The 106,055-nt window shown below is 41.4% G+C and overlaps 1 protein-coding gene across 1 annotated transcript; it reads right to left on the bottom strand.

Annotated features, from left to right (window-relative positions):
- Positions 1 to 8,485: 8,485 nt before the first annotated feature.
- Positions 8,486 to 102,585, bottom strand: RFX4 (regulatory factor X4). Its single transcript, XM_030214809.1, has 19 exons — positions 102,479 to 102,585; positions 102,030 to 102,130; positions 90,672 to 90,758; positions 88,385 to 88,445; positions 77,993 to 78,116; positions 70,057 to 70,118; positions 65,929 to 66,142; positions 56,619 to 56,696; positions 54,609 to 54,772; positions 51,158 to 51,258; positions 47,157 to 47,215; positions 42,669 to 42,813; positions 38,178 to 38,272; positions 35,763 to 35,880; positions 33,771 to 33,890; positions 21,435 to 21,596; positions 17,296 to 17,455; positions 16,841 to 16,985; positions 8,486 to 10,414 (listed from the first exon to the last, which is right to left on the bottom strand). Exons 1-19 carry the CDS (start codon positions 102,583 to 102,585, stop codon positions 10,142 to 10,144), a joined length of 2,376 nt encoding a protein of 791 aa, XP_030070669.1. The 3' UTR covers positions 8,486 to 10,141.
- Positions 102,586 to 106,055: the final 3,470 nt, after the last annotated feature.

The following is a 106,055-nucleotide window of genomic DNA, read 5'->3' as shown; positions in this document are numbered from 1 at the left end:
GTCTTTCACCATTTATCTGCTGCATTGATTCATTGGAAGACAAATTATGGACAAAACTTCAAACGTCTTGTGTCTCCTAAATAATAATATGAACTTTCTTGCTTTCCTGTCTGCAAAGCAGCAAGGGAAGGAATTCCTTGATAAATTTCTGACTGCAGACTCCCATCACATTCAAGTGTACGTGTTTGTAAATGTATTTAAAACAGTCTCAGGCAACATATTCCTTAACTTACATTCCCTCATCTTAAAACCCTTACCTCTGAATTAATTTTAGCTCCTTCCTGGAACTGGAGATTGTTTTATACAGTAAAGCTCACATGCAGAATCAATAATGTCAATCATTTTATTTATGTGAAAATCCACAACTGTACAAATAATACCATTTATTTTAATTTTAGCCATAAACATAGTTATCACATGGCATACTATCAAAGCTTTTTATTTACAAAAAAAAAATCCTAAAGCCTCTGATGTTTATAATTCAGTTTATTCCTTTCTTACCCATAGGGTAACTGGTCACCAAAACAGCTCACTGCCCTTTAACATATCTCAATGAAAACAACTATGTTAATAAGCTCTAACAAAAGTCACAAATATCTACAAATCAGACAAAAAATTCTTTCCCAAAAATACAATCCATATACATTACATTTGCAAGATGGTGTCAGTTGACTGCTTGTTTTGTGGTGATGTATAGAATTACCTACCATTGTAAACAAAGGACAGTCAGTTAATATTTCATTTGTACTGTGCACTCAGTATGTCCTTGCACCAGTGTAACCATAATAAGGTTCTCCAAGAACAGTAGGATGCTCAGTCCACATGTATGGGAATCTCAGCTATGGGATGCCTTCAAATAAAAAGTGGGGAAATACATTTATGTAACTCCATATCTTATTGGGTTAAATTCAAGATCCTAATAACACATGGAGGGGCATAATCGAAAGGGGCGCCCAAGTTTTCCTGAGGACGTCCTCGCAGGACGTCCCGGCGAAGGGGCGGGAAAACCCGTATTATCGAAACAAGATGGGTGTCCATCTTTTGTTTCGATAATACGGCCGTGGACACCCAAATCGCGAAATTTAGGTCAACCTTAGAGATGGTCGTCCTTAGAGATGATTGTCCCCGATTTTCGGCCGTAATGGAAACCGAGGACGCCCATCTCAGAAACGACCAAATCCAAAGCATTTGGTTATGGGAGGAGCCAGCATCCGTACTGCACTGGTCCTCCTCACATGCCAGGACACCAACTGGGCACCCTAGGGGGCACTGAAGTGGACTTCACAAATTGCTCCCAGGTGCATAGCTCCCTTACCTTGGGTACAGAGCCCCCCAACCCCCCCCCCCCAAAAAAAACCCACTCCCCACAACTGTACAACACTACCATAGCCCTAAGGGGTGAAGGGGAGCACCTACATGTGGGTACAGTGGGTTTGTGGTGGGATTTGAAGGGCTCACATTTACCACCACAAGTGTAACAGGTGTGGGGGGGATGGGACTGGGTCCGCCTGCCTGAAGTGCACTGCACCCACTAAAACTGCTCCAGGGACCTGCATACTGCTGTAATGGAGCTGGGTATGACATTTGAGGCTGGCAAAAAATATTTAAAAAAAATTTTTTTTAGGGTGGGAGGGGGTTAGTGACCACTGGAGGAGTAAGGGGAGGTCATCCCTGATTTCCTCTGGTGGTCATCTGGTCAGTTCAGGCACCTTTTTGAGGCTTGGTCATAACAAAAAATGAACCAAGTAAAGTCGCCCAAGTGCTATTCCGGGACGCCCTTCTTTTTTCCATTATCGGTCGAGGACGCCCATGTGTTAGGCATGCCCCAGTCCTGCCTTTGCTATGCTTCCGACGTGCCCCCGTGAACTTTGGTCATCCCCGCAACGGAAAGCAGTTGAGGATGCCCAAAATCGGCTTTCGATTATGCCGATTTGGGCGACCCTGGGAGAAGGATGCCCATCTCTCGATTTGTGTCGAAAGATGGGTGCCCTTCTCTTTTGAAAATAAGACTGATGGTTACTTTAACAAATGGTTCAGAATATTTAGCAACTCCTTTAATCCCACATGTACCACAATGTAGTCTCCAGTTGCAATCTGACAATCTTTTAATTCTCCCATTGCCGACCTTGGCATGACATGAGGGCTGTTGTTATCAGCTGCTTAGCCACTGGAATCATCTTCACTGTTTTTGAGACCACAGCCTATAAACATGAAATTTAAATTGGGTCTAAAGACCCATTTAATTGAGAAAGCCTTAGTATTTTTGTTACATTTGTACCCCACGCTTTCCCACTCATGGCAGGCTCTATGCGGCAGGCAATGGAGGGTTAAGTGACTTGCCCAGAGTCACAAGGAGCTGCCTGTGCTGGGAATTGAACTCAGTTCCTCAGTTCCCCAGGACCAAAGTCCACCACCCTAACCACTAGGCCACTCCTCGTGACTCCACGTGCTTGACGGAGATTTTTGGACAACTTGGTACAAATCTTAGCAACTCCAGCACGTACATCGTTTTGCTCATTGATCCTTCTGCACTCTCCTGAGAAATGCTTCTGATCAGCCAATTGTTCAAATAGGGAAACATGTACCTCTAATTTGCAAAGGTGTAAGGATACCACTGCAGTATGTGAACACATGTGGAGCTACAGGAAGGTCAAAAGGCAGTGTGTAGTATTGATGATGGTGGGTCCTTTTATGAATTCAAGGTATTTCATATGACCTGGAGGTATCCCTGAGTTAGAGTAAGCATCTTTTATATCTACCTCTCTTTACAGAAATTACATCAAGTGCCTAGGGAAATCATCTTCAACTTTTCCTTTATTAGAAACTTGTTTAAGCCCCATGGATCTAAAATAGGACTGAGTCCTTCTGTCTGTTTTGGGATGAGGAAATATTTTAACAACATTTCCATTCTCTTTCCCATGATCAAAGCACTTTGACTGCGTTGACCTTTAAAATGAAAGTGTTTAATAAGTAACACATCTTGATGTAGAGAGGTAGCCCATGAACCTCTTAGAGGCAATTGAGTAGAATTCCCAATATGCAAAATCTGTATCCATTCTGCAATTTACAAAGAATGCAACATGGTTTACAAAATACCTCAGCCTTTCCCCTCATGGGAAGGTCCTACAGGGACATTGGCTATACTACCCTGGGTTTTGGCTGAAGAGAAGTCTGGGCTTTGGGATCGCTGTGTTCTCTGGAATGAGGACAAGAACCCTGTTGCTTCTGGGGAGAAGAGGGTGGAGGAAAATGCCTCTTTGGTGGATAGAAGTGTTTTTTGGCAGATCCACTCTAATACCTGCTAAAAGATGAGGAGGATGGCTGTATACAGAGTCTGAAGCATAGAACAATGGTCTTTTATCATGTCCACTGCTTCCTTGGTCTTGTCTCCAAAAAATTATCTCCTTGAAAAGCTCGTCAATAAGTCTGTCCTGCACATCAGTCCTGAGGTCTGAAGCCAGGAGAGTTTGCAAGCTCCAAATCCCAAGGTAGAGTCAGTGCCATCTCTAAAACACCTGGCCTGACCACATTCCTTTCCTAAGTACATCAGTTGAAGCTGAAAATCATATCTTTTGAAGAAGAAACTGTGACAAAATCCTTGCCTTTTGCCAGACTGATAAACATATATTGCACCATGAAGAGCTGGTAAGAACTGGGGGAATTAAGCATAGTGTTTTGATAAACCTTCCTCCCAACAAGTTTGAGTATGAGGAACATTTCTCCAGGGAGACCAAAGAGTGACTCTTTGATCTCTTCGCCTTCTTGACAGTGGATTTTTACAACAACTGATTGGTGTAGAAGCTGTTACTTATTAAATCTGGGAATTTTCTGGATGTGATTTATCTTATTTGCCTTCTTATTGACAGGAGGTATAGTGAGGGGATTTTCCACATTTTCATCTGCACCTCCTTGAGGTCTTCATGGATAGATGGATTGAGAAATTGGAGGACATCCAGCAGGCAGCATATGCACCTTGGGCTCAACATACTTGTCCAACTCAAAGAAAATAGCCCCTGTCATTCTCTTCATATAATTAGTAGACAAAAGATCCTATGGAGGAGAGTAGGGAAGATTGATTGACTTATCCTCAGCAAAGACATCCTCAGACCCAGAATAATAACCTTACTAACCTCAGATTCAGATCTAGAAGTGTAAGCTGGTGAAGTAGACTCCAATGAATCAAGGAAGCTTCCTCTACCAATACTGACATAATGTTGTTCCACATCTTGAACTATACAAGAATAAGTTGAATCTCCAGCTGAATTGTTGATGATGCAAAACAATAAAGATGAAAATCAGCTGATTCTTGAATTCTCTTATTTGGTTTTTCCTCAAAAATAGGTATCAGTGGCAGTGGTATGAAAGTCTGGGGGGTGAGTGGCCTTCAGTTCTGTTCTCCCAAAATCAGTCATTGAAGGAAGCTGATGGCAATGCTTCTTGGCCTTTGCCCAAAGTCTATCATCAGAAGCTCCTGGTGCTGGTATATGCAGTGGAATCCTTTTTTTTCATGGAGTGGGAGGAGCAGAAAGAGTCTCCATTCCTCTGCTTGACCTTGGGGATGAGTGATGCTCCCTTGATCTTATGAACCATCAGTATATGATGGAGCCCCATGTGGGTTCTTCCATATCAATACATATGGGTCAGACTTTAAAGTTAGGCCAATGAAGCACTCCAAGTATTACAGTGTATCTAGAGCTTCAGACCCCAAAATGCAGTCATTGTATGAGTCAATTACTGACATCTGAATCAAGTGCACTTCTTGAATCTGCTCATGCGTTTCTTAGACATTGCCAAAAATGTAACAAAGCAAAGTCAAACAACTCAATTATGAAAAATACTGAAAACACAAACCTATGTTGTCAGATGCACAGCACCACAGCCATAAAAAAGCAGCATGTTGAAAAATGTAATAATCCTACCAGGGAAAGAAGAGACAAGGAAAGTTGAAATGGCTACATTAAAAAAAAAATCAACAACTTATGAGGCAGAAAAACCACACCCACTACAACAAACAAGGATGTAGTAACAGTGGTTAGTGCATTTGGGTTTAAAGAAGTTTTGGACAAGTTCCTGGAGGAAAAGTCTGTAATATTTTTCTGGCCATTTTCTGTCTCCCACATCATGCTGCCCCCTCCCCCACATGCATATTTGTTCTTTAGAAAATCCACAGTTTGATTGATGCTCATGGCGGATTCATCCATCCAGTGGTTTTCTGAGGTAAACCAAAGTCACTTCCATGTTACCATATACTGCTGGCTACAGTCTGCTATTGAGATGGACATGGGGGAAGCCACTGCTTGCCCTGGGATTGGTAGCATGGAATGTTGCTACTAATTGGGTTTCTGCCAGGTACTTGTGACCTGGATTGGCCACTGTTGGAAACAGGATACTGGACTACATGGACCATTGGCCTGACCCAGTGTGGCTGCAGTAGTACAAAATGACACCTTTTGGACAGCAATGTTATCAGCAGGGTTCCCAAGCCAGCAGGAAGTTCAGGGACACTGGATAGACTGGCAACTGTCCTGCCCTTGAGGACCAGATTTTACACTTCTGATATATATAATGCTACTAAATCCTCGCAGGTTCTCCAAGCATTAGTATTTCAAGTTTCCAAGTTTATTTAAAATTTAATATACTGCCCAATTGGGGGACCTTCTGGGCAGTTTACAAAATCTAAAATAAAGCGGTGAAAAGAACTCCAAATCTGAATAGGATAGAAAAAGATATTAATAGAGTAAACAAACATATGTATAAACTTATAAGCATATATCTAGCAGTGTTCAATGTGGCCCCCAGCCCGGGATCAGCAAGCAATAGGGGACCCTAGAGTCATGTCACCATATAATCAGGTTCCGAAGGCATCTTGAACTAAAAATGATTTTAGTTGTTTCTTAGAATTTGGCAATGGCTCCTCCAGATGAAGTGATAATGGAATGACATTCCAGAAAGAGGGTCCAGTGACACTAAGATGGTTATTTTAGAAGCTCTATTCATGTTTTAGACATCTAAAAACTGACATTTAGACATCCATATTGCATAGATGTCCAAATTCCAATTTTACAAAGGCAGGTTATGGACATCTAATACTGTAGTACGTCCATATGGCAAGGGGGCATGATCTGGATGTATTTTGGGAAGGACTAAGGAGGGACAAAATATGGACATCCAACTCTGATCACAGAAGGGGAAAGGACCTCCAAATCTAAAAAAATGGACGTCCGTATTTAGACCCGGTACTTGTCACATCCAGGTTACAGACAGGTGCCCTGAGCAGTTCTCTACTCAAGAAAAATGTCAGGAAGTATTTTTTCACGAAGAGAGTAGTGGATGCTTGGAATGCCCTCCCGCGGGAGGTGGTGGAGATGAAAACAGTAACGGAATTCAAACATGCGTGGGATAAACATAAACGAATCCTGTTCAGAAGGAATGGATCCTCAGGAGCTTAGCCGAGATTGGGTGGCAGAGCTGGTAGTGGGAGGCGGGGATAGTGCTGGGCAGACTTATACGGTCTGTGCAAGAGCCGGTGGTGGTTGGGAGGCGAAGATAGTACTGGGCAGACTTATATGGTCTGTGCCAGAACCGGTGGGGGGAGGCAGGGCTGGTGGTTGGGGGGCGGGGATAGTGCTGGGCAGACTTATACGGTCTGTGCCAGAACCGGTGGGGGGAGGCGGGGCTGGTGGTTGGGGGGTGGGGATAGTGCTGGGCAGACTTATACGGTCTGTGCCCTGAAAAAGACAGGTACAAATCAAGGTAAGGTATATACAAAAAGTGGCACATATGAGTTTATCTTGTTGGGCAGACTGGATGGACCGTGCAGGTCTTTTTCTGCCATCATCTACTCTGTTACTACTATGTTACTATGAATGGAGATAAAAGAAGTCACAGTAGGGATTTTTCACTGGAGTGCTCACAATTAAAACTACAAAAAAGGAAAAAGAAACCAAGCAGTAGCAGGACTTGAACCTGCAACCTCTAGATCTCTGCACTTGAGTGGAGTGAGCTACTTTAACCATTTATGATATGGAGGTTCCTCTGCTGCCACAAAGACCTCCATGTCCCTCCTTTTCCAGGTTCATAATTTGGGCCTTTCAGTTTGTAAAATGGATGTTCATGCTAGACGCTTCTAGCACATGAATGTCCATTTCACATGTATTTTAGGGAACAGGCTATATCCTAAACTGATCGTGAGATGGATGTCCACTTGTGCTGCTCTGACTGTAGACATCCTTTCTAAAATGCTTCTCCACGTCTTAGACCCTATGGTATCTAATCCTATAATACGAAGCAAAGGAACAACTAATTAATTTTGTGATGCCAATTTTAGTAATCTAGAAGGAACATAAGGGATTAATAATCTAGTTAAGTGCGGTGGAATGCCTGTATGATACACTTTATGGACTAAAGATAGGATCTTAGAAGTTATTCTATGATTCATAGGGAGCCAGTGTTCTGCTTGTAACAATGGGGTAACATGGTCCAACATTTTAGATTACGTTATTATTTTTATGGCCATGCTTTGGATGATCTGTAGTCGTTAATGTCTGATGTCCATATGCCGTTATAGAGTGCATTGCAGTAGTCAAGCTGGCTGATTATATAAGAATGTGCTAATATGTGAAGAGCTGATGTAGAAAATAGATTTCTAACTGAATATATCATCCTCAACTTCTAGAAACTGTGTTGAACCAGGCTAGAAATTTGTGCACAAAAATTCATTTTGGTCGGGTATTATCACTAGGACTTTCACAGTCAGTCCAAAAGTAATCTAGGTACCTTTCTATAAAAAAGGGTCACGTAATTGAGGGCTTCCATTCCTAGCAAAGAGGACTCCACAGGATTTTTTAGGGCTCATTTTTAGTCTATTTAGACTAAGCCAATCTACAAGCCTATTAAGTTTCTGGGTCAAGGTACCTGAGTGTGCTACTGGTTAGAATAGTGGATGAAAATCCAAGGAACACATGAATTAAACCCAATTCTACACAGGGCCAGCCCAACCATTAGGAAATACAGACAGTTGACTAGGGTACCAAAGAGTAGCTACAGACTAAGTAAAACAACAGATCCCAACAGCCAAACTCAAAGAACCATCAATGCTACTTCTACCTGCAGGAAGGGGGCAGCATAGAGCAGCTGTAGACAAAGCAAAACAATAGATCCTGACAGCTATGCAAATTCAAAGAATCATCCTTTCTGCCTGCAGGAAGGGTGGGTAGTTTACAAATAGCACTTTACCTAGTAAATGACCTTTAGAAATTACCCTCATTATTTGTGTGTGTTTGATACACATACAACAAAGTTTAGTATCTAAAAGCACAGTGTCGGGGGGGGGGGGGGGGAGTGTTACCCGATTCCTCTGCATTTCTGCCTCCCCCTCCAAAACCTACAGCTCCGCCGCCATATCATGACCCTACATGTTCAGAACCGACCAAATTATTACCATGTGGTATGGCGGTAGGTTATCAGGAGGAAGGCAGATTAGGGGCCTCAATATTAAATCATGGGGGGGGGGGGGGGGCAGTGTAAGGCTAGTCTAGGGCACCCAGTACCCATGCAACAGCCTTGAGTTATAGACTGGATTCATTACGAGAGCTTGGAAAATTATTTTATGATCCTGGTTCTGCCATTTTCTGTGTAACCTTAAACAGGTCACTGAAGGGTCTGTTTACAAAAGCAGGTAAACAGTAACAGAAGTATTATTGCACATACAGGTTATCATGTGCTGCTGTGCAAAAATGTGTCGAGAGTCCCTCTGGGCCACAGTCTCCCCTGCTCTTTCCCCAAGAATACTAAGAAACAGTAGCAGCCCAAGCCCCCCAACTCCAAAACAGTGACTGCCTGAACCCCCAAATCTGCCACTGCCTATTAGTTTAATGGTTTTCAAAAGTGAAGCAGGGCAGGAGGAGACCCCTCTTTCTTTGTGTCCCACTGCTGTAGAACTCTGGAATGAACCCAATGACCTCATCTGCAGGGCAAAGGAGTTCGTGTGGTGATTGGGAATCATTTTGAAGCTCTTATCTCAGCTTCACTTCAGAGGCTGCTTGATGGGATAGGTGAAGGAGTGGGTTTCAGCAATCAGTATTTATTAATACTTGGAGGAAAGACGAGGGTCGAACTCACTACGTTGTTGTACATTGAGGAGGGAGAAAGAGCTGTGTCATAACGCCAGTTTGACCTTACCATAGTTAGTAACAGAGATGTGATACTAACTACAGTAAAACTTGTAAGGATTGCTAAGACTTTACATGATCAACCAATCCTTGTGTTCAGATAGGTTCTTCCTAGAATAAGGGACTCTAATGTGCTTTATTAAATGGACCGTTTTGCTTCAGGCTATGAAATGTAACTGAATAAAATGTATAGCTCTAATTTTTGCTTTATCTGCATCAGAATATGACTCACCTACTCTTGAGGTGGCCCCTAAAGCTGTGTTTTAAGTTCTGAGACTGGGAAGTGCATCAGCGTCCTGTTTGGGAAAAAAGTGTCACAGAATTCTCAACACCTGTTTTTTTTAAGCATTAAATATCGTTTTGTGCTACAGAGAACGTTCCCTCTAACAGTGCCAGAACCGCTTCTTCTGTAAGTTCGTCTTCCACCAAAGTGCTAATGGAAAAGAGGAACAGCACTTATAGAAAAGACAAGGTCCCAGCAAGAGACGCATTCATGTCCAGTGCCAGACCACCTTCTCCAAGGGAAACGCACTCTCAGCAGAAAAATAATTCCGAAGCAAAGTTAATCATGAACAGCTGCTTTGATTTGTACTGTTTAGCAAATCAAATGACACACTGGACATACAGAAATTCCCCACTTCTGGAAAGCCACTGATGCACTAATTGGTGTGTGGCCAGGAAAAGGGGGATCTTATAGCAAGAGAAGTTATGTGAAAACATTTACCCAGCAGAGACACCTGTTCTGTAACTGTCTGCAAGAACAATCGGATGGGTTTAAACTGACTGGCAGATCACAGAAAAAATTATAAAAAGGCAGAGCTGTTCTGTAGAATGCAGCATGGGAGCAGGAGCAGAAAACGTTCTCCTTCTCTCCCAGATGTCCAGCCCTTGCGGAAGTGCACATTGAGCCTAGGAACTGCCTTGTGCAGATGGAGAGATCCTTTAAGGGGGCCTGGCTGAGCAGCAGACCCTTACTTTGCCCATCCAGTTGTGGTCTCTCCATTTATGTAGGCGAAACCAGGAAAGTGCTGCATGTGCTCATAGTCTGAGTTCCTGCGTGTGGCCAGTGGGCTGTACACCTCGCTGGCATTGCTGTATCTGGCAGAGTGCAGAGATGGACTGGTGTAGCAGGTGCTTGCTGATGCCACGTCAGGCCAACGGGGTGTCACAGGGGAAGGATGTAGCCGTGGGGCAGTGTTCATCAAGCATGACTCCATTCGAGATGGCTGATTATTGAAAGGGTACTAAACGGAAACAAAGTCAAATAAATTGGTTAGAAACCAGGAACAAAGCCACATGCAAACAGCTAAAAACAGATGCCAGATATTTCTGCCCAGAAAAAAAACATTGAGCACCTGACTATATAAAATATAGAGTACCCTTGTCTAAACTTATCAAAATTACTAAATGCTACCCTGACAAAATTATAGGAGGGATCATTTTGCCTTGGCCATTTTTGGGACTTCCATTGACTGGAATGAGTTCCTTGTTGCTTCTCATTCCTAATCTACTGCTTTAGCATTTCACTTTCAAAAGAGTCTTCAAGGTGATTATTTCAGAAGCATTCCCTCATGTAATGGCTACATTTAAATGTTTGGTGAGGCCCAGGTTACATAAAGGGTATCCACATCTGCTTAGAGAAACCTAGATGTTGGAATGCACATCTAAATGCCTGCTGTTTGGGCAGCTATAAATCCCAATGTCATGGATCTCCACAACACCTGTGCTCCAGCTCCCCCAATCCTCCACCCCTACAGCAGCAAAAACTCCCCCAGCAAGATAAACCCATATTCCCAGGCAGCATTACTCACCCCTAAGGCCCCGTCCCACCTGGCAATCCAATCACTCATGTGTGGGCACAAGCCCAATACGTGACAGCCTTCTTCAGGCTAATTGCTCCTCTTCTCAGGCCCACATTCCTCACGCCACAAACTGCTCTCTGAATCTCTTCCCTGGCTTGTGGTGGTCCTCGGTCTCTAGTGCTGCAGAAGCAATGCTGACTGGCTCCCACTTTGTATCTTAGCCCAATAATAAACGGCCACTGAGACCTTTAGCAGAAATGCTGTGGTATTCCATCTAGGGGCCAGGATTCCATACATGTTCCATATGCACATGTAGCATCTATTGAAGCCTGACCCCTAAGCAGTAATACCACAAAATTACTGCTAAAGGTCTGAGTGGCCATTTTGTATTGGACTGAGATACAAGGTGAGAGCAAATGGACACTGCTTCTACCCTACTAGAGACAAAGTAACCCAGTAAGCCTGGGAAGAGGGTCAGGGAGAGTAGGAAGGACCTGTGGCTGAGGGTGGTCTTTGAAGGCCTTCTCCCCCCTAATAATAAATCTACTTGTGAGGAGAGGAACTCTGGCTAGCACAACCTTTGAACTTGAAGAGAAGAAGAGGTGGAGAAGCAAAGACCAGAGCAAAGCAGCTGCTACCCTTGTCTCAGGAGAGAGCTGGAATTGGGAACTAGCCCTTCACCACCAGCCAGTAGGAGACAGAGAACGAGCATCAAGATGAAGCCTGAAAGAACAAGTAGAGACCAGAGGAGGGTCCCAGGAGGAGAAACAATAGGACAGAGAATCCCACTATGCTCTGAGACCGTCAAGGAAAGGAACCAGTAGAAGGACTTTGTACCTGCAGGCACTTCCGCATTCAGACCTGAAGGAATGTCTAATTTTAACTAGAAAATCCAGCATTGTTCTCTATAATTTAATATTTTATCCATATCAGAACTGGTTATCAAACAAAATTATTTTTGGTATAATAATGAATTTTATCAACAGATTATCAACATTATATATAGGTTGGCTTGAAGATGAACATATTTATCCAGGAAATGAATTCAGTTCAGTTTTGTTATGGAAGAGAATTTTGGATAATATGTTTTGTCTTTGGAATGATACTGAACATAATCTAAAAACTTTTGGGACTTGGTTGACCTTGTTTTGGATTCCAAAAATCATGTGGAATCCAAAACAATAGATCCCGACAGCCAGACAAACTCAAAGAACCATCATTGCTACTTCTACCTGCAGGAAGGGAGCAGCAAAGAGCATTCAAATTTTATGCGCAGCTAATTCGATCTATTAAACCAAAAGTAAGGGGAGGCACATGACTGGCTCATGCACACAAAAGTTTGTGGTATGTGCATCTCGCAGACAAAACCAGAAATGTATGCACACATTGACGCTGTTCTTCTGTGCCTTTAAATACCAGCTTTTCAAAAATTGATTGTATTTCAATTTTTGAAAGGCTCATATTTCAGTGCAAAAAAACAGGCGCTAATGTGTGCTTTCACTTCCGGTTTTGCTCAAACTTGCACAAATTTGTTTCTCATTATCAGCATTTAGAAGCTGCATGGGCTTCCTTCCACTTCCAAAAGAAGACAAAACTGGCATTTAATGTGAGAAATTGACAAGAAATTCTCTCCCCAAACCCCTCTATGCTGTCCCTGAGCTGGCGGTAAGTTTTCGGTGTTATAGACCCATCATTTGCTTCTGGGCATTTGGAAAGAATAGTTACCGGCCTCATTAGCATCCATTTAAATGCATTAGAATGAAATTTGCGGTTATCTTTGGCATTCACATTAGCACCGGTGCTCGAATCCTCTAAGTATTTGGTGCTGTATAACGTGTAGGTAAATCCAGTACTAACACCTTTTACCACTGGTATTCATTTTGAGCAACAGCCTCTGAGTATATGTTTACAAAACATTATTCAGTTATCTTTAATCAGATATCTGTCGAATAGTGGTCCAAGAGGGCAGAGAAGAAACAAGGGCGTGAAACGTCAGGAAGCAAAACTTCACAATGCTGTTGAATGGACCCAGTATCTTAGTAACTTTAAAACTGCCCCTCTTTCCTCTGGGGACATAGAGAGATAGAGAACAGTAACAGTAGATGTCTTTTGTAAAGCCAGACTCATAAGCCACAGCTGTGTCTACAAATGTGTCATGAGTATGCATAATGAATAAATGCCTGATAGCAATTGAAGCCATAAATATGTAGCATTCAGATACACACTGTGTTGTTTAAGCCTGCATGGAAAATCTTGCCATGGCAGGTCAGTTAATTGCAGCAAGGTTCACGACTTTTTCTTTCCCCCTCAGTGAAGACATAAGCCATAGGCATGGATTTGAAAGGACCTGCTAGAGTCAGCCTGGCTATTCACTCCAGCAATGAACCATCTATTCTGGGCTCAGGGAGTGTCTAGACTCGGCCATCTGTGGCCTGCCTGCCCCTTCTGCCTGAGTCACCTTTCACACTTTGCATCCGGCTTCATGAAGATGGCGGATTTGGCAGATCCTGGCCCCGCATAAAGGGTGTGCTTGTTGGCAGGCAAAGACAGGAAATGGCCATACATGAGGTCAGCTATTAAAAGGGGACAGCGGAACACTGACCCCTTTCAGTGCTTTCTCTCGCCCTTTCCTAAATTAAGATCTACAATATTTTGCATTATTTTAGTAGGTTAAAGCAGCACTACTAATGAGATTCTTCAAAATATCAAGCAATTTATTTCTTATAATTTTTACAATCCAAGTGCTTCCTTTAGCTGTCCTGGCTGTATTCATGTTTTCATGTACCAATGTCATCAGTGCAGAAAGAATCAGATTGACATCAGTGGTGGCAAGTGGAGGAGGACCCAGAATCAGCTACAGGTTTGTGGTGATGGGAGGGGACCTTGAAGGATTAAGACTGGCAGTGGGTGATCTTAGGGGTAAGCAGGGAAAGGAAGACTTGGAAAAACAACTCTTTTGTGAAGAGAGGACTTGGAATGCTCTGGTTTGAGCTGTCCTATGCTAGGGCCTGGCTTAAGTCAAGAATTTCTATTAACAGTCATGTGTTTTTATGATCAGAATTCATATAAGGGTCAAAGTTCTCTGACACAACCTGGGGAATAGTGAGAAATGTACTTCATTTATCTATACTGTGTCCTGCTAGGTTCCTCTACCCCAGTGTGATAGATTTGAATTATATTAAGGTGCAACATTCCCATTAAGGTGTACAGGAGTCCACGACCTGCACTAAACTGTTGGGGACGATGCAACAATATTTTGATTTAATCACAGGCAAGTTTTGCAGGCTCCCAGGGCCTGTCCTATTGTCAATAAAAACACGATACTGCTGCAGTACCCCTAATGGATAATATCTGAATTTTAAAAAAAGCATGCAATGGTGAGAAAGGGAAAGGGGAAAGGGAAACAGGCCTTGATATACCACCTTTCTGTGGTTTTTACAACTACATTCAAAGCGGTTTACTTAGTACATACAGGTACTTATTTGTACCTGGGGCAATGGAGGGTTAAGTGACTTGCCCAAAGTCACAAGGAGCTGCAGTGGGAATTGAACCCAGTTCCCCAGGATCAAAGTCTTCTGCACTAACCACTAGAGTTTGGTAGTTGGTGTGGATGGACAGACTAGATAGGCTGAATGGTCTTTATCAGCCGTCACTTATGTTTCTGTGATGGTAGGAATGTAGGTGATGGATTCCCAGGCCCCTTAGAAGGAATGTTGATTGCTCCCTTCACAAGGGAGATAGAAAAATTTGGGGTAGACAGCATACTTTGACTGGTTTCCTGAGATTTCAATTCATATTGGTTTGTATAATGTACAAAGGGTTAGTCCAGTCCACATTCTTCATTCTTCTCTGCCAAGTCTGATAGATCTTCTGCTGTTGAATGTGATGTTTTATCTCAGAAAGGCACAAGACTTTTAGTTATACTGGGCCACTGCAGTGGAATCAGCTACCCTCAGAACTCAGACAGCCAGGAGCTCAATTACTTATTGTCTAGGAAGAAATTAAAAACTTGAAGGCCAATATTCAAATAGAGTTATAAGTTCAGTGGTGGCTGGTGTCTTAAAGCTTGGGTCATTTAAGTCTTCTAACAATGTAGGTCTCTCATAGAACTCTGAAAAACCAAGTGAGATTTTCTGAATGTGTATAGGACTTTCTGTGCTGCCATTACCTCATGAATCCTCTCAGTCTATTCTAGAAACTAGGAGTCAGTTTCCTGTTATGGTGTCTGGTCTTTGTGTCTGATTTATTCTGCTACCTATGGCAAGCCTCCATTACAGGTAAGTGATTTCCTTTTTAATAAGCAAAATGAATCTACCACACAAGAGGGAATCTCATAGCTGAGGTTTGCCTTATTGGATTAAGTTTCGGATTCTTGGGTATACTGGAAGTGAAGTTGACTATTCAAATGACAGTGGAGAACTGAAGTGTCTTAGAGCACAGTCATCAACACCTGGAAGCAACAAAGATTTACAGAAATGCAGCAGAACCAAAAATTCAGGCTCACTCCTTTTTAGAAGGATTTGTTTCTCTTGGAAAGAAATTTCAGGGAGCAGCTGAATGATGAAGACATGCACCTTTTTCAGCTGGATGTTTTTAGGGTTACTTTCAGCCACAACCTAGCCAACTAGGTTCTGATTGAAAATTGTCCTAAAATTGTATGTGCGGCTGAGCTGTTTACTGAAAATTTATCACACCACCTCCTCAAGACGTATTCACCTAAATTCTTATCTTAAGTAGACAGATCCTTTTAACAGAAGTCCACCTTTCTTCCAACAAGTCACCTCTGAAGTAAGACCCCAGAACCCCCATAATTAACACTGGAACAAGTCCTCTAATCCCCCTTTTCCCCATCTGATTACTACATAGTGTTTGAAAAAAATGGGACCCCCAACATTTTTCCAAATAACCCCAAAACATCTGCCTGAAATTCAAGACATTTCTGAGTACTTTATTTTTTAACAGGATGGAGCTCTAGCGCCAGTGGCGTAGCTACGTGGGGCCTGAGGGGGCCGGGGCCCCCGCAGATTCACCCCAGGACCCCCCTCCCGGCGAACCCGCCCCCGCCGCCGCCTACCTTTACTTTTGCTGGCGGGGGATCCCACTCCCCGCCAGCCGATGTCTTCTCAGTACTTCCTGCTCTTCAATTTGTTTGCTGACGTCCTGCACGTAATTGTACGTGCAGGACGTCAGACTCAGAGAACAGTTCTGTTCTCTGAGTCTGACGTCCTGCAGGTACAACGTGCAGGACGTCAGCAAACAAATTGAAGAGCAGGAAGCGACTGAGAAGAAGATATCGGCTGGCGGGGAGTGGGATCCCCCGCCAGCAAAAGTAAAGGTAGGCTGCAGCGGCGGCGGGTTCGCGGCGGGAGGGGGGGGCGGCAATGTCGGCGGTGGGGGGGGGTGGCGCCGGGGGGGAGGGCTAAAATGTGCCCCCTCCCCCCGGGCTCTGGACCCCTCCCCCACGAAAGGCTGGCTACGCCCCTGTCTAGCGCAACTATCCCGCAAAACAGTTGAACTCTTAATTAATGAAACCCCAAGAGTTCATTGAGCCAACAGCTCAGAGGCATTGAAGACTTTGTGAATATGTCAAAGCTGAAAGAGGACACTTTGAACACAAATTATGAATTAACTAAGAAAAAAATCAATTATACTAATATATTTTCGAAGGTTATACTAAATATTAACAATTGCAAAGTATTTTGAAACAATGTAAGGGGTCCCGTTTTTTTCTGGACGCTGTGTACAGAAAGATGACCTCCTGACTTCCATTCAACAGCACAATATCTAACCTCAAAGTGTCCAACAAGGATTGCAGAGTCTCTTCCCAGCCAACACCTCTCCAGAAACACAAAACCTGCAACATCCCACCTGACAAACCTGTGATGTGTTCCTGTGATAGGCAGAGTAATGCAGAGGAGCAGAAATTCCTGTGTCGTGGGGCAGGGATGGATACTGAGATGGCAGCAGGTGATGCTGACTGGCATAGCTTCCGTAGCTGTAGCTTCCTGTGTATCTGCAGTGTAGGAGACATTTAGACAACTGTTCAAATGAGTAAACCTTCCAGTCTAATGACAGCAATACAGTGGCCTATGCACTCTCTGTGTTAAAGTGAGTCCAGATTACAGTGTAATGAGAGCAATACAACAGCCTATGTACTAGGGGTGGACTGAAAGTGATCTGAGCCCCTGGGTAGAAGGAGTAATTGGTCCTCCACCTAGGCCCCTACACCACCACCACCTTTCTTTCCAGCAATCCCCCTGCACACTCAGCCATAGCACGTATGCCATAGCATGTGGTAAAAGAAGCACTGAAGAAGAACCTACCCAGGCTCCTCTCTGTGTGGATAGACCGGGATCCTGTGTGCAACGGAGGATGGAGGAAGAGGAGGGCTTCTCACAGTGGGGACCTGGGGACTCTCTGCTGGACCACTGGCTGCTGTCGTCACAGTGTAAGTCAGGGACCATGTGTACGACTGCATTGTTCCTACATATGCAAAGCAACAATGTATTTTAGTTATCTCTTCATTTCTTTTAAACACTGATAGTGATACAACACTCCTAAAGTCTGAACATTGACTTCCCATCCACTACCATATTGCTTTTCATCTCAACACATCAGATTTTCTATTTTGGACTTTCACGCACCCTGAGTTCCTCATGACACATTTTCAAATACATTCCCATCGTGCTAGGACCATGCACTTCTCTGTTATCACCCCCATCCACCTGGAACTCCATATTGAACCTTCATTTAAGAATTTCAAGGTAGCCTTGAAAATATATTACTTTAAGAAGGCATTTGCATCACCTGACTGATTACATTTTGCTCTGTCCCTGGCTTTTTGCCCTAGTGTCCTCATTTGCACCACAGGGAGGGTATTTCACTGATGTATTCTTTTCACACCTCCTCCACTCTTTTTCTCTTTCAGGGTTTATACTTGTCTCTCCCTTCCTTTTTTCCTTTTTATTTTGCATTTGATTATTGTAACTTAATTTCCTTTACATGGTTTCTCCCCTTCGATTTTCCTCCTTCTCTCCCATAGTATTATAATTCTGTAAAACAGTTATCGTTTGATTGCGATATATTAAATACAGATGGATTCATGTGCTAATATAATTACAGTGTATTTCACTTTCATGTACATTTCCTCATTGAGGTGCATTTACAGAATCCAGCCCTTTATGGGGAACCCTTTATAGACTACGAGTTTTGCACGGATCTTTCCACTGCCTCACTGTGGTGACATTTACTGAATCCAGCTCTACATGGGGAGTTTGGATAGAGTTGCATTAAGAACCCTCAATTTAGAAATTTCACAGGAGGCCTCATTGTTGGAAGCTGAAGGGAACATGTCAATATCTGCTTTATCTGCAGGTCTGAATCTCTTACAGTCCCTCTCTAGCTTTGAGAGTTTGGCAGCCAAACGGGGACAAGATCAGAATGTGGAGATACCCCCTAAATTAATTGAATTAGCAGTAAAAGGGATATCGAGTTTCCCAGAAAATGTTTTATTCCATGACACTCAATGTGAAGTCCTGTTGCTCCTCTCTGTCACACAAATGATAGCATAAAAGACTAAGTTAGCAATACCAGATACATGTGTCAGATGTAATGGGGGGGGGGGGGGGTGATAGGTTCATTAGGCAAACACCTTCTGGTTGTGCCACTCCATACAGGTGTTTTCATCTAGGTGACACATTTAGCGTTAGATCAAAGGGATATTTTGTAGGCTGGATCTTGATTTGATTTATTGACTTTATTTACTGGTTAGCAAAGTATTAACGTGATTTACAAAATAACAATATACAATATTAAAAAATGTTTAGAAAACATAAAAATCTAAAAGTCAAATTACATCATAAACAAAAATCAAATAAAAACTGTCATCATAAATCTAGGCAACAATTCTACAAATCGGCACCTTATTTTAGGTGCCACAAAGGGATGTGCTTAGCGCCAATTCCAGTGTTGTGTGATACTGAGTAACTTAGTAATTAGTTACTTTAGTTAATTTCTTTCTTACAGTAATCAATAAAGTAGTTAACTACTTATTCACTGTCCCAGTAACTATAATCAATTACTTTAGAAGAGTAAGTAGCACAACATGACATGACAAAGGATGAAGTTGGCTTGAGTTGGTCAAACCACCTTGAAATAAGCATCAAGAGATGAAGTTATGCAATATTCATATTGGGATTGTGTATAAGATTGATATTTTACCTCTTCACGTACCATAAGGCTTTCACCAGAAGTATTCTTGGATGTGGTATCGATAAAGGAAAAGCAGTAAGTTACTCTAAGCAGGTAACTGAAATCAGTAATCAATTACTTTCCTAAATGAGTAATTTAATTACTGTAACAAGCTGAGAAGTAACTAGTAACTGATTAATTAATTTTGAAGAGTAACTAACACAACACTGGTCAATTCTAGAATGGCTTAAAGGTGGAGAAATCCACATTGGCGCCCCCAAAGCTAGGTGAACCTACTACCCCAGCCTCCTCAGCAGCTTTCCCTACAGCTAACTGCAAAATAGTCTCTTCCGCTTGGAAAAATGCCTGAGAATCCTTCATATTCGTTAAACCTGATGTCCTCAGAAACTCTCTAATTTACTGCGCACTACAATAAATGTTAGAAGAATAAAACTTAGCATAAACATTTTTCAGTGGATCACAGATATCTCATTACTATATACTCTAGAAACACCCCCCCCCCCCCCCTCCCGGGTCCTGTACAATTTCTGCTATCAGCCTGTCATGCCTCTTTTTTCTCAATTTACCATGCCAAAATTTTCCCTGCCTTATCTCCATGTTCAATGTACTGGCACTTAAGCTTAAATTAATTTCTTTTCAGTTTCTACAGAGCTTATTCTATGTTTCATGAGCTGCAGCCTTCAATTAGCCTTGTTCCACCCCATTGTTTATGTTTCTTCAGGACAACCTCCAGTTTATAATATAACTCATTCAATTCCTGCTGTCTCTCTTTCATTTTAACTGATAAGCCAACTGGATCAGTTCACTCTGATGACCACCTTCCTGGTTTCTCATAGCATCCCCACGCTAATCCCCCCAACATCATAATGAATCAGAAATTCTTCCCACTGATTAATCAAGGTGTGTAAAATGTCCCCCTTTTGCAACATCCCTACATCCTGGGCCCAACCCTTCCCTACCTGCAAGGAAAACAAAGTGTTCTCTGAGATCCCAAGAATGTTGGCTTCATACTCCTGGAACAACCCTTCCTGACCTTGCTTCACGAGAGAGCAGACTACACGTGAATAGGACCCAAATCTTCCTGAGTAGAAGATATAACCCCTTATATTGCAATTTGCTTCAAACAGTAGGCAAAAGGGTTTCTTGGAATGTGATAGATAACATTTTTAAAACACAGCTTTATTCAGTAGCCCTGGCTATTACAGTATAGTCGTCAACGTGAGGGAAGAGGACTGCTTGAATTCCCAGTCCAAGATCAGACTTTGAAAGATAAGAACAGATCGTAGCCAGTAGAAAGTGTCTTGAATGTGGACATTGGGGTGAGCTCTCCTCACTCACAAGACCTCAGTGGTATCAGTGATAGATTTAATCTGCTTGCCCGCATCCAGTCACTTATGGCTGCCAAGAAGCACATGTCCAGCTGGTGATGCACATGCTCCAATGAACCCTCAATTGACAGAAAAATCTAAAATCCATTTGCATGGGTGTAAAGAGCAGATGATTACTGCTATACAGTGGGTACAACATACCTTGATACAGTATCTGCATATTTTCCACAAGTCAGGATACTGTTCTTTTCCTTCAGTGCAATTCTATGAGTTTGTTAGTGAGTGTTTAATTATATTCCATGAATATCAAAGATGTATATTATTTATTTTTGTTACATTTGTACCCCGTGCTTTCCCACTCATGGCAGGCTCAATGCGGCTTACATATATAGGTACTTATTTATACCTGGGGCAATGGAGGGTTAAGTAACTTGCCTAAAGTCACAAGGAGCTGCCCGTGCCTGAAGTGGGAATCAAACTCAGTTCCCCAGGACCAGAGTCCACCACCCTAACCACTAGGCCACTCCTCCACTCTATATTAGCAACTGCAGCATGGAAAAGACCCCAATATCATTCCTGCATTCAGGGCAAAATGACACCCCGGCAAGGGCTGTTTTTATTAACAAGTTGCCTGTCAAAATTGTGCTCCAGGCGACATACAGTCATAAAGGTAAATATATTAGACGGTATTTAAATGACACAAACAGACTTGTGTGCTCCTAGACTGACAGACTAACTTGACAGTGTGGCAGCCCCCTGGCCCTTCTTTCCCAACCTTTATGACAGTTCTAGCTACAGTTTCAGCCCATTTTTTGATCTGTCACATTGCCCCCAAACTGTATAGCATCAGCCTCCCCAAACAAAGATCTTTGCCTCACAACTTTTCATGTATAGGGCAGGGAAACAAGATTGCCTTCGCTTACCTGTAGTAACTGCTAAGCCCGAATGCTCTGGGGACTGGCTACTAGCCGGAGAGGATGTAGGCACCATGTCCATGGAGGTGGCAGATTTAGCAGGAGAGAATGGCACTGGAGAAGGACTGGGAGGGACAGGCACTGTCAAAGCAAGGTCTTCTCTTCCTTCAGCTGTGGATAGGAGGAGTCGTGTAGAATGTTAGTAGTATAGGCAGCAGCGAAGGATCACGGAAAGGTTCATGGCTTCTTCCACATACATTTAGTACTGTTAGCACCGCATGCTTCAGAAGCCGAATGATCTCTGCAGGAAGAGACACCAAGCTCTGCTACAGCAAAGAGGAGGCAAAAAGGAAGAACCAGGCCTCTGCCACCTAATCAGGGAACAGGAGTGTGGACGCAGTGCCTGAGCCTAGACTGTCAGAGGGAACATGTCATTTTTGGAGCATGACCTCATAGAGGTACAAGAATTATTCGATGAACAGCAACATGATTTCTGGTAGGATATGGTCTGCAATCCTTTTTTAGTGTCCATGTTAAATAGTATTTATAGTGGCTTGGAAAACTCAGATATGGCCTATCTTCTGCAGCTCACCTCAGCATTTCTAATATTTTGCTTGGGGACTTGGAGAAGTTTGATATTGGTTCTGCAGTATAAATGTGGTTTGGATATAATTTATCTGGGACTAAATAACAAGTTTGGCAGGAGTGGAAGTTTCTAAGTGATATGATGTTTCTCATGGTAACACTGCAAAATTTCTGCTCTCTCTGCTCTTACATTTAATCTATATGTGATGCAATAAAGGCCTTTAGGGTCATAACATAGTAACATAGTAGATGACTATAGTTTTTATTTGACATTGATGATACCAGGTCTTAAGTCCTCAATTCACCCATGTCTTCTTGTTGTTAAGAAATGGATTGTCTATGAAAGCAAATAGAATGTCAGGAATTATTAGGAAAAGAATGGAAAACAAAAATGAGAATTTTATAATTCCTTTGTATCGCTCCATGGTACGATTGCACCTTGAATACTGTGCACAATTCTGATCACCACATCTCAAAAAAGATATAGCAGAACTAGAAAAGGTACAGAGAAGGGCAACAAAAATGATAAAGGGGATGGGACGACTTCCCTATGAGGAAAGGCTAAAGCGGCTGGGGCTCTTCAGCTTGGAGAAAAGACGGCTGAGGGGAGATATGATAGAGGTCTATAAAATACTGAGTGGAGTGGAATGGGTAGACGTGAATTGCTTTTTTACTGTTTCCAAAAATACTAGGATTAAGGGGCATGCAATGAAGCTACTAAGTAGTAAATTTAAAACAAATCAGAGAAAATATTTCTTATCTCAATGTGTATTTAAAATCTGGAATTCGTTGCCAAACAATGTGGTAAAAAGCAGTTAGTTTAGCAGGGTTTAGAAAAGGTTTGGATAATTTCCTAAAAGAAAAGTCCATAAGCCATTATTAAAATAGACTTGGGAAAATCCACTGCTTATTTCTAGGATTAGCAGCATAAAATCTGTTTTACTGTTCTGGGATTTTGCCAGATACTTGTGACCTGGATTGGCCACTGTTGGAAGCAGGATACTGGGCTTGCTGGACCTTCCGTCTGTCCCAGTATGGCAAGGTTTATGTTCCTATGTTTTGTTGGATGGTATTGAGATCCTATTTAAATCAGAAGTTAGACACTTGTGAGTGCTTATTGATTAAAAGCACACATTAGGCTTCTATAAGATACAGTTTTTACATTGATTACGGCTACATCTATTGTTGACTTTCAAACAGTTAATCTAATCTAATCATTGCTCTTGTATACCACATCTTCCCTATAAAACAGCTCTCAGAATGGTTAACTAATAACAAACACAATTAGAGTAAAATAAGGGACCCTTTTTAGAACACTGCAGTAGAGCTACCGTGGCAATGGTGCAAGCCAATCCAGCACTACCGCCAGCCCACCATGGGAGCCAGCAGTAGTGCACTCCCACTGCACATCATTTCCAGCATGGCCAGTTTTTATTTTTTCCACCAGGGGCTTACCTGGCAGTAATTACGCAGCACCGTGAGCTGCCCGGTTACAGGTGGTTGGCATGGGAGCCCTTACTGCTTTCTAAATTACCCACACCCTTATCACCTCTCGCCTAGACTACTGCAATTTGCTTCTCGCTGGTCTCCCGCTCAGCCATCTATCTCCTCTTCAATCTGTCCAAAACTCTGCTGCGCGTCTTATATTCCGCCAGAGTCGCTATACTCACGTTAGCCCTCTCCTCAAGTCGCTTCACTGGCTCCCTATCCGCTTCCGCATACGGTTCAAACTTCTCCTTTTGACCTACAAGTGCATTCACTCCGCAGCTCCTCAGTACCTTTCCGCTCTCATCTCTCCCTACACTCCTCCCCGTGAACTCCGTTCGCTGGGTAAATGTCTCCTGTCATCCCCCTTCTCCCCCACTGCTAACTCCCGGCTCCGTTCCTTCTATCTCGCTGCTCCCTATGCCTGGAATAGACTCCCTGAGCCAGTACGTCAGGCTCAGTCTCTGGCTGTCTTCGTCTAGGCTTAAAACCCACCTCTTTGCTACTGCATGACTCTCTTACTCAACACCCTCACTTATCACCCCTACCACTGCAATTTCCTCACCCCTAGCTGTCTGTTCGTCTGTCCAATTTAGATTGTAAGCTCTGTTGAGCAGGGACTGTCTTTTCATGTTAATTTGTACAGCGCTGCGTAAGTCTAGTAGCGCTATAGAAAGGCAAAAGGCAAAAGACCGTGTGGCAAGTTTGTACTTCCTGCACAGCCATTTTCTTAAAAAACAAAACAAAAACATAGTGGGGCCCTTTGACAAAGGTGCGTTAGGCTCTACACAAGTGAGACCTACTGCCAGGCTACCACGACCCAGGTATTAATTTTTGCTGTGCACCTGTAACACCTGGATGATTTATTTATTTCCTCCCACGTGTGCCATTTCCGGTGGTTACTGGCAGTTGGCATACACTGACCGGTCACCGCACGTGTAGCATATGTGTTCTTACTGTTAGATCAAGGGCTCAGGCCGGTTTTAGGGACGCTGGATTCAGTTTTACCACATGTGCTTTTCCTGTCCCATTGAAGACGCGGTAAAAACTGGCCCAGTGCTCGCCCAAAACATGCGCCTACACTACTACAGGCCACTTTTTACTGCAGCTTAGTAAAAGAACCCCCCCCCCCCCACTGAGGTAAAAGGGGTCTCAGCCTGCGGTAAATCCATGCAACGATGCCACCGCAGGACCCCCCTTACCACAGCTTAGTAAAAGGGCCCCTAAGGCAGATCAGTAACAGGTGAAAATCTCAAGTATCTTGAAATTTCTGAAATAAGAAAATCTTGCATGGGGTAAACACAAAAGAATCCTGTTCAAAAGGAATGGATCCACAGAAGCTTAGCAGACATTGGGTGGCAACACCAGCAATTGGGAAGCAAAGCTAGTCATGGGCAGACTTGTACGGTCTGTGCCCTGAAAATGGCAAGGACAAATCAAGGTCAGCTATACTTATAAAGTATCAGATATAATGAGTTTATCTTATTGGGCAGACTGGATAGACCGTACAGGTCTTTATCTGTCGTCATCTGCTATATTAAGGCTTTTACCAAACAAAGGGTATGAAGTACTATTTTCAATAGGTTTCGGTAAAGTATTCCAGGACAAAGTTACTGTATAGCAGACAGAATTTTCCAACAATTTTTTTTTTAACAGAGTTAAAAGAGGGGAACGTCAACATGTCACATTCCCTGAAAAGATTTGAACTAACGAGAGAATCATTTCTGAGCTAATATCATGAAAGATTTTAAAAACAAAATGCAGACATTTAAATTCAATTCTTGCCTGTAGTGGTCGGTAACCAACGAAGTCTCACCAAAAGTGGAGAAACATGAGCAAATTTTGTTCTCCCAAAAATCAAACAGGCTGCCGTGTTCTTCAGAACACCAACTGCTATTCCCCCCTAAGGGAAGTTGCAGTAATCAAGTTATTGAAAATGTGGTGTTTCCTTATGTTATTTATTGTAATTTTGTGTTTTGGGGCTCCTAATGACTGCAATTAAGCCATTAGAAATTTTTACAAAATGGTGCCACATGAATTATGTTTGAAATTCCTCATACTCAGCATTATCCTCAGGGGTCTGTGCTAGGACTGCTGCTTTTTAATATATTTATAAATGATTTAGAGGTGGGAGTAACTAGCGAGGTAATTAAATTTGCTGATGACACAAAGTTATTCAAAGTCGTTAACTCACAACAGGATTGTGAAAAATTACAGAAGGACCTTATGAGACTGGGAGACTGGGCGGCTAAATGGCAGATGACGTTTAATGTGAGCAAGTGCAAGGTGATGCATGTGGGGAAAAAAGAACCCGAATTATAGCTACGTCATGCAAGGTTCCACGTTAGGAGTTACGGACCAAGAAAGGGATCTGGGTGTCGTTGTCGATAATACACTGAAACCTTCTGCTCAGTGTGCTGCTGCGGCTCGGAATGCGAACAGAATGTTGGGTATTATTAGGAAAGGTATGGAAAACAGATGAGGATGTTATAATGCCGTTGTATTGCTCCATGGTGCGACCGCACCTTGAGAATTGTGTTTAATTCTGGTCGCCACATCTCAAGAAAGATATAGTGGAATTGGAAAAGGTGCAGCGAAGGGCGACTAAAATGATAGCGGGGATGGGACGACTTCCCTATGAAGAAAGACTAAGGAGGCCAGGGCTTTTCAGCTTGGAGAAGAGATGGCTGAGGGGAGACATGATAGGGGTATATAAAATATTGAGTGGAGTGGAACAGGTGGATGTGAAGCGTCTGTTCACGCTTTCCAAAAATACTAGGACTAGGGGGCATGCGATGAAACTACAGTGTAGTAAATTTAAAACAAATCGGAGAAAAATTTTCTTTACCCAACACATAATTAAACTCTGGAATTCGTTGCCGGAGAACATGGTGAAGGCGGTTAGCTTAGCAGAGTTTTAAAAGGGGTTAGACGGTTTCCTAAAGAACAAGTCCATAAACCACTACTAAATGGACTTGGGAAAAATCCACAATTCCGGGAATAACATGTATAGAATGTTTGTACGTTTGGGAAGCTTGCCAGTTGCCCTTGGCTTGGATTGGCCGCTGTCGTGGACAGGATGCTGGGCTCGATGGACTCTTGGTCTTTTCCCAGTGTGGCATTACTTATGAACTTAAATCTTTTATATTGGCTCCTGACAGTCTTTTGTTTTAGGCTTAAGCTGTTGATTCTGACGTTAAAAGTTTTGCATGGGATGTCCTCTGTTTACTTATGATCTTTATTTAATTTCATATACCACCCTTCATGCAGTAATATGAGAGCAGTGTATACAAATGCTGGAACACATAACCAAATAATCAGCATTACACATTGAAATAATAAACCACTGGGTTACATAGGTAACTCCAAATATCAAACATAAATACCAACTCAAGTAATTAGTACAATGAATTAGTCATAAAAGTCTACCAGAGCCCAATCACATGTTCAGGAGGGTTAAGTTATAGAAACGGGTTTCGAACCCTTTTTGAAATGAGCAAGTTTCGCTTCAGTTCCATAATGAGGATGCTAGAAAAAAGAATGCCATGTCTAGTAAAAAAAACTGGCACTGCATGATTACTATGAGTCGCCTACTTTTATAGAAGGAACTGTGTGAGAAATTTGACTTTACTAGGTGAAGCCTAGGAACACACGCATATTTTTTTTAAAGATTTATTTGATTGCAATGGTCAGATGTAGGAAACAGGCGATACAGGAGTGAAAAGTAACAAGGGAAAACGGTAAATTGTGCAGGTAAATTGATTGGCCTCTATAATAAAAACTCAGTGGTGGGATGAGGGCTCCCCTTGTGTTTCTCTTATTCTTGCAGTTATATCAGAACACACACATCTTGCGTAGATGCACAATGCTGATGTCATCTACCTGGTAGTAGATGAACTGCACTTGCTCTTGAGGTGTTGCACCAAAGGATCACGTCTAAAGGACAGAACATGCCTTTTCGTGAGTCCTGCGTGGGCACCTGCATATGACTGATATTTTGTAAGTCTATATTTCCATTTTAGGGCCGGACTTGTAATAGATTCTGAGTTAGATTTTTTATTGTTTTACGTAATGATGTTGAAGGGTACTTCATACCCTTTGTTTCTTAAAAATCTTAAGATGTTCTTATTTCAGAAATGTCATGATACTTGAGATTTTCTGTCTTAGGGGGCCTTTTTGTCTTTTATTCTTCCTTGGTGTTGATTTGAGAATGGGAAGTTCATTAGGTGTCCCTTATGCAGGTAAGATAATTCCAGTCATAGGAGTCAACTTTTCAAAATTATTGGGGGTGCTAAGCCCAATGGAAATAATCCCTCCCTGGACACATACAAGGAATTTTTCCAATATTGGGGGTGCTCAAGCACCCACGGCACCCACAGAGTCGGCTCCAATGATTCCAGTGGTAATATCTTCTTGTCATATGAAGGATTTAACCTCTCAGCTTCTTGCTTGTGAGCCTTTTCGTTCAGCTTTTTAATTAACAGCCTTTTTTGAACACAAAATTAAATCTTTAAAAATGCAATTAAGACATCCTATGATTGAGAATTCAGGGTATTCCTGAATATGGACAGATTTTTTTCCCAATAACCAGTGCATCTTTTCTAGCAAAAAAGGTGCCGGTACTCAAATGCTAGGCCACCCTTCAGGGGTGGGGTGATCACTGAGGGACCCACCCCACAATAGCCAGGCCCCCTGCAACCAGTCACAGAACCTATGACAAGGCAGAACTGGTGTGTAGAGCCTGAGCTCTTTCATTAAAACTTGGGGTCTTTGGGTCAATTTTAGCAGACAATGGAAAAGGTGCCGGTACTCAGTATCCCGAAGTACCCCCACAAAAAAGCTCTGCCAATAACAATCGAAGATATACAGACTTCTCTAAGGGGTATTAAGTCCTAATGTGTTCTTAATGCGTGAGAAAACTCTTACCACAAAATGGGTTAAAGCATTTATTTAAAGAATTTATATCCTGCTCATCAAGAAAATCTAAGCGTTCATTTTCCCTTTTCCACATGCTAACCACCCTCTCCCACCCCGTTGACCGGTTAAATAGCATATCAGCATCTAACTGCTAATATTCAGTGGAAGATAATCGGTTATCTCTGCTGAATACTACCAGGTAGCACTTAGCGCATAACTGGCTATATCGAACGACTTATCTGGTTAAGCGCCAATATTCAGTGCCTAACCAGATAAGCTTAGTGATCACATAGGACCATATAAATAGCTGTCCTATTTTTAAGTACTAAAAAAGTAACCGGTTAGCTCTGAACATTGGCATAGCCGGTTAACCTTTTAGCAGTTAAAAACTTCCCGAATACTCAATGCTGGTCGCTGAAAAAGACCCGGCATTGAATATCCGGGTTTTAATGCAAAGGTGATGCCCACCTGCCGGCTGAATATCAGGCCCACAGTAATTTTCTTTAAATATTTTTTTAGAGGGGGAGTGTCCTGGGTAGGGAATCGTTTTCAGCTAGCACATTCTGTTTAGCCTGTGCTAGCTGGATAACGCAGATTTAATGCCTCCAGGAAGCAGTACGTGCTCCCACATTAATTACTTGCAGTTAACGCACAGTAATGGCAACAATAGAGCAAGACTAGCAAATAAAAAAAAAATGAAAGGGCTTTATTTTACTGATGCATTGAAAACGGGCTGAGTGCACAGTAAAGTTCCATGTTAAAACACGCTAAGCTGTTTTAAAAAATCTATTCATTTAGGGCCTTATTTACCAAGCTGTGCTTTAGGCGTGTTAACGTTTTAAGCACGCGCTAAGCATTATTGTGCGCTAACCTTATAGATGCCCATAATATTCCTATAGGTGTCTACACGGTTACCACATGTTAATTTTTAGAACGCGCTAAAAATGTTAGCACACCTTAGTAGACAGGGCCCTTATTTATTTAAAATATTCATTCCATCTTCTAGTTCTAGGGGCAGAACATACGTAATACATACAGAATATCTAATAAAACAAAACAATACACTGAAAAAGTATAATTGGATCATTAAAACCTAGAGATTGTTGCATAACCACAAAGTACGCTTAGAAGGCCAGCGAAAAGAAACAAGTCTCCGAGTGTTTTCTAAATTGTAAAACTGAAGTCGTATTACGTAACTGTCAGGTAGCGGATTCCATCGGTGAAACCCTTCATAGCTCATTGAAATGTATCGAGCCTCACCTGCTTAATGAATCCACATTCTATAACATATTTTCCGCGGAATGTAAACTACGAAACAGCCGATAGATTCTTTTTTCATACATTTTAGTAAAAGGGCATCTCAGTTTGTCGTCTAAATCACATTGTCTATCGTATTTATTTAAATCTGCTCCACCTAGGTTTGTTGTTGGCTTATGTACTCTTATGACTAGTCTCTCTGGGCTTCTTTTACAAAGCCGCGATGGAATGAGAGTGAGCACATAGGAATTGAACGGGTCTTTTCCCATTTGCTGCGCAGGAATCACTAATGCGGTTTTGTATAAGAAGCTTTTGATTTGTAATCCTCACTGAACCAAAATTGGAAAGAAGCAGACTATACGTGTTTTTATTGTATTACTTTGGATTGTGTAATATTGTTTTGTAAGCCCTATCCTGGAAAGAGGTGAAACTTCAAGACAAGATTGCAGAGAACAGCCAGGTATATAAGGAATCAACTGTTTACAAGAGATAAACCTGAATTAATAATAATAAGCTGTATGTGTGAAAATCAGTATCTTAAACTTATCTCATATCTTATAGCTCTGATTCATCTTTTTTATGCTTTGTTTTTTTTTTAATTTTATATGTTTGGTATAAATCCTCTGCTCAGTGTTCAGCGGCGGCTAAGAAAGCAAATAGAATGTTAGGAATTATTAGGAAAGCAATGGAAAACAAAAATGAGAATGTTATAGTGATTTTGTATCGTTCCATGGTGCAACCACACCATGAATACTTAGTGCAATTCTGGTCGCCGCATCTCAAAAAAGATATAGTGAAATTAGACAAGATGCAGAGAAGAGCGATTAAAACGATAACGTGGATGGGATGACTTCCCTATGAGGAAAGGCTAAAGCGACTAGGGCTGTTTAGCTTCAAGAAGAGATATGATAGAGGTCTGAGTAGAGTAGAACGGGTAGATGTGAATTGCTTGTTTACTCTTTCCAAAAATACTAGGACTAGGGGGCACACAATGAAGCTACTAAGTAGTAAACGTAAAACAAACCAGACAAAATATTTCTTCACTCAACATGTAATTAAACTCTGGAATTCGCTGCCAGAGAATGTGGTAAAAGCAGTTAGCATAGCAGGGTTTTAAAAAGGTTTGGATAATTTCCTAAAAAAAAAGTCCATAAGCCATTATTAAGATGAACTTGGGAAATTCCACTGCTTATTTCTAGGATGAGCAGCATAAAATCTGTTTTACTCTTTTGGAATCTTGCTGAATATTTGTGACCTGGATTGGCCACTGCTGGAAACAAGATACTGAGCTTGACGGACCTTCAGTCTGACCCAATATGGCAATTTATGTTATGTTATGTTAACCATCCTGAACCTTGGAGTAGACAGTTACTAGGAATAATACATAATCCTTAAAATTATCAACAAAAGTTACTAAAAATTAATATATATCAGAATATTAAATTAAAATGCTAATTTTTCAAAGTTATTCTATACAAGAGGGAGGGAGGACAGGATAAGCACAGAGAGATACACAAATGAGATAGAAAGGAGAAGAGCAGAGACACACAGGGAACAGAGATATAAGGAGAAAGGAGAGAGAAAATGGGGAGACATTAAGGAAGGAAGAAAAATGAGATGAATGCAGATAGAACAGACACACGAGAGATATATAAGAAGGGATATCAGAGAAGAGCAGGGACACGTCAAGGGAAGTGAGAGAGAGAGAGAGAGAGAGAGAGAAAGAGAGAGAGAGACATAGGAAAGGGGACACAGAAGAATCACACAAGAGAGATATATTCAGCAAGAGGGGTAAAGGAATAGAAACACACAGAGAGGGAGAGGAGAAGGCCAAAGAGAGACATGGACAAGAGGACAGGCAAACAGAAAGGTACAAAGGAGAGAGTAGAGAGAGAAACACACAGGAAAAGAGGGCAGAGACCAACAGATAGAGTAAAAGGTCACAAAAGTAAACCAAAAATATACAAAACAATGCCATTTTCCTTTACCAAAATTCCTAGAGAAACAGAATAAAACAAGTGTCTAGCTATTGTTCTGCAGAAGAAAGAAAGTATTAGAGGAGACTCTAAGTAGGATCAACCAGAGAATACCTATAGCAGCCATCATGTGAGGAGAAATCCAGGCAAGACCAACAAGAGAGAACATCTGGACCAAGCTTCATGAGAAGAACCAGTCCAAGCGAAACCAACAAGAAAGAACATCTGAACCAGGCTTCAAGAGATGAGACACTACAAGTAAAGCTAACAAAAGAGAACATCTGGACAAGCCTTCATGAGAAGACACAGTCCAAGTGAAACCAACAAGAGGGAACAACTGGACCAGGCTTCATGAGATGAGACACTACAAGTAAAGCCAACAAAAGAGAACATCTGGACAAGCCTTCATGAGAAGACACAGTCCAAGTGAAACCAACAAGAGGGAACAACTGGACCAGGCTTCATGAGAAGAGACAGCACAAATGGGACAAGGCAGGAGAGACATCTGGGACAGACATCATGAGAGGGGACAGGGTAAGAGAAGCCAACAAGAGAGAACATCTGGAGCAGGTGTCATGGGAGGAGGCTGACAAGAAAGAATACCTGGAGCAGGCTTCAAGAGAAGGTTTGGAGACCTTCCTAAAAGAAAAGTCCATAAGCCATTATTAAGATGGACTTGGGGAAAATCCTCTGCTTATTTCTAGGATACACAACAAACTGTAGATGGAGCGACAGTAGCCCAGAAGAGGAAATCACGTGTTTTTTTTTTGATGAGGGGACATCTCATAAGGTCACATGGGCACTTTATGGCATACTCTTAGCCCGCCTCTCATTCGTGACAGTTTATAATCATTGACAGCCCCCAACCTCCGATAATGCACACAACTTGCTTCACACTCCTGTGCTTCTGTGTATATAGCTTACAAATGTCTTAGGGTGTCGTAGTGTACCACATTAATTTTACTTATTTATTTTTTTCTTCTGTGCACTATCGTTAAAAATCTCTAGCATGAGCTTAATTCAGTGCAGAAAATTTTGATTTATCAGAAAGACTTGACTTATCTGAATCCTACTGAAAACCACCAGTTTCTCAATTCTCATCTGATCATACTGTGGCATCATGCACTTCATGGAAATCTCTTGCCTGTATCTGATCAACTTGCTGGTATACGTCTAATGCCATAAAGTGCCCATGTGACCTTATGAGACGTCCCCTCATCAAAAAAAAAAAGTGATTTACTCTTCTGGGCTACTGTCACTCCATCTACAGTTTGTTATGTATTTTTCAAAACATAAGAGTGGAGTGTTGCCATTGTTTGTGAAGTTTTGATTGTTATATTTCTAGGATAAGCAGCATAAAATCTGTTTTACTGTTCTGGGATCTTGCCGGGTACTTGTGGCCTGGATTGGCCACTGTTGGAAACAGGATACTGGGCTTGATGAACCTTCGGACTGTCCCAGTATAGCAACGCTTACGTTCTTATGACAGTGGAAGCAGAACAGGTTGCAGCTGAAAGAGGATCATTGTATCTGAGTTGAGGCAGCAGACTCTGATATAGGTTAGGACCTGATCAAGACTTTTGTGGAGGAGGCGGAAGGATCAGCTGTGCTTCAAGGTCCTGAACGGGGAGTCTTTTACAACTCAGGCACTGGCGGGATAACCTAGTGTATGTCTCTAGAGAGATTTATATATTTGTTTGATTTATAAATGTAACTATAAACCACCTCCTGGAAGAACAGGAATGCCCAGAGGGATGTACATTTTAGTTTAAAAGGTAACTTACAAATAAGGGTTAACATACATTGTTTATACACTGGAATAGTACTGCAATGAAAATTAGATTAGAAATATGTTTTTGAGCTGCAGCACCACAGAGGGTGAAGCTGGCAGTGGTGCATAAGAGGCTGACACGATGATGGTGGAGTTATCCAATATATTAAACCAGAGAGTCATGAAACCTGTAAATCTCAGTTCCACTACTGCCTTAACCTATTCGTGCTGAAAAAGCTTCTGACTGATGAGTGCTCTGTGCTGGTACGGTACAGTGCTGGGTATCCTGACAATGACTTATAAAGAATGGGCACTTTGCAATAAAATATAGTCATGCAGCACAAGCAGCCTTACCAGTGCTTCCTTCCCCTTTCATGGCCCTCATTAGCTCATTGGCCCTCTCCTGGAAGTGAAGGGACTCGAGCAGATACAGCACATAATCATCAAACATTAGGTGAATGAGGTGAAATGAACCTGCAAACAAAGAAACAAGGAAAGGATTAGTTTCCCATCAGATGCTTTAATGCAGGTCTTCCCCCAAAATGTCCAAGTGATCTAGAGTTTCCAATTGGTATCAGATTTGCCCAACAAGGTTTATTCAGTCCTGGGTTCAGCCCATTGTTTGCGGAGACTTGCAGTTCTGCTTTCCCAAGTGAGTTCCCTACAAAAGGCAAGACTAAAATTCCCTGCATGCAGTGGGTTAAGCCTAGGACTAAATTAACCCTGTCGGGCAACATGAATTTAGCCAAGGGAACTCCACGGATGAAAGTGAGCTGGTTGAGTGGAAGGGCATTTTAGAAAAGGGCATCCAGCTCAGAATATGGATGTCCATTTCTCATATATTTTAGAAAAGGATCTGCTGACATACAGCCTGTTCTAAAATACATAAGAAATGGATGGTCATGTGCTCGTGACATCCATTTTACAACTTGAAACATCCAAATTATGGGAACGAGTGGTGGTGGCCAGGGGCACAGAGGACTGGGATCATAGTCACTGGCGAGCGGGAAAGGGCAGGGAAGACGCAGAGAGCCAGGAAGTGACGCCAGCAGCTGACAGAGGCAGGGGGACATAGAGAAGCACAGCAGCGGTCCTGGGCAGGATTCCCTCCCAGAAGAGAGAGGGAGGATGGTGGCCGACACTTTATTTAGAGACACTTCAAGAGACCATAGGCGAGATCCAAAGGCAGTACTGACAGCTCCTGACCACCGTTAAAATTCCCTCGGATAAGGTAGGCGTTCCTTTCTCTGCATCGGTTGGAAACGGTTGTGCATCTCTTGAAATGCACATTTGAATACTGGTCAGCTCATTTAAATTAATTAGCATACCATTCCCATTGTCAGCTGCCATGAACAGAAAACACCCCCCAGAAACCCTTTATGCATCTCTTGCTGAATAACGTGCTCGCTAATCAGAACCGGTCAAAAAAAGCACCTAGCTGACCCTTTAAGTTTTCCACATTGGGCCCTCAGTTTTCCAAGTAGTCCAAGAAAAGGATCCAGGCATCATCATGGCCAATACATTGAAATCTTGTGCTCAGTGTGTGGTACTGATTAAAAACAAACAAACAAACAAACACAACAGAATTTGGGAACTGTTAGGCAAGGAATGGAGAATAAAACAAAGAACCATTTTCTCTTTGTCAGGGCCAGCAGGGAGCTGGTGTAGGCCTGCTCCCATCAATTCTTTTTTTGTGGGGTTGGTGTGTTCTCTTGTCTTCCTTGCTTTCTCTGTCTGTTAAATGTGCCAAACCACTTTACTGATCAAGGAGTTAGTGAATCCCTTGAAGGACTGTATACACTGTATTTTTATTTTTTAACTAACGATGTAATTGTGAGGAGAGAACCAGTTGTTGTAGAAAGTGTGAAAGTAAGTGAGCTCAATCAATCCAGATCAGAGGAGACAATGATTCAGAGACTACAGGAAAAATATTCAAGAGATAAGGAGTCGAGATATCCCAAGGGAGGGTTTTCATCTGAGAGTTCCATTGGAGAAGGAGTCTAAGTGTTTTTGTGTTCGCCTTATCCTGAAAAGCTTTATAATGAACAAATTGCTCTGTAGCTACTTCCTATCAAAGGGTTCATTGAAGACTGCTACACTGGTGAGCAAGAGAGAGAGAGAGAGAGAGCGAGCAGGCAGGGGAATACATGGGGCAACAGAGCAATGGCTACAGAAGGCCAACTGTAAAATGCACACAGGCCATAGGACACGCAACTGCTGCTTGGTTTCTAGTCTGTAACATGGAGAAACTTAGGTGAGTGACAGTATCACTTGATAGCAGGCTTCCATGTGACATTCCTGCTCGGTATTAACACTGAAAAAAGAATGTCATGAAATAGTCCGTACCAAAGCTGGGTGCACTGTGTAGGGTCATGTCCCGAATCACTCGGGTTCCAAAACAGGACCACATTAAGAGAAACTGCTGAGCTGCTTTCTTCAGGGAACCTTGTCTCTTAGCAGCTACCTGGAAGAGAGAGACAAAAAGGGATTTTCAAATGTGCTCTATCACACAGCAGGGCAAAGAATGGGAGGGACTAATGCCCTTTGCAAACTACAGCAGTAAACTAAGAAATATTGTAATGGGAAATTCTATCTTTTAAAACTGTCCCTTGCCTTTCTGCATTGCAGAATTTGCTAAATTCTTTGCTAGCAAACTGTTGAAAATCTCTACTTGTTTTTTCCCCATTGCCATTCATAGATAAGAGATTAGCTGTTTAAATTATAGTAAGACTGTTCTGACAACACGAGCCTACAATAACTGTACTTCCAGTGTGGGCTTCGCTTTGTATCTGACTGTTACCCTGTTCATTTTTGTTTCCTAGTCTTGGGCTCTATCTGGACCCACTACCCAATCTGACCTGGAGGTGACGTCAGTTCTTTCTTTACCTTTGAACTTGGCTCTTGGCTAGCGACATCACCCCATGGGCTGGCTATAAGGGGCAGCAACAGAAATGGTGCTTTTACCTTTTTTGGAGTTTCTTTGCATGTTTGTTTTGGTTTTCCCTGTTTTGACTTGTGGTCTCATAAATGCTTTTTGGCCATTGTTCTTTGTATCCTTGAGTTTCTCTGCTTGCCCAGCAGGTAGGAAATCTCATTTATTGCCTAAATTCCACCATCTCTTCTGCATGAATGCAAGATTGTGCTTTTGCCCTTCTCATTGAAAACTGGTGTGCTTAATGCTAGATCTTTAAAGAGGATATCGATCGGCTCTATTGTGGAACCTTATTCAGCAGCTTGACGTACCGGCTCAGGAAGTCTATTCCATATGCCTGGAATAGACTTCCTGAGCCGGCACGTCAAGCTACATCTCTGGCTGTCTTCAATCTAGGCTAAAAGTCCACCTCTTTGATGCTGCTTTTAACTCCTAACCCTTACTCACTTGTTCAGTACCCATGTTTATCATTCCCACCTTAGCAATTCCCTTATCCCTTAGTTGTCCTGTTTGTCTGTCCTAGTTAGATTGTAAGCTCTTTCGAGCAGGGACTGTCTCTTTATGTCCAGTGTACAGCGCTGCGTACATCTAGTTGTGCTTTAGAAATGATAAGTAGTAGTAGTAGATCAAGGTTTTTCTGTCTTGGGCATTACTGAAAGCTGGCTTAACCAATTGGTTCCAGATGGATATACTTTCTTCTATGAAAACACCTAGGTAGGCAAAGTGAAGTCACTCAGAAACAGAAAAATGAAGACAGATAAAGACCATATGGCTTATCCTGTCTGTCTGTCCATCCATGCCATCTACTCTCCCTATCACTGCCTTAGAAATCCTAATATACTTGTCCCAAGCTGACTGAATTCAGATACTGTTTTTGTCCCCACAACCAACTGGGAGACCATTCCATGAATTCATCACCCTTTCAATGAAGAAGTATTGCCTCAGGTTACTTCTCAGTGAATCCCTTTTCACTTCCATCCTATCCCTCTCGTTCCAGAACTTCCTTTCAATGGAAAGTGACTTGCTTTCTGTGCATTTATGCTGCATATGTATTTAAATGTGTCTATCATATCATATCTCCCCTCACCTGACTTTCTTCCAAAATGTACATATTGAGATCTTTAAGTCTGTCCCCATACACTTTACTATGAAGACCACTGACCATTTTAGTAGTTGCCCTCTGGCCCAAATCCATCCTATTTATTTCTTTTTGAAGATGTGCCTCCAGAACTGTACACAATATTCTAAAATGAGGTCTCACCAGAGTCTTAAAGAGAGGCATCATCACCTCCTTTTTTCTACTGGCCATTCCTCTCCCTAAGCACCCAAGCATCCTTCTAGCTTTTGCCATCACCTTTTCTACCTATTTGGCCACCTTACGTTCATTACATATGATCACCCAAGTGCTGCTCCTCTTTTCAGCACAAAGGTTCTTCACCCCCAAACTGTACTGTACCCTCATGGTTTTGCAGCCCAAATGCATGATCTTGCATTTTTTTTAGCATTAAATCTTTGTTGCCAAATTCCAGAACATTCTTCAAGCTTCACTAGGTCCTTCCTCATGTATTCCATGCCATTAGGGGTGTCAACCCTATTGTAGATTTTGGTATCGTCCGCAAGAGGCAAACCTTACCAGATAGCCCTTCAGCAACATCACTTACAAAAATGTTAACAAGAACAGGCCAAAGAACTCAACCTTTCCTCATTTACCACTACCCTCTGTCTCCTTCCACTCAATCAGTTCCTAACCCAGTCAGTCACTTCATACACCTTCTAGAGCAATGTAAATGTTGAATAATGGTAAATTGCTGCAATACATACTGACTAACCTTCACCACACATCTGTCCACCATGGAATCCAGCCACTCAATGTAAGATTCAATGGGCGATTGTTCCTCCAGTAGGTGATCGAATTCCTGATATACTAGAAAAGAAAGGAAAATAAGTCAGTACATCACTTTGCACCACCCATAATCATAATACGAAGGTTTGTTTCCCTGCCTTTATGTTTCTCTACCCTCCTTTAGTATTCTCCATCATGTAATATGGTAACTCCCCTTTTCCCCCTCTTCCTATTTTTTCCCATAGTCTCTTGTCTGTCCTGTATTTGTCCTTGTCTCCCTCTTTTTTCCCCATTTGTTTTTAATCATGCAAATTGCATAGATTCTTTAGACTCAGGGTTCCTTTTACAAAGTGATGCGACCAATTAGCGTGTGCTGAATGCGAAGAAACTCATGGGAATTGAATGGGTGTCTTCGCATTCAGGATGCCGCTAATCAGTACCGCAGCTTTGTAAAAATAGCCCTTAAGCAGTATATGAACATGAACGTTTGGAGAGAATGGGATAAACATCATGATGTCATCAGCAGAGACATGAAATTACCCACCATGTTCATAAGTAGAGGAGTGTGGTAGCCATGTTAGTCCACCCTTAAGGTAATCATAGAAATCAAACAAAATAAAACATGGAAAAGAAAATAAGATGATACCTGTTTTATTGGACATAACTTAATACATTTCTTGATTAGCTTTCGAAGGTTACATTCAAGCATTACTATAACAGTCTGACAGGGTGGGAGGATGGGGGTGGGTAGGAGGTATGTCCTCATGCATACCTCCTACCCACCCCCATCCTCCCACCCTGTCAGACTGTCATAACAATGCTTGAATGTTTTCACTTATATACACTGTCAGCTAGCACATTTGCTTATTTCCGATCAGACAAAGAAGGACAACCTTCGAAAGCTAATCAAGAAATGTATTAAGTTATGTCCAATAAAAAAGGTATCATCTTATTTTCTTTTCCATGTTTTATTTTGTTTGATTTCTATTGACCACCATGTTCATGAAACAAGACACACAATGGCTACAGGTAAATATTAAAGGATAATAAAAACAAAGAAAAAAAGAAGACTATAAAGGTGATAACTTCTTATTGGTTTTAACTTGTGAAAACTAGTGGAAACATATATTAAACTAGTTCAATACTTTATTTTTATTTTTTACTTTTTTAAAAATTAACCTTTAACAAAGACTAACAACACAACCACACTACTTTATACTAATACATGATATTCATATATTGTCAGTACCAAAAAAGCTCAAGCTGGTTCACAATCACATAATTCTATAAAATAGTAAGAGAAGGATGAATTTTAAAAGCATCAGAAATACATTAAAAAGATAACACATATTTGTTTAAACAATTAAGTTTTCAATTGCTTATGGAAATAAATATAATGTGACTCTAGTCTAATTTCTAGTGGAAGACAGTTCCATAATTGCAGAGCAGCCATGAAAAAAAACTTGGTATAAACAATGTAGCTTAGCACGAGATAGTGACCCGACAACATGGGATTCTCCAGTCAAAGTGGAGTCAAGTATAATTCCCAAGCGCCTAACAGTTGTCTGTAGGGGAATAGAGATACCAGCAAGCTGCAATTTCCACTGTGGACGAGCACAGACCCTACTACTACCTGTCTAAAGAACCTACATTTAATTTGAGCTTATCGACATTCATCCAGTGAGAAATCATCAGAAAACAGTATAAAGGAAAGGAAAACTTTGGCGACAAGAATTGGTGAAAGTAGGGTCATCCATCTTTATGCCATGTTTCAGTCACAGAAAGAAAATGCCACTGCTTTTCTTGAGGAACATCATCATAGATCAAGGGGCTTTTGTTCCTATATGGAGGTGTTGATGAGCAAGCCAACTTGAACATTGTATAGACATTGGGTAGTGGGAACAAAGACAGGGCTGGCGTTAGCCTTAGACAGGGAGGAAAGGAATTGCACAAATGGTTTAGTGAGACACAGGCAGAAAGACCTGTCTGAAATTCACTTCTCTGGAAGCCCCACACTATCATATTCAGCACGGAAGGATCTGGAAGCAATGAGATCCATCTCATTAGAAAGACTGACAGAAATGCCTCAGAACATCCCGATGTCTGAAGGAGCAGCCAAAGAAACTGCTGCTTGAGGGGCCACAGAAGGACAGTACTGCACAGACAAAATGATTGCTGGGAGGTACCCAGGCAATGCCTATATGTATCTTACAGAGAAGTAAGCATTTTGTTTACCTATTTTCATGCTCATAGGGGGCAATTATATACCAAGGAGGCCAACATTTAGGCTGTGTGCAAATATTCTTTTTGAATACAAGTGTGAAGTGGTGTTCATAATGAGAGCATGCCTACGCATAACAGATACACAAGAGCCTGCCATACATAGATGGGTGTATTTGGCTGCACAGTTGTGAGTCCATGTCAATGTTTAAACACTCTATACATGGCAGAAATGGGCTATTAGAAGAGTCCTATATTGAATATAATTTTATGAGTGGTCAATATTCACAGTGAGTTAAGCATTCAAGAGAAACTCCTGCCTGGTTCTATCACACTGAGCAGGATGGAAGCAGATACTGCCACTGAATATCCGCGTGGCACTTGATAATTAGTGCAGGAGTAGTCTGGGGGGAGGAGGGGGAGTCAGGCTGTTAGTTGGGCGTGTACGACCATGAATATTCTCCACACCTGGATAGCTTCTGGGCATTTCCAAAGGCCCACAAATGGCTGGGTACTGAATAACTGGATGGGAACAGTTGTATAACAGGTGCCTGATAATACATGATAGGAGCATATTGTATAATGACACTTGTGTGTACAGGTGTCATTATAAAATACTAGTGTAACCCGGTATCCAAAGTGCCTGACACATGCCCCCAGTTACACGAGCTATAGGATGAAGCAACATAAATACGGCTGAAATAGGTGTAACTTTCAGTATTCTATAAGGAATGCACAGAAGTGAGAGCCCCGCCCATGTCACCACCATACTCTGCCCATATTTATGACCCCCATGCATTTCTGCCCTATAGCAAATATATATATAACACTTTGCACACCTACGTCTGTTAATGCTACTCACTACTTTTCTGTGCATTTACTTGCAGTAGGGGATGTAACCACGACCATGTACTTACAGAATTGCCCTTTGTGTGTATACTGAACACGTGAATGCAATGTTCTACATACTCAGACCTCTTATAATATTACCCCATAACAGCACACAATCTGCTTCTGGGTCCTGGAGAAAGAATTCCCACCCACAAGGCCAAATCCACAGCTATAGAGGAGAGACCTAACTAACCTCAGTATTTACAGTGGGCCATGTTTTACTACAAGGAGAGTACGAGAGCTGTCTTCAGTCAGGACTTACACTTTAAAAAATTTGACAGTATCAGTGATAATTTTTCCAGAAAACGTGTGCACCTCAAAGAGTAGATCAAATGGAAGCACAGTTGTTCTGGGCTAATTTTCAAAGTGGAAGGACACACATCCTTTTGCTCTGAAAATCTAAAGATGTCCACAGAGAGAGAAGTACTTTTCCCTTGTGCATATGTACAAAATGCCATCTGAAAGACCAGATTACTTCTGTCACAAGTGGACAGAAAGAGCAGATAACAGACACACAGTTCATAGCAAAAAAATGAAGGATGGGAAGAATGGATTATGTGCTTTTAGTCTACAGCAAAGATGATGAAGGAAATTGTCACTTTCTTCCTCTACTACTACTACTATTTAGCATTTCTATAGCGCTACAAGGCGTACACAGCGCTGCACAAACATAGACGAAAGACAGTCCCTGCTCAAAGAGCTTACAATCTAATAGACAAAAAATAAAGTAAGCAAATCAATTAATGTGTACAGGAAGGAGGAGAGGAGGGTAGGTGGAGGCGAGTGGTTACAAGTGGTTACGAGTCAAAAGCAATGTTAAAGAGGTGGGCTTTCAGTCTAGATTTAAAGGTGGCCAAGGATGGGGCAAGACGTAGGGGCTCAGGAAGTTTATTCCAGGCGTAGGGTGCAGCGAGACAGAAGGCGCGAAGTCTGGAGTTGGCAGTAGTGGAGAAGGGAACAGATAAGAAGGATTTATCCATGGAGTGGAGTGCACAGGAAGGGGTGTAGGGAAAGACGAGTGTGGAGAGATATTGGGGAGCAGCAAAGTGAGTACATTTATAGGTTAGTAGAAGAAGTTTCAACAGGATACGAAAACGGATAGGGAGCCAGTGAAGCGACTTGAGGAGAGGGGTAGTATGAGGAAGACGAGACGGGCAGCAGAGTTTTGAACCGACTGGAGAGGGGAGAGGTGACTAAGTGGGAGGCCAGCAAGAAGTAGATTGCAGTAGTAGTACAACAACAATAAAACTGCACATTTACATTATATTTCTCTCTGTGTTTCCAGTTCTATTTTAATTATTCCAACTTCAATGAATTGGTTAAGAAACTCCGCAAAAAGTGACCCTGAGCTGTACTTTCAGCTTACGTTCTACGATGAGTTTTCGATGCTCCTCTCGAGAATCCTCCATGGTGTACAGAGTTTGCTTAGTGATACTGCTCAGATCCACATTCCGCCAGTCCTCCAGCATCTGAAAGGTGATGTCTGGGCTATGAATCACCGTACGGGATGCCTACAATAAGAACCGCTCATTAATCCTTGGAAGGGAAAGATTCCCAAATGGGGTAAAAGACGTTTGAGTATGTAGACAAACAGTTGTGCTCATCCTAAAAGAAACACAGTAGAGCCAGACTGAGTAGTACAGCAAGTGGCATCATTAATCTGATTTATTCATCACTCTGTGATTTATCAGGTGCTGCAGAGTTTGCATCTCTGACTAAACTCAAACTGCACAGCTCAAAAGCCCCCCCCCCCCCTTGATTGCAAAATTTTGTCTAGCCAATGAGTTTGCAGGACTGAAATTCAATGCTGCAAGAGGAGTGATTTTGAGACACCAATATATAACTGAGAAATCCCCAAATTTACAAGGAAAAATCTTTTTGAATATCCCACTATGTCCCACATCCATACCCAAGGACAATGAAGTTACTTAGCTGTAGGTGTTCTCTGAGGAGAACAATTCATTAGTCACACACTTAGCCAACGTCTTCCTTCTCCAAAGCTTTCTGTCGAAGTTCTGGAACACCTCTGGGCATGAAATATAACCCTCATGCGTCTGTGTCCCCCAACGTACTTCGGTTCTGTCATTAGACTAATAAGCTCAATATCTGAAGGGGTGGCTGTGGATATCAGTGACTGATGAACCACAATCCTCATTGACCTCAGAGAACATCTATTACAAACAGGTAGCTTCATTTTCTCTGAGAACAGGAGTAGCTTAATGGTTAGTGCAGCAGACTTTGATCCTGGTAACCTGGGTTTGATTCCCACTACAGCTCCTTGTGACCTTGGGCAAGTCACTTAACCCTCCATTGCCCCTGGTACAAAATAAATACCTGAATATATTTCAACCGCTTTGAATGTAGTTGCAAAAACCTCAGAAAGGCAGTATATCAAGTCCCGTTTCCCTTATGACATCACAATATCAGAAGTGAGCCAAGTATCGGGCAATCAAGCCATTGTAACATCACTGATGAGGTTGGCTCTTATTGGTGGAATGAGTGGAGGAGTAGCCTAGTGGTTAGTGCAGTGGACTTTGATCCTGGGGAACTGAGTTCAATTCCCACTGCAGCTCCTTGTGACTCTGGGCAAGTCACTTAACCCTCCATTGCTCCAGGTACAAATAAGTACCTGTATATACTATGTAAACTGCTTTGAATGTAATTGCAAAACCCACAGAAAGGAGGTATATCAAGTCCCATTAACAAGATTCCAGGCACAATCTCAAAGAGTAGTAACATTCCATGTAGAACTTCAAAGGATAGCAAGATTCTGGAATCTCAAGGAATGGAGAGTTGAGATTCAGAAATTTTGCTACTCGTGGAGGAGTGGCCTAGTGGTTAGGGTGGTGGACTCTGGTCCTGGGGAACTGAGGAACTGAGTTTGATTCCCACTTCAGGCACAGCTCCTTGTGACTCTGGGCAAGTCACTTAACCCTCCATTGCCCCAGGTACAAATAAGTACCTGTATATGTAAGCCGCATTGAGCCTGCCATGAGTGGGAAAGCGCGGGGTTCAAATGTAACTAAAATAAATAAAATTTCAGATTCTACATGGAAAGTTGCTAGTGGAGAAGTAGCCTAGTGGTTACTGCAGCAGACTTTGATCCTGGGAAACTGGGTTCAAGTCCCACTGCAGCTCCTTGTGCTCTGGGCAAGTCACTTAACCCTCCATTGCTCCAGGTACAAATAAGTACCTCTATATATGTAAACCGCTTTGAATGTAGTTGAAAAACCTAAGAAAGGCAGTTATCAAGTCCTTTCCCTTTTCCTAAACGTGGAAATGCCTAGTTCTGACATAAATTGTTTTAGGAGCTTGTTTGAATTTTTATAAAGAAGTTTCTAATCTGATTTCCAGGGGAAGTTGGCTCCAGAGGCAACAATCTTAAAGTAAAATGAACAGGCCATATCAAACTTAACTGTGAAATGGGAAGGGACAACTAAAAGATTATGGTGAGCTGAGCACAGGGGTCCAGTAGGGTTGGAAGGAATTAGGGAACTGCTGAGAAAAAAGGGAATGAGGAGATATAATCAGACCCTTAAATGGAATTCTGCATGAGATGGGGAACAAGAAGTAAAGAGGTAAATCTATCAAATTTGTTCATTCCTAAGAGCAATTTTATAGCAGTATTTTGTATTAATTGAAAATGGTGCATTTGGGAGGATTTCAGGTCTGGCAGTAAAGAACTGAAATAATCAAGTCTAGAGAGAACAAGTTAGAGAACCAGAAGTCTAAGTGCTGGCACATCCAAGAGTGGTTGAACAGAATGAATCTAACAAACAATAAAAAAAGAAAAGATTTCCTAGTAAGAGTGGAAATACGGTTATTACAGTTGAGGGTATCATCTATGGCAGAGGTGGGAACCTCGGTCCTCGAGGGCCACGACCCAGTTGGGTTTTCAGGTTTTCCCCAATAAATATGCAAGAGATCTATTTGCATGCACTGCCTCCAATGGACGTAAACAGATCTCATGCATATTCATTAGGAAAATCCTGAAAATCCGATTGAGTTGTGGCTCTCAAGGACCGAGGTTGCCCACCCCTGCCATGCAGGCGTTGAACTATGAAAGCACAGATTGTAAGGACCCCTCAGGCAGTGACAGCCAGCCTAGAAAACCTGCTGGAACTACAAACAATGGAGAAGATGAACAGTTAACTGTGGGGACAGAACAGAGACATCCAGGTCTGGATGTGTCACGTTCCATTTGCACTTTAGGTCGGGATCCTACCAGCATAGAGTCTGTTCTAAAATACATCACTGAATGGACGTTTGTGAATTAGTTATTTGGAATGGCAGCATCTATTTCATGAGAATAAATGTCTAACGTATCAGCAGGGTCAACATGACAACATAAATGTGTCTGTTTTGAATTACCAATAATATATGTGTATTTGACCCATCTGAGAAACACAGACATATATTTTGTGCAAAGCTATCACTGAGCTTCATATCCCAATATCACTTTTGATAGAAGAAAAACACAGGGGGATTAAGGGGAGGGTGACATCTTTACTCCCTCCAATGGAGTAACTTTCTAAAACCTTGATGTCCCTGTGTTCATGCATTCCTCTTCTGAAATGGGGAAAGCATGCGAACTTTTCACCCCACCCAAAACATGCCCAGACTATACCACCTTACCATATGCACATTCTAAAGTTGTAAAACCAAGATTTAGAAATGTATGAAATATACATAATTAAAATGTAAATAGCATTTCTAAAATGCTATTAATGTTTAAAAAAAACGAAGGGCTATGCATTTGGGCTGCAAAACCCTATGAGAATGACCTAGTATAGTAGTTGACATTCCTGTGAGTATGAGCGGAGACATCTTTATTCAAGGGTAAAAATATCAGCAAAATGTAGAAAAATTTCCCTGCTCCCCCCCCCCTGTATTATTTTTAATATACCCTATACAAGCCTGAAAGCTATCAGAGTCTCCTACATTTTTGCTGATGAGAAAACTCAGGAGGATACACAATTGCTTTGATAGCCATGCATTCAGATTGGTTGTTCAAAGCCTACTTCTATCTGTTCTGAATTACAGGAACACCATTTATGTAGGTTGTCAGAAAAGCCTTCTGAGGAAGATTCAAACTATCCAAAATACAGCCAAGCACTTAATTATTTCTGCTCATAAATATGATAGTTGTTCCTCCTTTGCTGCGGGAGTTCCACTGGTTACCGGTGGAGGTTCAAATTCAATTTAAGGTTTGCACAATAGTTCATAAGATCCTTTATGGATTAACTCCAGAATATTTGCTTGGTTAGGCTCAAATGGTGAACAAAGACAGAGGCTTTCGAGTCGAAACAGCTTCTTCACTATCCAAATCCTAGTAAATTTAAAAAATAAGACCATTTATTCTGCTAGTCTTATGTATGAGACTCCTCGGCTATGGAATTCCCTTCTTCTACAATTGAGAAAAATTCAAAGTTTACCTGGTTTTAAGAAAGTTTTGAAAGCTTTTCTTTTTAAGAAATTTTTATAATTAGAATTGTGTTGTTAACTCTTTTATATTAACATGCATTATTTTAATGGCTGTTAATTCACAGGGTCTGCCTATTTGCTTCTTCTTGTGATCAGCACTGAACTCAATGGGTAGAAGCAGAACAGAAGAAATAAAGTAAAATACTGTCCCTGGAGGGCTCACAATCTAAATCTGTACCAGAGGCAATTGAGGGTTAATTGACTTGCTCAAGTTCAGAAGGAACTGCAGTGGGTTTTGAACTGGGCTCCCCTGGTTCTCAGCCTGCTGCTTTAACCATTAGGCTACTCCTCGACTCCCTGTATAAGTAAGTATCTTTCCATGCCTTTAAATGTCTGATACGGTTATTATCTTTTGTAATATTCTCCATACCTGGCACAGATGGTTTAAAGATGTCTGACGTCTTAGGATCTGGGAAAATCTTCTGGATACTGGGATGCAAAGAAAAGGAGAGAGGGAAATGTCGTTTTCCATACAACATTCTGCTAAGAAACTGATGCATTGAATTTCTTCCAGTTCACAGGAGCTCCATTTACTGCCCAGCCATTATGTCGATGTACCATTTGTGAATACAGAACCACAGGCAGTACTAGAATTATACTTTCATTTGCAAATATTAAAACTGGACTTTACAGTAATGAAAACTCTCCAAAACAGACTAGATGGTTTGATTCATGCAGCTTAAGAATTCTACATGCCAATTGGCAAGATAAGGTTAAAACCAAAGTGATTACACTGCCATCAGTTAGTAAGATACTACAGCAATGGCCACTTAGATGGGCACCTACAATGAATTAAAGTACAACGCATACCAAGGCAAGGCATGAACTGGAACCCAGAAGGGGAAAGAGGCCTAGGAAGGCCAAGACAAGATGTAGTGTCAAACAGTTGAAAAAGACCTCACTGAGCTGGATATCAATGGGTTAAACGCACTTGATGAAACATAAGACCAACAAGTGTGGAAGATGCACTTTTTCTTCCTTATGAGCAGATTGGCTCAAGAAGACATAATAATAATAATGATGATAATAAAACTGAACCTTAAAGATATTTGTCAGTGTGAAAAACTCCAAGACACAAGTTCTGAAATGAACTCTATGACTATTTCCCGTTCTCAAGGTCAAGGGTCCCACTACAGCATTAAGGACATGAGACAGCAAAAATCTCCTTCCAAAAGCAGCAATTTAAAAGTGAAGAGACTGGGGGGGGGGGGGGGGGGGTGGAATCCAGCATAGTCATGAGAAGAGAGAAGAAACAGTGCTGTACGGAAACTGTAAAATCATTAACTCTCTTGCTTCAGTCCAAGTTTCCAGCTTTGTTGCATGAAGGAAATACTGCTTTACATCTGGGTGATACACTCCAGAAAGCTCCAGAGCCTCTCTCAAATAGAGAAGAAGACATATGATGAGACTGCCTGGAGGTCTCTTGTTTCTGGGACTTGGTGGAGGGTGAGATCTCCAAGCTGATGGTTTATTTTGAGCAGATTACTGTGCCCTAGTGTTGCAATCCTTGAGTTGCCATGCTGGTATAAACCTTAGATGTTTCAGCTGCTTTTAGCCACCTGGTTTACGATTCTCTAGAGCAGGAAACACACACCCTAAATTGTATCTCGGTGTCAGCACTGTAGAGAGATTACATTAATTAAATGATACCCACTATTAAGAGGGACCTGGTAAAATATGAGCATATACAAGGTATCTTTTTAATATTTTACTAGATATCTCAAGGACTGCCCTTTCTAGTACTAGATGTGGAATAGCAATATTGGGGAATTTCTGAGCTGTTAACTCTGATAAATTGCATTTGATTTTGCTGTCTTTCTGTTTGCTCATGCTTCTGGACAGTAACACACTGCTGTGCCATGTCATTATTTATGAAGAGATTCACCCAAGGTGGTGTAACAGGTACAGCTTGACATACAAGTTACAATTTTGTTATCAGCATGACAATATTAAGTTGAACACAAAAGAGATGAAATTTGCTTCTCTACTTTTTAAAAGCTCTTTATTTTAGTACAAACATAAGGATTATGCTTTTATCTGGTCATTTTACTGTTTCTACCATTATAATTATACAGCTGCATTTTAGAGGGTCTGAGGTGTATGTGCTGGCTAAGGCCAGATGTTTTAAAAAATTTTCCCAAGTCTGTAGTCAAAAAGCCAAGATGGCAGTGGTATTAGTACTGCTCTCTGACCATGGCAACTTCCTCAGTTAATAATGGTTAAAAGAAAGGGGTTTCCTTCTAAAACCCAGCAGGCCTCTGAGGAGGGTCCAATGGATACCAGTTTGTTGAGGTCAGGATCTCAGGAACTGACTTCAGGAACTGGCCTGGCTGTGTCAACACTGGGGCCAGGGAGCCTAGTGCCATTCTTCGGGTTGGAGACATCAGTGGACTCCACCTTTACAACTTGTAACAAGATGTCTTTGGATGACATCAGCCACAGATTCATGCAAATATTATGCAAAGATGCCATTGGCTCGGGGAGGGGGATAGCACTTGCTGAGGAAGTTACCCCAAAGCCTTTATTGGTGACTGGAAAGGCTGGTGGTGTGGAAGTAGGGGGGGGGGGGGGTCTCAAACTATCTCTTAGGAAGGACCAGCTCAAAAGGACACTGGTGTGTTGGAGGAACATGACATCACTAAGAGCAAGTCAGGTCAGCCTGTGTATTTATGTTGGAATCTCTTTGCTAAGCAATATCAGATATGACAGTATCTCTATGACAGTACAGGAAACAAAAGAATCTAGGATCAAAAATCTTGAGGAGGAGGTTGGGGAGATGAAAGTTTCAATTGAGATGATTCCTGCTGGAGTTTAGTGTACTTGGGAGGTATCTTCAATAATAACCAAGGATGTGACAAATTTAAGACTTAAAATTGAGGCTAATGTTCAGTTTATTAACGTTCCTAAAAGTCAAGCTATTTCATCCTGTATTGCAAGCAAACAAATCCAAAGGGTAGAAGGAATAAAAGCATCAAGGGAACATAGTAACATAGTAGATGACGGCAGAAAAAGACCTGCACGGTCCATCCAGTCTGCCCAACAAGATAAATTCATATGTGCTACTTTTTATTTGTACCTGTCCTCTTCAGGGCACAGACCGTATAAGTCAGGCCAGCACTATCCCCGTCTCCCAACCACCAGCCCCGCCTCCCACCACCAGCTCTGGCACAGACCATATAAGTCTGCCCAGCACTATCCCCGCCTCCCAACTACCAGTCCCGCCTCCCACCACCAGCTCTGGCACAGACCGTATAAGTCTGCCCAGCACTATCTCCGCCTCCCAACCATCAGCCCCGCCTCCCACCACCGGCTCTGGCACAGACCGTATAAGTCTGCCCAGCACTATCCCTGCCTCCCAACCACTAGCCCCGCCTCCCACCACCGGCTCTGCCACCTTAAACTCGGCTCAGCTCCCAAGGATACATTCCTTCTGAACAGGATTCTTTTATGTTTATCCCACGCATATTTGAATTCTGTTACTGTATTCATCTCCACCACCTCCCGCGGGAGGGCATTCCAAGTATCCACCACTCTCTCCGTGAAAAAGTACTTCCTGACATTTTTCCTGAGTCTGCCCCCCCTCAATCTCATTTCATGTCCTCTCGTTCTACCGCCTTCGCATCTCCGGAAAAGATTTGTTTGCGGATTAATACCTTTCAAATATTTGAACGTCTGTATCATATCACCCCTGTTTCTCCTTTCCTCCAGAGTATACATGTTCAGGTCCACAAGTCTCCCTTCATACGTCTTGTAACGCAAATCCCATACCATTCTCGTAGCTTTCCTTTTCACCGCTTCAATTCTTTTTACATCCTTTGAAGATACGGCTTCCAATGAACACAAGGTGATCCAAAGTTGATAAAAATCATCTTCTTTATTGATTGCACAAGTCCCGACAACCATTCTCAACATTGGCCATGTCTTGACTTGACAACCTTTATCAGGAACATACTGCTAGGATTTCCTAAAGGGAAGCTTCATATAAGTTCTGTTGTGAAACATCAAGCCTTGCAATTCAAAAGATCTGTAGTTCTGTATCTCCAAACAGTGATCACATGCTGCAGTGTCCCTTTTTTGGGAAGTCCTAGCAGTATACTCCTGATGAGGGCTATCAAGCTGAAACACAGCCAGTGTTGAGTATGCTTGTCGGAACTTGTGTGATTATAAAAAACTGATTTTTATCAACTTTGGATCACCTTGATGCTTTTATTCCTTCCACCCTTTGGAGTTGTTTGCTTGCGCTGGTTTGTGGAAGTTTTTTGTTTTCGCCTGTGGTTTTGTATTATTCTTCTGTTTGTAATCCACCATGAATTATTGTTAGTTAAGTGGAAAATAAATACTTATATTTAATCAAATTAAATTAATACTTACACTCAAACTTGATATTTCGAAGGTTTTCAGGCAAGTCGTGCAAAGCGAGTTCTAACCAGTCATCCAACTGTTTGGCAAACTTTCGAATCACCTGCGTCAGGCTGTAGAGAAAAAGCAGAGATGTCAGGATGGCAAGTGCTACCCTTCCCAAAGTACTCCACTCACCCAAAAGCAATATCCAACAACCCATCATACCCTATTGGCATGCAGCCATAATGTACTCCAACATATGGGGTAGGCACAAGGCTTGTCCTTCATAGGATAAATGATAACCAAGGGCCTCTGATGGGGCAACAATTTACTTCCACTCCTTAAAATGCCACACAAGTGCTTGAGGTTCCCAAAGACTTTTCTTTTACTTATTTACTAAAGAACTGTACATTTCACTCAGAAGAAGTTAGTCAGAACTTATTAGTGTCGTTCAATCCTTTCCTCTGTCTCATTCAGAAATTCTCCTTATGGTACTACATAAATGTAGAGAGATCCTGGGCTCTCTAAGCAGAACTGTTCTGACCACTGGTAACAGGATTGGGTGGTACTGAACCAAGTGCTTACAAATAGGGAGCGGTGTCTTACTTTTTCTTTTTGTAACATCACTCGTTTTGTTATGGCATTGTTAACGCATTCTGTATTGCACGGTCTGTCCACATTTGTCCTTGCAAGATTGTCACTTACTTTTTCTGTCACTAATTTTAGGCTGATTCCTGCACCTTTATTTTAGCTATGCGTGTTTGTAGAGCAACCATTTCTTGAGCTTTTGCAGATCATATATACAGCTCTTTTGTTCATTAATTCGGATCATGGTCTTCTCCTACTCTATAAGGCTTTTCTTTTCTTCACCCTCTTTTCCTTTGCAATGTTTTACCGCGATCTTCTCTAAGGGTTTAACCGCGGTTGCAACTTTAATAGATTTCATTCATCTTGGCATGTGATTTATTCTTCTCTCAATTCACTTTTTATTCCATCACAGTATCCACACAAAGGTTTCAACAATCCCTCTTCATTCTCACGTACTGTTTTTTTTGTTCACAGATTGACCTTTCCTCTCACATACACAGTGTTTCTTCAACTGTTTAAATCCAGGAATCTATTTTCCTTTAGAACCCTCCTCTTGACCTTTTTTCTGTCCTGTTTCCCAAGTTTTATCCTCAAACTATAGACACGTTTGAATTTATTTACAACGTCACAGTTCCCAAGTTTTTTTTTTATTTCAGTCCTGTATATATTTGCACTTTCTTATCTTGTAAATCATTAGCAACAACATATTTTTGCCTGAGTTTTTTCTATTCATGCCATATACTCCATTTCCTTTGAATCTGGTTTTATTTTGGAACCCATTTTGCACAATCAATAATATTCTTGTTACATTTGTTGCAAATTTGAATTCTTGTGTTTTTTTTCCTGTTTTCAATCCATTCATTCAGCTACATTGTATTAACATATTCAAAGTGTTTTGGTGATAACAAAGAAAATGTATTTTTGCAGTCCTTACTCAAGAAGACATACTCCTTGCATATTGTTATCTGTTTTTTTTCTCTTAGCCAGAAGTAATTTTATTTGTTCCTTTTTAACAACACATTAGATTTGCATAGCAGTACACTCTGGTTTTATGCGCCATTTCAGTGTTCTCAGTGTTTAAAAATTAAATTTACTTAATACCACGTACTTTATATTGTTTTGATACATTACATATTTTAGTTTCATGAATTTTATAGTCTTTTTGAGTCATATATTTATATTTTTAGGTTTTAATTCTGTAAGTTCATACTTTTTGATGAATATTGTTTTTAGACTCCTGAGGCTGGCGCAGTGAGCGCTGAAACACAGCTTATTCGGGCAACTAGGCACCAGTTTGGGTGTATTTTATAAAGACACATAGAGGGGCATAATGGAACAGAAACGCCTATCTCCATGGGCGTTAATCTCCGAGAACGGGTCCGTGAAGGGGCGGGGCGGATCGTATTTTTTAAAAGAAAAAGACGCCCATGTTTTATTCGTCAAGGTGTGAGCTGGGCGATTTTGCTTTTCAGCGATAATGGAAAATGAAATCGCCCAGCTCAAAAACGAATAAATCCAAGGCATTTGTTCGTGGGAGGGGCCAGGATTCATAGTGCACTGGTCCCCCTCACATGGCAGGACACCAACCGGGCACCCTAGGGGGCACTTTTACAAAAAACAAATAAAAGGTAAAAGAGCTCCCAGGTGCATAGCACCCTTCCCTTGGGTGTTGAGCCCCCCAAATCCCCCTCAAAACCCACTGCCCACAAGTCTACATCATTACTATAGCCCTAAGAGGTGAAGGGGGGCACCTACATGTGGGTACAGTGGGTTTGGGGAGGGTTGGACGACTAATAGCATTAAGCAGCACAATTGTAACAGGTAGGGGGGGGGATGGGCCTGGGTCCACCTGCCTGACGTCCACTGCACCCCCTAACAACTGCTCCAGGGACCTGCATACTGCTGCTTGGGAGGAGGGTATGACATTTGAGGGTGAAAGTAAAAAGTTGTGAAACATCATTTGTTGTGGTGGGAGGGGGTTAGTGACCACTGGGGGAGTCAGGGGAGGTCATCCCCGACTCCCTCTGGGGGTCATCTGGTAATTTAGGGCACTTTTGGGGGCCTTATTCGTAAAAAAACAGGGTCCAGGAAAAGTGTTCTAAATTCTAGCTCAAAACTGTTCCATTATCGGCGAAGGGCGCCCATCTCTGTTCGCCCGATAACCACGCCCCAGTTCCTCCTTCGACACGCCTTCGACACGCCCCCGTCCACTTTGTCCGCATCCGCGACGGAGTGCAGTTGAAAGCGACCCAAATTCGGCTTTTGATTATACCGCGTTATTCGTTTTTGTGAGATAAACGCCCATCTCCCGATTTAGGTCGGAACTTGGGCGTTATTCTCGTTCGATTATAAGCAGGATAGCTGCCTATGTTTAAAGTCTAGTGTAAGTGGCAGAAATTTCATCTGTGTTGCATGCACAGACATTTAGAATTGTTTGAAAGGCCATTTATGTAAGAAAATGACTATGAAATTACCCCCACAATGTCCATACAATGCCAGATGACTCCTCTGAACAGTCTTTTCAAAACATTGAATTGCAATATCAATTCCTGGCCTAAAATTGAAGAATAGTATGTTGAGAGAATCCTAATTAGTATGGAATGAAATAGTTCAGAAAAAGAGAAAAGGTCACCAGCAGTAAACGTGGGATTGTTAGATTTACATTTGACCCATTCGTTGAGCCAATGATCTGTGCATGATACGCCCCTCAAGCCCTCTTCAAAGTCTATGGTCACTGCTAAACCCAGCTGTACTCTATCTAAGCCTCTGGCACTGTAAGCAAAATCTCTGACTCAGTACCTGGTATTGCTCTGTCTAAATGGCTGTGACTCGGAGATACAACATATAAATATGAAATACATCCATTGTTATAGGTATTCGAGTAGGTTCTCACCTGTCTGGTAATGCCTGCAATACGGTGGGCATTAAAACTCCAGAAATAGCTTTATAAAGTATTGAGTCACAAACCCCAACGATATGAACCACAGTGGAAGAGCCCAGTACAGGCAGCATGTGAGAAGGCATTCCCTGCCAGAAATGCAGAAGAAAGCTCTGTACCTGCAAAGACAGACAGATGACTATAAAAACACTTCTACAGCTTCATCAACACAGACCGATGCCACATATCTAGATAATTCACATGTGTATGCATTCTTTCATAAATAACAAAGCCAAAAAGATTACACCCAATCAAGGAGATCATACAATGTTGTATGTTTTATACCAAGTATATTGAGGTATATAATCGCACTGAAAAAGCTCCAGATTCTAATCATTTACCTCATGGAAATTCTTTCATTCTTTGGGGCCCTGTTTACTAAGCCGCGTTGTAGGTGCACACGCTTTTTAGCACGCGCTATAAATTAGCATATGCTAACGATAGAGACACCCATTGTATTCCACCTAGACCAAAAGTAGTCTCTGTTGGGAAGGCGACACTCGGAGAAAATGACTGCAATGCCTCCACCTCTTCCACAATCTCATGGATAGTCCAGGGCAGTCATAGGTAAATATGTATACTCAGCACTGATTCGTGTGTGGGTAGTGGCACTGAACGTACACCAGTGCTAGTGCTGAAATGTCTTTTAGTGGCTGTGTCAGCCGAAAGTTGACCTATTAATAATCTGAAGCCTTTTAGCACATGGAATAACTTTGAAACTATAATTCCCACACTTGGATATTACCCCAACCAGACTATTCCAATGGGACAAGAACATAACATGAGACCAGTCATACTGGGTCAGACCAATGGTCCATCTAGCCCAGTATCCTGTTTCCAGTAGTTGCCAATCCAGGTCACAAGTACCTGGCAGAAACCTAATTAGTACCAAGAATTACTTGGACTCCCACAAAAATTATCTAGATTGTAGTTGGTACAAAACACTGATGCCAGAATTATTGGGGAGCTGAAAAATGGGATCTTGTGATTGCATTGCTGAAGTATCTTCATTGCTTGCCAACAAAATTTCACAGTAACATAGTAGATGGCGGCAGAAAAAGACCTGCACGGTCCATCCAGTCTGCCCAACAAGATAAACTCATATTTGCTACTTCTTGTGTATACCTTACCTTGATTTGTACCTGTCCTTTTCAGGACACAGACCGTAGAAGTCTTGCCCAGAACTAGCCCCGCCTCCCAACCACCAGCCCCGCCTCCCACCATATTCAATTTAAGTTACTGGCACTGATGTGTAGGCTTTGGTTGGGTCAGGCTTGTGTGTACCGTCAAAAGAAAATGTCTATGTGTGTTCCTTAGCAGGCGTTACGATCTTACAACTGCAGAGCTATGGGTTATAACACCTTTATCTGAAATCTGAAATTTTAGGCCCAAAGCTTGCTAAATGATCATAGTAACCCTGTTGTGCCCCAGTGGCTTATGGGTTGAAAAGGTATCTGTAATTTTGAAAGAAATTTTTCCTCTGTTGCTTTTGAACATTTTTGGTATACTTGACATTTTTAAAAGTTAATGTGTTGATTTATTTTTAAAAGGCTAAGTGACTAATTGGTTTAAAATTTTTGCTTGTATTTTTATGTATTATACTGTAAATTTTATTTTATTATTTTGTATTATACACTGTGTTAAATTGAGGTATATAAGAATGTTAAATAAAATAACTAAATAAATGTTGATGCCGTCAATATCTTCATTGTGAAAGGGTCTAGGCTTCGATCATCTATGAACAGAGTTCTACTTACCAATATTTTCTTAATGGTCTCTCAGTCCTGGATGATTGTTACACAATTCAAATAAGGATATTTACAGAACATCAAGGCTGGTGCCTGGGGCAGAAATTTGGAGGGGAGCCCCAAAGCCTAACAGTAGGGTCCCTTATGGCATGGGGTCCTGGAGGTCCCTCTTTGCAGTCCCCTAGTGCCAGCTCTGCAGGAGATAGACTTACTGTACCTCATCAAAATTGGCTCTTATGACAGTATCTAGTATCCTCTGGCAGTGAGTTCGGTACATCATGATAAAGGTGGAAACCTGTAAAGTAGATGAGAAGAATATAAGTGCAATTTTGTAACCAGGTGTTTAGGTTAGAAAGGCACATATGCTTTACGTTTGGTTTAAACATGAGCAGTTTTGTACCAGAAAATCCTGCACAGAGTTACAGTTACACTAAGCTGACCCCCAGGAACATGCATGCATAAACCATGTGACATTAGGGTAACATGTATTTTTATGTGTTTAGTAATGGACAGATTTATAAGTGGTGATTTGATTGTGTAAAATAAGCCTTATAGAATTATCCACATAGAGCAGATTCTACCTTTACAACAGCCTCTTTTGCAATCCATACCAGCTGATATTCAAACCCGCAGTGCTCAGTGATTGTTAAGCCGCTAACAGCCATGGCATCGGCACTGAACATCCACGTTAGCGCCAAAGTCTGGAAGTTACCAGGTGCAGGCCAATATTCAGACCAGTGCCCAGGTAACTTGGTGGATAAAGTTAGACAGCCTTTGTGGTGTCGTAACTTAATCCACTTACTTAACCGATTAGTGGACAACATATTGCTGCTAATCGGTTAAGGGAGGAATTTATTACCATGGGCTACAGTTAAGGTGGGTTATTTTACTGTTAACCCAGGTTATTAGTAACTAGGTCTCATTGCATAAAATGGGATTCTTTGCTAAAATAATATGAGTTGAGGTAAAAAATATTATCTTTGTGTAAGTGAGAGTGGGATGTTTGACCACGGAAATTCAAATCCTGGAGACAAGAATCTTAAAAAGCTTGTTTATTGATGAAAAGACTCGACACAACTGTTGTGTTTCGGCCGTCAGGCCTGCATCAGGAGTCTCAGAGGCCAGGAAGAGCCTCTGAGACTCAATAAATGACACGTTATTGAGCAAGACTCCTGATGCAGGCCTGACGGCCGAAACACAACAGTTGTGTCGAGTCTTTTCATCAATAAACAAGCTTTTTAAGATTCTTGTCTCCAGGATTTGAATTTCCGTGGTCAAACATCCCACTCTCACTTACACTTGTGTTTTCCCGTGGGGAGTTCAAGTTCTAAGCTTGGCTGCGGATTCTTCTGAAAATATCTCATCTTAACAGTAGCCAGTGTTGATAACTTTCCCGCTAAGGGCCAATGGACCACCCTAGCACTAACTCGACAGTGCCACAGTGGTCATAGGAGGTGTTCAGTGGCACTGCTGGGTTAAGTGCCACTCAACATCCCCTCCTGGTCCACACAGTATGGTTTAAATGGACAGGTGCCTTTCCTGCCTGGTTAAATACTTTTGAATATTGGGCCCACATTATACAGTTGTAGGCTAAAACCAACTTTTGTACAGCAACAAAACAGAGTTGACTAAGGAGCTTCTAGGGTGGTCTTTTGGGTGGACTTGAGGTATATATGAAGGGTGTTTTACAAGATTGTGATTTAGTGAACATGAATTTAATTATGATTACTCATGGATGTGGTCACTATGAAGACCTTGCTGGTAAGAGTCATCATTCTAAACATTTGGTAGGGAATGCAAGTCAATGGTATATACATATTATTCTGCTAAGTAATGGAAATGAACTTGTTAATCAACAATGTTTAAATACATAGGTTGTTGGCTGAAAACTTGTGTGAGCAATTGGGGGATGACTAAGAAAATAAAGAAGTGGATTTGTTGGTAGAACAGTGGAATAATTAATGAATCAAAGAAGTTATATTTAGATCTAAGAACAATATTAAATTTTGATATTCAGAAGGATTAAAGCAATTACGTAGGGAATTGAGGCAACTTGAAAGAAAATAGAGAACGATGAAGGAGATAGAATTGAAGGAGTCATTTTTGTTGAAAAGTAGAAGAATGTAAATGCACAGTAAATCAGGCAAGAGATCAATATTATCAGAAAACTATTGTAAAATCATTAACTTAGAGTAAGCAGTCTCCTGCAGTAAATATTTCTATCAATCCTGAAACATTTGGGAATTATTCTGAGGATAAAATCACAAAATTGTTAGCTGGTTTTGGTAACTGTATACCTGACAATGAGTGTTTGTTATTGGAGGAGGAAAGCTGGTGTGATTTTGATAGCATTACTGAACAGGAAGTTAAATCTATTCTGAGAACCTTAAGGCCGCTATTTCTAACAAAATTACTGGTCGTACAGGCAACAGGTTTTAAATTAGTACCAGCCCTTATGTCATTCTTTCAAGCAAGGAAAACTGCCATCAATCCTAAACACCGGCTAATATTAACAAAATCATAATTTAGATTATGATATTCCAAGCAATTTTAGACCAATTTCTTACCTACCTCTGATATCCACATGAATTGAGAAGGCAGTTTTAAAACACACGACTTATTCTTTTAGAGAAAGTTAATGCATTACACCCTTTCCAGTTTGGAATCAAATGAGAGATAGTACTGAGTCTGTATTACTATCTACAGTTGATTTAATGGACAAGGTTTAGATCATTAGTACAGTGTTTTGTTGTAGCTCTTAACACAGTGAACCATCTGATCCTTTTAAGTAGACCTACAGACCTGTGGAATTTCTGGCACTGTATTAAAGTGGTTTACATTTTTTCTGAGTGATAGTCAACAAGAACTTTGTATTGGAGGAAGGAAATCACAGCTGAAGAAATTACAACCTGGGGTGCCGCATGGTTCAGCCCTATCAGCTGCATTGTTCAATGTGCATTTAAGCTCTTTATGCCAGAGATTAAGGAACATGAAAGTTCACTACTGAGTAGACGTACGTCTTTTTTGGATTTGGGGATTTGACACTAGAACTGATCTTGCGATTCATAGACTAAAGTCAGTTTTTAATGACGCTGCAGATGGGTTATGGACAAATAAATTAGTGCTTAACAGGAAACAAAACAGAGTTAATGATGACTGGAGAAATGTGTAATGAAATTGTACCAGCTTTTATATTTTTGAATGATCAAGAGATACATATATCAAGTCAGGTTAACAGTTCAGGTGTTTTCCTGAATTCTAAATTGACTTATAAATCGCAAATTTGTCATGTTATAAAGAATGTTAGGTAAATTGAAGTCTCACCTACCAGTTGGTTGTGCACAGTTTGGTTTAGAGCGGGATCAATTATTGTAATTCACTATTTTTAGGTTTGCCTGCTACTAAAATGCATGAAAATTCTGCAGCTCATCTGATTTCAGGATGCTCACGTTTTCAACATATGGAGCCTAGACTGTATGACTTACACTGGCTGCTAGTGAAGGAGAGAATTTTGTTTAAAATACTGCTTTTAATACATAAAGCAATAAAAAAAAATAATCAGCATATTATTTGAAATGTGTGTTAAAAATCCATGTTCCAAATTGATCACTGAAGTGTGAAGCATCTGCTCATTTGCATATTCTGCCTTTAAGAAAAGTGCATTATGCAGTAGATGCTCATTAGACACAAACGAACTTAAGAGGCTCTTGAAAAGACACTTGTTTGCTAAAGCTTATGCCTGTAGTATAAATTAAAGAATGGATGATGGAGAACATTGAAACATTATGTAGTTAGAACAGAGCTGATTGAAATTATGTTATATTTGATAAAATTGGTTGCTTTATTTTTGTTTGAATATTGGTTTTAGGATTTTCATTGAATCTTTTTTAAATTTGTGTTTTAAAGTTTTATGTTTGTAATTCTGTACATAGTTTAGTTATAAGCGAGTTATATATAAATAAACCTAAACCATGGATCCCATGGCACCGTGCCACAATGGCCTTGGGAAGCATTCAGTGGCATTGCTGGGTATCCCCTTCTGGTCCACTCAGTATGGTTTAATCAGGCAGGTGCCTCTCCTGCCTGGTTAAAGCCTTTTGAACATAAATTGTAGCTAAAAGCAACAGTTACGTAGCTGATGACATCAAAGCTAAAACATCAGAATTGCCATATTAAGTCAGAACAGAGGACCATCTAACTCAGCGTTATGGCTGTGACACTTGCAGGTAAGAAGCCTCTAGAACGCACATGTAGAGGTGACTATTTGCAATAAAGCCAGGGTAACACCCCGACAGGTATTCTAAATTCTCTGTGACTGATCTTTCATAAACTCATTGAATCCCATTTTGAAAGCGTTAATGCTTTTCCCTGTACAGTGTCTCGTGGTAATGAGTTAGCCACATCTTGCTGTTGTGTTCACAAGTGCTTTTTTCTGTTTGTTTTAAACCCGTCATTTGATCATTTAATTAAGTTGCTATCAACAGTAATGCATTCAGTCTGCATCAGCACCTGCTTTACTGCTGAATACAAATTTTAAAAGGCATTAATGTATAACAACATACAGATTAAATGAGTAAATAGTTAATGTGCTGCTGAAATTCAAATTTTAGGCAAAGCAACTCGTTTAAAAGTATTGCTGTGTGTAACATGCACATCTGCGTTAACACAGTTATAAATGGAAAACTTTACCTTAACCACTAAGGAATTATCATGTGTAAACGGCAGCATTTAAGTGTCTGGAGAGGCCCCCATGTAGATCTGCCATTTCAGAACAGGGGTCATGATATCGTTCTCCACAGAAAGAGCTGCTCCTCTTCCTTTTCAGCCATCTATCTGGGTCTGCTTATACTCAATATGACCATGGCCCTATGGCCCCTATTGAATCTGAGTCCTGCTCCAGCCTTGCAGATCTGTTTTCTTGCTATGACTGTGAGCATTTGTATCCATTGCTTTCCAGCTCTTTTGCTTTCCTTGGTTATTTTCACCTCAGTCATCATGCTTTTCACAGACTCTTGCATTTTGACTTGCTACGTTGACTAGTTTAAATGGCTGGCAATATACTGCCTGAATCCTTCTTCCTCCCATGGAAAGATGTCGGTCATCGTTACAACATATAGTCATGACCAACAGTTTGCACCCACCGCTTTTTTCATTTGTATAACACTTATTCAAGACAGGTGAACAACACACAGTGTACACTGTATACAGAAGGTTTTCTGCTGATGTCACTATTTGCAGTGGTAGCCGCTGTTCTTGATTCCTGTCTGTGTATTTGGGAATTGATGTTGCTGGTTTTCTGCAGAACTCTGGTATTATATTCTGGGTCCACTCAGCTTTGCTCCATTCTGTCAGTTGTGCTTCAGACACTGAATTGTGCATTGACACCTTCTGTTTCATCATTGTCCAATACATTTTCAGTAATGTTCATATCAGGGCTCTTTCCTGGCCAGGGCTCCAATAGCTGTATTTGTTCCTGAGCCAGCCATGTCCTCACAGCTTTTGTTCCATAGCATGGTGCACCATCCTGTTGAAAATGGATAATGTGAATGTGCATGAAATTTGGAAGTTTTTCTCTCAGTTCATTCAATTAAACAGTTCCATTGATTGTTGCATTCTTACGCATAATCCATTAACTTTCTTGACCAGCCCCTAAGATTGTACCCCAAACCATGACCTTTGATGCTCGCTGCACTGTGGCTTTTTAACATACCTGTCTCTCTCTGGTTTGATGGTCTGCTCCATGTCTTAAAAGGCTACAGAACATAACACACTCCCATTGTTCAGCTGTTCATTGCTTGTATTTGAGGCAGAAAGTGAGACAATCTAATATTCTTGGCAGACAACTTCAGCTTTCAAGCTGGCTCATACAACCAAAGTCTGGCATTGAACAATCTTCTGCGTATTGTCCTGTTACTGGGTTTCTTCGTTGGAGTACCTGGAAGTCTTGATCTGACAACATTTGATGCCCGTGAGAAGATTTTGCTCTTTTTATGACTGCATTGTCCATAGCCCTAGGTTGCCTGGGCTCGTGGTTTTACCTGACCTTAGTCTGACTCAGAATGGCTTTTCTTATGTTATTTAATGATTGTTGTATGTGTTATTCAGTTTGATTTTGATTTATGAGAATCTGTAATCTGCTTTGACCATTGTGATGTATGAAGACATGTAATATATGTTTTTAAATTAACATTAAGTTCTTATTGTATTTTGTATGCAGAACATATATTTATAACTGGACTAAAGAGGAAGTTACCATTTCAGTGACTGTTTGCTGCTGGGACACTGAGGGGTAGTTATTAATGTGGGCTATCATTATGATGTGTTATTTTACCACTAACTCAGCCTATTTTAGCTCAGGTCCCATTTTATGCAAAGAGACCTAATTACTAATAAAATAACACATAACAACAATAGTCCACATTGATAACTTCCTCCCTTAATTAAGGAAAAGAAATGTCCCTAGAAATCGAAACCACCGCTATATGTAATAAAAGTGAGTCTAGCATAGGACAATCAAGACATTGTGACATCACTGATGAGGTTGGCTCTTATTGGTGGAATGAGGCATTATGACATCACAGTATCAGCTCTGGTTAGCACTAAGGGGGGACGTTATTAGCATAGGCTACCATTAAGAGGTGTTATTTGACCACTAACTCAGCTTATTTTAGCTCAGTTCCTTTTTTATGCAATGGAGAAGGGTAGTTAGTGGGGTTCCTCAGGGGTCTGTGCTAGGACCGCTGCTTTTTAACATATTTATAAATGATTTAGAGATGGGAGTAACTAGCGAGGTAATTAAATTTGCTGATGACACAAAGTTATTCAAAGTCGTTAACTCGCGACAGGATTGTGAAAAATTACAGAAGGACCTTACCAGACTGAGAGACTGGGCGGCTAAATGGCAGATGACGTTTAATGTGAGCAAGTGCAAGGTGATGCATGTGGGATAAAAGAACCCAAATTATAGCTACGTCATGCAGGGTTCCACATTAGGAGTTATGGACCAAGAAAGGGATCTGGGTGTCGTTGTCGATAATACACTGAAACCTTCTGCTCAGTGTGCTGCTGCGGCTAGGAAAGCGAATAGAATGTTGGGTATTATTAGGAAAGGTATGGAAAACAGGTGTGAGGATGTTATAATGCCGTTGTATTGCTCCATGGTGCGACCGCACCTTGAGTATTGTGTTCAATACTGGTCGCCGCATCTCAAGAAAGATATAGTAGAATTGGAAAAGGTGCAGCGAAGGGCGACTAAAATGATAGCGGGGATGGGACGACTTCCCTATGAAGAAAGACTAAGGAGGCTAGGGCTTTTCAGCTTGGAGAAGAGACGGCTGAGGGGAGACATGATAGAGGTATATAAAATAATGAGTGGAATGGAACAGGTGGATGTGAAGCGTCTGTTCACGCTTTCCAAAAATACTAGGAGAAGGGGTATGCGATGAAACTACAGTGTAGTAACTTTAAAACAAATCAGAGAAAATATTTCTTCACTCAATGTGTAATTAAACTCTGGAATTCATTGCCGGAAAATGTGGTGAAGGCGGTTAGCTTAGCAGAGTTTAAAAAGGGGTTAGACGGTTTCCTAAAGGACAAGTCCATAAATGGACTTGGGAAAAATCCACAATTCCAGGAATAACATGTATAGAATGTTTGTACGTTTGGGAAGCTTGCCAGGGGCCCTTGGCCTGGATTGGCCGCTGTCATGGATAGGATGCTGGGCTCGATGGACCCTTGGTCTTTTCCCAGTGTGGCATTACTTATGTAGTAATAACTAGGCTTAACAGCAAAATAACACATATTAAATAACTCTCTGCTCCTCAACCCTTATTTAGTAAGCGCTGTTTGGAATTTACATGTGCAAAATACTGGCATTTATAGGCATATACTCACAGGAAGAGTAGTGTAGCCAGCAGGGCTCTTTCGAAAACCAACAGGAGGACGAAAAAAAGATTAAATACTTTATTCTTGAGAGTAACCAATGCATGTATCACATACCCATGTAAAACTCAGTTTCAGAAAGCCAGTAACATGTGAAAATCCGCAGGCCATGTAGATTGCAAGAGGGTGGGGCTTGGGCAGAACTGAAATTTACATGTGTATGTCACAATATATCAATGTCTGGATTTACAACGCTTCTTCGCATGTAGAAGTTTATAAAACATTCTCAAGTCAGTCAGCCATTTACAAGAGGGATTAAGGGCTTTTTTTTTTTTTTTACAAAACCACACTAGCAATTCCTGTGTGGTAAATGAGAGGAAGCCTATTCAATTCCTATGGGTTTACTCCCATTTACTGCATAGGAATTGCTAGCATGGCTTTGAAAAAGAAGCCTCAAGGGAGCTACCCTTCTTTATCTTCCACTAAGTATTTCCCCATCCTAATTAGAAATAATTATGAGTATTTACACATGCAGGTCTTAAATTGGTTGACATGCTAATATGTTCTGACATACCATGATACACGTGTAACCATGGGCAATTACATAGGTAAGTTGCCTACACTGATTTTTTTTCCTGATTATAATTGTAAAATGGATGTTCCATCCAAATGTTACTGCCACACGTGTACTGCATGAAAAAGGGATGTTCCCACCACACGTATCTGCCACATACATGTGCATGCCTACATGTAAAAGAGATGTTCCTACTACACCTAGCTGCCACATACATGTGCACTCCTGCATGTAAAAGGGATGTTCCTGCCACACATAGCTGCCATGTAAAAGGGATGTTCTCACCACATGTAGCTGCCACATGCATGTGCACTCCTGCATGTAAAACGGATGTTCTCACCACATGTAGCTGCCACATACATGTAAAATGGATGTTCCTGCCACACGTAGCTGCTTCATACTTGTGCACTCCTGCATATATCTTAGAAACTGCTCTCTGTTGGAGACCCTTTTCTAAAATACTTCCAGAAGTCAATACATCCGGCCTGGAGATATCAGTTCTGATTTTTACATTCTATCTAAAATAGGCCTTAATATCAGTCAGTGATAAAGGATATAACATAGCTCCCTTCTAACACACACTTTGAAAATGACAAAGCACGATCACGCAGCTGTCTTAATCTTGACATGTGGATTAAGTGTAAACAGAAGAAAGATATCCCTTAACACTGAGTTACAGGACAGGGTTCAACTCTGCTTCTCCTTAGTGTTACCAGATCTCTGCTAATTTATACCAATTAATTATAAAACAAGCGATTCAGTATCATTTTTGCAGCCAGCAGTTCACATTCAAATTCTCCTATGGTCAGTACAGGCTATTAATCAATCAATCACAAGCTTGTCCTGTGCTATTGCAACCTCTGTGGAGGAGAGACGTCTTTCATACATATTTGTACTGCTCTATAGTGCAATGGAAATTAAAAACACTAGCAGTCAGCATCTCCTGCTAGTAATTCAGAATCACCCCTCTTCTCACCTATCAGCTCGTTTTCTCTTTCCCCAGGGAAATGTGTTCTCTAGGCAGCAACTTGCATCTCTGCTTCTGAAGAAATGTACAGTAAGGGCCACTCACCTTCTCCTCGGGCAGACTTGCTGCTAGGTTCAGGTCTCTGACATTTGGAAATTCTGGCAGCAGTGTTCCAAGTTTGGATCGTGGGGAATAGGCCACTGTCTGCTTGGTGACTTCCTTCTTTCCTGTTTCATTGATCCAGGTGGCTCCTTTCTTTGAATACATTACGTCATAATACTGGGAGCTTTCTTTCACTGCAATCCCATAGTAATGGTACCTAAAGAGGCAGGTGCATTAATCAGAAGAGTATTATCTGATGATATCAACTTAAGAAAGAACACTGTCAGCTTTACATTCTAGTTTCTTTATTTTTTTTTTTTTTGAAATGTGATATATTCAGAATGTTTTGAAGTTGAAATTCAAAGTGGTTAGGCCGCTGTGAAAATGTACTAGAGATCAGTCTCTAAAACATTGGTGGAAATGGGGTAAATCTAGTGTGGGGGGAAATACATTTGTAACCCTGACCCCCTCCAGACAGTCCTGGATGCCAGCTAAGCTCTTAGGGTTAGGAACCCGGATCAGGGCATACAAAAACGTACGGTTTGTTTTTGAGCTGGGCACATCCCAGTAGGCCAGGGGATTTTGTCACCACCTTTTTCAGCTTTAACACAGCCCCAAAAAAGAATCCACTCTCACTCTACAGGTCGTTTTTAATAAACAGTAACATTTACTAATAGCAAAATCAATAGGAACTTACGCAACAGTCATTAACTCTCATTTCCTCAGGGGAAACAGACAAATGGTAATCCCTCAGATTCAGTTTTGTTTAATGTGCAATATAGTATAGCATTTAATTACTCAGCATAACCGCATCCTTCTTCACGCCTTTGGTGTGACTCACATAGATTACTGCAATGCCTTATTGAGGGGTGTTATGCGGAGGGAGATCAAATGACTGCAGCTCATTCAAAACATTGCAAATTTGACCATGTGACACCTCAGTTGTGGTGTGAACACTGTAGAATCCTGAATTGTCTATCAAATTTTGCTTTTGATTTTTAATATCCTGCATTCGGGTCCCCTTCTTTTTGTGTATTCCTCACCGATACCTTATATACCTCCTTGAACTCTACGCTCTAGCCAACGTGACTATTGGCAGTGTCTCTGATTCAGGAGGCAGCGTTGAATACTTTTCGGAAAATGATGTTTAATATTGATGGGCCTTTATTGTGGAACGTCTTGCCCTTGACATTGCGAGCTGAGGATAGCCTCCCCCCATTTAAAACTTTGCTGAAAACGTATTCATTTTGGTTGACTTTTCGTCTATGACCTGTTTGTAATTTGGAGGGTTCCTCTGCCATAGGAGCCTGTGAATTGTATTTCCCCTGCCCCCTCCTTTTTCCTTCATTATTTTATTGCCATGGGGTTCCTTTCTACCTATGGATTTTATTAATTGTAATCCACCTTGATGGTTTTGCTTTAGGCAGAAAATCAAATAAAGACAACCTTGAACTTATAGTAATTCTCTACAAGTCACCTAAAGTTAGGCATGGGATGACATGTGCTAAGAGCAAATTCTATATCAGCAATTATATACGTAATGACCGTTATAGAATACAAGCGTAAGTCTGCAATTATGCGCCTCATTTTAGGCTCAGTGAGTGGCTGCTGTAACTGCTTACAACAGATACTGTTCTATAACTCATGCACATAAGTGTTAGGCTGATCCCTGACCTGCTTATGCCCCTCCCAGGCCACACCCCCTTGCAGTTGTGTGCAATGGATTTTGTGTGCACAATTTGTAGAACAGTGACTAATTAGAGCCAATTAGTAGCAATTAACAGCAATTGTAGCCAATTACTGGTTGTTAAAGCCAATTAATATCTAATTTAACAATTGAGTTATGTATGTAACTGGTAATATTCTACAACTTGCACTTGCAACTTTGCATGATATGCATCGAATTGTTCAGCAAGTTTGCAGGATTAGGGGGGGGGGGTCTTTGTCTACATGAGCAGCATTAAGAGTCCTTGCTCCTTCACAAAGTCCTAGTGTAAAATGATATAACATGGGGAAGATAATTAGGGGAAGGTGGGAATGACTTGGGAATGTGGAGTATTATTATTTATGGACTCTGATTGTGATCTGCTTTGTACAACAGTGAAGGTTGAAAGTATCAGAATATAAGTTGAATATTACATTAAATTTGTATCTTTGTGTTTGTGTGGGAGTGAAAATCTGTGCTTCTGTCTTTGTGTCATATGCACATGGATGCACAGACAGACATATGGCTGGAGCATCGTCAACAGGGGCTACCGCTTGGGTGAGACGCACCTAAAAACTCCTGCACTATAGATATAAGAGGTGAATCTGAAAGTGGCTGCCCCATGCAGACAGGGAGCGCAATTCTACGTAGTTGTGGGTTTACACGGACTAGTAGTGTAAACCCACACTGGTGCAATGGAAGGCAGGTGTCCCACTTCAGCCGGGTCAATGACAGGAGTAGGTGGCTCCGACTAAGTGCAGCAAACAATGCTTGAACTTATTGTATTCGTGCAGGTGCCCTAAGCATTATTCTCTAAGGTCATGCGTAAATGGGATGGACCCCTGTTCAGAACATGGGCATCTTCTACTTATGCACGAAATTATACAGTACAACAAAAGTTCAAGCATTGTTTGCCGCACTTAGTCAGAGCCACCTACTCCTGTCATTGATCCGGCTGAAGTGGGACACCTGCCTTCCGTTGCACCAGTGTGGGTTTACACTACGAGTCCATAATAAATGCAGTTATACAATTGTCCATCCATTTCTTGCTACTAGCCAGTAAGCGTATGGTGATTATTTGTGCTTTCAACTATGAATTTTTTAGTTGTATATGTCTGTCTTTGAAATGTACATTTTTAAAAGAAAGGTATCAGACTCCTTTTAATTGATGTTGGTCCTTGTAGCCAAGGTTTAATTTGCCTGTTCGCTAGTAATTTTTGCATGCCAGGAATTGGTAGGATGTGAATCAACTGCATGTGGGTAAGAGGAACCCGAATTATAGCTACATCTTGCAAGGTTCCGCGTTAGGAGTTACGGATCAAGAAAGGGATCTGGGTGTCGTCGTCGATGATACGCTGAAACCTTCTGCTCAGTGTGCTGCTGCGGCTAGGAAAGCGAATAGAATGTTGGGTGTTATTAGGAAGGGTATGGAGTCCAGGTGTGCGGATGTTATAATGCCGTTGTATCGCTCCATGGTGCGACCGCACCTGGAGTATTGTGTTCAGTACTGGTCTCCGTATCTCAAAAAAGATATAGTAGAATTGGAAAAGGTACAGCGAAGGGTGACGAAAATGATAGTGGGGATGGGACGACTTTCCTATGAAGAGAGGCTGAGAAGGCTAGGGCTTTTCAGCTTGGAGAAGAGACGGCTGAGGGGAGATATGATAGAAGTGTATAAAATAATGAGTGGAATGGATCGGGTGGATGTGAAGCGACTGTTCACGCTATCCAAAAATACTAGGACTAGAGGGCATGAGTTGAAGCTACAGTGTGGTAAATTTAAAACGAATCGGAGAAAATTTTTCTTCACCCAACGTGTAATTAGACTCTGGAATTCGTTGCCGGACAACGTGGTACGGGCGGTTAGCTTGACGGAGTTTAAAAAGGGGTTAGATAGATTCCTAAAGGACAAGTCCATAGACCGCTATTAAATGGACTTGGAAAAATTCCGCATTTTTAGGTATAACTTGTCTGGAATGTTTTTACGTTTGGGGAGCGTGCCAGGTGCCCTTGACCTGGATTGGCCACTGTCGGTGACAGGATGCTGGGCTAGATGGACCTTTGGTCTTTCCCAGTATGGCACTACTTATGTACTTATGTAATGCAAACTGTTGGAAGTTTGCTGGGGGGGGGGGGGGGGGGGGGATGGGCATTGGGGTTCGCTAATGTGGGGAGAAAATGTTAAAATTTTGATGATGTGTTTACTGCCAGCTCTTGCTGAGGTTGTGTTGTTTATTTCATCTCACTGTATACGGAGCTTGTTGGATACTTACTTTGTTGAATCATCAATAAAAATTGTTGAAACATAAAAATGAAAGATATCAATTCGTTTTTGAAATTCATAAAACAAGTGCTCCTTTATGTATACTTCAAAGGGCCAGGCTGACTTTGGTAACTAATCTCATCGTGCCTTACACACCGCTTACTTTGATTGGCCTCTGGTCCCAAGTCTTCGTGTTGTCAACTGTGGGAACTGTTGCCTAATTATCTGTTAAAAAACAAACAAACACAGCACCAGCTATAAGAAAGATTAAGCACTTTTTTTGTTGGTATTTTCTCTTCTTTCACCTCAGACCCATCACCAGGCCCTGATTCTTGTGACAGCTGAAAGACAGGACACTGCATTCAAGCCTCAGAACCAAAGCTGGACCAGCAATGATCCAGAGTTACTTACCTGTAATGCACTTTTCAGTAGACAGTATTATAAATCAGACACAGCAGTGGACATGTGGACCAGCTCTATAGAGCGCAGAAAAATCAAGAAACTTTTGTTAGCATCTGTGTGAATTTCTTATACAACTGTTATCTCTGGAGTCCCCTTAGCATAATAAGAATGGTGGGAAAGAAGGAAGGGGTCTGTGTGTCTGATTTACCCTGCTGCCTCTTTACAGGTAAGTAACTATTTTTTTTTTTCTGTTGACCAGCAGGTTGAATGTCCCAGATTCTTTTTTATTTTTGTTACATTTGTACCCCGTGCTTTCCCACTCATGGCAGGCTCAATGTGGCTTACATGGGGCAATGGAGGGTTAAGTGACTTGCCCAGAGTCACAAGGAGCTGCCTGTGCCTGAAGTGGGAATTGAACTCAGTTCCCCAGGACCAGAGTCCACCACCCTAACCACTAGGCCACTCCTCCACTTCTCAGGGCTTGGGGAAGTTGCTATTAACTTGACCAAATGCACAGACTCTTCTAGACAAAACGCCTAATGCTAAAAATTCTAACTATCATGCAAAACTGCATGCACAGGTTACAGCATAGTGCCCCAACTTAATTAAGTGGATGCTAATTGGCTTTAATGACCTTTAATTTCCATTGATTAGCACCAATTTGCCATTATGAGCATAAATGCACATAGGAATTCTATAAACAAACCACCTGATATTCAAAAGAGTTTAAATGGGACAAGAAACTCCTGGCGAATTAAACCCCACTGAGACACCCGGCAAATGATATTCAGCGGAACTTAAATGGTTAGTGCAGCTGAAAATCACTGTTAACCAGCAATCTCTTAACAGTTAGGTTAGGGGTGGGCTGGGGGCGGAGTGTGGGCAAAGCACCTACTTAGCTGGTTAGTGATGATTTTCAGTCCGCTAACTGGCTAAGTAACCACATAAAGTTAAGACGGCAAAGAGACTACTAACTTTATGTGCTAAAGTTAACAAGCCACTGGTCTCAATATTAGCGGGTATCCGGTTAACGTCCAGGTGACCACTGATTGCCAGATATTCAATGGCAGGAGCTGGGGTCACTTCAGCCCAGAGCTTGAATGGCTCTGATATTGGGCGGTTAGGGTCTAAGAGCCTCTTGTACAAAGCCACGCTAACAATTCTCGGTGTGACAAATGAGAGGAACCCATTCAATTCTGTCTAACTCCCGCTGTCTCAATATCGGGCCCTATATCATTTCCTCAGCCCAAAGGTATTCATTCACAGAAATTATTCTCAGCTTTGTTTTCCTATCAAGCTGCAAAGAACTGCTCCAGTTCGCCCAGTAAAATTAGGCTTTTAACTAATTACAATGTATTTACAAAAGTGATCAAAACATATTTATTTTGGAAATGTGTGCTTCCAGAACACGTTTAATATTTGGTTTGATTATACTGCATGTGTATCTTAAGTGAGGCATATTTTCAGTATTTTAATTGATGATGTTGGTACGGTAGATTTTATAATTATGTTGATGTCACAATGCGCAAATTGATATCAAACCTACACCTTCCTGCAGACAACCTTCCCTGCTGCTGTTTTAAATACTGAAACCTAATATTGTTTTACACTATCACTGATTCTGCTTTGAGACATCAGCTCCAGCTTATCTGTTTTTTTAATTCTCTAGATAAATTAATGACATTTTTTTTACCCTAAATAATCTAACACTAGTTTTATCTTATGTAAAGTAATGCTGCTTTTTAAAAACTCTGTATAAAGTGGTATTTTACAATTTATTGGCATACAAGCTGGGAAATAATGGGCTATAAATCTTGAAATAAATAAATAAATAATGTTCCTTTCTGAAGGCAGGGACTACGGAGTGATTTGTGAGAGTCTCTTGGGGAAAGCTGATGCAAAAATGTGGCCTGTGTGGATGTTCTGGCCTGGGCAGCTTTAATTTTTAATGCAAGACTTTAGTAAACAGTAAAATCCTTTTGTGCAGATCTGTGAAAGTTGGGCCTGGCTATTTGATAAATGAGCAGGCAGCCCCACAGTCCGTCTTTCTGTCATTGTATAGATTCAATCAAGCTTGTCTAAGGAACACCCCATGCTGTTCCAGCTACTGATCTAACATTCCGAAGCATCTCAGCCTTACAAAGTTCCTTTAATTACAGATTAATCCCTCCCTCTCTTTTCACTCTCTGCAGACAGAACTAGAGACATTGAGAGGGTATGGGGAAGGGGGAGGGGAAGAAGCTGTGGGAAAAGGTGATAAATGTCCAGCATTACCTAAAAGGTATGATTTAAAATGTGGCCCTCCACTCACATACATGGTTGTCACATCTCTGATCTGATTTTTCTTTACTGCAGTGTATCAAAATGTGAAGAAAAAAAAACAACAACAAAATACCCCCTTGGACTGTGCTGAGCACCACACTGACTATGCTGCAATTCCTTGTCAAACAACACAGGGCCCTGTTTACAAAGGACCACTAGCATTTTTAGCCACACTAAAAATTAGCATACGCTGTGTTGACCCTCATAGGAATATTATGGGCATCTGTCTGAAAGCTTTCAGCCGAAACCAAAATGAAAACTCAGTTGTGGATCGCTCCTGCCCCAACTACACACCTGCACCATCAGAGATTGTAAAATAAGCCCAGGGGGTCAATGGGTGGGGAGAGGCACTCAAAGAGGCCATGAGGAGAGGCAGCTCCTATTCAAGGGGAGGGGGAGGGAGGGAGACAAATGGGACAAAACACAAATTGTCTACTTCCCCCGATAACATGGTTATTATTGGTCAAAACCAAAACATGACCAAAAATTAAAATAACATTTCACCTGAAACCGGGCAGAAAAAGGATTTTGGCCTGGTTTTGGCACCGTAACTGAAACCAAAATTTGGTCGGACTCTAGTACAATCCCACCCGCCCATTATTCTGATCATATAGGAGGTAGTATTATAGCAAGGCACCCAGGCAGGGAAGGGATGTATGCATTTATCTATCCCAATGTAAAGCCCGGGAAAGTATAGACCAGTGAGTCTGATGTCAGTACTGGGTAAAATGGAAGAAACTATTATTAAAACAGAAATTACTGAGCATATAGGTAGGCATGGATTAATGGGACCAAGCCAACATAGAATTAACCAAGGGAAATCTTGCCTCACCATTGCTGAATAAAGATGTGAAGAAGGTGAGCCGGTTGATATTCAGGCTTATTTTCGAAAACAAAAGGGCGCCCATCTTTCGACACTATAGGGTAACATCTAAGGCTAACGAATCTGGGTTGTTATAATTGGCATGATATTCAAGCACTTATCCAGACAGCGGATGAGTTTCAAAATTATTAAAAGCAACTTTGCCTTGACCCAGAAGTGATTTTTCTGCTCCATAACGTGCCTTGAATTACAACAGTGAAGGGATGAACTAAATTCAAAGGCAACTCTCCTATTTTACTTAGACTAGTGTTCTTAGGCTGAGGTGCTGTGAGTCATCATTCAGAGCTACCCAGAGGTTTCCCCATAGGTGTAATTTGCCTGCTGAACCTGGGGGGGGGGGGGGGGAGTGTAAGGAAAGCAAACTGGCAGTGGGAGCAGGGGAGACCAATCCAGTATTAGCATTCACCTGACCATCTATAGTTCCAACTCTTTCTGGAATTCCAATTGTAAAAATAGTTTCTTTAAATATGTTGACATTATCATTTAATCACATCTTTCTTTTGAACCCCAAATATCCAATGCAGTCAAATCAGGTTTCTTCATTCTACAGCAGCTCCACTCTATTAGATGTTATTTTGATGATTTACTCTACATTCCTCTAATCACATTTATTATGGGATTACTCGGGACAATCATTACAAAATACTAAGAAGATAAAAACATATACACTGCTATACTGGGTCAAAATGAAGGTCCATCAAGCCCAGTATCCTGGTTCTAACAATGGCCAATCAGGGTCAGAAGTACCTGGCAAGATCCCAAAAGAGTATAAACAGATTTTAAGCTGCTTATCCCAGGAATACGCTTTTTCCAAGTCTATTTTAATAATGGCTCATGGACCTTTCTAGTAGGAACTTTTCCAAACCTTTTTTAAACCCTAATATGCTAACTGCTTTTACCATATTCTTTGGTAATGAATTCCAGAGTTTAGTTATTCGTTGAGTGAAGAAATATTTTCTCTGATTTGTTTTAAATTTACTACTTAGTAGGTTCATTATGTGCCTCCTAGTCCTTGTATTTTTGGAAAAAGTAAACAAGAGATTCATGCCTACCCGTTCCACTCCACTCAGTATTTTATAGACCTCTATCATATCTCCCCTCCGCCATCTTTTCTCTAAGCTGAAGAGCCCTAGCTGCTTTAGCCTTTCCTCATAGGGAAGTCGTCCCGTCTCCTTTATGCAATACCAGATGTATTTCTCTATCTTTTTTGTTGTTGTTGTTGTTGTTACATTTGTACCCCGCGCTTTCCCAGTCATGGCAGGCTCAATGCGGCTTACATATTGTATACAGGTACTTATTTGTACCTGGGGCAATGGAGGGTTAAGTGACTTGCCCAGAGTCACAAGGAGCTGCCTGTGCCTGAAGTGGGAATTGAACTCAGTTCCTCAGTTTCCCAGGACCAAAGTCCACCACCCTAACCACTAGGCCACTCCTCCACTCCAGAAATAGGTTTCTGTTACCCAGGGCTGCCAAGAAGGGGGGCAAGATTCCCTGGGCCCAGTCTCCAAGGGGGGCCCGGTGCCAGAAGGTTCTGCTCCCTCAGTCTGTCTCACTCCTGCTCCTGTGCGTCAGGATCAGGGTAATGATAACCCTGGTCCCAGCACACAGGAACAGGACAATGACAGACCAAGGAAAGAGCAGACACAGGAAGGTAAGGGGCGGGGGGTGGTGGCGGTGGTAGCAGTCCAAGTGGGGATGGTTAGTGGCGGCTGTGGCAGTGCTGGCCCAGGCCTAGTACTGTCTGTTGGTGACCCTGTTGTCCCCCTCTCTGGAAGACCAAAGAGAGGAAGCTTGTCTGTTCTGTGCTGCTGCTGCTGTTCTCTGCTCCCCTGCAAGCCCATTGGTCAAATATTCCGTAGCCAGCCAGGCTACAGAGGAAGACAGGAAGAGTAACTAAAGAAAGAAGCCTTGCTTCCTGTCTTCCCAACCCTTGTAGCTTTGCAGCATGGACCTCTCAGCTTTTGAGCCAGGGCACTGAAAGAGTACTGGAGGTGTTCAACCACCCCACAGCACCCACAGAACTGTACCCTATGAATAGAATGAACTTTAAATCTGACCATCTTTAAATCTAGATTGAAAGCCTACCTCTTCAACATTGCTTTTGACTTGTAATCACTTGTACCTCTCGCTTCTACCTACCCTCCTCTCCTCTTTCCTCTACACATTAATTGATTTGCTTACTTTATTATTTTTGTCTATTAGATTATAAGCTCTTTGAGCAGGGACTGTCTTTCTTCTATGTTTGTGCAGCGCTGCGTATGCCTTGTAGTGCTATAGAAATGCTAAATAGTAGTAGTAGTAGGGAGAAGCATAGGGGGGCATGAGGTAATCTGCTGTAGGTTTTTCTAAGGGTGGGGCTTAATGAAAGTCACATTTTCTGAACTTTGAGCCCAGGCACAGAGCTAGGGTAGCGTTTAAATGGGCCAGTAGTGCAGCCTAAGGAGGTTGGATTTGACTCGACGAAGGTGTCATGTTACAAGGCTTAAGCCATCTCCCCCATGCAGCCACCATGTTGGTACACCCAAAACAAAGCAATCAGCTGATGCATCCATGTTGTCATTGTTCATTGTTCATTGTTGGTAGCATTTTAATTTTATCTCAGTTATATTTTTAAACACGACAGCTTGTGCAGCTATCAGGTCAAATGTATGAATGTGATCCAGTAGGAAATTATGTGGTTTTGTTAATTAAAGCAGTGGCAGGCCGATACGCCACCAAAATACAAATAGCACAATATTAGCTGTCAAGTTCATACAAAGTTAATTATTTTCAGAGGAAAAATAATCTGCTGGCTTCCTGCTATATGAATATTCCATCACTGTTTCATTATTGCTACCAAGTATTACATATTTTGGGCACTTGCTTAAAACTTTGATGGTTTTAATTAATTTATGTACACTTGGAGGAGCGGCCTAGTGGTTAGAGCACCAGTCTTGCAATCCTGAGGTTCAAATCCCACTGCTGCTCCTTGTGATCTTGGGCAAGTCACTTAACCCTCCATTGCCTCAGGTACAAACCAAGATTGTGAGCCCTCCTGGGACAGAGAACTATCCAAAGTACCTGAATGTAACTCACCTTTAGCTACTACTGAAAAAGGTGAGATCAAAATCTAAATAAATGGTATTGTTTTTTTAAACCTAAGGGTGATTGAACAATTAGGTATAAACTGTGTTGTTTCTGAATTTATTTGTTTTGGACTGATTTGGGTCCTACATCTGCTGTCTAGAATTTTGGAAGATGGAAATGAGGAAATAAAAATTAAATTTTGAATGTTCTCTGTAGAAGCTGTTGTTTACTTTTGCAATGTGATGAATGCCTGTTCTGGTGTATGCACGTGATAATGTTTGAATAACTGTCCATACTTATGGCTATGATTTCTGAACATGCAGCATCATTAAAGGACAGACTTTTACATTTATTAAAAATGTGATATACCACCTTCACTAAAATGATAGGATAAAGCAGTTTAAGGTCAAAACAATAATATAAAATAACACAAAATAGAAAGGAAGTGCAAATTTGATAGTAAAGAAACCACTCGTTCCAAGGCAGTCATCATACTGATAAGCAACAGAAACTACACCAAAACATACTGAGATCAATAGGACTCTAGCAACAGTAACCACAGTTGGGTATATATGGTAATATTAACTTTCTTAAATGTTTCAGACATATCCATCTACTTGCTCCCATGATGTTACTGAATTCTATTATTGTCTCACTGTATTTTCAAATGTAAGCCACATTGAACCCGAGTTTGCATGGGATAATGTGGGATATAAATGTCAAATAAATTAAATTAAATCCTTTATCCTCCACCTTTTAAGGCACTGCCTATTTAACTAGAATAGCTTTAGACTTTTTACAGATGGAGTACGCATAGGCAGTCCATTATTTCTAATAAGGGTTTGCTATTGTTTTGGGTGATTCAATATGGCATCAAGCTCCGCCTACTGGCTTCAGGCCATAGAGTAGGCCAAGCACGCTCCTGCCATCTCCTGTCCTTTTAAACCTCCTTGGTGCAGCTACTAGTACAACAAGGAACTGAGACCCCAAGTAGGCCCCTTTAAGACACTGACACTGTACCATTTTTTTCCTTAATGCTTGTTGCCATCACCAGGAATGGGTGAAGTTCCTAACCTTGACAATACCCATTATAATGTTTGTGAGATTTAGCTATGGGATGCAGATGATTCAGGAGCTTATTTGTATCCCACAGCTAAATAATTCAAAAGTGTTCACTCTGAAATTTTGCTAGCAGTCCCTGCCATTTCTGAGAATAAGGTTAAGCAAGGGAAAGAATGCAATATTTAGTTGCCCTGTTCAGGGCAGTTTCCACCCTTTGAAAGAAGATTGCTGATTCAGGTTCTTATGATGAATGGGATATTTTGGTTTTGTTTTCCTGTGCATTAGATTTTAGGGAATCAGGAAAAGGTTAACTTTGATGGGGCTCTGGCTTTCTTTCAGTCTATGCAGATATGACAGTAGTTACCTTTCCAAAACTGGCAGCATTGACAGGTTGAGTGTCGTTCTTTTCACAGAAATCCAAGTAATGCATGTAAAGAGCACTCCTAGGAATGCAAACACCCTCTGCGATCTCATAGTTCTCCTCCAGCCTGAAAAATAACAAAACCCAATAGGAAATCTGTCATCAAATCGATCCAGGTAATTCTGACACAAAACATTAGAAAATATATATATTTTCTCATTATGCTCATTTTAAAGCCAGTGTTTCATTCCATGTATTCCGCTCCCCTCCCCCCAGTACAAGTACTGCCTAGTGGGGTTTACAATAAAACATTAAAATTATTATAGATTACAATAAAATTCAGTAAGCATTTACCCTAAAAACCCTTTCAGCAGGGATAATAGTATAGCAAATCTTGTTTAATATTCCAGTTTCAGAGACTTTACACCCTGTTGTAGCTCTCTTCCTATCCTCTCACCACCCTAATCAGTAAGACTATTCACCCCTCCCTCCAAACAGGCACATCTTCAACATTTTCCAGAATTTAAAATAATCTTTGCTGTATAACTCCACAGACATAGAATTCAAGATCCCTGATCTCCTCACTGAAACAACCTTTTCTCAGAATTTCGTCCTTCTCTTATCCGTAAAAAAAGAGAACAACCAATCAAGCATCCTGTGTAGATCTTAACGGACATCCTTGCTGATATCATTTAACTCTGATTGTTGACTTTGTCTGGGTCTTGGTGCATCCGAATAAGTGGAACCAATGTTCCCTGTCAGCTGCTAAGCAGGTTGTAGCTGCAAAAGGAAGCAGCATAAGCACTGGCAAGTTAGATTATCCCAAAATTCACTTTTTTGTATGGGGTATTCCTGGGGAAATGCCCCTTTTCTGCTTTGCATCCATTCTATGGATAGAGCTATGGGGGTTTCTATGGATGCAAAAATATGTTTAAATTAACAGCTGGAAAGTCCAGTGTGAGTGTTAGAGGTCAGAATTTTTTTATATTAGATTTCTTAGACTACATATTTAAACTGCTACTTCAAAGCTTAATAAGGTGTTTATATTTGTTATAAAGCAAGTTGAAGGATAAGTACCATTGTAGTAATTATTTTGCAGGATACTGTGATGTGTGTTGAGATTCTGACCAGACTCAAATCTACTATAATGGCAAAGTTTAAGACATGAGATAATGTGACTATATTTAAAAATGTCATGTTTCCAAAGTTTCCATAAGTGTGCGTGGGGTTTATGTTTTTTTTTGTTACATTTGTACCCTGCACTTTTTCCCACTCATGGCAGGCTCAATGTGGCAGGCAATGGAGGGTTAAGTGACTTGCCCAGAGTCACAAGGAGCTGCCTGTGCCGGGAATCAAACTCAGTTCCTCAGGACCAAAGTCCACCACCCTAACCACTAGGCCACTCCTCCACTCATAAGTGTGCATGGGGTTTATGGTTTTTTTTTTTGTTGTTACATTTGTACCCTGCACTTTTTCCCACTCATGACAGGCTCAATGCGGCAGGCAATGGAGGGTTAAGTGACTTGCCCAGAGTCACAAGGAGCTGCCTGTGCCGGGAATTGAACTCAGTTCCTCAGGACCAAAGTCCACCACCCTAACCACTAGGCCACTCCTCCACTCATAAGTGTGCATGGGGTTTATGTTGCTGCAGACCAGCTATTGGGCAGAGTATTTGCTTCTAAATTCATTATCAAGGGCACTTTAAGGCATTATTTAGGAATACACAAAGAACTACTCACACCTAAATGACTAGTGCCCCCCCCCCCCCCATGTTATGTCTGGGTCCCCTAAAATATCAGGTCTGGCTATGCCACAGAGGTAATCTCTGGAACTTGTTGCTGGAGGGTGTGACTACTGTGGTTAACATATCTGGGTTTTAAAACGATTGTTCTTATATCGTGGGATGTATCTCATCTGGCCCCACTTTTAACTTTGCATATTGTTCATAAACACTTGCTTGAAGTGGAGGAGTAACCTAGTGGTTACTGCAGCAGACTTTGATCCTGGGAAACTGGGTTCAAGTCCCACTGCAGCTCCTTGTGCTCTGGACAAGTCACTTAACCCTCCATTGCTCCAGGTACAAATAAGTACCTGTATATAATATGTAAACCGCTTTGAACATAGTTGCACAAACCACAGAAAGGTGGTATATCAAGTCCCATTTCCCTTTCCCTCTTTGAGATTCTACATGGAATGTTGCTATTATTTGACATTCTGGAATGTTGCTACTATTTGAGATTCTGTTTCTACTGTTTGAGATTCTACATGGAATGTTGCTACTGTTTGAGATTTTCCAGGGAATGTTGCTAGTGGAAGAGTAGCCTAGCGGTTAGTGCAGCAGGGGATCCTGGGGTTCGATTCCCACTGCAGCTCCTTGTGACTCTGGGCAAGTAACAGGTACAAATAAGTACCTCTATATACTATGTAAACCGCTTTGAATGTAGTTGCAAAAAACACAGAAAGACAGTATATCAAGCCCCACTTACCTTTCCCTATTTGAGATTCTACAGGGAATGTTGCTAGTGGAAGAGTAGCCTAGTGGTTAGTGTAGTAAACCTTGAACTTGAGGAACTGGGTTCAATTCCCACTGCAGCCCCCTGTGACTCTGGGCAAGTCACTTAACCCTTAATTGCCCCAGGTACAAATAAGTACCATATTTACTATGTAAACTGCTTTGAATGTAGTTGCAAAACCCCCCAAAAAGGCAGCCAATCAAGTCCCATTCCCTTCCCCCTTCTTCAGTAAATTGTTTGGTACCTCCTCTGCTTTCCCATGTACTTTTGTCAGTCATCTATGATCCTTCTTCAGGGTTTTCTTCCATGAACACAGAAGTATTTGTTTAGCATTTCCACGTTTCCCTCATCTACACTTTCTACACATCCGACCTTAGCACCTTTCAGTTTGGCAATACATTTCTGGCCTTCCTGCTTTCTGCAACATACCTGAAAGAACTGTTGCCAATTCACATTACATCTTTAGCCATTTTTTCTTTTCTTTCTGTTTCTTTCAGCTTTACTTTTCCTTTTGTGTATGTTACTATTTTGCATTCATTTTTGCAGGCACGTCATTGGTGAACCATGTTGGTTTTCTTTTCCTCTTGCTTTTGTTACTTTCCTTATGTAAAGACCATTTGGCTCTTTTTATGGACCCTTTCAATTTAGCCCATTGTTTTCCACTTCCCTGATTTCTTCCTGCCCTTCCAGCTCCTTCTTCAAGTTCTTCCCCATTTTCCTGAAGTCAGCATCCTTGAGTTTGGTGTATCTGAACTCCAGCTTAGTTTTTATATCAAACTACACAGTCTGATAATGCTGCTGAAAATAATTTCAGAATGCCCTGGCGCTATCTGGACAGCACTGGTGGTGGTGGTGGGGAGACACAGGACAGCAAAAGAGCAGTCCTAAGTTGCTGGGATAGTTCTCCAGATAACGGTGTTGAATATTATTAACGGTGGCAGCCTGTGTAATATCTGGACATTCATCACTGATCTCCAGATAGAGGCTTACTACAACAAATATCCAGGTAGAAGTTTAAATACCGTGGCCAGCATTTAATAGAAATGTTGGCTGCATTGTCCTGATACTGCCGCTGAATCTATGTAAGATTTTAAAACATTCACTCTTTGGCTGAACAGTAATATCTTTCTTATTTATATATTAGGTGAACAGTGTCTGGTTCATAATACCTTTCATAGTGGAATCTGAATTTGCTAAAGTTGCTATAGCCAATTCAATTCTTTGACCATTAGAAAAATTCCAGTGAAATGGCGTATTGTCCTCCATGTCAAGTTAATGACGAGATAGAAACAGGATGGAAAAAGAAAAATAGATAATTAACTAATCTTCACCCTGATTTGTCTGAGGTAAGAAGACACTGCTCTAATTAGCAGGAAAACTCCACAAATAATGCCTTGGGCGTTCAAATGAGGATACTGAAAGTGCTGTAAATTGGTGGGAAGCAGTGTGCAGTGATTATACTGCAGTGGAAACCACAACTGTGAGCCAGAAACCCTCATATCTCAGTTCCATTCTTTATCCTATGAGCCTCAGATCGCCAGAATAGGTGAAAAGTTTGTAAGCTATGCAAACGGAAAAGCACTGATTGCTTTCTAACATCTGATCTTTATTTGACAGTCTTCAGTAGGCCTCGTGACCCATCACAATTACCTCTCACACCAAATCCTGCATTCTGCTAAGGACTAGATTTAATATAACTTTCCTTTTGTTGGGAAAGAGATGGCTGAGGGGGGATATGATTGAGGTCTACAAAATCCCGAGAGGTGTAGAAGGGGTAAAACTGAATCGATTTTTCATTCTCTCAAAAACTACAAAGAACATGGGACACTCAATTAAATTATATGGAACTACTTTTAAAACAAATAGGAGAAAATATTTTTAGAGTATCTGGTTTTAAAAAGGGTTGGACAAGTTCCTGGAGGAAAAGTCCATAGGCTATTCAGATAGACATGGGGGAAGCCACTGCTTACCCCTGGAATTGGTAGCATGTAATGTTGCTACTATCTGGGTTTCTGCCAGGTACTTGTGACCTGCATTTGTCCACTGATGTAAGCAGGATACTGGGCTAGATGGACCTTTGGTCTGACCCAGTATGGCTATGGTGTTGGAACCAGCTTCTCCATAAAGCAGTCAATCATAAAGCAGTAAATCACCGGGACCTGATGGTATTCATCCCAGAGTATTAATAGAACTAAAAAATGAACTTGCGGAGCTACTGTTAGAAATATGCAATCTGTCCCTAAAATCGAGTGTAGTACCGGAAGACTGGAGGGTAGCCAATGTTACTCCGATTTTTAAGAAGGGTTCCAGAGGAGATCCGGGAAATTATAGACCGGTGAGTCTGACGTCGGTGCCGGGCAAGATGGTGGAGGCTATTATTAAGAATAAAATTGCAGAGCATATACAAAAACATGGACTGATGAGACAAAGTCAGCACGGATTTAGTGAAGGGAAGTCTTGCCTCACCAATCTAATGCATTTTTTTGAGGGGGTAAGCAAACATGTGGACAATGGGGAGCCGGTTGATATTGTATATCTGGATTTTCAGAAGGCGTTTGACAAAGTGCCGCACGAAAGACTCCTGAAGAAATTGCAGAGTCATGGAATCGGAGGTAGGGTATTATTATGGATTAAGAACTGGTTGAAAGATAGGAAGCAGAGAGTAGGATTGCGTGGCCAGTATTCTCAGTGGAGGAGGGTAGTTAGTGGGGTCCCGCAGGGGTCTGTGCTGGGTCCGTTGCTTTTTAATGTATTTATAAATGACCTAGAGATGGGAATAACTAGTGAGGTAATTAAATTCGCCGATGACACAAAATTATTCAGGGTCGTCAAGTCGCAGGAGGAATGTGAACGATTACAGGAGGACCTTGCGAGACTGGGAGAATGGGCGTGCAAGTGGCAGATGAAGTTCAATGTTGACAAGTGCAAAGTGATGCATGTGGGTAAGAGGAACCCGAATTATAGCTACGTCTTGCAAGGTTCCGCGTTAGGAGTTACGGATCAAGAAAGGGATCTGGGTGTCGTCGTCGATGATACGCTGAAACCTTCTGCTCAGTGTGCTGCTGCGGCTAGGAAAGCGAACAGAATGTTGGGTGTTATTAGGAAGGGTATGGAGTCCAGGTGTGCGGATGTTATAATGCCGTTGTATCGCTCCATGGTGCGACCGCACCTGGAGTATTGTGTTCAGTACTGGTCTCCGTATCTCAAAAAAGATATAGTAGAATTGGAAAAGGTACAGCGAAGGGCGACGAAAATGATAGTGGGGATGGGACGACTTTCCTATGAAGAGAGGCTGAGAAGGCTAGGGCTTTTCAGCTTGGAGAAGAGACGGCTGAGGGGAGATATGATAGAAGTGTATAAAATAATGAGTGGAATGGATCGGGTGGATGTGAAGCGACTGTTCACGCTATCCAAAATACTAGGACTAGAGGGCATGAGTTGAAGCTACAGTGTGGTAAATTTAAAACGAATTGGAGAAAATTTTTCTTCACCCAACGTGTAATTAGACTCTGGAATTCGTTGCCGGAGAACGTGGTACGGGCGGTTAGCTTGACGGAGTTTAAAAGGGGTTAGATAGATTCCTAAAGGACAAGTCCATAGACCGCTATTAAATGGACTTGGAAAAATTCCGCATTTTTAGGTATAACTTGTCTGGAATGTTTTTACGTTTGGGGAGCGTGCCAGGTGCCCTTGACCTGGATTGGCCACTGTCGGTGACAGGATGCTGGGCTAGATGGACCTTTGGTCTTTCCCAGTATGGCACTACTTATGTACTTATGAACTGTACCTCCCTAGCATTCCTGGCTGGCATGATATTTATCCAATCAATATTGGAGTAATTAAAGTTGTGAAAATCAAATATGACTATTAACCTTCAAAAAGTGGAGAAAAAAAGAGCTCAGTGAAAAATAGCCAATCCAATGGCAACCTTAAGAACATAACAACATAAGCATTGCCATACTGGGACAGACCAAAGGTCCATCAAACGGGCCCAACATCTTGTTTCCAACAGTGGCCAATCCAGGTAAAGAGTAAAACAGATTTTATGATGTTTATCCTAGAAATAAGCAGTGAATTTTCCCAAGTCCATCTTAACAACGGCTTATGAACTTTTCTTTTAGCAAATTATCCAAACATTGTTTAAACCCTGCTAAGCTAACTGCCTTTACCACATTCTCTGGCAATGAATTCCAGAGTTTAATTACATGTTGAGAGACGAAATAATTTCTCTGATTTGTTCTGAATTTACTAGTTAGTAGCTTCATTGCATGCCTCCTAGTCCTCATGTTTTTGGAAAGAGTAAACAAGGGATTCATGTCTATCATTTCCACTCCACACAGTATTTTATAGACGTATTATATCTCCCTTCAGCCTTCTCTTCTCCAAACAGAGGAGCCCTATAGCCTCTTTAACTGTTCCTCATGGGGAAGCAGCCCATCATTGTCATCGCCCTTCTCTTTACATTTTTAAATTCCGCTTTACACACAATTTTCGAAGTGTATTTGCACCATGGAGCGATAGAAAGGCATTATAATGTTCACAGTACAAAGTATTTATTTTACAGAAAACACGTATAATAGAAGCATCGTTACAGGGAGACGGACTCTGTTTTTACTTTGTATAGCCAATATAGTAGGTAGACAGGACCTGTAAAGTAGAGCTATAATAACAGTTTCCAGGAAGGGGCCCATCTCATCTCAAGAAAGGAGAGGAGTTTCATATGCTAGATACATCCATCCTGAACAACTGTTTTACAAACTGAAATGTGTGAATTATAAATGGGGGGAAATCAAATAATCATTGAATATTCTTGTCTGTTTTCCCTCCCTAACATGGACTGCAGCACAGTCACAACTCCCTAAATCTGGTTCATGCAGCACTGCTGTCTGACATAAAGTCTATCACCAGCAGCATACAGCAGGGATAATTTCAAACCTACAGCAGAGATAACGTCTTTCAGGAACCAACATTCCCCTCAGCTTCTATAGCAAGACTTTTCTTATTCTTTTTAAAGCTGATTTAGAAAAGCTTTTCCAGAAATTTTAATATCCTTTCCTTTTTATTCAATGTCCACTAGCTACAGCTCAAATTATTGTTTTCCTTTTTGAAGGAAATGTTGGATATTTTCACTTTTGTCCTTTTTAATTCAATTCCACTTTTTAAGGTATATGTGAGTTCCTTTAATATCAGACTATTAGAGTCAGCTATAACTGTAAACACAATATCCACAGAAAAACATATATTTACATGACACTATCAGTTCAATCACAATTTCTTTCAAATAGCTGCCTTGAAGCTGTTCTGAAGGATAAAGGGTAAAGGTCATGGATTTGATATACCGTCTTTCTGTGGTATAACCAAAGCAGTTTATACTTTATGCAGGTACTTTCTCTGTCCCTAGTGGGCTCACGATCTATGGGGTCCTTTTATCAAGCTGCGGGAACTTTAGATTGTGTGTGATATTTCACTGATAGCTAATGTAACTCACGCAAAACTGGAATAATTGGTCAAATCCAATCAAACCACTTAACAGCCGAGCTGCAGTCTTTTGGGTAGCCTGCAAAGATTTAATAAAGCCATCTGGCAGACCCAAGCATAAAGAGTTAAAATAGTCAAAATATGGTGCAACAAGAGTTTGATAACCAACCTAAAAGTCTCATTGATAGCAAATCTTTCAACCTTCTAAGTATCTTCAATGTAAAGATGAAGTTTTTTTCACAACCATATTCAACTGTGAACAGAAGGATAGAGATCTAACACTACTTCTTTGACAATAGGGATCTTAACATTGTCAACCCAAGATTCCTGTGGACAAGATTCTGATTCTTCAGACAAAACTAATATCTGTGTTTCTAACATAGTCAATTTTAATATTTTAGCTTTCATCCAAAAATTTTAGTAGAGAGACATAATTTCAAGAATTCCAATGCATCCAAAAAGTTCCCTCAATTGGGAAAAAAAAACCCTGAAGATTGTCTGCATAAACTTATATTGTACTCCAAGGCCCAGTAACAATCGACAGATAGAAATCGATGCTAAGAGAGTGAACTGAGCCTTTGGGGACCTTCTGTTAGTAAAAGGACCCCTTACCTTAGCTAGGAACAAGAATGAGGATATTGGATGTAATTCTCAGGATTCTTCCCATGCAATTTTTTATTCCTTTCAAAAGTATAACAATTGCAGCTTTAAATTTCTCAGGATACACTCTCTCTGATAATGATTTACTTATCAAATTAGTCAAAGTAGATTAAAAAAGTTTTTCAAACCTTTCAGTACTGGAAGCAAACATACATCCAACTCATTTGTGATTGGATTAACAGTATTAACAACCTCTAATATCTGTTTGGTGTGACCAAAGTAAATTCTTTCCAACCATTCCTAGACCATTTTTAATCAATTAATGGTAGAGAATGATCTCCCTTATCAAATAGTATTAACACTGTTTGTGTGCGTGCGCTTTGTACTGCGTTCCATTTGCAGGGAATATATCACCACCCTTTGGAAAGAATCAGCCCTTTGAAATTAGTTTGTTGAAGCCTCCTTTGTTATTGGTTTGACCCCTGACGCAGGTGCGGTAGCACCGAAACACGGCCCGGGTCTCTCTTCAATCAAAGTCTATTATTAAAGGATATTTTAATGAAAGAACTGTGTTCCCTTTTGTTTTTAAAGGCCCTTTGTGCTATTTTTTTGCTTGTTCGTTTTCTGTACTTGGTTCCCTCTCTTTGTTACACTACTGTAAATAGGGATGCCCAGATGAACCCATGATTGAACTATAGAAACACAGAGAAAAATGTAGGCAGATAAAGACCATATGGCCTATCCAGTCTGCCCATCCATGCCATCTACTCTCCCTATCACTCCCTTAGAAATCCTATGTACTTGTCCCAAGCTCTCTTGAATTCAGATACTGTTTTCATCTCCACCACTTCAACTGGTAGGCTGTTCCATGAATTTACCACCCTTTCTGTGAAGTATTTCCTCAGGTTACTTCTGAGTCTTTCCCCTTTACCTTCTTCCTTGGCCCCCTCATTCCAAAGCTTCCTTTCAATTGAAAGAGATTAATTTATGCCACATAGCTATTAAATGTCTCAATCATATCTTCACTCTCCCGCCTTTCTTCCAAAATATACATATTAAGTTTGTCCCCATAAGCTTTATGACAAAGACCACTGAGCATTTTAGTAGCCACCCTCTGGACAGATTCCATCCTGTTTATATCTTTTTCAAGGTGCATCTCTACATTTGTACACAATATTCTAAATGAGTTCTCACCAGAGTCTTATACAGGGTAATCATCACCTCCTTTTTCCTAATAGCCATTCCTCTCTCTATGCACCCAAGCATCCTTCTCGATTTCACCGTCGCCTTTGGCCACTTTAAGATCATCACATATGATCACACCCAAGCCCTCCTCTTTCATGCATAAAAGTTCTTCACCCCTAAACTGTGCTGTTCCTTCGGGAAATGCATGACAATGTATTTTTTAGCAGACAACACTTCACAGAAAAATAAAACTTAACAATTTTGCTTTGTTTGATGTATTTTTTTATTTTATGTATATTTGGTTATGCTCCACCCCGATTTTAAATAAATAAATAACCACAATGAAACTAGTCTTCATTACCCACTGTCCAATAGTGAGGCAGACGGAGTAGTCCAGATTACCTGAGCTACATCCTTTTTTCTTCATCTTTGTCCTTTATCTCCAGAAGGTACACTTGTGCCGCAGGTGTGCTTCCTCTGAGACACACCTTCAGTGCTCCTCTTTGACTGACAAGGACCACCACCCTAGAGGCATTCATCTTCCCTCTGCTACATGTTCATTTTGCAATCTTAACTGAACATCATTGTACTCTGAAAATAAAAGAAAAGGCAGCCTTACCATTGCAGAGTGGCTGGAGTGGAATGGGGTTTGGATGCTCTATTATTTTCTTTTTCCTCACCTGTTGAGAAAAAAAACCCATAAAACAACCATGAGATAATGATGTAACTCTTCTAAACTCTATCATAGCTTATTAAGAGTTCCTGACAGCAGTGCTCAAATGTTTTCCTCAAATAAACAGAAACAAACAAAAAAATTCACTTCACTCAAATTATGGTCATTCTCATTAACTGGTTCATATCCACACATTCATGTTAAAGGAAGGAAAAAGTCTCACAGAGCTGCACAGAACCTGATAGGGAGGTTGTGAGACTGTCGTAGAGCACCTGTTAATAGACCTGCAGCAGCCATGAAAGTATATTGAGGGATCCCCAGACAGATACAATATGTATAAGTCATTACAGAGGTGCAATCAGTTGTGCCAAGGCTGCAGGGTAGGTGCTTGTTGTAAATTCGCCTATTATATAAGAGCCTAGATTTTATTATTAAATATCAATGTCCCCTATGGTTGCTCCTAATGTTAACATGTCCACAGTTACACAAGTCTTAGAGATGGGATAAATGCAGAGCCACCGAGAGACTAGGCTGGGCCCGGAGCAAGGCTGCCCTGCCTCTGCTGCCGCCCCCATCACTCCCCTGCCCCCCCTGCGCTGCAGTCCACGGTCTCACCTGCCTGCATCGTTGGCTCTGGGCCCCCTGCATTCAAGGCAGCAGTCAAAGATCGCCTCTCTTCTGGCCTTCCCTCCCTGTGTCCCGCCCAAACAGAGGCCTAGGCCCCAGGAAGAACAAAAAAAATCATAAGACATCATGGCCTTTCTCCATTAGTTTAAGGACAAAGGAGCTGTTATGGTCAATATACTGCCTTTCCTGAATACGGAACAAGGTGATTCACAAGATAAAAATATTAAGTTAAGAAGGAATTGCCATAAAACTACAGAAAAGCGGAAACAGAGACTTAGCAAATAGTTGTTCTAGAAGTTTAAAAATATATATACAGGTCTGGATCCCCCGTGCTGCCCTCAAGTCAAATTCAAATGCTTTGGTAAACAAGTGGGTCTTCAGAGCAGCTTTTGAGTTTTTTGCAAGGAAGTTCTAACCAAAGCAAGGGCAGAAGGGTTCTCAAAGTCAGAGATGCAGTTCAATACTGAAGCACTAGCTCAAGTAGTGTCGAGACGAGCACAGGAAACAGGGGGAATACACAGACAAAAATCAGTGAGTGACTGTACAGCTTTAGTAGGAGTAGATGGAATTACTAAAGAGGTTACATAAGATGAAACTGATTTTGCATTAAATTCTATTTGGAGTTGGCAACTCATGGAAATGAAGCAAAAGGGGAGTCGGGAGGGCATGGGACAGAATTCTCAAAGCAGTGAATGAATAAATGTTTGATGCCAGAATAAACTATATTATGACTGGGGCTCACTTTCAAAAGAGAAAAATGTCAAAAAAGTGTCATAAAGCACCATTTGGATGGATTTTGTCTCTAAACGTCCAAATCGGTATTTTTAAAATCTATTTTGCAGATGTCTATCTCTGCAATTCATCTACAGTACATCCGAATCACAAGGAGACGTGTCGGAAGCATTACAAAGATGGGATTAGGGTGGGCTTAGGGGATGGCTAACAGTGGATGTTTTACAGCCATAATGGAACAAAATGAAAATGTCCAGGGTGAAAACTTAAACATTTTGGTCTAGACCTGTTTTTCTAACAAAAAATGCACAAAAAAGGTACCCTAAATAACCAGATGACTACTGGAGGGAATAAGGGATGACCCCCTCCCACCCACCCCCAAAAACTATGAATAAAAATAGTATTCATTAGCCTCTATGACAGCCTCAGATGTTAGAAGCCAGGTTCATTAGAGCAGCATTCAGGTCCCCAGAGTAGTGTAGTGGTGGGTGCAGTGCACTGTAGACGGGTGGACCCAGGCCTATACCTCCCCCTACCTGTTACACTTCTGGGGGAAACTGTGAGCCCTCCCAAACTCTGGAATAGACTTCCCAAGCCTGTATGTCTAGCCCCGTCTTTGGCCGTTTTCAAATCCAGGCTAAAAGCCCACCTCTTTAACGCTGCTTTTGACTCCTAACCACTACTCACTTGCCCTGTACCCTTGTATCCCCACCTCTTTAATTCCCTTACCTTTTAATTGTTCTGTCTGTTTGCCTGTCCTATTTAGATTGTGAGCTCTTTGAGCAGGGACTGTCTTTTCATGTATGGTGTACAGCACTGCGTATGCCTTGTAGCGCTATAGAAGTGATAAGTAGTAGTAGTAGTAAGTACTTACTTTCATCATTGGAAACATTCCCCAGAGAGGCATGGCTGGAGTAACGTTTGTTTTCACTCTCACTAAGACACCTTTCTATCCAGCTCTCTGTAAAGAGACAGAACAATATGAAGCTGTGAGTTAACATTTTTTAAATTCTCTTTAAAATGACTTTATAAGAAGAGTAATTCTATACCAAAACCACCTAACGTTTGCTGCTGATACTACACAGAAGGGCTGCTTTCATAACAGAGCATCAATGTGAAAAGCCCAAAATGCTAAAGTCAACGTAACACAGGTGAGCTGGGGAATTATATGAAGATACTGAGTTTGATGGACATTCGGTCTGTCCCAGTATGCCAAGGCATAGGTTCTTATAATCCACCAATATAATGTTTTAAAATAAAAATAACTACAGAAAATAGTCTACCAAAACAACAGAAAACAAGTCATCATTCTCACAAACAGAAATTTACTAGCAGTAAATAACCAATCATCAATCAAAAACCTCCTCTAAGTATTTTAATTTTTAAAGTCCACTTATTAATTTTTTAAAAAATTATTAAATGTGAAAAAATGTTAATGGAAAAGGTGAGATTTATTTGAAAAATCAAATCCAATCAGCCTTGAGTGAAGAAATTTATCGCTGTCCAAAATTTGCCAGGATTTCACCTGTTTTGGGATCTTGCCAGGTACTTATAACCTGGATTGGCCACTGTTGGAAACAGGATACTGGGTTTGATGGACCTTCGGTCTGTCCCAGTATGGCAATACTTATGTTCTTATGAATGGCTCCTTCAGGAGCTTCAGAATAAATTATTTCTAAGTATATACTTCTAGTCATATTGAAGGGCATTTTAGAAAGAACATCCAACTCAGATTACGGACGTCCAGGTCTGTATGTCAACATAGAAATCCATGTCTACTACTACTACTACTACTTGACATTTGTAAAGCGCTACTAGGGTTACGCAGCGCTGTACAATTTAACATAGAAGGACAGTCCCTGCTCAAGGAGCTTACAATCTAAAGGACAAATGTACAGTCAGTCAAATAGGGGCAGTCAAATTGGGGCAGTCTACAATGTCTCATGTATTTTAGAATAGAATCTGCCAACATACAACCTGTTCAGAAATACATGAGAAATGGACCATGTGCTGGTGACATCCAGCATAAACATCCATTTTGCAATCTGAAACGTCCAAAATTATGAACAGGGCAAAACAAGGGATATATTAATATATATATATACACACATTTAACCAGGATATGCTGCTGAATATCAGCTCTTTTAAAATGGGCAGGAAAGAGCCTTTCTGGAGGCACAGGTGGAAGTGGAGTCAGTGAGGAGCTGGGAGTTATGTGGTTGCCAGTCCCTGCACAGCTAAACAATCAAACAGATCGCATAAAAAAGATGTCCTTACTTTGGTCGCTTAGCTACGCAAGTATCTGCACTAAACATTGGCCAGCACTCACATAACTTCTGGGTAGCAGCCAGTATGTGCAAAGGTTGCCCTCCCTCCTGACACCCTCCCATGTGATCCAACCCCTCTCAGAACCCCCTTGCTTCCTCCCTCTGTTCCCTCTGATCCCTTCTCCCCTAGGCCAAAGGCCCACCTCCCGATCCAATCCTCCTCCCTCTGCCCTCCCCCAAGGTGTTTAATCCCTAATACGGGCTCCACCACACACCCTGTAGACCCTCTTAGTTTTAACTTAACATCCATGGTAGTCTAGGAGTTAATGGGCAGCCATTTTGCCTATGGGGCCGCAATGGGCAGGAACAAGGTGGAATCACTCCTGCCCTGATGACCCTGAGATCATCATGGATGATAAAGGTAGGCCTGGTGGAGAGGAGGGGGGATACAAACTGTGGGTGAACATGCAGTATCTGAGGTTCTTCTGATTCTTTGCAACTGACAGCTGTCCTGGAGACATCTAGAAATGAAGGTGTCCACAGGAAGGCTTTTGTTGGTATGTTTTGTCTTTATGTAAAGCAAAAGGCTCTTTTGAGGCTGAACCTTAGATCTTCTGGGACATTATTTCTTGGAGAGAAGGTACAGATGTTGTCCAAGGACAAGCAGGATAGCAAGTCCTCATGTCACAGTGTGATGCCCCTGATGGACACATGGGAAAGCTTCTCCTGCTTAATCAGTAGTACAAGCTTTTTAGTCATTTCACTGCACTTGGAACACCACTTTCCACCTGTTGCTGTTGCACAGAAAAGTCTCACTTTTCATCTTTATGTGGAGATGGTTGGACATACGTCATTGGAACTCCTCTCAAGATGACATTATTTGACTCATAATTGCATTTTGTACATTTATTGTGTCTTGTTGCTGTTGTGCAGTACTTTTTTCCTCCATTAATACCTTAGTGCCTCCCTCAAATCCTCAACCCCTCTATTGTGCTGCTTCTCCCAGATATCCCCACAATCAGGATGTCATCCCTAGTAGCCTCCCTCCCAGCCTACCTTAGCAAAATCCCTGGTGTCACCCCACCCTCCCAAAGGCCCTCTCCCCCAGGCCTTCCTTAGACAAAATCCATGGTGCCTGGTGGCGCAGGCAGGAGCAATCCTTAGCTGTTCCTGCCGTCACCGGTGCCTTCTTCCAAAATTGTGCTGGCGACACCTAGTGGTAGTGTTGCAGTACCACCTTTAGGGGTCATATTTCCATATAAGTTCATCTACTGCACTTATATGTAAACATAACCCTAGTGGTAGTATCATGAAACTATTGCTAGGGGTTGCTAGTGGAAACATATATACACACACACACACACCCAACTGATTTTTATATCATGTGACACTAAGTTCTCTCTTTTTAAGTTTTCATTAGTCAAAGGTAATTGCCATGGACTGGTCACAACTAGTGTTGACCCACTTGAATTTCAAAAGCCAAGGCTCCTTATGACTAGGACCAATCATCGGCCAAAAACCTCCAATCAATTTTCAATTTTAATCTTCTAATCTTAATGTGTAATTCCTTCTTCTTATAAGGTTTAAATAAACCATCAAATAATTTCAATTTCAGAGAGTTGATGTGGACATATTCTGTGCTACGATTTTCAAAGGTCACAATTCAAAACCATTCTCTGCTGTTCAACTGCTTATCACACAGCATGTTATGAGGAAGGAAGCAATTAACTTGAGCTTCAATTCCTCACAATCTCAACAGGGACTCACTTCACCCAAATAGGATGCTTCAGGGGACACTCCTCGTTTTACATGCGTTCTTCTGAAATGCTGACCATATTGGCAATACAACCGTCTATCTGCCAATTTTTAAAGTGAGAGCAGCCAACTTTGGTGGCTATATCTGGCCATCACAATAGGTGGAATAACTTTGGCCAGAACAATTGAGGACCTTAGGAGACTGGGAGATTGAGTGTCTAAATGGCAGATGACGCTTAATGGGAGCAAGTGCAAAGTGATGCATGTGGGAAAGAGGAACCCGAATTATAGCTACGTCATGAAAGGTTCCACATTAGGCATCATGGACCAAGAAAGGGATCTAGGTGTCGTCGTTGATGATATGTTCAAACCTTCTGCTCAGTGTGTTGCTGCGGCTAAGAAAGCAAATAGAATGTTAGGTATTATTAGGAAAGGAATGGAAAACAAAAATGAGGATGTTATAATGCCTTTGTATCACTCCATGGTGCGACCGCACCTCGAATATTGTGTTCAATTCTGGTCGCCGCATCTCAAAAAAGATATAGTGGAATTAGAAAAGGTACAGAGAAGGGCGATGAAAATGATAAAGGGGATGGGACGACTTCCCTATGAGGAAAGGCTAAAGCGGCTGGGGCTCTTCAGCTTGGCGAAAAGGCGGCTGAGGGGAGATATGATAGAGGTCTATAAAATAATGAGTGGAGTTGAACGGGTAGATGTGAAGCGTCTATTTATGCTTTCCAAAAATACTAGGACTAGGGGGCATGCGATGAAGCTACAATGTAGTAAATTTAAAACTAATCGGAGAAAATGTTTCTTCACTCAACGTGTAATTAAATTCTGGAATTCGTTGCTGGAGAATGTGGTAAAGGCGGTTAGCTTAGTAGAGTTTTAAAAAGGTTTGAACGGCTTCCTAAAGGAAAAGTCCATAGCAGTATAAAATGTTTTATACTTTTTTGGGATCTTGCCGGGTATTTGTTACCTGGATTGGCCACTGTTGAAAACAGGATGCTGGGCTTGATGGACCTTTGGTCTTTCCCGGTATGGCAATACTTAAGTACTTTAAGCAGCCAGTGCTGAATATCAGCATTGCCGGTTAAAATCAGACCAGCCAAATTCAATGCTGATGACCGGAAATGGACTGGCATTGAATATCTGAGTTTAACGCTGACCATGGTAGACAGCCTGGTTATCTCCTGGTCTGAATATCGGGGCCTGGATCTTTAAGCAATGTACATGCCTGATATAAACTTTGCAGCCGATCCTTTTAGCTTTATTTTTTAACCATTTGCCAGTTTGATAACAGGCAAGAGAAAATTTGACCATATTTCATCGGTTTTGGCTGAGTTGCATTGGCTGCCGGTGTCAGCACAGATTGATTTTAAGGTTTTATGTTTGCTATTTAAAACCTTTAGGTTCAAAGTTCTTGGTTATCTTTCTACAATAATAAAAAAAACTCTGCTCCATCCAGGGAGCGGATTTACTATTGCGGAAAGATAACCAGGAACCCTGAGGTGGTGGTAAGGGCTCCCACACTAACCCGGTGGTAACCAGGCAGCATGCGACACTGTCTAATTACCACTGGGTAAACACCGGCACTACAAAAATAAAAATATTTTTGTCGCACTGGAAATGACAGATGCTGGGGGTGGGAGCAGTAAAATAATATGTACTATAGACACTTACTCTTTGTAACATAGCACCTCAGTTGGCACCTGATTCTAGCTTAAAGTAGGCGACTCCTTATAAAATTGCTTCTCTTCCTATATAAACTCAGGTCGTTGGAAGAAAGTATGTAAATGGCAGTATTTAGTCAGTTGCACATGCAAGTGGTAACTTATCTGCATGAATGAGCTCTTACACAGTGCCAACAAATCAGAAAGTGTCCACCATAATTTGATTGTGTCTAGGTTGTTGGTGGCCGTACACTTGGATTTGGGCTGACTGCACAAACGCACATGTCAATGATACAATACTGTAATTTAAACGGGTTCTAGCTGACAATTAAGCACCAGCTATATATGAAGTATTCACGTATGAAATGTTTGCTTTTGGTCACTTACACTAGTATTTCATAAAGAAAAATAAGCTTCTATTTTTCTGTATAGAATAGACTTACAATAGCAGCTATAATCAGCACCTGAATTATCTTCTTTGGGGGTAACTGTATAGAGGATGCCAAGATTTAGGTGTCAGGAACATGCACAGATGGCGTATAGCTTGCAGGTGAGCGTTCAGAGGGGTGGAGTCCAGGTGGGATACAACGTAATCTATGGGTGTTCTTTTGTCATTTAGGCATGAAGTATATGGCTTTAACTCTTGCTACATGTTTGCCATGTTACACTGATATTCTGTAAAGAGTAAAACAGGCTATGAGTGGGAGAGCTGTAGGTTACTGAGTTTAGGCCCTCTTTCAGGGCAAACCAGGCACCCTTTGCACATATGAACGTGTGCCGAGGCATATTTTCAAAGCACTTAGACTTACAAAGTTCCATAGTAACCTATGAAAATTTGTAAGCCTAAGTGCTTTGAAAATTAGCCCCCTAAAATATCAGCACTTATACACATAAGGGTTTACATACCTGTGAAGGTGCTGGCAGGGCCCCTCAGTGCTATTCCGTAACAGCCTAACTTACATTGCACATATATTCAACGGGGCAGGACATGGGCGGGTCTCCAAGTTAGACACGTAACATAGGGAACGCTGTCATTTATGTGCATCTCTGCTGCATTCAGTTTAATGTCAATTGATCAAGAACAACTGATCGCTTGGACTTTTGATTGTGCAGTCAATTAATCACATTACAATTGATCGTGAACACAAGACTTCAAAGTGATGCAAACACAAGACTTCAAAGCGTTAACTAGTGAAACTTTTACGAAAACAGGGCATCAAGATAACACATATGGATACAACAAGATAGGCAAAAACTGGGCATTAAGCAGCATAAAAAGATAACAGTGTAACGCTTTATTTATTTATTGCATTTGTATCCCACATTTTCCCACCTATTTGCAGTCTCAATGTGGCTTACAGAGTTTGTTATGTAGAGATTAAGAGAAGAGAGAAGAAAGGTATTAGGTTAGTATGGAGGTGGACTTTGATAATTGGAAGGATTGGTGAGGTAGTTTTGTGAGGCTATGGGTTCTCTTTCTAGGCCTTATCTAGCATTACTATAACATTTTCGTGCGTTAGTTCTGTTACTAGCATATTTAAAAGTCGTAAGTTAGAAAAGGCGTTCGAATGGCATTGGAATATGTAAATAGTGAGAAAGGAAAACCTAAGCTTATAGACAATGGTTATACGTTTTTTAATGAAAAATGCAGCAATAATAACATCTGTTGGAAGTGTGACAAGGGAAGAACATAAGCATCATTGCAAGAACACGTGAACATAATCACACGGCTGATGCTGGCCACATTGAAGCAACCAAGGTCATATCAGCAGCTAAAGAAAAAGCTTTGACCACTCAGGATTCAGGTCACCAGATTGTTGCACAAGTATCCGTGGGAGTTTCATCAGCTGTTGCTGCTAAGCTACCTGCACAAAATGTAATAAAGCGTACTTTACGTTGTGTGCGACAGAGCACTACAATGCCACTTCGACAAGAGCTGAAGATTCCAAGAGAGGTAATTATGCTAAACAATGGGAAAAAGTTCTTAAAATATGACAACAGCGCTGATAAAAATATAATTTTAATATTCAGTACGAATCGAAACATGCTTTTACTTTGTCAATCACAACATTGGTATGGTGATGGAACTTTTAAAACTGCAACCTCCTCTATTCAAACATTACTCCATTCATGGGATTGCAAATGCATTCCAGAGGTTTTCACATTGCTGCCTAACAAGACTGAGAAAACATATAGACGTTTCCTGGCAATTCTCATATTGTTGATTCCAAATGCAGCTCCGCAATCAATACTGACTGATTTTGAATCGACTGCAATTAATGCAATGTCTTCTGCTTAACAGCGAGGTTGCTTCTTTCATTTCACTCAAAGCGTATATCGAAACCTTCAGTCAAATAGTCTCCAACAAAGATATGTAAGCGATGCAGACTTTGCTCTGATAATGCGATATTTACCTGCTCTAACATTCATTCCACCTGCTGATGTAACAGGGGTAGTCGGTGTGCTCTCTGAGAGTGGCATATACCCCCCCCCCCCCTCCCGAGGCATAGTCAGTACTTGATTATTTTGAGGTCACTTGGATCAGTCGACCAATTCGTCATAATAGATGAAGGCCTCTGTGATTACCACACATAATGTGGAATTGTCACGGATCTGTTATTGATGGGTTGCCCAAAATAAACAATTCATATGAGGGTTGGCATCATAGCTTGCAGAAATGCTAGGAAGTTGCCATCCTTCCATATAGAAATTTATAAATGGGCTGAAACTTGAACAGGCACAGAATGACGTAAGCATCAACCATTATTTAGCTGGGCAATAAACTTCTATACAACACAAGAAATACCGCGACACAGCAACACAACTTGCCAGTGTTGCTGGTCGTTATGGCGACATCGATCTATTGCACTATTTACGTGGTGTATCATACAATTACAATTTCTAATTAATCAAATTCATGATTGCTTCACATATGTATTTTATTTACTATTTTGTATTATGTATTTACTTAAACATGGGATAAGTGGCTTAATAAACATATTTTACTTTGAAGTCTTGTAGTTAAAGAGGTTTTTTTTCACAACCAGTTTTACTTTGAAATCTATAGTAATACAATCTTTCTTTGCTTTGAAGTCTTGTGTTCGTGATCAATTGTATGTGCAATCAATTGCAATGTGATTAATTGGCACATGATCAAAAGTCCAGGTGATCAATTGTACTGCAACCAACTGACCGGTGATCTATAGATCGGTGAGCAATAGTTCATGATCAATTGGACACTCTGCATTCACACATTCACAGCTGACATAGCCAATGGATGGTGTAACTGTGGTGCATAGAGACTAGGGTATGGTACGAATTCTGTAACGGAATCTGGGTACCCAGGTACCATTATAGAATTTGCTGATACCATGTGTCCTCTGGGTGCCTAAATGGAGGTACACAACTGTAGAATTGCCCCCTCTGTGTCTAATTTATTTATTTATTTAACAAATTTATAACATACATAAAATCAATAACAACCATCTTAAAATATACACATAAAATTCAGCAGACCATGCAACCACCCACCAAATCCTCAAATCTCCCCTCAAGAAAATGCCCTACAAAACAAATATGTCTTTAGATGCTTCTTAAAAAGAGATAGAGAAGAAATTTGCCACACTTCAAAGGGGAGAGAGTTCCACAATCTAGGTCCTATCAGTAAAAAGGCCCGAGAATGAATCTCCTCCTCCAGACGAATCTGCTGAAATGAGGAAGCACCCAATAAACACCGACTCTGAGACCTAAGACTCCGGACAGGACAATAAGCCCACAAACTCGGAACAAGAATATTGATGTTTGCTGTTGAAGCTTGCAAACGTAAGTCAGGCATTTCTCTGTGTTTTCCTACATTGAATAAAATCATTTTGTTTTGAACTTAAGTTGCTTCACCACAGGCCCAGAAGACCCTGCTATAACAGAGGATCAGATGGAACCTGACTGGTGATGTAACTCATGATTTAAATGCGCTTTATGCATTAGTCCTGGCAGGGCTGCCGAGAGGGCAGGATCGGACCACGCCCCCCCCCCCCCCCCCCACACTTGAGCCACTGCCACACCGCTCCCACACTCAGACCGCCCCTCCCCTTACCTTTCTGTCTCAGTGACTGCTTCTGTCCTCTCCTGCTCCTGTGTGCTGTGAGTCGGGACCTGGATGACCTGCATTAATGCAATCATAGGAGCCAACTTTTCAAAATTATTGGGGGTGCTAAGTCCAATGAAAATAACCCCTCCTTGAACACATACAAGGAATTTTCTCAATATTGGGGGTGCTCAAGCACCCAGAGCACCCACAGAGTCGGCTCCAATGAATGCAATCATCTGGATCCTAGGCAGCGTGCAGCAGGAGCAGGTAGGCATGAAGAAGCTTGCCAGTGCCGGGTCTGGACCTGGGGAATTCTGCCCCCCCCCCCCCCTCGGCGGCCCTAAGTCCTGGAGGAGTGTATGTTAGCTGGTGTGTACTGTACTCACTGCCTTGCCCTCTTGTACTGTGTCTGCCAGTTCTAATACTAACCAGGAGGCAGTAAAAATCCTTTGGCTGAGATTCCTCTGCATGTAAAGTCAGTTTGTGAAATTCACAGTGGTGAGCTAGTCCTCTCCATGTTTTGGATTCAGTACTGGACCCACACACACATGCAGCTGATGCATCATTACTCACACAGCTAAGTCTGCCTGCTGGCCTTTAGTACAAAAGTGCAAACTCATAACATTTCCCTTTCACAAGTCTACTTGCTGCACAGCTCATGCAGTTGCTATGGCACCATTGCTATGGAAACCTGCCTATAGTGAAATAGGCCTACAGGTCTCTCAGCTCTCAAACTTCATGCATAAGCCAGGATAGAGACCATTTACCAGCCTAATGAGGAATTTAGCAGCAAGAAGCCCCCTCCAGGAGATTGACAGAGAGTGAGATCTCACCAAACAAAGGAAAAGTGTGGCCCCTCCAGGAGAATGACAGAAAGCAACAGTTCAAAATAAAATTTTGGAACAGCCCTCAGAGCTACCTCAGAAAATATGAGAATAGTTATAAGTGGACGCTGTCGTTCCCTGGGGCCTCTTGGGTGGAATTTATATTACTGGTGGCATCTCGCCGAGCAATGGTAAAGAGTGGCCCCTCCAGAACAACAACACAGAAAGACATCTCACAAAGCCATAGCAAATGGTGGTCCCTCAAGAAAAAAATAGCACAGAGTTACATCTCAAACAATAGCAAAGTGAGGTCTCCCCCAGAGAAAGACAGAGAGTGGCATCTCACCAAACAATAGAAAAGAGTGGCCCTTCAGGAGAATGAGATAGAATAGCAAAGAGAACACCTCCTGGAGAATGACAGACAATGGCGTTTTCCGAAACCCTAGCAAACTGTAACCCCTCCCAGAAAATGACAGTGTGTGACATCTCCATACACTGAGAAAGTGTGGCCTCCTCTAAGAGAATAGTACTGAACAACAATCTCACAAAACAATAAGAAAGAGTAGCCCCTCAGGAAAACGAGATTAAGCAACAGCTACCAATCAATTGCAAATAAAGGCAACTTAGGAGAATGACAAAGAATGGTACCTGACCAAACAGTAAGAGTGTCCCCCTCAGGAAAAAAAAATGGCAGAGTGACATCTCACCAAACAATAGCAAAAACAAACACAAAAAGAGGCAAAATATACTGTACACAATAGCAGGACAAAAAAACAACAGAAAGTAGATACATTGATGTTACAATAAATTATACATTAATAAATATAAGTAAATAGGTAAGTATAAAACACAAATAACAATATACATAAAACATACATTTACCAGATATCAACCAGTTTTATTCTTTAAAACAATCACACATAATTAAAACATGTACAAACATTTAAAAACAGAACCACATCATATTTTTCATTCAAAGCTCCACTCCAGCCCATCCAAGTCTATTCAGCCATGATCAGGACCCAGACTGTAGAAGTCTGCTCAGCACTGGCATTGTTTCCCAATTATCAGTGTTGCTACCTAATCTCTGCTAAGCTTCTTTGGATCCATTCCTTCTAAACAGGATTCCTTTCTGTTTATCCCATTTGCATCTCCACCACCTCCCATGGGAGGGCGTTCCAGGTATCTACCACCCCGTCTTTTCACAGGATATTGATGTCCAGATTCCCCAGTGAAGCAATTAACCACTTTGTGAGTTACCAGCTATAATTTCATGAACTTTTACTCTTAGAAGACTGTTCACCTGTAGAGGACTTTGGGTCACTCAGGGCAGATGACTTATTAGATGTAAATGTACTTATCATTTTGTATGCTGCCACTCATGTAGTTGGCCACACCCTGCATTTCATATTTCACAGGGATAAATGGGAGAAGGAAGGGTAAGGATGTCAAAATTTCATATGTGGGATTATGCCAGCAGTTTGGTCTGATCATTTTTTTCATAATCTTGCAGTGGTTCCCATGAGTAGGTTGACCCAAGCAGGGTGAGCAGGCTAGGTCCATGAACAAGTTTCCCTCAGGGCATGGCACCATGGGTCCAGAGGAAGATAGGGTAGGGTCTTCCACCTGTAACAACCAGCTTCCCTTCAGGTTGACCTTTGGTGCTGATGACTGCCAGGTCTTCACTGCTGCTGGTCACTGCCAGGTCTTGAGTTCCAGGTCTTGACCTTGGAATTCAAAATGAAAACCAGAAAGCAGAAGAACCTAAAACAGAGGTACAAGTAAGTGGGACACACTAATTAGGAAGACTGAGGTCCAACCGGGATCTAGAGCAGGAACAAAAAAGCGTCTGACAAGATGAATAAAATTTGATGTGAAACAGGCAGCCAAAGAACACTCAGTGCAGAACAAGTCACGACAAGAAAACCAAACAGTGATTGGGTTTAAATAGTAATCCAGTCAAGAACATGATGGCCTCTGACAGGAAGGAGCAGCCATTGTAGGAGGTCAGAAGTTCACCCCAGCAAAACTCTCTCAAGTGCTAAGTCCCCTGTAGGCTGGCAGCAGAATCTCACACATCTACCAGACTAAAGTCTACTCCTTCCAAGTAGCCATCTTTGGCCCCATCAATAGTTAATGGAGAGCTCTCTGGCTGTACAGTCAGAGGATCTGGATGTCCCATTACCCCAGTTGACTGAGAACTGGAATCATATTGTAACCTGCCTCTCATTTAGGATAAGAGTGTTGACTTGGAGGTACTGCATAAGAGAAAGTTAAAACACTGGAAACAGAAAAATGGGGAAAATTTGATGAACGACTACTGCAGTAACGATTAAGAGTTTGGGTGGAGCAGAAAGCCAAAAATTTCAAGTACTTCTCTGGGGTGCGGTACCCAAGTAAAATAACTACTCAAAACGTAGAAACAATTGGACACCGGGGATATTTTCAGCACAACACCTGTACTGCAGATCCCCAAGAAATAAGCACATGCAGGTCAAGGATTAGCTTAAGAGCAAAAATCAAGAGAAAACATGACACTAAGTCCCACTGTGATCTACTTTGAGCCTTATTAGCTTAAGCAGAATAAAAACATTAATTACTTAATTTATTTGTTACATTTGTACCCCACATTTTCCTACCTATTTGCAGGCTCAATGTGGCTTACATAGTACCGTAAGCTGTTCGCCAGTAGGTTGATAACAAATACAAGGTTATATTGTGGTCGAGTGAGGTAAGTGTGTATCAGGCACCATAAGAGTCGAAGGGAATGAAGATTGTATATTGTCCAGTATGATCATTGGTTATGATGTGTTGCTGGGTGTGGGGATTTATGCTGGATCGGTGGGGTAAGTCTTTTTGAAGAGGGTGTGTTTTTTAGTGATTTCCTGAAGTTTAGATGGTTATGGATTATTTTAACAACTTTTGGGAGTCCATTCCATAGTTGTGCGCTTACGTAGGAGAAGCTGGATGCGTAAGTTGTTTTTTATTTAAGTCCTTTGCAAGTTGGGTAATGTAAGTTTAGCTGTGATTAGAACTGATCAAGGTGGTCAGTCTTATTTATAGTTGCCCCTCTGAGGCACAGAATGCCCTAAGGCAGAAGGTTTGGTCGCAGGGAGACTATTCCTGACCCTCAGAGAGAGAGAGAGAGAGTGAAGCTGTTGACAGCAGAGGAAAGGACTTGAAGATGCAGCAGGGCAGCCTGTGAGTGCTTACTAACATTTAGTAACAGAGGATAATATACCCACTCACAGGGACTTAATCTGTACACTACAAGGTAAACAGTTGCAGCTCTGAGAGAACAAGACGAACACCAGAGAGAGATAACTGAAACCTTAATGTGAAACAAGCACAGAAACCCTGTTCTCACCCATTAGGAGAAAAGGAAAATCAAAGGGGTTAATCTTTGCCCCAACTTACTGAAGGAAAAATTCTAGACTTGGTCCTTAGTGGAGCGCATGATCTGGTGAGGGATGTTATGGTACTGGGGCCGCTTGATAACAGTGACCATAATATGATCAGTTTTGATATCGACCTTGAAGTAACTGTACACAGAAAGTCAAATACGTTAGCGTTTAACTTTAAAAAAGGAGACTATGATAAAATTAGAAGAACGGTAAAAAAAAAACTTAGGGGGGCAACTGAGAGAGTAAAAACTGTACAACAGGCGTGGACGCTGTTAAAAAATACCATCCTGGAGGCCCAGGCCATACATATTCCGCGAATTAGAAAAGAAAGACGGAACTCCAAAAGACAGCCGGCCTGGTTGAAAAGTGAGGTGAAGGAAGCTATTAGGACTAAAAGAAACGCCTTCAGAAAATGGAAGAAGGAACCGTCTGAAAATAACAAGAAGCAGCATATGGAGTGTCAAAGCAAATGCAAGGCGCAGATAAAGAAGGCCAAGAGGGATTACGAAAAAAAGATAGCATTAGAGGCAAAAAAACATAGTAAAAATTTTTTTTGGTATATTAAAAGCAGGAAGCTGGCAAAAGAATCGGTTGGGCCGCAGGATGACCGAGGGGTAAAAGGGGCAATCAAGGAAGACAAAGACGTAGCGGAGAGACTGAATGAATTCTTTGCTTCGGTCTTCACCGAGGAAGATTTGGGTGGGATACCGGTGTCGGAAATGATATTTCAAGCGGACGAGTCGGAGAAACTTACTGACTTCATGGTAAACCTGGAGGACGTAATGGGGCAGTTCAGCAAACTGAAGAGTAGCAAATCTCCTGGACCGGATGGTATTCATCCTAGAGTACTGACTGAAGTCTACAAAATCCTGAATGGTGTAGAACGAGTAGAAGTGAACCAAATTTTTTTACTCGTTCTAAAAGTACAAAGACTAGGGGACACTCAAGGAAGTCACATGGAAATATTTTTTTTCACTCAACAAATAGTTAAGCTCTGGAACTCTTTGCCAGAGGATGTGGTAATGGTGATTAGTATATCTGGGTTTAAAACAGATTTGGACAAGTTCCTGGAGGAAAAGTCCATAGTCTGCTATTGAGACAGACATGGGAAGCCACTGCTTGCCTTGGGATTGGTAGCATGGAATGATGCTACTATTTGGGTTTCTGCCGGGTACTTGTGACCTGGATTGGCCACTGTTGGAAGCAGGATACTGGGTAGATGGACCATTGGTCTTGCCTAGTATGGCTATTCTTATGTTCTTATGAAAATGATATGACCTTTTAACTCTGGAAAACTTTTGATCAGTTATTCAAAGTCGTGTTTTGCCTCACTTCAACTACAAAACTACAGGACCCTTTTACTAAGCTGCATTAAGAACTAACACATGCCTAATACAGCTTCAAATGTTGTTCTGTAGACCACCCTCTGGTGCCCTGCGATAACTGACAAATGTGTGCGTACTAACCGCACACTAAAATTATTTTTTGAGGGAGTGGACATAAACAGCACATCTACATTAGCAAGGAACTAACCGCCTACAAAATGGATGGCAGTAAGAACTCACATTGTATTTCTTTTAACGGCTATTAGCGCATGATCATTAATACTAAAAAATGGAAAATTGACCATTTTACAGCTTAAGTAAAAATGTCCTTAGTATGCAGGATAAACCCACGTAGGGGCATGCTAAGACCACGTTTTACCACAGCTTGATAAAAGGACCCCTACGCTCTGCATGTATTACAGGTCACACAAAATCCTGCACATCTAGTTAAACACACTTCTAAACTGGAGCACAGAACACCAATTGTATCTTCTGTGCACTGGCTTCCTGCGTTTTGGGGGTTGCAGTTTAGGGCTTTAATGTTAATTAGACATCAAATAGATGTAATCAATTTTTGCAATAATTTGTTGAATTGGCGGGAGCTTGACCTATTTCCTCGATGAAGCCAGCACGATCCTACTGGCAGTAACAATGCAAGCCATCAGCTTCCTTAGCCTAGAAGGGAGATCCAGTGGTCCAATGTTAAGCAGGCAGTCTTTGTCAACTGGAGTCCAGTGACCTCTTGTAGCAGTACAAATACCGAGTCCCAATCCTATTGTACCTTATTACAGGATCACCATATATGAAGAAAGGTGCCCTGCTCCCTACAAGTCTGCCAACATAAGTTGCTTATATTCCCATAAATTTTGCACAATCGAACTGGTGTATAGTACCATTTATAAAGCATTTTGTACCATATTATT

This window comes from Microcaecilia unicolor, chromosome 9 (assembly GCF_901765095.1).
Source record: "Microcaecilia unicolor chromosome 9, aMicUni1.1, whole genome shotgun sequence".
NCBI classification, from domain to species: domain Eukaryota; kingdom Metazoa; phylum Chordata; class Amphibia; order Gymnophiona; family Siphonopidae; genus Microcaecilia; species Microcaecilia unicolor.
This window is presented reverse-complemented; position numbering and strand designations above follow the sequence as displayed.

Coding starts and splice junctions, on each gene's coding strand:
- RFX4 (XM_030214809.1), bottom strand. CDS start 102,585: ATGGGACATCCAGATCCTCTGACTGTACAGCCAGAGAGCTCTCCATTA. Junction 78,117..88,384: donor ACTCCAGCCACTCTGCAATG/GTAAGGCTGCCT, acceptor GTTATTTTTCAG/GCTGGAGGAGAACTATGAGA. Junction 35,881..38,177: donor TGGACAGATGTGTGGTGAAG/GTTAGTCAGTAT, acceptor TCTCTCTTCCAG/GTAGCTGCTAAGAGACAAGG.